Source organism: Notechis scutatus, chromosome 1 (genome assembly GCF_049901735.1).
Source record: "Notechis scutatus isolate UNSWTSFEM ecotype Mainland chromosome 1, rNotScu1.2, whole genome shotgun sequence".
Lineage (NCBI taxonomy): Eukaryota > Metazoa > Chordata > Lepidosauria > Squamata > Elapidae > Notechis > Notechis scutatus.
Genome location: NC_142009.1, coordinates 94,951,235 through 95,095,413, shown reverse-complemented (window position 1 = coordinate 95,095,413; position 144,179 = coordinate 94,951,235). Strand labels below are relative to the sequence as shown.

The 144,179-nt window shown below is 37.8% G+C and overlaps 1 protein-coding gene across 4 annotated transcripts; it reads left to right on the top strand.

The window, feature by feature from the left end:
* Nucleotides 1-34,158: 34,158 nt before the first annotated feature.
* On the top strand, nucleotides 34,159-91,343 carry TMEM200A (transmembrane protein 200A). Of its 4 annotated transcripts, none has more exons than XM_026666097.2 (4): nucleotides 34,159-34,261; nucleotides 37,281-37,378; nucleotides 81,479-81,598; nucleotides 86,435-91,343. In XM_026666097.2, the coding sequence occupies exon 4, from the start codon at nucleotides 86,451-86,453 to the stop codon at nucleotides 87,924-87,926; it is 1,476 nt and encodes a 491-aa protein (XP_026521882.2). In that variant the 5' UTR covers nucleotides 34,159-34,261; nucleotides 37,281-37,378; nucleotides 81,479-81,598; nucleotides 86,435-86,450; the 3' UTR covers nucleotides 87,927-91,343. The 4 variants fall into 4 exon arrangements, with proteins under 4 accessions (XP_026521882.2, XP_026521880.2, XP_087828055.1 ...); XM_026666095.2 differs by having other exon boundaries at nucleotides 34,168-34,620; XM_087971929.1 differs by having other exon boundaries at nucleotides 34,168-34,633.
* The last annotated feature ends 52,836 nt before the right edge of the window (nucleotides 91,344-144,179 follow it).

Below are 144,179 nucleotides of genomic sequence, written 5' to 3'. Positions count from 1 at the left end.
CTGCAAAGGCACATAAGATAGTATGGTTATATTAGAAACAGAAATAATTTTAGAAAATATGAAACAATGTATGATTAAAATGTCTGATAAAATAGCTATTGTAATTCAGTGGAATGCTTGTCAATAAATAAATGTAATAAAAGGTATATTTAATGATTTATAAAACATATGTGAAATAAGGGAAAAATTAATTATGGAGATTATATGTGTTTTTAAGGAAGTATGATATTTAATTGAAAAGAAGTGTTAAAGATGTTAAGATTTTAATGATTATTAATGATAGAACTGAACTGGAATGGAATGAGGGTTTATAATTACACATATTTACAATCTTTTTTTTTAAAGAATATAGTGTGGTAAGAATGTACCAAGCAGAATTCGATTGGAAGTTATGTATTATGTATTATATTGAAGGTCATAAACTTAAGGTATATATTGAAGTTTAAATAAGAGTTGAATGGATGTAATTAAATGATATAAAGGTGTCATACTCCAATTAGTTACAGGAGAAAACTTGTTTAATTAGAAAAGATAATATGAAATTGAAACAGAAGAGACAAAAGTATAAATATAATGATTTGAATTGAGATGAGATAATCAAATTAAAATCGGGAAAATCAAAAGAGGGGAAAAACTATATAGAAAATGTAAAATAGTATAAGATATGGAATAGAATACAAAAAGGAGCATATAATTGAGTTTTGTGTCTGTATAAAGAAGTTCAACCCGGGACCATGCTATTTTCAAAAAAGATGTTTTACTTGTATTTTGTATGTGTAAAAAACCCAAATAAAACTTTATTTAAAAAAAAAGATAATCAGAAGAAGAAAAAAGATGTTCGATATTGAATTGGGAGGGAGAGACATTAACAAGTAAAGAAAATAGTAACTTTGACAACTAACTGGATAACTAATAATTGTAAGAAATGTTAACTATTTACCCTTTGTGACATATTGTTTCTTATTCTATTCCCAAAAAACCATACATTCTATTGTAGTTATAATCGACTATAATGCTTTATTTTTGCAGATACTAATAATTTGGGCAAATAATACTAGTTAATTTGAATTTCTAGTTTGTTCTGTTTTTCGGATGTTTCACTCTATTGATTATTGTTTTAATTTAGCAAAAAGTTCTATTAATGATCCCCTTACATGGTTATTGCTTCTCTATATCTTGATTCTGCCTAGTTAAGTGTCAGTACCCACTAATTTTGACTCTTCCTTAATAGTAATAATAATGACAAGCTCTGGTTAGCAGTTAGATGGGAGTCCCAAAAATGCTTTTTCAAGAGCAACTGGACTTTCTTGTTTTTCTTTGAAGATGTTTCACTTCAAGCAGCTTCTTCAGTTCGAACTGGATGGTGGGGAATGGAAGGATTTATATTCCTTGCAGATATCCGGTCATCTGCATTCTTTTAGAGAGTAGTTGAGGCCATCTGGAGGTATATCTGAGACATCAGGGTCACCTGAGTAATGTAAATGAGTGTGGAATTCAGCAGTTCTTGGAACTGTTGAAAGGACTACGTTGTAGATCCTTCCATTTCCCACCATCCATCAGAGCTGAAGAAACTTCTTGGATGGGAAAGGCCACTAAGAAATTACAGGGATTTAGGTGGACAGGATAGTTGGAAAGTAAATCACAGAAAGTATTTGCAATCAACCTTCTTCATTTAACCAAGAATACAACGTGGTAATCAAAAGTCAAACTGAATTGAGAGGCCTGTTCCTTTTTTATTGAGATAATAAGGAAGCATAAATTGCACAGATAACTGCTTTCATGTTATGCTGGTGGCTAGCTTCCCTTCTCTCCCTTCTTCCCAAACTTTCAACATTCCTTGGCATGAAGCCTAATATGCACAGCTGGGAGGAAAGATAAGAAGCAGGATGGAATTCTACTGCCTGCCATCATTGACACAAATGCAGTCTCAATTTCCTTACTCAAGAATTATATCTGGTCAAAATAGAGCAATCTGTAAATGGGGCAAAATACGTTTTACATTGAGTCCTACACTCCCCTACACTGATCTGAAGGCTTTTATTTCATAAGCCTCAGATCTAATCATTGGTATGGGTTTGATCATCAATGCACTATTTAAGAAGTTCAAGAAAGTATTTTGACTAATCAGTCCTAACCTAGTACTCCAAATTTTCTCTTCCTTTTTTTTTTTTTACTTCTCCCTATGATGTCTGCTCCATATATAATTTTACAGCCTTATGCCTGCTTGATGCAACTGCCACACAAGTAAGAGCATTTAATAGCAGCCCCCATTGACCTTTTCCATTCCAGGAAGGTTGTGAAATAACTGAAGTTGGTGGGACCTCTGAATAGCTATGCTTTTAGGTTTTTTTATTCTGTTTATGGAATTGGCCAGTAGTTCCTGCAGTTCTAAAATAAAGACATCTCAAGTTGAATTTAACTGTTGGTGATTGCATCCATGTAATATTCTTCAGAAGAGCACATAGAGGTGATTTGTCACTGCCTTCATCTCAGGAGTTTTAATTTTCCTGGTTATGCCAACAGCCCTGAAATTTCTAAATCAACCACACCCAGTTTGGGGCAGTGGGTTAGATGCTGGCTTAGAAACTAGTCATGCCTTCTAGTCATGTCTTTGGCATGAAAATTGTCTGGGAGACTTTGGGCCTGTCACCCTCTCTTAGCCCAATCCACCTCACAAGGTTTTTGTTATGAGGAAAATAGGAGGAGGAAAGACTATTGGGTATGTTTGGCACCTTCACTTATTTACAAAAATAATAAAGGTGGAATAAAAATACAAAAATAAATCCAGATACTGGTGTATGCCTGCTTCACTTCTGAGATGAGACACAGTCACTAAGTCAGAGGTGTCAAAATGGCAGCCTGTAGGCCAGATGCGTCACACACAGGCCACATCCACCCCAGCTCTGCGAAGAGAAAAAAAACATACGTCATGTGACAGCAACATGATGCAGCAAGTTTGTCACCCGTGTACTAGGTGATGTACCTGTTAAGATATTGTACTTAGAACTGCATTGCTTGTTGTCAAAATGCCTCATTGGGAATGAAATTAAAGCAACTTCTTGTGTATTATTTTATCTGCAGGAAAAGTGCTTCTGATTTAGTGGAACTCATGACTCTTTTTAAGAGAATGTTTTTCAATCTATTCAGAAAATGGTGGTAAGAGTAAGCAGTTAGCATTTCTGTAAATCACTTTTCAAAAAGAACTGTAGGTGCAGGAGAATTGGGTGTTCTGGTCCGAATTTAACCCCCTCCCTCCCAAAAAATTACTCATTTAATAATTTCAGCTCAAACATTTTCATAAAGATCCAAAGGGAATTCAAAAGATATTAAAACATATTCTATGCATTACTACAAACATAATACTGAAACGGAATCTCAAACTTGGTTGTGATTTACATATTCCTAGCTATAAATCTACTTTATAAAGACACAGTTCAGCCAAGAATATTTATATCCATATGATTTTGATGCTTCTGCAATTTGTCTCCCAAATAAATTGAAGTTTAAATGGTGTTCATTTTTTACTGAATTGTGGTCTATCTGTTCAAAATATTCTTGTATGGAAGGAGAATAATTACAAGTGGCTGTCAAACTGTTTATTTTGAAAAGAAGCGTTACAAATATTTATGCTAACATATCCTTGGAATATTATCAGCCTCCATCATCAATAGATTTGCCTCAATTGATTATGCACTAAAGCAATTTGCAGTACATTTTGTAGATATATTAGAACTAATGAAGATAAATGTCATGATTGCATCATTTTTTACTTAATTTCTTTTCTCAACATATCCTTGCTGAACCATGAAAAAAAATGCATGCCACAAGTACTTAGTGTCAAGTGTATAAATAAACATAATGGAGGCATTATTTCCTAAAGCACTGAAAAGAGGGAAATGTTTATACAATTTCAGATAAAACTTTATGGGTATATATTTTTATAATATCTTCTGATTGCAAAAGGAACTGCAGTATTTATTGCTAGACATTTAGGAAGGCAGGCAGGCAAGCAGGTAGGCAGACAGGCAGACAGATCCATCATATTAATCCTGTTCAGGATAAACAATATTATGCAAAATGAGAAATTGTGTAATAATTATCCATAAGAAGTCCTGTGGAGCCTTCAAACACCCTGCTGGAAGACCAGAGAGCATCCAAGAAAATGAGCTTACAGGTTGATAAAGTATTTTGTTGCCCATGGCAGCTATTTCATGAATGGTTGTCTTTATGAGAGAGACTTTTCAACATCAACATTTTGATTGTGGCATGGAAACTCCCTCTCTCTTTCCCATCTTGAAGAAAATTAAATCAGCCACTGATATTTGTTTTTAAGGCAAACTAAAAATGCAAAAATAAATGCAATCTAAAATAGATATATGTCTATAAAATACAATATATATAAAATGAATATAAAATTATATAGTGATGTATTTTTTGTCATTCTTCCTGAAAAATGTCAGAACAACATCCAATTTCTAATCATTGAGAAGCAACTACAGTTCTTGCCTTACATTTATTTACAGATGCTATGTGACAGGAAGCTCTTTTTGTATGTATAAAATCAAAAGGAGAACGTATCATTACAAAAACAGAAGCCATTCTGCTCCCAAATACCTTAAATGCTGATTTAATTTTCTCTGAAAGCTTTTCAGATAATGCAATGTCCCATATTCAATTCATCTATTATGATTAGAGAGACTGGAAGCCTTGTTGACTGCAATTTCTGTAGAAATAGCCATGTACAAAACACAAAATCCATCTTACAAGCCTCGTATTTAAAAATATATATTATCTTTTCCAATGGATAGCAAAACCAAAGTTCCACACACATTATATGTTGGGCTTAGAACTTAGTTCTGAGAATTGATCCAGATTGCTACATAGACCTATTTCTGGGGACATGGCTTAGCCCAGTTTTTGTTTGTTAATGGTACACTGGTTCAATCCAAATAAACAGGCATTAATTCATTATTGGCTATCAACAGGAGCACTGACATTTTTTTTCTAAGCTAAGAGTCCCTTGGCTTTTCAATTGAGTTACTGGAGGCTACACTCCAAAAGAGTATAGGTCAGAATCTAAAAGGGAAAAAAAAGTTAATATTATTAACTAATAACAGATTTTTCAGTTACTCATACATTTATAACTTTCCTCATTGAACATTTGGGGACAATGTTTGGAGAGACTCTGGAATTTGCCACATGGGCATTTAGAGTTCCCATTGATCCTGGATCTGCACCTGGGCTTCCTCTGGCTTAATAATTGAAACACCGCTGAGAGTGTCTCTTAAGGTGGGACTAGAAAATTCTTCCAGTCAGTGGTGGGATTCAAAATTTTTTACTACTGGTTCTGTGAACATGGCTTGGTGGGTGTGGTAGGGGAAGTTTACTGCAAAATCCCCATTCTCTCCCCACTCCTGGGGGAAGGCTACTGTAAAATCCCATTCCCTCCCCATCCCACTAACCTGCTTTCCAGCTCCGTTCTCCTGTGCAGGGCAACAAAAGAAGACCCAGTCAATCAGCTGGGACTCGGGAGGCAGAGAATAGATGCGGGCAGGGCCAGTCAGAGGTGGCATTTACCGGTTCTCCAAAGTACTCAAAATTTCCACTACCGGTTCTCCAGAACTGGTCAGAACCTGCTGAATACCACTCTTGCTTCCAGTGCATTAAGACAGAGCTTTCCAAACTTGGCAACTTTTAAGATTTGTGGATTTCAAGTCCCAGAATTCATGCTGGCTGGGGAATTCTGGGAGTTGAAGTCCATAAGTCTTAAAGATGCCAAGTTTGGAAGCCTCTGTATTAAGAAACTTTTTGCAAAATATTGATAGTTAGCACAAGGTAGGATATTAAGTGCATCTAAAAATTAAGCTGTTCCTGCTCCTGGTTAAAGAAAAGAATGAAAGATCAGCCACATAGAATGCTCAGTCTTTCAGGTGCAAAAGTTCCACTAGATGGCAATCTAATTAGACTTTTGTTGTCTTGTCAGCAAAAGTAAAGAAATTAAAACAAAATTAAGGAAAAGACCCTGTCTTTTAAAAAGATTCCCCCCCCCCATTTTTAAAGCTTATATTTACACTATTACTATCTATGTCAGAAGTGAAATTCTTGAATTTTACTCATGAAACCAAAGCTTGGAGCTGAATAAGACTAAGCAGATGTAACTGATAATTCTATTGTTATATTACTGGTGGTGTCATATAACATATGTAGCTGTATATGGCATCATGTAACATATGTAGCTATATTCTGGGTATAAATATCAATTATTGTGAAATGATTTCCACACAGACCATCCTTCACATGTCTCTTTAATTCTGTACTATCTTTTATGTCGTAAGAATCATATATTTATCAGGAACCTAAGTAACTAGGTCAGTGGTTCTCAAAGGGGATAATTTGGGCACATCCTGGTGATAATAAAGCAATTGTAATTGTTTGTTTGAGATCTAGTTTAGGACTGCCATGCCAAGAAAACAACAGAGACTTTTTTTTCTTTTGGTGGGATAATGACCTTATTCAAAACTGGGGAAAGGGCCAAGCAGTTTAAGAACCACTGAAGTAGGTGCTACACAATTAATATGGAATGTTAAAGCCATAGGGGTAATTTAAAGCAAAATCTTCAGAATCTTGATTTCTGGTGATTTACAACCTCTGGGCTGCCATCTAGTTATCCTGCAGATTGTTTTCCCCATGCAACTTAACACACACAGGATGCACCAACTCAAGCACATACACATGATGCACCAACATATTGACACTAAACTTGCAACCACAAATGTATTTATTTGATTTATTTGATTTGTCAATCGCTTACAAGATAATAGGTATAAGTATAAACATAGTTATGAATACATGAAATGGATACATATAAGAAAATAAAAAGAAACAATAGGACAGGGATGGTAGGCACGTTGGTGCGCGTATGCACGCCCCCTACAGACCTCTTAGGAAAGGGGTGAGGTCAATAGTAGACAGTCTAAGGTTAAAGTTTTGGGGTTTGGGGAAGAAACCACAGAGTCAGGTAGAGTATTCCAGACATTGACCACTCTGTTGCTAAAGTCGTATTTCCTGCAATCAAGTTTGGTGCAGTTTACCTTGAGTTTGTATCTATTGTGTGCTCTTGTATTGTTATGGTTGAAGCTGAAGTATTCATTGACTGGTAGGACATTGCAATGTATGGTTTTATATACTATGCTTAGATTGGACCGAAGGCGGCGTAGTTCTTAATTGCTTGTTCCCATACTATTTGTCATGGCACTTTGGTATATTTAGGCATCATCAACAGATAAACAAATGATAAAACAATTGTTTTACAAATGCTTTAAAATGACAATTGTTTTATCATTTGTTATTTGTTCAATTGTTGCTGAATGGCATGGTGGCCCAGTGGTGAAGATGCTTACCTCCCACTAGAAAGGTTGAGAATTTAATTCTAGGTACTGGCAGATGTTTTTCTCCCAGGACACAAAGAAAAAATATCTGCTGTGAACTCCATGTGGTGTCAGAAAGGTCATCCAGCTGGTAAATGCTCAGCTCCATCCAGTTGCTCCAACTCTACTCTGTATTAAGGGATTACAGAGTCATAAAAAGGGAAAGTTTTATTTGCTCAATTGTTGCTAGCCATCCAGAGTTACTCCATACTTATCTTATCTTATATATTATCTTATCTTATAAATACAAAAATAAAATCTGATTTTGCCAGAGCTCAAATATAGCTATGTAAAATAAATATCCACCAAGACAACTTTTATATCAAAATCTGGCCTGTGAATAACCTGGATATCAACACTGATCAAAGTTTGATCTTATCACTTGAGAAAGGGTCCTCTCGACACACATTTAGTGTCAAATTTTCCTGTAGATTTGGGGTGAGGAGGAGAATCTGATCGTCTGGTTTAGAAGCCTCCCCACACCCTCTCTTAACAATTGAGTTTCCTTAACAGTTGAGGGTATTTTGAAAGCTTCATTGGCGACAATGGAAGATTCTTAAGAAACCAGATGGTTATGTGGTATGCATATATAGTTCTGGGGAATAGAAGTCATCTGATGAGTTAGTTCACCCTTCCTTTTCAGTGCCCCAGAATTATCTGAAGCAATCTCTCCAGTATAGCATGTAGGTAAGGTAGGACAGAAGTAAATGGAAGAGGAAATATTCAGGGAAATGGCGGGAGCTGGAAATAGAAAGAGTCCTCCTCTGTGCTCTGTGGAAAGAGTGTGAGTTGGTCCTTCCCACTTGAACCCTCCCACATTAAGTTTGACTCCATCAGCAGTTGGTATTCCCCATTTCAGGTTATCCCCGAAAGAATGCAATCTTCAGGCTCAAAAAAGGGTTTCTACCTCTCTCAGAAGCTCATTTTGTCCCTACTTACATTAAACATAATTCTAATACAATAACAACAAAACACTCTAAAGCAGTTTGGCCTCACAAAGGGAGCCTTAGAAGAACTAAATGCAGCGCTATCATGTTTGCCATGTAATTTTTCTGAATCCTAAAATATTAATAATAGTCTTTAAGAACCATCTTGTCCGCATTAATATTCCCTCTTGTTACTCAGCAGTGTAATTATCTGATTTAATAGCCAGCCTGTAAACCCAGGTTGCTCTTGCTGCCTATTCTGCCAGGCCTGCAATCAGCTAACAGCTATGTTTCTTATTAGTTAGCCCTTTGATTTGATAAGAAGTCCTTTAGGCATGGAACAGAACCATCTTCTTTTCCCACAAACACCAAATGTGCTTCTTGACCTTTTTTTAATAAAAACCCCCCACAATGTTGTATGGGTTTTAAATATTTTGTTTGCATTTATTGTCTCTCTTGTACCACCTTTTCATTATTAAAGAAACATTTGGGGGTTAAATTCTTTTCCCACATGATGTCTGGTCCTGATATTTAATCATAGGGATTTGCTGCTGGTCACACATTACTTGAACTCTCCTCTCACTGTATATCATTTCAGCCAGATCTCCTGATTAAATTATGGTACTGCTCATTTGGGGATGATATGTTCCTTCATCCTGCTAGGAAGCAAAATTGGATAACAAAAGGTCTGCAACAGTGCCTTGTAAATAGCTCTGTTCATAATCGCAAGGGATACAGGCTCTCTATTTGTTTATATAACTTCTTAATTCTATTTTATGTCTAGGAAGGCAAGCTGTGTGTCATGTTTTGAGGATTCCGGTATTGATTTAACATGTTTTTAAAATGTTGCCACTTTCAGAACATTTTAGAAGACATACACAGTTAAAATGGGGGAGGGGGAAGAGTACAGATGGTATTCTACTTACAACAGTTCATTCAGTGGTCATTTGAAGTTACAATGGCACTGAAAATAGTGATTTATGACTGTTTTTCACATGACCATTGCAGCATCCCCATGGTCATGTGATCAAAATTCAGACTCTTGGCAACTGGTTCATTACGGTTGCATTGTCCCAGGGTCATTGACCCTGGATTGCGAACTTCTGACCAGCAAAGTCAATGGGGAAGACAGATTCACTTTGAACCCTGTCACTAATTCAGTGACTGCGATGATTTCAGTGGTGGTATGCTATCGGTTCAGACTGGTTCAGCCGAACTGGTAGTAAAAAAAAAAGCCTCCAATCAGCTGAGAGGAGGGAAAAAAGCCTAAAGAAGAGAAAAGCACATGGGTGGGTGGGAAGGTCGCTCCTACCTTTTCATTTCTTCAACCTCTCAGCTGATTGGTGCATTAGGGGTGTGGGTGTGGGCGCACGATCGATTGCCCACCGAACCAGTAGTGGCACAGGTAGGATTCCACTACTGAGTGATTCCTTCACAACTGTAGCAAGAAAGGTCATAAAATAGGGCAAAATTCATTTAACATCTGTCTCACTTAGCAACAGAAATTTTGGATTTGATTGTGGTCATATGTTGAGGACTGCCTGTATTAAAATTATCACAATGCCTGGTTAAAGCTACTTTAACAGAAGCTTGCTGAAAGTCTGAAAGTACAAATCTCCTGCCATCTCCTTTAGCCTGAGAAGTGAGGGAGGATCTCTTTTAAGCCTCTGTTCTCCACCCATTATGAAGCTAGAGGCGATATCCTCTGTTACCTGATTGTTCCCTAGGCCAGTGATCCCCAACCTTTTTTACACCGCGGCCCAGTATCCTCAACCTTTTTTATGGCGTGGCCCGGTACCGGCATTAGCTGGGCGCCGCCATCTTTTTTTGATGAAAAAGTGCTTCCGGTGACCTCACTGGAAGCACTTTTTCATCAAAAAGATGGCGGCGCAGAGCTTCGGTGAGCTTTTCCGGTAGAAATGGCTTTCTACCGGAAAAGCTCACGAGCGTAGCGCCGCCATCTTTTTGATGAAAACGTGCTTCCGGTGAGCTTTCTACCGGAAAAGTTCACCGGAAGCACTTTTTCATCAAAAAAGATGGGCGCCCAGCAAGCCAGTGGCCCGGTAGGACATGTTCCACGGACCGGTACCGGTCTGCGGACCAGTGGTTGGGGACCCCTGCCCTAGGCAGCATTTCTTCCTTCTGTCTCCCAAGATGTTTCTAACATACCACTGAGCAGTGGTGGTGCAGTGGTTAGAATGCTGTACTGCAGGCTACTTCTGATGATCACTGGCTGCCAGCAGTTTGACAGTTCAGGTCTCACTGGCTCAAGGTTGACTCAACCTTCCATCCTTCCGAGGTCGGTAACATGAGGACTCAGATTGTTGGGGGAAACATGCTGACTCTGTAAATCACTTAGAGAGGGCTGTAAACAGGAGTGGGATTATACCAGTTTGCACCTATTCGCTAGAACCGGTTGTTAACACTCTAAGCAGTTTGGAGAACCAGTTGTTAGAAGAAATTACTGGCCTAATCCTGTAAGGAAGGCAGGAAGGAAACATTCTGGAGTTCCTTACAGAAACTGCTTCTGTGTTAACCCTTATTATGTTCTTGGCAGGACTAGACTTCCTGTCTCAGGAACTTCTCTGGAGTTTTTTTCTCCTCCTGTGCTGGTACTTTGCTTGTGTGGAGTGACAATTCAAAGTTACAATGGCACTGAAAAAAAGTGATTTATGACCATTTTTCACACTTACGACTTTTGCAACATCCTCACATTCATGAGAGGCCAGGTGAGGAGATGCGTGCCTCGATGTGAGTGATATTGAGTTGGCCACACCCGGCCAATAACATGACCACCAAGCCACGCCCACCAACTTAGCCATGCCCACAGAACTGGTTGTTAAAAAATTTGAATCCCATCTTTGGCTGTAAAGCACTGTGAAGTGGTATATAAGTCTAAGTGCTATTGGTATTGCTAATGCTAGAAGATTTTAGATGTTATATGCCTGTCTCCAAGTTACTATGAAGCAGGCCAATAGGCCTCAATGACAACAAACCATTCCTGTATAGAGTGCCAGTTGTAACACAATAAAAGAATAACTTATACAATCTATCAAATGAAACAAGCTATGTACTGTACTAGAAAAATGTTTTTTTTCTTCCAATAATGTAAGATGCTGAACTGAACTGTTAGCACCAGCAAATTAAAATCGCTGATGAAACCTTGCTGAGTGACACATAATTACCCAAAGAGCGTAAGCAGCAATCCAATGTCAGTACACCAGTATTTGTCCAGGTGAGATGCAAAAGATTAGAAGAATGTCAGAGGTCACTAATCCATCAATTTGCAGGGGGAATTTTCCTCTGACAGTTAAAATAAGTGCTTTTTGGAGCTGACACTCCACTACCCACTTCTTGGGGAAAAAATAATGAGTGGTAAATTGTCACAAATGTCAGCTAGAATTGCAGTTCTGGCTATTAGAGTAAATGAGAGACTACTTAAGAAAGTTTCAGGGAGCCAAAAATAAAGTCTGCCCTTCCACAACATATGGTCTCAGTAAAAACTTTGTAACTTTCCCCTATGAGGGTTGGATCACTTTTGAAAGGATCATAAATATGAGGAATAGAATAGAATAGAATAGAATAGAATAGAATAGAATAGAATAGAATAGAATAGAATAGAATTCTTTATTGGCCAAGTGTGATTGGACACACAAGGAATTTGTCTTGGTGCAAAGATCTCAACCTTCTAAACTTCCATACGTTGACAGGTGAATGTAACTGTGAGAATTGTGGCTGGAATTATAATATTTGCTTTCTGGGAAAAACAAGAGTGAGAACCTAATTGTGGGTAAAAAAAGTAAGACTACTCTCATTCCACTTTAAAACCTTAAAAGTGTCTTGAAAATTGCAATTTTTAAGTTGACTTTTGGATATTTTCCAAGGTGTTTGGGGGCTTAAGAATGGGAGTACTTTACCTCTCAGTTTTATTTTTTAATCCTTAAACTCCCCAAAAGACCCCCACAAAAAAATAATAAAAAATAATAACAAATGAAATCTTGGGCTGTGTTTTCTTTTTGCTTAAGGATGGGAAAGAAAATGAAACATGAAGAGTGATAAAATTCCCTGTTTCAATTTCAATTCCCTGTTTCCTAAGAGGCCTGTAGGGGGCGTGCATAAGCGCGCCAACGTGCCGACCGTCCCTGTCCTATTGTTTCTTTTATTTTTCTTATATGTACCCATTTCATGTATTCATAACTATGTATATACTTATACCTATTATCTTGGTAAGCGATTGACAAATCTAAATAAATAAATAAATAAATAAATAAATAAATAGCATCATGTATGGCCTTCCTGGACCTTGATGCTCTTCTTACAAGAGTTCTCAATGCCCCCATTGTTTCATGCTTGGTTACTGTCATGGAGCTGCCTTTGAAGGCTACTCAGAAGCTGCCCTTAGTACAAAATAAATAACAGCTGCCAATGTCATATAACACTGATCATCAATAGACTTTCAATACAATGTGAAGTCTTAGTTCATTCTATAAAGCCCTTTCATAGCTGGGAACCTCAGAATTTGAAAAACACCTCCTCCAGGGACATGCCCCCCACCCGTCCAAACACTCAGAGAAAGGAAGTCATTGTTTCTCATGCTTTATTTCCGTTACGAAACACTTTCCCTTTAAAATTTAAATGGCATATTTCCTTACTATTTTTCATAAGACTGTCGAGACAGAATTTTTCTGGAGTGCTTTTGATGGCTCAGGTTAATGATAGCTGTACAATGTCAGAGTATAAGTCATGTTATTTTGCTATTTTTATTCTTGTTTACTTGATTTTATTCTGGTATCTAGTGTCTAAACATAATAAATGAAATAGTGTCTAAATATAATAAATGAAAATATCCATCCATTTTGCCACTGAATATTGTTGTGTGATTTCAGGATGCTGGGATACAATAAATAAGAATTCTGGCCTATGTTACATGAACTATGGCTCACCTACACCTATCCTATTGCAAAAAAATATTTGTCGGGCAAAGTAATTTCCTATTTTTGGGGCAAAGTAATTTCCTTTATATAAACTATGCCCCAATATTCATTTCAGGTTAGCTACTTCATCCAAAATTCAAGAGATTTCCAAATGACAAATAGCAAAAAACAATGAAAACAACTAAATCTTCAGAAATGCCAATTTCTTCCATTCATTTCTTTGACTAGTCTCCCTTATTTTATTTGCTAATGTTCTTTTATATATTTAAAAAGCTTGCATTTTTACATCAAATAATTGATAGATGCTTCAGTGTGTTCCTTTACACAAGGTTTTGCTGATTTTAGTAAAAGTTACTAGTTTAAATTTCAGAAGACTAAAGGGTTAAAAAACGATTTCAGAAAGATACCCTGTCAGCACATGAGTAACCAGATACTTTTCATTCACAGTTTTTAAAATTGACATACAAGACAGCATAAAACTCTATAGAATGTCATAGCAAAAGTAGAATTTGAATCTTGAATCTGCCATATTTATTATTAAATTTATACAGCTCCTGTCTCACTGACTGATATTACAAATCTCGCTTTCTATATAAAAATGGATATAGAACTCCAATGGCAGCATTGTCCTAACAGCCTAAAATGAATTCAATAAATACTATAGGAACTTTTCCAATCTTAGGAGCTAAAGAAAATCTAGTCTTATCCAATAACCCAATTTATTTTAGTCCTGCTAGCCTGGACTGTGCAGGGAATGGCAGTTTTACCTGAAAATGTTTGAAAGCCTTCATAAACTAGTGTTAAACTAGATATTACTTAATATCCATGGCTTTTAACCAAAGTTTTGGCTGGTAAGTTCTGATCAATATTTGATCTGTAACCATTTGTGTCTTAGTAGCCTTTCTAAGTCAAAGTCACTAAAGTATAGGTTTCTTTCTCCACTTTCCTTAAGTCATGGAATCTGATATCACAAACATCTTCCTATTTTTAGGTGGCATAGAGTTATCTTGCTCCTGAATTCCTGTTCTGAAAAGAGGCGATGGAGGATTCTTATTTTTAATTAATTTAAAGTTGAATAAAGAGAAGGGGTTATCCTTGGGAATAGTCAAACAAACTCACTTACATGGGTTCTTTTTCTGAGATCGCACGCCAAGGCATATTTAGAACTTATCCTTCATTTGTCTTGTAGAGAAGGACACCAACTTGGAAAGATGGAAGATAACTAAATAGCAGCCTATAAATTCTAGTGTGATCCAAAGACAAATAAATGAGGAGAGGTAAATCTGTATGTACAAACACACCTTTTACTTGGTTTCATAAACATTTTATTTTTATATGATGCTGCTGTCAGTGAATGGTTAGAAGCAATGGCTGATTTGCCTATGTTATTTACTGCTACGGATAATATGTACTATATTAATATATTGACCTCCTAAGCCTCAGAATTCTCATCAAAACAAACGATAACTTTGGGTTCAGCAATAGTCATAACACCACATTTGAGGATATGAATCAAATGACTTAATTTAATACTTCTTGTACCGAATACCAACCACCGGTACCAGCAACCACACTTGGATGGCTCTCTATGCATTCGCTTTAATGACCATTTCTGACAGGAAGACAAAGAGCATTAATATAACTCTAAAAATGGTTGACTTTTCAAAAAGTTTGTTAACAGGAGTTCAACATTTCCAGTTTGGTTCAGTTAATTATGCAAATCCCTATGCACAGTGATATTTGCTTGAGACCTATAGAGAGACCTTGCAACAAAGAACTTAAAATCATTCCACACAAGTAGACATTTGTGATGCATCACCTCCCACATCACTACTGTGTGGTGTCACTGAAGACCATCCTGGCAGGGTTTCAGTATTTTCTTTGGCACTGCAAGGAAGAAAATTGCTGTGACTTCTTATATTTAGGGCTGTCAACAAATCAACACTATTAAAAATCTCATGAAGCACTATAATTCCAGTCTGGGGAAGGAAGGCCGAGGAGAGTGAGTAGCAGATGGAATTAGATGCACAGCCCATGTTCTAGTGTTTTGGTTTTAAATACTCAGCAGCAAGTTATCTGACATTTCCTGAGTTTCTGATTCTCTTAAGGTAGTTCAAAAACAATAAATGAATTATACTTTTATCTAATATATAAAATTTGTTATAATTGTTATTAATTTTTTTGAAGTTATCTCATTTATTTGTCCCAGTTCAACACATAAAGCTCTTCTCAGCCAACCACCATTGTATATGCTTTCTCCCATATGATCCTGTCTATATTCTAAGACAGTATTTCTTAAACATTTTCCCTCAGGCCCTCTCCCCAGTTATAAAAATTATGGAGGATCCCAAAGAGCTTTTGGTTGTTTGGCTTATATTTATTAATATTTACCATATTAAAAATTAAAAATGACATGTCTTCTGCTGCTACCCCTTATCACAGTTGTTTGAAGGGATATTATTAATATTTTATTATTTTTTGATTTTGTGGGTCCTTGAGAGGGACTTGGCAAAGTCCAGAGGGCTTTGAACCACACTTGCAAAACTCTACCCTAAAATGCTGTTTTCTGTCACTCCCAGACTGAGTATGGTGAACAGCTGGTGCTTCAGTTTTTGAATGCTTTTTCCTAGCCTGACACCAACTGGTTATCTTCTATCTACTCTCTGAAGCATTTCGATATATTAATATTGTATGTTTGGATGCTGGAGCAAAGCTTTTTAACAATATAATAGAGAATCAGAAGAAGGAAAGCTGGCTATGCTTCTTCTGATTCTCTCTTATATTGTTAATCATTGTCAGTTTTTTAAAAAAATAAAATCAGGTTATGATTTTAGACTCTTTACTAGGGACAATACATTTAAAATAGTTTTGCTGTTACTATAGCAATTGATTTTAGAAGTAGATTTTAGAAGTATATAATCTATCTCTGCTGATTTTATACATTTTTGCTCTATTAAACGTATGGCAAATAGCATATACAGTATCTATACCTGCCTGCCCTAAATGTATTTGGATTTCCAATCCTAAAATGTTTAGCCAGCAGCAAACACATATACCCAATTGGTATGTCTATATGCACAGATGAAGTAACCAAAAGTATTTTCAAAATTGTGCTAGCAGGAGGTTGGCCAATAAAACAGCACCACAGACTTTTAGTCTGTTCATGTAAAAATTAACAGAACAGTGGGATGATTGTGATCACAACATGCTAGTTCCCCCTTGATTAATCTCTATAATGAGCCAGGAGGCCTGAAAATGTTGTGTCTTGTCTACCGATCAAACAAAAGACACTATAATTTGGAGGAGCTTTTTTTGTTGTTGTTTTACTGAAACTGCTAAAATTAACTCCCTGGTGGCTATAAAAACTACAAAATATACAGACCAGCCAAGATAATCAAGCAACAAACAGAGCCAGTTTGGTCCATTGGTTAAGGCATCAGGCTAGAAAGTGAGAGGCTGTGAATTCAAGTCCTGCCTTAGCCAATCCACAAAAGCCAGCTGGGTGACTTTGAGCCAGTCACTTTCTCGATCCAACTCATTTCACAAGGTTGTTGTCGTTGTAGGGGCAATAGGAGGAGGAAGATGTGCCTTGGATTGTTTGTAAAAATAATAAAGGCAGGGTACAAACAAACAAACTGTAATATCAGACATGCTTAATCGATTAACAATTATCCATTACTTTATATAAGTTCTTTACTTGGGTTACACTTATTTTTGAAAACAATTATGTCATCATCATCATCATCATCATCATCATCATCATCATGATCATAGCCATTGTCTATCCACTGCAGGATGAAGGCCTCTTCCACATGTTTCCAACCAATACGTCCGGAACTTTCTTTTGCCAATTGGGCCCACAATACTTGCTAATGTTGTCGATCCATCTTGTTTTAGGTTTATTTTGTGGACACTTTTTATCAAGTGGGATCCATTCTATGTTTCAAAGGCCAATAAAGGGTAAATCTATTGGTTGTTATTTATTCTGTTGACAAGATATCTGGGTGATTCATAAGAAGCAACAAGGAATTTGTTTATAAGTGAGTATAGTAGCAACAAATGATGTTATTGGTCTATTGAAATAAAGAAAGTGTTATGCCCCTGTTAGAATCTGATTCGAGGGAGAGACAGAACAGCTGACAGGGAGTGGGAGTGTGGATCAGTGGCTTTGGAGGAAACCGGGGAAGAGAACAGTCCGGCTGGGCATTCAGAGGAAGACCCAGGCTCACCCTTTTTATCTTGTTTTCCCAGCTGCAGCTAATGAAGGGAATCAGGGCCTTTTTCTCCCCCATAACCGATGTTGCTCCCTTATCCGTTCCTCCCTGCATGCCCTAGGATAAAAAGGGGGTGAGCCTGGGTCTTCCTCTAAATGCTCAGATGGACTGTGCCTTTCCCCAGTTTCCTCCACAGCCACTGGATCCACACACCCACTCCCTGTCAGCTATTCCACCTCTCACTCGGAATCAGATTCCAACAGGGGCATGACAGAAAGCTTGCATTAATCAGAAATGGATTTTGTGTAAAGGGATTGTGAGCTGTGTTTGGTTCTTTTATTCCAAACGGATGTCTAATTCAAAATGTTTTCCTAATTTTGGCACCTCACTCTAATTTGTAGCTCTCAATGTACATTTTGTAAGGCTCAAATCAGTTGGTCTCCACTTTTTCAGAAGAACTTGTTTCTTGGTGGGATCTAGAATCAATCTGAGACTTCTTAGTGATGGTCAGATGATACCTCCAAGTGGAATGAATTGGGTAGAATGAGCTGCATTCACAGTCATTCTCAAAGATGTTTGCATTGAGAGCTTCCTCATATGGCAATAGTATCTTGTCCTTATAAAACAACAAGCCGTAGTGTTTTATTTCAAGAGGAGTATTTAGCTGTGGAAATAATATTCATGACAGCAACAACAACATAATCTTTTCCTGTCACAGTGCAGTTCTAAATCAGTGCCTGAAGTCAGCATTTCTCACTTTTTTGAAACTAACAATATGAATTATTTCAAGTTATGCAAATTTTGTAGTTAATTTGCTGCACTGCACTTGGAAAGAGTTAATAGGAACTATTACCACAAGATGACATGATTTAGGTATAAAGAACCAAGAGAAGAATAATTTCCATGCTTCTCAAATTCATGAAGAAATACCTATTCCCAGAGAGAAAATATTTCACTTCTTTCTTGATTCATCAGTCCAACTGGAAGCTCCTGATAGATTTTCTTTTCTTCTCAGAGACCAACTTTGTACTGCTTATGACATTTCAATGTGTGTGCATTCTGTTGTTATGATAGTTATAAAAAAAACAGACAATGCATTTTCTACCTTTCTAGAAAAGCAAGATAAATCTTTATTTCTTTCTTTGACAGTGTTCAGTATGTCAAAATGGATGTCACATACCTGCTCCAGATGCTTGCTGACATTTTCCATGCAAACACAAAGCATATGTTGAAAGTACAAACACACTTTATCCTTCAGAGACTTGGACATTTATGCTGCTTCTGATTTGGTGAAGACAAGAACAAAAATGTTGGTTCTGTCTTAACCTTTGGAGATTTTCATTCTTCTCTAATCTTTCCCTGGCTTCTCTCACCTTTTGAAATCATTCACAAGATGGTTTCAAATGAGAATTCTTCTGTAAGTTTTGAACTTCTTGATATTCTAATGTCACTTGAGCTCCGGAAGTCTACAGATAAAGGTTCCTTCAAGCTAGGTAAGACCAAGAAACAGGAACAGCAAGGATTTCAGATGGGCTTTTAATTATTGAGGGTATAATAATAGAACCTTGAAAGTTTAGCAGTTTCTTTGTTCCACAACTTATATCAAACCAAACAAGGCCTGGTTATTTTGAATTTCTAGAACTGAGTAATCTTTTCAGAATTTCTTCCCCTAATAATTTGTTCCCCATTCTGAGGACCAAGTCTATATTCCCTCAGAGTATTCAAAGAAATCTTAAGAATTGAAGTATGGCATCATTGGGAGTGAAAATTAAAGTATCCTAAATAATTTGGGTTGTTACGTTTTATTAGCAGGTTCTGTAGCAGAGGTTCCAGTTGAAGTCCCATTTCTCTTTCTCGGAATAGATCCCTGGATTGGTGACTAAGTTCTTGGAACTTTGCATTATGAGTACAGGAAAAACTCCCTTAATTTCCTGCTAAATTTTGAAGATTGTTGTTCTAGGTTTTTTTTGAAAACAGAGTGAACACCATAGCTGAAACTTGAATTCCTGTCAGGGGCAGGAAATAGGGAGTTTTGGTTTACCTTGGAGAATGTATTTTTAGCTTGATTCCCCTTATCTTAATGACTCTACTTAAGTATTTCTGTGGTCAGCTTTCCTAATTTTTGTAATAGCCATTAACAGGCTGCTCTGAGTTTTCCTTTCAGCTGATGCTTCTTAATTTTCTTAAAGTGGTGGGGGGGGAGCGGGGCTGGCTTGAGTCTTTTATATTTGATGGCTTTATCAAAGAGAAGTTGGTAATAACTTGTGAGGCCCTCCATGCTGACTAGTGGTGTGTCTTTTAAGACTTAGAGTCCTATTTCATATACAGGTAGTCTTTGACTAACAACCATAATTGGGACCAGAATTCCCTTTATTAAGCAAGGTGGTTGTTAAGTAAATCACATCTGATTTTGCAACTTTTTTTTGCCATGGTTGTTAAAGGAATCATGAGATTGCTAAGCAAATCCAGCTTCCCCCATTGACTTTGCTTGTTGGAAGTTGCCTGGGAAAGTCTCAAATGGCGATCACATGACTCCAAGGCACTGCAACCATCAAAAATACATGCTAGTTGCCAACTGCCTGAATTTTGATCATGTGACCATGGAAATGCTGTGATGGTTTTAAGTGCCAGTCACTTTTTCCAGTGCCATCATAACTTCAGTCACTATATAAATGGCTATAGGTTGAGGACTACCTGAAAAGGGCTTTCTACCCTGTTGCAATCTATTAAAACTTCTGTTACATGGAAGTAACCAACATGTAACCAACATAAAATATGGCTTCAAAGCCTTCATTACTTCACTGATTTACTGAAAGGAGACAATGAGGTACTATCACCAGAAGCAAAACAATCACACAACAGCAGTTGAAAGAATAATTCTTTAATCTTTGCCTGTTATTTTCCATGCATAATTTCCCTTTCAGGTGTTTTCCTGAGAATGGAAAAACAACAAGGGAATATGATTCAGAATAAATTGTTAGTAAATCTCCATTATCTCGTTTATTTTGCTTTCTCATTTTGTCTTATTCATTCTGTTTTCTTTTCAGTTTTTGCTTCATCTTTCTTTCCAAATGTCCAATTTAGCCTGTTCAGCTTTTATTTCCTTCATAACTGCAGTCTGCTTTCTAAATTCCCTGGTCTCCATTTGCATCATTTTGCCCATCAAGTATTCTTCTTTAAAATGTTGCTGACGTTGTTGAAGCTTTCTCTGCATAATTTTTAAAAAATTGAATGGTTAAAATAGAACAATTACATTTGCCATTGTTGAAAGCAATTCCATTTGTTTCAAGATATTGTGACCCTATCCTACATAAGTATAATAAATCAGTTGCAGTGCTATAATTACACTTTTACTTTAAAAAAATGCAAACAACAAAATCATTCAAAATGCAATATGCAACCAATAGCTATTTCAGCTCTTTATTATTATAATATGGGGTGAGAGGTGGGCTTTTATTCCTTATTTCCTCCCAACTTAAGAGGAGCCAAACAAAAATTTTCATAGACAGCCGGACAATGGGGATTGGCACAGTGGGAAAAAAATAAAAAATGAACACAATACTAAGATTGTTTTAATGGGATCGTTTACTTCCAATGAAATTGGAAGTAAATTAATTAGTAAATGATTGTTGAAATATTAACCGAACAACCAGCTTAAAAATTAATAGATGAAAATAGCTAAGTAACTATGCATCTGGGACATCAATCCTCCCTAGATAACGACTGCCCCTGGAAGCATTCATTTTCTGCATCAGCATAAAATAATTTTGTTGTTGAGGGTGTCTCTAAAGTTGTCAGTTACTGTAATGAAACAAGAACTATATATTGTACTGAACAATACCTAGGAGATTTAGTAATAATAGTTAAAGATAAAGGTAAAGGTCCCCCTGCACATGTGTGCTAGTTGTTTCTGGCTCTAGGGGGCGGTGCTCATCTCCATTTCTAAGCTGAAGAGCCAACAGTGTCGGAAGACATCTCCGTGGTCGTGTAGCCAGCATGACTAAATTCCAAAGGCGCAGGGAGTGCTGTTACCTTCTCACCAAAGTGGTCCTGCATTGTTATGTGCTTTTGAACTGCTAGGTTGGCAGAAGCTGGGACAATAACGGGAGCTCACTCCGTTATGCGGCGCTAGAAATGTGAACCATTGAACTGCCAACCTTCTGATCGACAAGCTTAGTGTCTTAGCCGCTGAGCCACCGTGTCCCTACACTTAATGTATTATTAATGTAATGTTTCATGTAATAATTGTGCAAGAAAGGGAAATGAAGGCAGACTTTTATCACCTTTGTCTGTTTGGCAATTTTGAATACAGTTAGTCCTCAATAATGGTAATTGGGTCCAGGAACTCCACTGCTAAGTAATGTAGTTCTAAAGCCCAAAGTCATGTGATTGCACTGACTAACAACGGCAATAGTGGCAGGTCCAGTGGCCATGGTTAGGTGAATTCCATGCAGTTGCAATGTCCCAAGCTCATATGATCACTATTTGCAACATTTGCCCCATTGACTTTGAAGGGAGAAGTTGAGAAACCGTTAACCTGCCTGTGTTTATCTGCTATTAATATATTTACTATATTGATTCTGCTGGATTTTACATTGGCCATAGAGCCTCCAATCTTCTATCTCTAACCATGGAAGGCTGCAGTAGGAACTTGATATGTGATTAGAATATGTGATTAGAATCATTAAATGCATGTGAATAAAAAAAAATGTTCCAGTAGGCATTTACACATTTAAAAATGCATGAAAGGGGCAATTATTTGTTTCTACATTAAGCAAGGCTATGGGTTTGGGGCCAAGATTTTCATAAGCAATATGATCATTGCAATATTTTCATAAGCAATATGGTCACTATAATAGTTCTTATGAGAGTGCTGTCACATATTGCACAAAGCCAAAATTCTTTGACCATGACTTGTGAAATAGGTCACAATTGCTTGGCATCACACATTGCATTAAGACATAAATAGTGGTTTGCAAGCTATAATGTTTGTGTTCTTATATCCCACAAAGTCACAGAGAAGAAAGCCACATTGTGGATGAACATGTACTGTATGAACTAATATGGTTTATTAAATAAGCCATGGTAAAGGGAATCACAGCTAAGCATTGGGTATGCCTTGATAACCTAGATGCAAAAGGGAAGAACTTTATCAGACCATTAGCTGCTTTTCTCACCACAGAGGGAATTAATTGATATAAGGTTTTGCTTTTCAGAATGTCCAGAATAAATGTCCAGAGTAAGGTGCAAATTAAACACAGATTTTGAATCAGACTAGCCTCAAAGGACAACCTTTATGAAATGGAATGAGCCCTTGGGCCATCATCTGCTGATACTTTTTGAAACTTCATTCATATTAGGTTATTTTCTTGTAAATTATTTATCAGTGGCTGCTGACAAACTTCATATCAACAAAAGGCAATAAATCTCAAGTCTGTAGACATTTAATCCCATATTGAAGGACTTGCTTACAAAGAAGCCTACAAAGGTGATAAAACCGTGCACAACTGCTTTCTTGGATGTGAGATAGAAATTATGTGCACAAAGATCAGTCTCCTGCAGACTCACATAAATCCAACCCTGTTTCTGTATCTGCTCCAGAGTTTAAATCACAGGTTTTTTTTTAGATCATTCCCTTCCTAGCTTCTTAGGGACCTTCTGTTCATGTTTACAGAACAATTCTGCCTAGTCTGAGTACTGTACTGGTTTTCTCTTTGCTAGCCTCAGTCTTAGGCCTGGGGTTTAATTTAGTTAACTTTAATTACATAAAATGTGAAATGACTCCACCACTTAAACTATTCTATTAGATTTTACTACACATAAAGGAAATAGTACCATATGTACTATATATGATGTACTATATATGTATATATGATGAAATATCAAATATGATAATTGCATCAAAAACTGTTCTAGGTAGGTACTATAATATAGCTCAACTCTTCATATTGCCATCTTTAAACCTCTATGTGTGTTTTTTAAAATATTTATTTGGTATACCTTCATGTCTGATCTAATAAAGGTACAATTTATTCTTCTGAACAGAATCAATATGTTAGCCAGACCTTATGAAAAGCAATCAGAAGTTGCATTATTAACTGACAGAGGTTCTGCAAGGTGATGGGAAAATGTTTTCCTATCACTGATCATGTTTAACTGGAGCTTTCAGAAACTGAATATAGTTTCGGAACCTTCTATTTGCAAGATAGATGCTTTACTATTGTATTATAATGTCATTAGTACATCAGTCTTAAGAATTCCACAAGAAAATGTCAGGAAACATTTTTTTACACAGTGACTTTTCCAAAAAATATGCATATATAATGTTTTTCTCTAAGTTTGCCTCATGGAGCAACACAATCAATCATTTTTTAAATTTCAAACCAGTATCTAGGCTCTCTGAATACATTATAGGTAATAATCACAATAGCCTTTGATTTATTCAATGGAAAACTCTTTTATCGTTCTTAAGAAAATGGAGCAACTTGCCTGTGGATATTGTCGACTTGATGTCATAAGTTTCATTCATAAAAAGAATAATTGCTTGAACAATTAAATTAAGATTTGTTATCTGTTAACCAAGTCCTGAAACAAATAGTAACTCTTAAATTATTAAAACCCTCTCCCAATTGTATTTGATGGCATACTGTCATGTTGACTTGCAATAAACATTCACCAAGGCCTTTCTGTCCTTAATAGGCTTGTGAAAACCCTGCAGCAAACTACAGCCTTTGGCTGTCAGGAGTAGAGATTAATAGATGAGAGAAATGTGGGATGCAATATTGTTTTATCTTCAGCATTTAATTAGACATCTGCTTGTTTTACATCCGCTTGTTTTACACAAAGCTTCTTTTTTTATTTACAAAATGCTTGAAAGTATCATAAATGGAGGTTTTCTATGTAGCCTGGGTTCACATTCCCTCCCCCACCCCTTTCTGTCTTCTCTCTAGTTTTCCTTTTATTTTTTAAAAGATTGAAAAGCATTTTTTATATTTATTGTTCTCTTTACCATTATTATTAATTACAGTATATTAACATTAATCATTCTTTAGGTCAGTTTCTCCAATGACACAGGATTTAATTCTTTTAAAAGTGCAAATGAGTACTTAAGGTTTTTTTATTTAAAGGGAACTGATACTTAAAACTGAGTTTGATACACCTAAGAGAAATATTGGGAATTTATTCAATTTCAACATTTAAAATGCTTCAGTTGAAACATTTGCTTCAAAACCCTAATTATTGAAGGGACTTCCTATCTTAAATCGTTTCTGCATCTAATAAAATCAGGCAGAATGAAGAAATGTCAAGGACCTACAGTTAAACAATGTCAACCATCAGGACCTTAAAAATGTACCTTGTCTATCACAGCACCTGTTCTCTGGAATAATGTCCAGACAGAAACCTCATGTTTCAATTTTTTTAAAAAACTTGCTTTTGTTCCCAAATTTGTTGGGCCTGTTGGTTTTTCTCTGGAGTGTTATGTTTATATCTTCCATTTAAATTGACCAAGTTTTTGGATTTGGGCAGCCTCTAAGACAGGGCTATCAAACTCGCGAACTGCAGGCCAGATGCGTCATGCACTGGCCATGGCCGCACCTGGTTTAGCTAAGAGGAAAAAAGTCACTATACATCACGTGATGCTGTAAGTTTGACACCCCTGCTCTAAGGTGATTAAAAGAAATAAATATTTGGACTTTTTTTTTTTTTTTAATCCTGATGCTGTTTCTGCCATAGAAATCCTGAAATTTTTAACAGTCTGGGAAGAGTGAGCTGTGAGTCCCATACAATAGTACAATCTTTAAAAATAGAAAGACATAATTAAGTGTCCAATTTTGTACATTGTTTGGAAGGCTGCTTTAAAAGTTAATACTGTTTGATCGTTTTAATATTTGAATTTTGTGTGTGTACATGTGTGTTTGTCCAATGAACAAGAAAGAAGAGTTTAAAGCAATTGGAGTGATTTTTTCCCCTGATCTGATATACAAACTTTTTTACATTTTGTTGTTAATGTCATTGACCAAAATTATTAAATTATAGAAAAAGGTATAGACAGAAAACTCTGTTCAATAAAGTATTTGTTTAATGTTATATTTATTCCATAGGGATATTGTTGACAGTAGGAAAGTTCAAATCAAAGGTTTTTTTGATATTGTACTCAACCTTCTGTTAGTTTCTAATTCTGCCCTTAGACAGTGGATTCTCTGTTTTTATGCATATTCTTCTTTATGGAGCAAACTGGAGGCACAAAGGGACAAAAGTCTCAGTAAGATTAAAATATCCTGTCAACTTCTTCCCCAAACCCCAAAAACTTTAATCTTAGACTGTCTACTATTGACCTCACCCCTTTCTTAAGAGGTCTGTAGGGGGCGTGCATAAGCGCACCAATGTGCCTACCGTCCCTGTCTTTTATTTTTCTTATATGTACCCATTTCATGTATTCATAACTATGTATATACTTATACCTATTATCTTGTAAGCGATTGACAAATCAAAATAAAAAAATAAAATAAATAAAAATAAAACTTTCCAATGTACTAGAATAATGTTGCATATATCTGGTAGCTCCTAATATAGCATTCTTCTGTCCAATCTCTTTGACAGATAAAGTAGAAATTCACATTTGTAAAAAAAAAAAAAAAAAGAGTACAGCAATCATAGCTAACCAAGTAGTGCTGTATTCACCTGAAAGTGTGGGAGTTATGTTAGGAGTTAGCATTTGGGACAGAAATGTCAGCTGCCTAGATCTAAGGTTTGAAAATGCAGGGCTAAATATCAAACTTTGTGAAAAGCAGGGGCGGAAAAGCCATAATTAACCACTGGAGCTATAAGAAGTCTCTTCATTGTATGTTGACAAAGGGTAATCAACTGTGGAAAGTAGTTTTCTTATCTAGCAAGATTACTTTGAGTGCCCTGACAATTCCACCAAGTTCAAGGCAAGGAGCCTGACAGAAAGGAAGATGACTTTGAATTTAAGATGACCCACTAAAAAGGAATGGAACTAAATTATCAACAGAGTAAAAATATCCTGTGCCCTGGCTGCTGTGGCCACCTTCAGCTGAAATTAATTACGTGAAAATGTGACATATATGTAAATAAAATACATGTATTTGTGTGACTGGATATCTCTATACACATGTAGCTTCTGATAAACATATATGTCTCTCAGAAACTACATTTCAAAAAAGAACAGGTTCATGATAGTACAGTATTGTAATTGGATTACTAGGCATTGATTAAGCAGTCTATTTTTAACTTAATTCACCCCTTATCTGCATATACCAATCATTGTCTCACACATTAACCACTGTCACACAATGAAACACAACTACTAACAAATACCTACAAAGCTTCCAGCAGAAGAAATAAATGGAGGAAAGACAGAGTCAGGGGAAGATCTACAGTAGATAATAGAGCTGCATTAAAAACAACAACACCTAGCCTCAGGGAAGGAAATGAGAAAGGAAGAGGAAATTCAACAGGGGGAGAAAAAAGAAGAGACCTGTTGAGGTGTTACTAAAAGGTTTAAATTCAACTGACAAGCAGCTCATCATAAGCAATGAAGATAGCTTAGTCTTTAGCTTAATCTTCCGAGTTAGTCTATAGCAGGGATGTCAAATTCGATTTCATTGAGGGCCGTATTAGGGTTGTATTTGACCTCTGGGGGCCATGGGGAGTGGCTGTGGGGCATGGCCGTGGAAAATGGCCACTTCGATGTCACTCGTTGAGGCTCCGTTTTTGGTCCTGCTGGCCTTCTGCAGCTCTCTGCCAGCGAAAACAGAACCCAGTCAGGCTGGACATGGCCACCCTGAGCTGCATTTCCACTGGCCCTCTGGCTTCAGGAGGCCATTGTGGCCGAAAATAGAGCCTGGGAGGGCTGCACGTGGCCCTCCCAACCTCCGTTTTTGCTGGCAGAGGCACTGCCGGTCCTTCACTGTTTTTAGGGCAGGCCCGCAGGCCAGATCTAAGCATGGACCTGGCCTGCAGGCTTTGAGTTTGACACCCCTGGTCTATAGCTGTTTGAACATTTTCCCATTTGCTTGTTTTCAAATGAGTAGAAGCAAATGCTAAATAACTCATATAATTTATCAGCAATTCTTTCAGAGGAAAATGTCCATCTTTATGTTGATTAAATGGAAGGAATCTTAAAATGGAATGAGATATCATATGGTGTAGGCCAGGTAACACTCCTTTATTGTGGATGGTGGATCTTTAAAAAGGCAGGAACTATCCACCACTTTAATTAATCCTCACTGTCCTAAAGTTGGTTGCTGTACAATGCCTGTTGTCATTAGTTTGGGCTTCTTTAGCTTTAGCTTAGTGCCATATTTTCATTATGCCCTCGACTTTAATTACTAGAATTGCAAATGAGTTTTATTTGTAGCTACCAGAATAGTGTTATCAGAGTGATGCAGGTTTCCTCCTGCAATTTCATCTTCAGTGGTTTCCCCATAACATTCTAGCCTATAAAAACCAGTTTGTCTTTCAGGAAGAGTAGAAATTGTATCTGAATTTTCATATTGCAGAAGACATGTGACAAAATCATAGATAACCAAAAAGCAACCAATGAGCCCATGAGAAATCGTTACCAGTTTTCCCACCCCAAACTAAAAATTGTAAGATTCTAATCTTTTCTCACAGTGCTTTTTTCCTATGTGTTTATTGCAACCTCTGGCCAGGATTGTTCATTATTATTAAAGTTTAAGAAATTACTATTTGTTGAAGGACTGAATTAAGATGAGTTCCCCATCCTGGGGAAGAGACTGACCTGTATTGCCGTGTCATCCATAGAGGAAAATTTTAAAAATTAGAATTCTACCTCAATGTCTACTAAATGGATGGTGATCGCTATAAATATTTCTCCCACTAATAGACGTAACTGAAAAGAAAGAAGTGCATAACATCTCCTATTATAGAAGCCCACATGTGCTCTTGATATTTGAACATGATCATTTGCTTCCTGTTATTTGAACAAGTTATTTGCTTCCTGAGTCAACAAAGATATGTGTTAGGCTTTTATTACCACAGCAGGGAAGGATTATGTACCCAGAGCAGCTGTTAAGTAGCAATAAGATCACTATGAATGGTTTATAATACGCCCTGTGTGCTGCGCAGTGACACAAAGATGCAGTTGCTGTCACAGATTGGTTTTCTGCACACACACACACACACACACTCATTAACCCTTACAATAGTTTATATACAGAATAAAGGATTGAGATATACTGGTAGTCCTTGATTTATGACTGGTGGCTTAATGAGCGTTCAGTTATGATGGACCAAAAAAAAAAAAAAAAGTAGCTACAACCCAGATTCAATGGCCAGAGAGCTCCACACACACCCAACAGTCACATGACCACATTTGGAATGTTTGTAAACCAGCCCGCATTTATGTCCAATTGCAGTCGTATAACTGTGATATACAAATGTTTTTTTTTGCTGAAAACTTACATTTATTCATATTTCATATTTCTTAAGCATCCATCTCTCACATTTACTTCTGGTTTCCAGTGAAAAAGACCCACTGGAGACAATAGGCTCATTTAATGACCACAGTACTTGCTTAACAGCCACAGATTCATTTAATGACTACATTAGCACGATCATCACAAAAAAACTTGTAAAATTCAGATCGATTATGTGATGACCCACTAAACAACTGGCATAACCGTAATTCCAGGCTCACTTAAAAGGAAAAGTAGAAAGGTTCAATAACAATCACAAGGAGGGATAGCTGGTGAAGATGACTGAACTTGCAGAGATGGTCAGATCAACTTCTTTGCTTAGACGAAAACAATATAGTCCTCAACTTACAACAGTTCATTTTGTGATCATTCAAAGTTACAACAGCACTGAAAATGTTACTTATAGAATTAGAATAGAATTCTTTATTGGCCAAGTATGATTGGACACACAAGGAATTTGTCTTGGTGCAGATGCTCTATAGTGTACATAAAAGAAAAGATACATTCGTCAAGAGTCAAGAATCATAAGATACAACAATGATAGTTATAGGGTACAATAAGCAATCAAATCATACTAGGAAACAGTCAATATAAATCATAAGGATTCAAGCCACAAAGTTACATTCATAGTGCCACAAGTGGGTGGGGATGGGTGATAAGGAGTGATGAGAAGATTAATAGTAGTGCAGACTTTGTAAATAGTTGGACAGTTTTGAGGGAATTATTTGTTTAGTAGAGTGATGGCTTTCAGGAAAAAACTGTCCTTGTGTCTACTTGTTCTGGTGGGCAGTGCTCTATAGTGTTGTTTTAAGTGTAGGAGTTGAAACAGTTTATGTCCTGGATGTGTGGGGTCCGTAAATATTTTCACAGCCCTCTTTTTAACTTGTGCAGTATACAGGTCCTCACTTGAAGGCAGGTTGGTAGTAACTGTTTTTTCTGCAGTCCTAATTACTCTCTGAAGTCTGTGTCTGTCCTGTTGGGTTGCAGAACCAAACCAGACAGTTATACAGGTGCAGATGATAGACTCAATAATTCCTCTGTAGAGCTGTATTAGCAGCTCCTTGGGCAGTTTGAGCTTTCTGAGTTGGCGCAGAAAGAAAATTTTTTGTTGTGCTTTTTTTGATGATGTTTTGATGTTAGGTGTCCATTTTAGGTCGTGATATAATAGAACCTAGAAATTTGAAGGTCTCTACTGATCATTATGACCATTTTTCATAGTTACAACCTTTGCAGTATCTCCATGATCATGTGATCAAAATTCAGGTGCTTGGCAACTGGTTCATATTTATGATCATTGCTGTATCCCAAGGTCATGTGATCACCTTTTCCGCACTTCTGACAAGCAAAGTCAACGGGGAAGACAGATTCACTTAACAACTGTTACTAACTTATCAACTGCAGTGATTCGCTTAACAACTGTGGCAAGAAAAGTCATAAAATGGGGCAAAACTCATTTAACAAATGTCTTAACAACATAAATCGTGGGCTCAATAATGATTGTAAGTTGAGGACTACCTGTATCTATATTTGTGGCTGACTGGAAACCCCTTAGAGAATTTTTGCATAAAATGGAAAGAAATGCACTTATGAATTGCGGTTTTTATTAGAAATACTGGATAATAGAAAATGAACTTTTTGTGTAATCATAGAGTAAGAGATAATTTTGTAATTGTACTTAAATTTGCTGCAAAGGAATGGGAATCTTCTTTCTATTTCTTTGTCTTTATTCTTTCTGTACTTTTGTCTTTTTACTTTCTCTTTTTTGGTACTTTGTCGGGGTGTGTGTGTGTGTAATTTTTATTTATTTATATTTTGCAAAAGAATGTAGTAAGCTCCAGAAATCCATTCACCAATTATCCTTGTCAGTTCTACATTGAGACCTTTCTAAGCTATTCCAAGATGACCCCTGAAGATTCAGATCCAGAAGCCTAAGAAACTCATGAATTAAAATGTACATTCAAAAATCTCCTCCATGATCTGTTTTAAGTGATTAGTTTTATAATTACTGAAAATACTTAACTAGTATTTTATGTATACCTTCAAATTTCTTGAAATGGATCTTCCTGTGGTCTTAAAAAAGTTTTGTTATACAGAAAGAAAAGAAAGATAATACAATAAAAAACGGAAAATATAAAAAAGTAAAAGTACATTTAATGCATAGAGAAAACAGATGGGTTTTTAACTCTGCATTAAACTTTGATCACCCCCGAGGATTATTTGGCCAGTCTTTCTATTATCTACATACCGATCCAGTTGAAAAACAGAGAGCAAATACATAACATCAATCCATGATTTTAACTTGGGAGTAAAGCTGTCTCCTCTCAATCTTTATTGCTATACTTTATGCTTAATAAAGTCAATGTTCTTCATATATTGATAAGTTACCCATTTTTGGTCTATGATCCAACATTACACAGACATCTTGTTATTCTTTCCATATCCCAGATAACACAAACTTCTTTCCCAAATCATAAAGTATTTTTTATGTCAACGTCTATAAAAAGGCATATATTTCTGAAGTAGAATTGTAGATAAATCATATTCCCCACACAGTATTTAGAATAACTCTGCAGTTTTTAAAAACATCAATATCTTCTGTCACTTGCTGGAGATTTGCCTATCTGAAATAAGAATTTTATGACCCTGACATTCCTCATTGTAGGATGCCTCCTTCCTCCAAATTCACTAAATCTTAAAGATTTGGAATAAAGAAGGCAGATTGCGCTCTCTCTCTCTCTCTCTCCCCCTCCCTCCCTCCCCCTCTCTCTCTGTTACCCTTTTGTTTTGTTTTGTTTCATTGGCCAATGTTTCTTCTAGAAGATGTTATGTATATGATTCAAATAATTTGGAAAGATTCCCATTGACATGAAATTGTCCAGACAGTGTTTCTTTCATAACAAGCCTAACTGGGATTGATTCCTTAGTTTTAACAACTCGTTTGATTGGTTATTCTCTTGTAAATGTCTGCTCACATTCCATGAAGACTCTAGACGACGCGGTATTAAAAGTTTTGGGATGAGAGTTGAGCAATGCAGATCTGATTCTTTTGATGCTTTTTTTCCTGACTGATCAAATTCCGATCTTCAACAGACACACACACACTTCTTGGAGAGCAACCAGTAGCAATGACTTTGTGCAAAGATTGCACAGAGCTTTGAAGGAGCATTTTACTTCCATGAAAAAAATATACAGCTAGTCCTCAACTTATGCCCACAATTGAGCCCAAATTTTCTGTTGTTAAGTGAATTTTGCCCCATGTTACGACCTTGCTTGTCTCAGTTGTTAAGTGAATCACTGCAGTTGATAAGTTAGTAACCTGATTGTTAAGTGAATCTGGCTTCCCCATTGACTTTACTTATCAGAAGGTTGCGCAATGTGATCGCATGGCCTTGGGACATAGCAATGGCCATAAATATGAATCAGCTGCCAAGCTTCTGAATTTTGATCACATATGATCATGGGGATGCTGGAAAGGCCGTAAGTATGAAACGTGGTCATAAGTCACTTTTTAAAGGGCCATTGTAACGGCAAATGGTCATTAAGCAAAATGTTGTAGGTCAAGGACTATCTGTACTAGGCTTCCTTTCAAAGCTCCTTCAGAAAATGCTCTCCTTCTGTCTCTTGAGAGTGAAATGGCCATGTTCCTTCATTTGGAGTGTCTCCCAACCATTCCCAAAGCTTGGAGAAATTGTTTCTGTCTGTCCACCCAAGAGCTGACCAATAGAATAACAGAGTTGGAAGGGACCTTGGAGGTCTTCTAGCTCAACCCCTTGCTCAAGCAGGAGACCCCATACCATTCATACAAATGGATGTCCAATCTGTTCTTGAAAAACCCCCAATGATTCCAGATTACCTCTCTCCCTGATCAGCCTCCATCCTTTCCCATCCTGCACTCGGGTATCTCAGGAGATAAGCTGGATCCCCTCTTCTTTGTGGCAGACCCCCAAATATTGGAATACTGTGCTAGAAGACTCTTATGTGTGTGAAAAGCTTGTAAAGAATGGCTGAGCTGAAGTTCTTTGTCATGAAACACTCTGCACACCACCTCTGTGTCATCAAATGCCATGTTGAGGAAACGTGAAGCCACCCTAGCACAGACATACTGTGTTCAGTTGATTAGCCTGTAAGCTATCACTATGTGTTCTAGTTTGAACCCCAAGGTAGGGCAATTGCGCCTACTGTCCCTGTCCTATTGTCCCCATTTATTCGTATCTATTTCCTGTATTCTTACCCATGTTTATACTTATTCTCTTGTAAGCAACTGACAAATCAAATCAAATCAATCAATTAAAAGATCATACTATGAAGCAGAGTATAAAAAACAAGTTTTCAAAATGGAATTTTCTTCCTTCCACATAAGTGTCATTTTGTTCTGGAAGTACCAGCTGCCACCATTGTAAATATACTTTGCCCCCAGGAGGAGGAGCTGACCTGCTTTTTCTCTTCCTACTCCCTCCCCTTGAATTACTAACTACTAGATTCTCCTACTTTGCTGTTCCCTCCCTGGGGCTACCTTAAAGATACAGAGCTTAAGTCTGATTTTGATACATCTCCCATTCGATTAAGGGAGATCAGTGGGAGATGCCAGTCAGTCTCCAGAGTACATTCCTCCCTAACAGATTACTCCTCTCTCTCTCTCTCTCTCTCTCTCCCTCTCCCTCTCCCTCTCTCACACACACAAATGCTAGAAAATAAAAGCGAGGATCGTGTTAAGCATTCGCTATCGACTGTAGGCGTTAGTCCGCAATAATAGCACGACATCAAAGGAAAAGTTCGTGGGTACCAAATCGAAAGTTCTGTGTTGCTGCCAACAACATCACACACACACAGAGAGAGAGAGAGAGAGAGAGTGCACGTAGGTAGCAGCTAAAGTTTGGAGACAAATTCCTTTTTCTGCACCCCAGTTCAGACACCTGCCTAAACGCACAGGTGACAGTGTGGCTCCTTCAGCCAGAGGCGGGGAGGCTCGGTTGTTGCACACCTGGGCTGCTCCCGGCGTCCCCCACCTCACGAGCCGGCTTAGCCTGGGCTGTGGCAAAGGCTTTCCCGCGTTCCGAGGGCGGGAGCGGCACAGGTCAGCCCGCGCTTTCCTTCCCCCAAGCGGAAAGCCCAAAACTTTCGGAACCGTTTCGGTCCCCTGCTCCCTCTCGCCGCTCCTTTGAGTGACGCCTCCCATCGCCCGCCGTCACCGAGGAGGGACCGGCTGGCCCCGCCCCTCGGAAAGAGAGAGACTCCCACCAAGGCCACCTCTGCCTTTCCCACCGAGGAGCAGCCGACCGCCACATCTGGCCGGCTGAGGTGAGAGAGGAGCAAGGGCGGCCGGCGTGGCGGGACTTTCCAAGGAAGTCCGGAAAAAAAACGCTCCGGTTCGTTCGAACCCGACGGGGCCGTTTCGGTCACCTCTCGCGCCACGTGCCCCCCATCCCTTTTTTTTTTTTTTTTGCTTTCTTTCTTTCTTTTCTTCTTCCCCTTCCTTCCCTCCCCGCCTGAGCAATTCCGAGGATGAGGAGGGGGAAGGGAGGAAGCGAGAAAAGCGCTGCGGGTCTGGCTGCTTCCGAGCCGTCGCTTGTTGCGTGAAGCCGAGACAGGCGGAGGAGCCTTCGAAGAGCTACCTCCCCCTTCCCAAAGCGGCAGAAGCAGCGGAGGTCTCCCGCCAGGTAAAAATGCCAGGTGAGACGAGGGAAGGAAGGAGGGAGGGAGAGAGGGAGGGGGAGCGGACGAAGGACGTCCCTCCCTCCGGTCCTCTGTCTTTCTGGTTGCTCCCGTGGCTGAGGAAATGCCTGAGCCTCGGGAGAGAGAGAGAGAGAGAGAGAGAGAGAAGTAGGGCAGGCGCCGCCGCGGCGTCCAAGGGATTCCCGCGGCTTGGAGAAATAAACTCCTTTTGTTCTTCCTGGGATCCGTGTCCGGGGGAGAGCCGGAAGGTTCGCGGAAGAGGGAGGGGCGGGGCAGAGGGATCGAGGGCTGCGTTTCCCCAAAATAAAATAGGGCTCTCCCGCCTTTTCGGGGGAGCCGCTTGGTCTCCTTCGGGTCCGCCCGTCTTCCGCAGCTGCTACACCTTCTTTTGTTTGACTGGCAACGTTCGCGAATTCTTCCCTTCAGGCTCCATTCTTCGCCAAGCCGCTTAAAGGCGTGGAAATGGGAAGAGGCGCTGGGGTGGCTCCTTTGGGTAGTTTCAACGTCTCTCTCTCTCTCTCTCTTTTCTTTCTTTCTCTGGGCGTTTAAAAAGGCTTTTGCTCTTCGCGTTTAGCTTTTACGCTGGGTGATTTGAGCGCATATTGCACACAACCAACAGTTTGTTCGGCTTTTCTTACCAGCCAAAGGCGATCGGAGTAAGAACACTGCTGTACTTTTCTCCCTTAACAGACGTGGTGAGGGGTTTCAGATCGTCCTAAATGGCACTAGGGTTGTGGTGGCCTCAGCGGATTTTTAAACCAGCCCGGTTGCAAAACAGATTGTTCATCCTCAGATGAGAGTTTAAATGGACGGTAAATTTGAACACATTTCTGCCCAGTTGTTCTGTAGGAGTGAAGGTGAGCATAAAACAAGTTTCTTAAGTGTAGTATTTGGGGGAGGTGTATGATTTAACAAGTTATTTTTTCTAAAATATAGTACCTCCTACGTATGTTTATCTAAACTTCTGCCATCCACCAATATAGGTAGTCCTTGACTTATGACCATTCATTTAGCAACCGTTCAGAGTTATGATGGTGCTGACCCAAGTGACTTACACTTACAACCATCTCAGGATCTCTGCAATCACAGGATCCAAATTTGGGTATTTGGCATCCAGTATTTATAATGGTTGCCGTGTTCTCGGGCCCTGTGATTGTCATCCGCAACCTTCCCAGTGAGCTTCAGATAAGGAAAGGCAATGGGAGGAGCTGGATTCATTTAATAACCATGCTATTCACTTAACAACTGTGGCAGAAAGGTCATAAAATAGATCATGGCAGTGTGATGACTCATTTAAAAATTAAATCACTTAGAGAGACAGGAGTTTCATTCCCAATTGTGGTTGTAAGTCAAGGATTACCTCTATTTGGCTAAAGATGATGGAAGTTGTATCCAATGGTTCCAAAGGAGTCGATACTCAGTTGGAGAAGATAACAGATATGTGTCTTTGCAAATTGAAGTCCGTGGAAAACTAAATATCTAATTGGATCAAAATTTTCAGACATATGTAATGGGTATTTGAAAATGGTTTTTTTTTTTCCTGTTAAATCCTATTCAATTCTTTAAGATTGCCTGAACAAGTTCCTGCAGTTTTCTTGGCAAGGTTTTTCAGAAGTGGTTTGCCATTGCTTCCTTGGGGCTATTGAAATCCCAGTTACTACAATTAAGTAATTCATGGCCACAGCCAACGTGTAGGATTCTATTCTGTATAAAACAAAGGAAAAAAACTTCAGGTAGCTTGGAATTTTCTTGAAGCTTCATAAAATTTTATTACTTGATATGTTATTTTGTACGTTGAAACTGGAACATGCTCTCATATTCCAGCTTTGGCAGACAACATGTAAATGTATTGAATAATAGAAGTGTTTCCACTTTGATAATTGAAGAAGCTCTACTTAAAAAGAGAGAAAAGCTACATTGTAATTAAATAGAAGCGTGAATAGTTGAATAATTGAGCAATACTTCTTTATTTTATTCCTAAATAGAAGCACTTTAATGTCTATATTGCCACTCTTTTCTTTTCCAGCAAAATACTTGTAAGAGTATAATTAAGAGGCAATTTGGATAATTTAATGCATAAGTAATAATTGGTTTTTTTGTTCTGAATAAAAAGCAGTGTTCATAAAGAAGAAAATGAAATGTCGATATGCAGTAATTTGGAGAAGAAATACATTTTTGTATCTGACATTGAAATATATATTACTTGTTGCTCATTGTTGGATTATTTGTGCGATCCTGATGGAAAAATATGATATGATTAGTATTACATGTTCAGTTATGGAAAGTGTGGGTCATGTAAACAGTTCATCATTTCCATGAACAGGTTTTTGATTTCTGGAGTGTATCTGAAATAAGAATGCAGTTTTAGATCTTAAAAAGTCAGTTTAAATTACACGGATAAGAACATCCTAGCATATTGCTGATTTACATCAACAGTTCCCCTATGTGAGCCTTTTCTTTGTAAGTGCAGTTCTATTTTTCGCCCTTTATTAGTCTGTTTGTTCTGATGTCCACTAGCTCTACTGGACCATGCAGAAGACAACATTTTATCTATAGATTTTAAAACTGGGATGTCTATATAGTTCTACTCACTGCCTCACTGATGTATTCTATTTTGTCATCTTGTCACTTTTTCTCTTTGTAGGAACTAAGATGAGAGAGCTGACATTAAGAATCGGATACTTCATGAGTTACTCTTTCTGATGTGGATATGAATTTCTTGTTGGAAAAACGTTGGACTCTGTAAGTATGAATAGTGCCATGCATTGATATGCATACTAATCTATGGTTCTTGTTGTGTGTGCATTGAAAGAGGGAAAAAAAGGATATTCTTATGAAAGAACTTTTTTCCATTATAGGTATTGATTGACACATAGAAGAATAAAAGATCAGTTAGTATTATATATGTATTGCATGTTTCGGATAGGGTTTTTTCTAGTTCAATGTGGAACCATCAGGAATTAAAATAAGACTGTTCACGCAACATAAAAGCCAGTGAATTAATACTATTTTTTTCTGCACATGGCTGAGTGCCATGTCAACTTTGGCAAAAGTGATTCATCCTCCTTTCTTATCTTAAATTCTTGATAGAAGTAAATACATATCCAAGAACATAATTCAGTGTGAAGAGTTTTATGAAGGCAACCTTAAAAATTGGTAACCAGGATTGTTAAGCCAATGATGGTTATGATGACAATAATACATGCTTATTATCATCAGCATTTCAATAATAATAATTTATTAAATTTATGATGCCGACTCCCAGCATCTCCATCTGAATTTGGTTTAGCATGTCACCTTGACTTTTGATGATGCTATAATTTTGTATCCTGAAATGTGGAAGCATAGCACTGTTTTAGACTATGTCACCTTGCAATGTTATGTTATAGCCTTTAATCTGGATAATATTGCAGGATTCAATCTGAGTTAGTCACTGGGACCAGAGGTGTAATCTTCTGAGTTATTGGACTTGTACTGGAGCCCATCCTCAGGAAACTTCTCTCTCTCTCTCTCTCCCCCTCTCTCTCCCTCTCCCTCTCCCCCTCCCTCCCTCCCTCTGTCTCTCTCTCCCCCTCTCCCCCCCCCCTCTAGAATGTCAGCCTGGAAAGAGAGAAGTTGCCTGAGAATTTTTCATCAGGAAATGCTCTAATACATAGAATTATAAGTAGCAGTTTTAAGTATATTATAAAATTGCTGGTTTTAATTTAAAATACTTTTAAATGACACACTAAAGGAAATAAAACCAGATCGAAGATTTTTCTGAAGCAAAATGCATTTAATAAACAGTATGGTAGACTTGTACAGTTTCCACAGTATTAGTGTGGAAAACTAGGTTCTTGTCAACCTTAAAAATATGGAAATTTACTGGATGATTCTGGACCAATCACTCTGTCTTGGCCCAGTGTAACTCATGGTGCTCTTATCTCATGAATACATTTATAAAACTGATTTCTTAAATATAAATAATGGGCACTCTTATGATCGGGATGCACTAAGTTGTGGTGTAGTAAGGGCACAGAACAGAAGGATGTTTTATTGTATTAACCAGTACATTTTGGAAATGTGGTTTCTTTTTCAAAGTGTTGTAGTTAAAAGATACAAAAAGAAACTTGAAATATATACTTATGAAGACAAAATGTTCAACTTCTATTAATTCAAAACTATCTCTTATGGAATAAAAATGAGTCATGCTATTTACAGAACAGCTTTTGTATTTCTTTTTGTATTATTTAACTGTAGGGTCTTTAAAAAGGACCCACTAGTCCAAATAAGTTATATAATACAATGTAGCTTTGTCAGGTAATTGTTTTTGTATGTGATTCTAATTCATCACTCTTTTAATATTGCCATGATATGTAGCAAGCATAGTAATTAAGGTTTATATTATTTCTTGGGTAAAAGATGTACTTCAGCATTTACATAAAAAGTGAATCATATAATTGTGATGGAAAGGCGCCTTAATTGTAGAACCATTCTCAAGTACCTCTTCACAATCAATGTCAGAAGTCTTTTTTCTCCATAAAAAACTGGAAATAATTGGCAAAACTACATCATTCTAATTTCCTGAAAAATGGTCAGAAAAATGTCATAAGGAATTGCAAATCATATGTTGCATTATTCAAAAGATAGCTGAGTATTCTGTTAATACTCAAAAGTTTTGAAAGGCCACATTAAATGAATGCTTTTATTTCATAGTTAAAAATGTATGCAGAAGAGATGGGAACTTGAGCACATTTCTTTAACAATGTTCTGTTTTGTACCACAATTAACTTTAACAAGTTAATATCATATGATGAGAAGTATGATAATTTTTCAATATGTTTCCTACAATCAAAACTTTTTAATTAAACTTGTGGCAACTTTGAAGAATTAATTAAGAAATTATCTGAGTAGGGAAATAACAACTGACAGATAAATTAATCTTTGCATTAGTTAATCAATTCCTAAGGAGGAGGGTGGCTCAACCATACTTGGTGAATAAATCCATGTTAAATAATATAACTCCCCTTGAATCACATTACTAATTATATGGTTGGGTTGCTGCATAAGAGGTGCAATCTTTACACGAGTGCAATTCATGAGAGTAACTCCCACAATAATCAGTGGAATAGTTGGAGACAAGTATAATATTAATAGAGAACTCTATCATAATCAACAGCCATGTTCTAATATCATTAGAATAACAATAATATTGCAATGTGAGCATCATATACAGTAGCCAGGTGTTTTCAATGACTTCTGCTCCTTAACCTTTGTCAACATCTTGTCTAAGTGAAGTGTTATGGGCAACTTTATCTTTTCACTGTGTGAAATCACGGATAAGCCAAGGATATAAGATTCTAATATAAACTGCCAAAAATGGGTTTAGCTTATCTGCAGATGGGCTGAATCATGAATAAATCTGTTATACGTTTCTAAAGAATATGCTTGCCAGTAAGCCAACCCTCATATTTTTAACCAAACTACCATTAAAATGTGCCTCCTATAGATAAATCAATTGTGCAAATTTAAATCGGAATCTGTTCTGGAAAACAACATGTATTGATGCAAAATAGGAAAACAGTCCTTCAGAATATATTGAAGAAACATAAGAAAATTTTGAAGGTCTGGCTTATTAGGTGGTATATTTTTCATGGTGTGTTGGTTTAAAATGTGAGGGTTAGCTTATGGATGAGCTTATCCAGTATACAGTAGTTTTTGATGTCATATGGCTGTAAAGACTCAGAATAGGATTAATTGATTAATTATGTACCATCAAGTTGATGTTGGCTCTTCAAGACAAATAGAAGGATCTTCACCAGGATGATCTAGCACTGATCTAGCCCTTCAAGACTTCAAGGTGTTGCATACACCACTGCTGTAATTAAGTCTATCCACCTTGCATTACCAGCTAGTCTTTGATTTATGACTACAATTGGACCAGAATCTCAGTCATTGAGTAAAGCTTTAGTTAAGTGAGAAATCATGTGACCGCTTTGCTCAATGTCCACAATCCTAGCACTCCCAGTTATGGTCATTAAACGGACAGCCCCAGGTAAGGAGCATGGGGTGCATTTGGAGAGATGAGGGAAACCCTAGATCACACACAAGTGTCTCTTAACTCACTGATATCTCAAGAAAGACATTCAGCTCTCCTTTGCATCCTTTTTGGACCCAATATCTCTGCCAAACATTTCCGAGACATGTGGGTAAAGAAGCTGCTTTAGACACATGTAAATTCACCACAGAAATTGTGTCCCAAACAGAAGTGGCAAAGGGAGTGCAAAGGCAGCAAAAAGGAGGCAGATCTGGGACAATTCGGTATGGCCAACTCACTATGGCCAACTTGCTGTGGACAACTTAACTACAGGATAAGAGTTATATTAATATCAAAGAAATGATGGAATAGAATCATTAAAGAAAACACTCAAAAGGAGGGCCATAATGAAATGTGAATGACAACAAAATTAATTTTTTAAAAATTATTTTAAATACTTAAATTGAATTGTTGAATTATTCCATGGTGAAAAGGTCATGGCGAGTTGGCCGCTGAGAGGTGGCTGCACCAAGTTGTCCCATTCCAGTCTGGTGCTGCTCCTACAGCCATTCATCAGACTTCAGATGCATTGCGGATGTGAAAGGGGTATAAGCTAAGTAGGTGCACTTTGTGGGATGGTGAAGAAAGGGAAAGAGGAGAGAAGAAGAAAGAGAGAGAATGCAAAAAAAAAAGAGGGAGATAAGGAGGCAAATCAGTGTGCTGGTGCCTAGGCAAGGATAAAAAGGGGGCGACAGGAAGAGAAGGAGCTAAGGGAAGGTGGCTCAGGCCAGGAGACATGGATGTGAGTGTGTGTGCGTGTGCATGTGGGGTGGGGAGGCAAAAAATGGAGAGGAGAGTGTATATGTTTGTGTGTGAGAGTGTGCATGTAAAACAAAAGTGTGGTGAGTTTGAGAGTAAGAGCAGAAAAAAGCAGGAGAGGGAAGGGGGCCAGCAGAGAGTGAAAAGAAAAAGATGGAAGGGAAAGGAAGGGAGAGGGAGAACACTGCCATCCCTTTTCTCTTGGGCTCCTTGTTGCTTCTCTGGGCCTTTCCTGGAGCCACCATTGCTATCTGAGCTCCATTCCCCACACACAGATCTGGCACCAGAAACCATGTCCCACTGGAGCAGAGCAAAGGCCTGTCTAGGGCAGCATTCTGACTCCCACATCAGATACTCTTGATGTATGGTCCCTGTATTCTTTGCTCATCCCAGGGACATCCCTACTCTTCCTTTATGAAGCACAATAGCAGGACCTGAAGGTGGGCATTGCAGGATAAACAAACAAACACACACACACACACACACCACTATGTGTGTATCTCTCTCTTTATTTATATATCTATGTCTATAATCTATGTCTGTCTGTCTCTGTCTTGTCTATCTGTCTGTCCTATCTATCTATCTATCTATCTATCTATCTATCTATCTATCTATCTATCTATCTATCTATCTATCTATCATCTATCTATCTATCTATCTATCATGTGTCTGTGCAGAAATCTCACAGATATATGGATATCAGTAGGAAAAGAGGTATTTTATTTTCAAATACCCATTACATATGTCTGGGAATTCTGATCCAAATGAGATGGCAGATGCATTTATGGGGTTTTCAGGGCATATATTTGCTATTCATATTTTACACAACGATACTACCAATAAAGAATCTTTGTAGCTCAGGGTTGAAACGGGGGGTCCTTGGTACTTTCTGAGCTTGCTTGTTTTCTTGAAGATGTTTCTTCACCCAAACTAGGTGAACCATCAGTGCTAGTGATGAAATGTCTGCAAGAAAACAAGCAAGCTGAGAAAGGACACGCACTCACAATGGTATTATTTTACTTTACTTGAGGCAAATGTATGCTGCAGCATAAAATATGAAATTACCTTGATGTAAATCCTGTTTCTTGAGTTAAAAGTAACTTGATATGTTTTGTCCAGTCATTACTGTAGATACACAGGTGTTTGAGAACCCTAATATTAAGGCTGTTCATAAATGATTTGGAAGAACTGCTTTGGGCAACATAAGAGCACAGCAGCTCTCTACCATTAAAGCAATTCGTCCTTTTTTCAAGTTTATGAGGAAGCTAGTAAAGAGATGAGTTGCTTTATTGAAATGTCATGCAAAGTCTAAAGTATTTCTTCCTAATCATTTTTAAAATGTGAATCCTATAATCCTATTCAGCATGTATTTAGTGTGTAATCCAATAAGATTTAGTGGCCATATTCAACTGAACATATTTCATCTTATTAAGCTGAGATATTTTATAACCAGTTGTCAAAACATACAGATCAACTTATGACTGCAGTTGGAACTGAATTTTTGGTTATAAATCATTTTGCCATAAGTCGAGGCACCCATTGACCAGACACAATTTTATGTCAATTTTTTGTGGCAATTGTTAATTGAATCACTCTGGTTATTAAGCAAATCTGTGGTCATTAAATGAATGCCACTGTTAAGTATCGATATAAGAATTAGAAATTGGGGCTCCCTAATTACAGAACAAACCAGAGTATTTTAAATCAACTTTGTACTGTTAACTTGTTATGTTGTTTTAAAGCTTGTCTGAACCTTGATTAGTAGAACTATATTACTTCTTACCATATTTTCTGGTTTATTACAGGAAAAGAAACCATGGTTTAAAATAAATTCCAATGAATTGTTTTAGAAGCCAAGTTTGCAGGTTTATTTCAGAAAATACCACTTATTTTAAACAACAGCTCTTGATTCATTTGCAAGCTGGAAATTGAAACTGAATCCTGGTTTATTCCTCCATCTATTTATTTAGGAAAGTGGAATTGAGAGGGGCATAACGAACCGGACTGGCACCGATTCTAAATGTAGTGCTAGGCCATAGTTTAGCATCACATCTGAACATCCTTTATTCATTTGAGACATGATTAAATTACAGGAGAAGACTCTGACCATGTATATCATACTTTAATTACATGAGAGATTCTTAGTTCTCTGAAGACATGAATCCACATTCTGCTTTCCCTTTTGTATGTGAGGAAAAATTAACATACAAAAGTAAAATACAGTGACACATCTTAATTCTATATGAAATTTAATTCAAGTTTATTCAAATTTATTCTTATAACAAAATTCTACTTGCACTAATAATTTCAGTTCTTTTCAGTTTATAAATTTTCTCTTTCTATGAACTAATAATGAGAACTGACATGAGGTATTGTTTAAAAAGAGAAACAAGGTGCTAAGGGTGCTTCTATTTTAAAAATAATCATTGTGTGCCAAATGCTTAGTAATAAGCAGAAGAGAAAGGTAAATATAAAGATTGTATTCCAGTGCCTGGTTCGTATGTTTTCCTCCCCTATCTGCTGCTTTCGGAAAGAGAGTTGTAGTTCAAGTGTCTGTGGAAACAACTTACGCTGTGAGACTACCTGTGTGTCCACCTTGCTAATAACACTGTGCTCTGAGGAAGAAGCTCTCAGAGCGACGTATTTGGATCTGGTGATTATGCTTTAAAGGAGATAAGAAAGTGGGAAGCTCTCCAGAGATGCCAGCTGCTTCCACAATTTTCCAGGATGCCTGCTTGGCTGAGCAATCAACCACCTGCTGCCTCATTTTCCATATGACACTTCAGATTGCACTCTGCAGTAGTCAGGCAAGGAAGGTGCCACTGAGTAGTCTCGAAAGAGCCACTCCATAAAGCAGAAAGTTCATTCTTCCTTTTGGGAGGGATAGTCCCAGATCTAGAATCAGTGTTCACATTGTCATGCTACACTAAGCTGTAGTGTTCATCAACCCCATTTCTCGCTTGTGTGCTGTTTGGACCTGGCTCTTGTAGTCAGTTCCTTGTCATGTTCCCCTACCACACACACCCCACTATTAAATTAGTTTAATTCAGAAAATCATGGGCCAGTTAAATTTAGGTGAAGCTACCAATCAAATTCAGTCCCAGCAGAGCTTGTCTATTTTTCAACAAGATTGCATTACAGTTATGGTTTATTAGATTTTCATTTTCACCTCTATTACATTTTTAGTAACTCAGGGTAGCAAACCTATATAATACTACTTCCTTCTCCTATTTTCCCCACAATAATAACCCTGGGAGGTAAGTTGTGTGTGAGAAAGTGACTGGCCCAAAATCACACAGCTGGCTTTTGTGCCTAAGATGGGACTTGAACTCACAGCTTCCTGGCTTTTAGGCCAGCACCTTAACCACTATACCAAACTGGCTTTTTTCAGACTGGTGGAGGCTGGGACACTTGATGTATGTACCAAGTCACTCCTGCCATTGGACTAAATAGTGTATACTACAGAGTGTAGAACAAACGACAATGCAGTGTATGCACTACATTCCTGAAACTAGTTGGTTGCTGTTGCCACTGGTTTTGATTTAAGATTCTATGAGTTTGAGAAGAGAAGGAGATATACTTTGCAGTTTAATTAGGCAACAAAACATCACAGATGCAGCTGCTGCATAGAATCCATTTTCAGCCTGATCTTAATGTAAGATCTCATGATTTAAGCATCCCGAGCCTGGTAAATTGATGTAAGGCACTCAGTGGTGATGAGACAAACTAGGGTTTGTCTATATATGTTGTGAAAACTCAAGTTATTTTTCTGTTAAAGTAGAACTTTCCTGTTTTGAAAAGAGATTTGCACTTTCCTGTTTATTGGCAGCCTGTCCTTTTATCTTCCAACTCTGCTTTTTAAAGTCTTGTGCTGAAGAAGAATGTCTTTTTCTTGTTTGTCAGTTTATAAAAGCAATTACTTGACTGCTATGCAAGTGCAAAGGAATGTCACTCTAGACAGTTTGACCTCATTGGAAGGAAATGTAGGAAGCACACAGAATTTGTTCAAGATGGAAAGTAGGGAATTTTGCACAGAACTGAGGGAATAAATTATTTTTCTGAAGCTAGGGAACTGCAAATGATTTCTCAAGGATTTCTTTAGAAAAATAAATCTTTTAGAGCAGATGGTATAGCCAGAACAACTTTTACAATAAGCTGAACTGTTGGACAACCACTACACTTAGAGGTAAAAGAAAGACACATCTGGTGAGATAGAAGTTTCCTGAGGATGGACTCCAGCACAAGTCCAAAAGCTTGGAAGACTAAACCTCTGTTTCTGATGACCGTCCCAGATTGGATCCTGCAACATTAACCTGGGGCATGTATATTTGCCTTCATTTGTGAAAGCCACAAAAGAACATTGATACATATTCTCAGACCCGAATATTGATCTTTCATTTTCTCATTTAGGCTTTGATCTTGTAATTAATACTACCATATTTGGGGTGCAAGAATCTAGGCACAAAAAGATACAAGAAAAGTAATTCTTTGCTGCAAGTTACTGTTCAGAATTTTGCTTATACTAGCCCTATAAGTAATAGAAGTGAATTAGCAAGCAGAATTCATCTAAATTTGCCTAGAGCACATGTAACAGTTAGCCTTTAAGAAGTTGTGCACAATGTATAAAAGGGCTTATCTAGTTTATCTTTGGAGCATATAATTTTGGCTGAAGTTTAGTTTAGTTTAGCTTACTTTATTTCATTGCACCTCGTACAACGAAATTAAATACCACCTTCAGTGTATGTTATAACTATGAAAATAAACACAAACACACATCCTTCACATTCTATACATTGAGTTGAAAACCCTTGATATTGCATTAATATTGCACCATATAGTAGAATTCAATAGAGTTACTGCTCTGGGATAGAAGCTGTTTTTCAGCCTATATCTGAAGAATATCTACTTCCAGGACTCCGAATGATTAGAAGCAGAATCTCCATTTTCCAGACTAATTATTTACAATATTGACTCATGCTTCTATTTTTCATCTATTAAATGCATATGATGTTAGCATATTCATTTCAGCACTTTCTGTTACTTTATGTATTATTAATTCTTCACTAGGAACATTGGGAGTTTTCTATACCTGTGCAAAGGCTATTCTGGCAGCTGCTGTAATATGCAGCAATAAGTATTTTACTTCTTTTGGTATTTAATCTTTGATAATTCCTAGGAAAAAAGTTTCTGGTTTGAGCTCAATCTGGTAACCAGTAATCTCTTGTAGCCAATTTTTGATTTGGGTCTAGAACGTCCTGGTCTCGGAGCATAACCACCACATGTGGTAAAATGTACCATCAACTTTTTTACATTTCCAACATTTTGGGCTTGTGTTGGAGTAAATTTTTGCTAATCTCATTGGGGCTAAATACCATCTGTAAAACATTTTGTATATATTTTCTTCATATGCTGAGAATATAGTTGGCTTTTAATTTACGTTCCATATTTTCTCCCATTCCCCTAATTCTATATTATATCCAAAGTTCTGCGTGCATGCAATCATTGTACCTTTCACTGTTTCCTCTTCCATTTTGAACTCTAGTAAATATTTATATATTTTGGTTATAAATTTTTGTTCCAGTCCCATTAAAATTTTATCTAATTGGTTTTGCCCTTTGTCAAAGCCAAAATCTTTCAAATCTTTTTTGTATTTATTTTGGATTTGCAAATATGGCCACCAATCAATTATAATTCCATTTTCCTTTAATTCTTGATTTGATTTTAATTTTCCTTGACTATCTAATAATTCCTCATAGTTTATTATTTTCCTTAAATCTAATCTATTTGGGTGGATCATGTCCTCCATGGTTGACAGCCATCTTGGTATTTCCATATAATGTTTACTTTTGATTTTTTTCTATGTTGTAATCAATGAATCCCTTATTAAATGGTGGTTAAAATAGGTATGTATATTACTTTTGTTTTCCCACAAAAATGCGTGCTAAAATGAATATGCTAATATTGAAACTGAAAGAAAGAGACGACTCTGAATTTTTCTCAATTTGGAATAAATAGTATGAATGGTTAACAAGCAGAACTAAGAAATAAGACAAGAAATCTAACTGTAAGAATCCTTAAGAGAGTAAAATGTAAATTTGTAAATTATACAAGAATATAAGAATAATAATTATAGTTAAAAGTTATTATCCAATATTAGATAAATGGAATATAATGTGTTAAGATATTTAAGATAAGAACCTGTATAGATGTTAAGAATGCTGTTGAAACTGTTTTATGATGTAACAAGGGAAACTCAATAAAAACATACTAAAAAAATTAAATGCATATGATGTTGCTGTTGAAAATTACTAAATGATATATCAATGCATCTGTAGTTTCTAGGCATGTTGAGCAAAATCTTGATTCCACTGAATTACTGAAGCTAAGCAGGTTTTGGCTTTGGTCTATGTCTGAGACTCTGAGAATTCTTTGTGTGCTGAGTCAATTGGGACATGCTACTACATTGCTGAATTCTCTCTGCTGATTAGGTTCTAGGAATGAGCAGAGAAAATGATTATGAGAATTTGTGTCTTTAACTGATGATGTTACTCTTGGCCACAGTAATGTCTTATTAATAGCTGAGAAGAAGACTGAATCTGTTTTAAGTTTATGGTCTTATCATGTGCAATTTCCAACTCTGAGCAAAACAGGAAATTATCAGTAGCCCTTTCAAGGAGAGGCGTGTTTTCTGATGTATAGAGAACAGTGACCTCTAATTTTCTGCCTGACTAGAACTGCAAAAATCTCATCTATCAAGAATCACCCAACTACAATATATGATGAGTAGGGGGTATTTGAGTTGATAAATCACAAATTCTATATGCAGGATGCTATAGAAATTCTATATGCAGGATGCTATAGAGTCAGAAATGGTGTTCGTTCTCAATGCAACCAGAATTTTCAAACCATGGTTTGATGAATAATGTACAATAGTTTAGTTCTTGAATAACTCATATTGTCTTTTTACCAATTGGGATATCATGTCATATTTTGTGGCATAACCAAGGTTGCAATGGGTAGTACTATAAAATGATTGCATTTTTTCCCCATCAGTTTTGAGATTTCGAAGAGGTACGTTTAAATACATGAAACCTACTTCAGGTCTTTGTTACAGTTTGTGTGTTTTGTTATGTCAAAATGGCAACAGTGTTTTATAGAGGACTCCAGACTACTGCAAAAAAGGTGGTGTAGATTGTCAGGTTTCCAAGGCAAACGCCACAGTATTTCATGCTCTGCAAGAACAAAGTTAAAGGCCAGTCTGAGAAAGGATTTCAGATATCTTTCTTCCATAATATAATTTCAGAGTGCTGATATTGGAATGATTTAATTTAGAATGATTTATTAATGGATTTCAGGACAGATTTTAATGTTCTAATTCACATGTCTCTAGAATAAATGTATATTACCATTGGTTGCTATGTTAATTAAAATAGAAGGTGATAACTAGACCATGAATAAAACCAGGAAGCATAATCCAAAGCCTCTAATCATAATTTTATAATAAGTAAAAGTAGGTTAAGGGTTTTATAAAAAATGTATCCATAATTTACGGGTTTCTGGAGTCCTCAGAAGCTTGCATTTCCGGTGTGACTTAAGTGAAGAAAGGCCCATTTACCGTATATACTCGAGTATAAGTCGACCGAATATAAGCGAGGCACCTAATTTTACCACAAAAACTGGGAAAACTTATTGACTCGAGTATAAGCCGAGGGTGGGAAATGCAGCAACTACTGGTAAATTTCAAAAATAAAAATAGATACCAATAAAAACTTTCACTAGGACAGTTGAGAATAAGTTTGATGTTCACAATTTCCTCTTTGAAAGAGACCAGTACATAAGGGAACAAGAAGATGAAGAAAAAGAAGTGACACTGCAGTGAACAAAAATGGCATCATAGGAACAGGCTTATTCTCAGTCCAAAGGTTTTTGTGATTTCTTCCCTGATTTAAGGGAAATTTGGGAAAGCGATATCACTATCATGAAAGGTTTAATTGATTCACTAACCCAAAAGAAGATGATGATGATGGAAGTCAGGAGTCACACTCTCCCTTGCAAGAAAAAAGCAAGAGCCGTTCTTATGATCTCTCTCTCTCTCTCCCCGTAATACAGTCAAGCCCTTTCCAGCACGCGCGATCTGCCGCTGCAGCTTTGTACCTTGCAAATGCAAAATCCGGGGTTTTGCATTTGCAAGGTCTGCTGGCGAGCGAGATCGCGCATGCTGAAGGGCTTGACTGTATTCGAGAGAAGAGATCATAAAATGGCTCTTGCTTTTCGTGCAAGGAAGTGACCCTGCCTCCCACTGTCATCAACTTCTTCTTCTTTGGGTTAGTGAATCAATTAATTTGGAAATGATCTCACTATCATGAAAGTCAGTGTTCTCTGCCCGTGGGGCGGAAGAAAACGCCCGCGGCATATCCACGCGCGTGTAAGGGGAATCAACGCCTAGCACGCAGCTGTAAGCAAATACTGGGAAAACCTGATTGATCAGAAGGAAGGAGGCAAAAGGGGAGGGGTGGTGGTGGACGGAGGTCCCACTGGTATTTGTGAAACACTTGGTCGGCAGCGCTTAAAGTCAATGTCCTGGCTCCCACCCACCCACCCACCCAAAGCCACGAAGTCCCCCAATCGCGCAGCCCAGAATCGCCCTCCCCTCGGGCAGCAACGATGCCCGGTGTTTCCCGAGACAAGAAGTTTCGCCGTGCAATGAAAGCGCCCTGGCTCTAGGCTCAGAAAACAACACGAGCCGAGGTCGCCGGCTCCGCTCAGCTTCGTTCCTCAGCCCCAGCTGCTTTCAGTCCGCTCGGGAGGAGGGGAGGAGGTGGTGGCGGCTGCTCGCGTTGTTTTCTGAGCTCTAGGCTCATAAAACAACGCGAGCCAAACGCTTTCCGGCTCCGTTCAGCTTCATTTCCTCAGCCCCAGCTGCTTTCAGTCCGCTCAGGAGGAGGAGGAAGCGAAGCTGAGCGGAGCCAAGCGACCTCGGCTCGCGTTGTTTTATGAGCCTGGGCTCAGAAACAGCGACAGCCGCCACCACCTCCTCCCTCCTCCCGGCGGACTAACAGCAGCTGGGGCTGAAAACAGCTGGCTGAGCGAGCAGCGACCTCGGCTCGTGTTGTTTTCTGAGCCTAGAGCCAGAAGCGCTCATTGCACGCGGCTCTTGCTCTCGAGACCGAACGTGCTGCCCGAGGCATTCCGCGATTGAGGATTCGTGGCTGGGTGGCAAAGTGGGTGGGTGGGTGGGAGCAGACGGACGAGTCTGTGAAGTGGGGCTTGCCTGCCCTTGCTGGCTGCCTCTGCTTCCTTAGGGCGGGGAAGGGGGCTCATCTGGACCAAGGGTGAGTCTCCCCTCAGTTTCCCCAGAAGGATCTTCCGTTGCTTTTGCCTTCTCCCTACATCTTCCTCTGTTAAAAATCCCCCCACACACACACACACTTATTTTGGGCGGGTAGATTTCGTGTCTGAGCATTCTCACATGGCGGTGGGTCTTTCCCCCTAAAAACAATTAAAAAAAGAAAAAACAATATATCCTCATGCAAGAACTTTTCTGCTTCCGATTACCCCCATGCTTAAAAGTTGCAAAGGAAACACGGAAGCAGGGAAGCGCCTGCCCAGCTCCGGAGCTCCACACCATTTTTTTCAGAGGGAATCTGACTCGAGTATAAGCCGAGGGGTTTTTCAGCACAAAAAATGGGCTGAAAAACTCGGCTTATACTCGAGTATATACGGTAGGTGGAAGCAGCTCCATTTATCTTCTTTTGCCTTGTGGCAACAGATGCATGTAAACCTGCCAAAGAAAGAAAGCCAAGCAGTTGTAGTAAGGATCTCTTAGATCTTTATGGTTCCTCAGGAAACTCAAATGGCTAGTATCTTCAATAGTATCTGCCAGCCATTTGATCAGATGCTCTGCCTTTGCCAGCATGCCCATGATATAACTTGTTGGACAGAGCCAAGGAAGACCTGGTTTCTAGAGGCTTACAGTCAGTCACATGGTGGTAAATGTTCAAGAACCATTTCTGCCAGCTCCATTGTTGGTATTACACTGTGGCCAGTAGCCAGAGAATTAGCTGTTCAGTGCTCTAGATGTCATAGCTCAGTTCTACTCTCAATTGTGTCACACAATTTCCCCAAATGAGAACAGTTCTCACGAGCTGGCTCCAGCACACAATGGTACTTGGTTACAGTCAAGTACTATTAAAAGTACAATTTCTCTACCCAATAATAATAATAATAATACAAAGAATCAGTTACTTGAAAACAAAATATTTTATAATGGAAGTTAAATTTGTTAAAATAATGGGGTTTAAGTAGTGTCTTTTCTACTATCAACAAAACACACTTAGTCAGAAATTGCTTTTGTTTTGCTTTCTTTGAGAAGAACTAATTTCAGTGAGCCCACAACAATTAAAGATTTAAAGGCAGCTTTGATAAATCTGCAGCAAACTGAATCACAGTCATGCTTAATAATAGGAATAATTTAAGAAATTACAGAATTTGTATAAATTTGGCTTATTTTTATATCATTTCTACACATGCACTGACTAGTAATTTTTAATATCCTCACTCTGAGGAGAATCATCTGAAAAGAGTTCTGTTCATGTTTATCTGTACATGAGTAGATCTTTCTCTTTGAGTTCTTGGACCTGGAGAAATCCTTGCACAAGAACCAGGAATTTCCTGAAACTGTGGTAGATAGAGCTCATTAATTTTTCATGCACCAAATATTTGTCCTACTTCATTGGCAGTTCTGCATCACAATTCTGTTGCAAAAAGACTTCCCAATGAATTTGATAGGTTGTACTGAAATATTTGCCTGAATTACAATTATTAATAATTTAGGGAATATTTTGCAGCTTTATATCAGATTGGGGCTATATAGACCAGAGTTCTGTACTTCAAGAAGTAACTTACAAATTATTGAGTATGTAAAAGAAAATTTGATCATTTAAAAGAAAAGCATACTATAAAGTGAATACAGTTGTATTATGGAACGTTTTCATAATTGTAGAGTTGGATCTTGATTATCAAATGCAATAAAAGTGGGATATCATGGGAACAAAATGTTTTTGAGAAAATATGGTGTGTTTAATGAATGGTTTAACATTGTCCAGGAAGTGAGATATAGATGTATGATACCTCACTGATTTTTCAAAATGTATTTACAGAAATTGTGATATTAGAGATATATTGGTTGGGGATCAGAATGTATGAATGATTGTTTGCATATGATGCTCTGTTACCTGAGAATATGAATCAGTTGCAGATGTTATATAAGCAGAATGGTGCCTTGACTATGGATCTGAAGAATAAGTTATCAAAGACCACGTCCATTGTATTTAACATGGAAAATAGAATTGAATTGCAAGTTATATATGTGGGGGGGGGGGAAGCAGGCAAGGAGATCAAGTACTTAAGTATTTTGGTAGAGTATTTATTAAAGATGGAGAAATGGCTGGAGAAATTCCAAGATAAGCAAATGTTAGTAGAAAAGTAATTGGTGGTATGAAGTCTGTTGTAAGCAAACAATACTTGCCTTCTTTTTATATGGAAAAGATAACTTAGCATGTCCAAGGAAATGTAAAAATAAGTTGAATGCACAGTGAATAAGTTACTTAAAATTATGTATACTGTACTAACTAACTTACTTAAAATTATGTATACTGTACTAACTAACTTACTTAAAATTATGTATACTACTACTACTGTACTAACCCACAAAGCAATAACATCAAGCATAATTTGATACTGAGTGAATGTGTATTGAATAACAAGTGAACGATCCAGTTCAAAATATAAAATATATTTATATTTAATAAACAAGTAGACTATTCTATTTTCTTCTTGGATATATTCTAATATCATTTATATTATTTTAAGGCATTTGGTATAACTAAAATATTGAGGGGAAAATATAGAGAATGAAATCATTGGCTGTATTCATGGTTAATCCAGTAGTATTAGGAGTCATGTCTATTATTCATTTGCACTGAAATATTGGTGGCTAGATCTAGTGAAATTCAGTGAGTATAGCTCCAAGTAATTGAGAAACACCAGGTAGAAATGTTATTATTTTTAAAAGTTTCATCATTTAAATTGCCAAGAGCCATGGACTTCTAACCAGAAACTAATGATTTGGAGCCAATTTGAATAATGCAAGGAAAAGAAAGTTTGTCAATGAGCCAGAATATTCTGCAAGAATATTTCATAGTGTGTGACAGAAAATTTTTTGAGTTAATATTGAGTTAGCTAAAAAAAAAAAAGAGATTATCATAATTTAGTGATTCCTAGAGAAATCACATTCCATCCGAAGTTGGTTAAGATTACCAGAAGAATGAAATCTTTAATTTTTTTCCTTTCAGACTTTCCACTATTCCTGGCCTTGACAGATATATATTTGCTTTCAAATTGAACCATTTCCCTTCAAACTGTAAAGTGTTGCAGTTTTACCAGTTCCTCGACAACTCTGATGAGGTTTAGATTAATTAAAGAACCAATTTTCCTTGCTTGTTTTATATCATAGGTCTTTAAACGTTTCAATATAAGCAAATGTAATGTAAGTTTTATATTCATGTGTGTCAACTCAAATGAATTAGAGAAAGTGATGAGTTCTCTTATCATGTCAAACCACACTATAAGTAATTGCGAGAGTTGATCCATTATTCAAAGAAGGAAATTCATTAGTTATTCATATTGTAGAATCCAAATTTTAACTTCCATTTAATCATAGCTATTATTCTCATGGAAAGGTATTTTTTCTATTAATAATTGTATTATTTGACTTTTATTTCAGGCAGCAATGTAATCAGTTCAGTGTAATATACAGAAGCATTTGTAGTAATAAGGTTGCTTTTGTCCCAGAAACATAGTTTGTTAATTGTTATAAGTGCTTGAGCCTCCTTTATATGACACTTTTTTGTAGTGGTAACTTGAACAACTTGTTTAAAAGTAGAGAAGACTGACCTTAAAGTAAAAATAGTCAGCATGATGGCATACAAGCAATAGCACTTAGACTTATATACCGCTTTGTAGTGCTTTACAGCCCTCTCTAAGAGATTTACAGAGTCAGCATATTGTCCCCAAGAATCTGGGTTCTAATTTTACCGCCTTTAGAATGATGGACGGCTGAGTCAACCTTGAGCAGCTCAGCGTTGAACTCCTGGAGTAAGCAGTGAGTTAGCCCTGCAGTACTATGTTTTAACCATTGTGCCACCATGGCTCTGAGCTTTTAAAACAGAAATAGTTCACATAATCTTGACTTTATATGAGAACCAAATGGTTTTATTTCTTTGCTGCACCTTTCGTATATTGCTGTTGGTATATTTTACAAGCGTATGAGCTTCATTGTGGTCTCATTTACAGAATATAGAATAACAGAGTTGGAAGGGACCTTGGAGGTCTTCTAGTCCAACTCCCCACTCAAGCAGGAGACCCTATACCATTCCAGACAAATGGCTGTCCAATATCTTCTTAAAAACCTCCAGTGATGGAACATCCACAACTTCTGAAGGCAATCCATTCTCCTCCATGTTGCATCGAGAGCCCAGGATGGGTTGACTCCTTCCTATGACGTCATAGCCGAGTCTGTACTAAGATATAAAAGCCAGCCCCTGGGAGAGACCCCAGCTTTTGACTCAGCTCCTTTCAGTCAGTAGCTGTGTCTCTGAAAGCGTTCTGTTAGACAGCAATCACCAGTGATCTTCAGTACTTTTTTCCTCTCTTCAAGCAACTCCCAGGAAAGCAGGGCTCTCTCTCTCTCTCTCTCTCTCTCTCTCCTGCAACGTTGGGAGCAGCTTTACAGAGCTCTGTGCAGGCAAGCTGGGCAGCGTCTTCAGACCTCCCCCGCGCCTGCAGTTTGGAGCGATCGTAAACACCATCGGCAAACTGATAAGAGCTCTAGCCAGCTGATCGTGTAGCTAGTTGCTGTGTTTTTCCCTTGCTGACTTCGCTCGGGGCTCTGTATAGCCTAAGGAGCGATTCTTCAATCTTGGAGCCTGTTTTCCTGTAGTCAGCAGCTTGGATTCAAGCCTTCCACCATGAGGTGAGTGGCCATTTTGTAAGCCATTTATACCCTAAGGCAGAGGTCCTCAACCACCGGGCCGCGGACCGGGACCGGTCCGTGGAGCACTCTGTACCGGTCCGCAAAGAAAAAAAATGAAAAAAATGGCGGCTTTCTTCGCCTTCGGTGAATGCTGCTGGGATCGGGGATCAAAGACACAAATGAGAGAAGGGGAGGGAGGAAGCAACCAAAGCCTGTCCTGCTCTCTGGCTCAGCGGCTTCGGTTTCCTCCCGCCTCGTTCCTCTCTCAGTCGCTCTCTCACTGCTCCACCAGCCCAGGAAGAAACTGCTTCAAATAAGCCGGGGGGGGTGTGGCTTTTCCTGTCGCCGCAGCGCCTCCGAAGCGCCCGTTTACCCCCACCCCGCCCGCCCGCACGTGGTTCAATCCACAGTGCTCCGTTCTGCCTGCCTGCCTGCCTTCTTCGTTTCTGGTGAGAATAATAACTATTCGCCTCTTTTTATCAGCCAACCTGCTCCGAAACGAAGAAGGCAGGCAGGCAGGCAGAACGGAGACTGTGGATTGAACACGCGGGGCGGCGGGTGGGGGGGGGTAAACGGGCGCTTCGGAGGAGCTGCGGCGACAGGAAAAGCCACCCCCAGGCTTCTTTGAAGCAGTTTCTTCCTGGGCTGGTGGAGCAGCGAGAGAGCGACTGAGAGAGGAACGAGGCAGACACCTGAGGAAGGGAGGGAGACACCTGAGGGATGGGGCTGAGGGAGGCAGGGCCGAGGTGCTCCCTGAACTTGGTGGTTTGCTGGCAGACGTTTTATTACCCAACTAGGTAACAACATCAGATGTTACCTAGTCAGGTAATGAAACGTCTGCAAGCAAACCACCAAACTCGGATTCTTCTCTCCCCCCCCCGGTCCTTGAAAAAGTTTTTGTGCTTGAAACTGGTCCCTGGTACAAAAAAGGTTGGGGACCACTGCCCTAAGGGGCTTAATAGAAAAATTTCTAAATTTCTAAACAGCTTCTTTCCAACACAAGAGCCTTTATTTTACAAATGGAGCAAGATAAGGCTCTGGCAGAGCTTTCCTCCCAAGTGGAACAGTCTCTTAAGCCCAATAGGAGAAAAAGACGTAGGCAACGCACCCAATCAGTCCAGAGGGAGGTGGCTGCAAAAATCAAAGCTAAGGCTCTAGCCCCTAAGAAGGCAACTCAGGCTGAATTGAGGGCAGAGAAGCGCAGACATGCAGCTCTAGAGAGGCAGTTCAACAGAACTATTCAACAGAAGGGAGTGCAACTACAGCATGTTTCAGGTGATACTCGTGGGCCCCAACCAAGCCCTCCCAGGGGAGGAGAAGTTATCTATGAGCCTTTCCATCCTCCATCCTGGTCTCCTGAGGCTCTTGCTGTACAGTCAGATCCTCAGGATTTAAGCAGACCTGGGCCTTATTTCCAACAGGCTTCTGTGCCCTATGCTCCTCCCCCTCCCTCCAGGCCTCAAACCTCTCCTCAATCTAGGCCTGAAGCCACCTTCACTCCCACAGCAGCGGGCCTTCAGCCTTCTGCCTCTACCTTTGAGCATAGACCAAGGGATATCCAAGATGTAGTCTCATCAGCCATTAGGCAGGGATTGGCTGAAGGCTTCAAGCAAATTCTTCAACCTCTGGAAAGGGTTCAGGCCCTTCTCAATCTATAAGTTCCTTGCCTCATCATCCTGATTTACACAGGCCTCAGGACCTCAGGGTCCATTCTTCTCTACCAGAATGGGAGGAGGTTGATGAGGAAGGAAGGCCTTCACCATCTGAACACAGTTATTCAGAGTGTGAAGAGGGTGAGATGTTTGACCAAAATCTTTCAGAGGAAGAGGATTCTCGCCCAGAGCAGACATCCTCTGCATTGGTCTTCAAACCTACTCTGTTCAGACCATTACTCAGCAAGGCCTTGGTCACTGCCAAGCTGTCGCCAGAGGAAGTGGCTCCCGAGCCACAAGGAAATCCCTCTAGCCAAGGGGATTCGCTCTTCTCCAAGCCTGTAGTGCATGCAGAGGTTTTGCCTTCTCCCATTTTGTTCCTGGACATGGTCAAGGAACAGTGCGCTTCTCCTTCGGCAGGTCCTCGCCCATCTTCTCTAGATAAGCGTTTCTACAATGTCAGCGCAGCTCTGGACAATGCCCTGGCAGTGCCTTCTGTTGACATTCCGGTTCTGGCCTCGTTCTCATCTTCTGGCACTCCCATGGAACCAGAAGATATCCTGAAACCAGATGATAAATGTTCCAAACAGACCCTCAAGCGCAATCACCAGGCTGCTGCTTGGCTGTTCGGGCTTCAACAGCAGCATCCTTCTTCACCAGGGCATCCATACGGTGGCTGCGCCAACTCCAGAATAGATTGCCTGCTTCTGACCTTCGGTCTCACCAAGACCTTAATAAGATTATTGCAGCGGCAGAATTCACTGCGGATGCCACTCTCAATTCCGCCAAATTTGAATCCAAGGCCATGGCATCTTCTGTAGCAGCAAGAAGACTTTTATGGCTCCGAAATTGGCAGGTGGAGTCACGCCAAAAATGGAAGCTGGCTTCAGTTCCTTTCGCAGGCGATAAGCTTTTTGGCGATGCTCTGGAACCTTATCTCATCGAAACCAGAGATAAACGTAAAATTCTCTCTTCCTCTGGGAAGAAAGCCAACTATCGCCCTGCTCCTTATCGCCCTCCTGCCTTTCGAGTGGAGACCTCATCTCGCTTCCCCCGCTCTCACAGGCCATACTCCCAACGCCAAGACCAACGGGTGGAAACATCTGGCAGGCAACAACCTTCTGCTGGTAAACGGCCCTTTCGGGGGGGAGGGGGTCATTCCTTCCGTCGCTCTAAGTAATCCCTCGTTCTCCCCACCCATCGGAGGTCGCCTAGCCTTCTTTGCCTCCAAATGGGAGGAGTCAATGACAGACGCCTGGGTGCTCAGCACTATTAGGTCAGGGTTACAATTGGACTTCCTAACCCCACCGCCCAAAAATTTTTTGATCTGTCCTGTGTCTCGGGACATTTCCAGGCAAGCCCTCATGAATCAGGCCATTCAGCACCTTCTTGAAATCAGGGCTATTCAACCTGTTCCCCCATCTCAACGGGGACGTGGGCTTTACTCTCACCTTTTCATCATTCCCAAAGCCTCGGCGGGGGGGTGGCGAGCCATCCTTGATCTAAAATTTCTCAACCAATATGTAAAATACAGGCGATTTAAAATGCAGACTCTGCATTCTATTTTAGAGAGCATTCGGGAGGGCGACCTCCTCTCTTCCATTGATCTCACTGAGGCTTACCTCCACCTCCCAATTTGGCCTCATCATCGCCAGTTTCTCCATTTCTGTTATCAGAATACCCATAACCAGTATCGAGCACTTCCATTTGGCATCTCATCGGCTCCAAGGGTCTTCACAAAGGTTCTGGCAGCATTGGTGGCATCTCTGCATTCTATTCCAGTGAGGATCCAATGCTACTTGGATGACATTTTGATTCTTTCCTCTTCCATCCTTGCGACCCATCAGGATCTGCAAATTACCCTGTCATGTCTCCAGAGCCACGGATTTTCCATCAACACCAAAAAGAGCCAGCTCTCTCCTACAACCAAATTGCAACATTTGGGAGCATCATCGATACCATGTTGTGCCAGGTTTTCCTGTCCCCAGCTCGTGCAAAGAGCCTTGCAGAGATCATCAGCCAGATCCAGCAACATCAAATTGTCCCCCTGTCACTGCTGTCCAAACTTCTGGGGAAGATGGTTTCCTGTATTGGCATCGTCCTGTGGGCTTGGCTCCACTCCCGAGCCCTCCAATGGTTCCTGCTTCCCTACCAACGAGCAGGAACCAGCCACTCATCCATCCAGGTCCCACTCCCGCCACAAATCCGGAGATCTCTCAATTGGTGGCATTCCCCATCTATCTGGAGGGGACTCCTGTTCAGGGACCCAGACAGGCTAGTGATAACCACCGATGCCAGCCTCCTGGGTTGGGGTTCCCATATGCAGGGCCAGATAGCTCAGGGCGTTTGGTCCAGATCGGAACAGACCCTTCCCATAAATTGGCTAGAGCTCAGAGCCATTTTTCTGGCTCTCAAGCATTTCAGGCAATCAGTGACCGGCTCTCATGTTCTAGTCCTTATGGACAACATGTCCTCCATGGCTCATGTCAACCAGCAAGGGGGAACGAGGTCCAAAGCCCTCGTAAGAGAGGCTGTACGGCTGGGGTTATGGGCAGAGAAACACCTGTTATCAATCTTGGTGGACCACATCTCCGGGGTCGACAACTCCCAGACCGACTGGCTCAGCAGGAGCCTAGTTGACCAGGCAGAATGGTCCATTCTTCCATCTCTGCTCAGGGATCTTTCCCTCAGATTCGGAACACCGGAGGTGGATCTTTTCTCCACTCCTCAAAATGCCCAAGTCACCAGATTCTTCACCAGGTTTCCTTGCCAGGGAGCGGAGGGGACCAATGCTCTTCGGTGCAGATAGCCCAAGGGTCTCCTCTATGCCTTTCCCCGCTTCCCATCATTCCGGCAGTAATTCTGAAGATGTTGGAGGAACGTGCGGAGCTTCTCCTCCTGGCACCCTATTGGCCAAGGAGGCCCTGGTTTGCGGACCTGGTCAACCTATCGGTGGCTTCTCCTTGGAGGATCCCTGCCCATCTAATCTCCCTTCACCAGGGGCCCTGCTCCATCCAGAGCCTCAGTGGTTCAAGCTGACCGTGTGGCACTTGAGCGACAGAGGCTAGAGGAGGCTGATCTTCCAGAAAGGGTCATCCTCACTATCCTGGCTTCGCAAACCTTCTACAAGGCGCATCTATGATGCCACCTGGAAGCTTTTTCCCGATGGTGCCTCAGGGAGGGTCTTTCTCCTGCTTCAGCCCAGTTGGCAGAAGTTCTTAGCTTCCTTCAGCATGGGCTGGAGAAAGGTTTGGTCCCCAACACCTTACGCAGGCAGGTTGCGGCCCTCTCCTCAGTCCTTTCATGAGGTTCACTTCCTTTTTATCCCATCACACTTCAGTCAGGAGGTTTTTGAAAGGGGCTTCCAACCTGCACCCTCCGGTGGTTCACAGGTATCCTTCCTGGGACCTTCATTTGGTCCTTAATGCCCTTACAAAGCCCCCTTTGAACCCCTTAGAACAGTGTCTCTCCGTTTCCTGACTCTGAAGGTAGTGTTCCTTGTTGCCATCACTTCTGTCAGGAGGGTTTCCGAGCTTGCTGCTCTTTCCATCAGACAGGACCTTTGTTCCTTTCACGATGATAGGGTTGTTCTTCGTCTGGACCCCTCATTTATTCCGAAGGTTAACACCTGGTTTCACAGGTCCCAGGACATTGTTTTACCTGACTTCTGTCCTCTCCTGCACCATGACTTAGAGTGGCAGTGGCACACACTAGACGTAAGAAGGGCTCTTAGAATATACATTAAGCGCACTTCCTCCTTCAGGAAGTCGGAAGCCATGATTGTTTCCTTTTTCCCTTCTCACTTGGGGCACAAGGCCTCTTCTACTACTATTAGCAGGTGGGTCAGGTCTTGCATTGAGCAGGCCTTGCGGTTCCCGAGGTCTGATGGCGCACTCTACCAGAAGTGCAGCCACTTCTGCTGCTTGGGCGACCCAAGCATCCTTGGAGATTTGTCGTGCGCTGCCACGTGGACGTCCCGTCTCCTTTCATCAGACACTACTGTCTGGATGCTTTTGCCTCGGCGACTGCAGCCTTCAGCAGACGGGTGCTTCAATGAGTGGTTCCACAGTCAGTGTGATGAGCCAGACGAGGACCCGCCCGTGGACATGCAAGCTTTGGTATGTCCCATCCTGGGCTCTCGATGCAGCATGGAGGAGAATGGGCATTGGTGGAAGTTACCGTGAACGCCCTTTCTATCTAAGCTGCGAGAGAGCTCAGCCCCTCCCTTGATTCGTCCGGAGAGGGTAAGACATATATCTGTATTTATTTTGGGCTTTCAGAGACACCTTTCAGTCTGTCAAGTATCTGGATGAGCGTGGATAAAAAAACCTTTAAAAATTATCATAATTCATGAGAGACCATGCTGGATAATACCATATATTTGACTGAATAATGCATTTCTTTATAATTATTTAATTCTTTGAATTCACCACCCAACAAAAGAGATTTGATCTCCCCCCTCCATATTAAATAATGCTGGAGGAAGTACAGAAGTTGAGGAAAAAAGCTAAATCAATTCAAGCTAAGCATATCTTAGAAAGATCATTAATTTTGAACTCAATAAAACAATATAGAAGGTAATTAAAATATTAAATTTATTTTGATTTAATTATTTATTTCTAAGACATCGCATATCTCCTATTTTAGAACAAAACTTTATGATGATACAAATTCAGTTCTCACTAAACATCACTACATTATCTCCCTTTTTGTTGATATGGAAAGATTGTGTAGCATTTATTTTTTTGCTCACCAATTTTCAGATAGCAGTACAATTTTCAACAATTTTCAGGTAGCAGTAGAATAACTATTTGATTGTTTCTTTTGCTGAATAAATGTGATTTTCTTTTCACATTTGAGTTATTGATAATGTGCAGTGATTCATCCCTATATGTGTTTGTATGCTTGTATATGGTGTAGGTAAAACAAATGACTCAATTTCACATTATATTGACAAAGACCTTCAAAACCATTCATGTATTCAGGAAAAAAAATGAAATGTTAAGCAATTGTAACTGAATGGGGGGAAAGTAGCATTATTCCACTTATTGGATACAGGATGTAGCTGTTGAGTCAAATTCTGTAGCCCACTTGATCTTCAAAGAATAGGACAGAACAGGAAAGAATTTTGTTCCCAGTTAAACTAGTGGGAGCATTTGGAATTAACTGCTATACTAATTCTGGGCTGGATTTGTTTGTTTGTTTATCCTGACTTTATTATTATTTATTATTTTTATAAACAACATACTTAATTCTCCTTCTCCTATTTTCCGCATAACAGCAACCATGTGGGCGGATTAGGCACACATACACAACGGGTGGGATTCAATTTTTTTAACAACTGGTTCTGTGGGTGTGGCTTAGTTTGGTGGTCATGTGATTGGCTGGGCGTGGCCAACTCAACATCACTCACATCGAGGCATGAATCTCCTCGCCTGGCCTCTCATGACTGTGGGGATTCTGCAACAGTCATAAGTGTGAAAAATGGTCATGTCACTTTTTTCAGTGCCATTGTAACTTTAAATGGTCACTCCACACAAGCGAAGTACCAGCAAAAGAGGGGAAAAAACTCCAGAGAAGTTCCAGAGACAGGAAGTCTAGTCCTGCCAAGAATGTAACAAGGGTTAATGGAGAGGCAGTTTCTGTAAGCAACACCAGAATGTTTTCTTCCTGCCTTTCTTACAGGATTAGGCCAGTAATTTTTTCTAACAACAGGTTCTCCAAACTGCTTAGAATGTTAACAACCGGTTCTAGTGAATAGGTGCGAACCTGTAGAATGCCACTCCTGATACACAATCATGAGAAAACATAGTAGGAAATATTCACGCTTTCATAAGAGTTTCAGGTAGAAAAGATCAATAAAACAAAATTTTGATTCCTATTCCATTCCATAATGTTGCCTGGTACTATGGTGGGACAAATAACTGCCTATGGAAGGAAGGAAAGAAATAACTTGTGCTAGGCTTCACAGTATCAGCCCATTTCTCAGTAAGTCTGTATATTTATTTTATTATTTTATTTGATTTGTCAATTGCTTACAAGATAATAGGTATAAGTAAAAACATAGTTATGAATACATGGATACATATAAGAAAAATAAAAGAAACAATGGGACAGGGATGGTAGGCATGTTGGTGCACTTATGCACGCCCCCTACAGACCTCTTAGGAAAGGGGTGAGGTCAATAGTAGACAGTCTACGGTTAAAGTTTTTGTAGTTTGGGAAGAAACCACAGAGTCAGAGTATTCCAGACATTGACCACTCTGTTGCTGAAGTCGTATTTCCTGCAATCAAGTTTGGTGCAATTAACCTTGAGTTTGTATCTATTGTTTGCTTTTGTATTGTTATGGTTGAAGCTTAAGTATACATATGCAGATGCAAACTGCTGGTAAAACTGGAGGAGAAAAAAATGACAATTCATTATATGAGGAAAAAGAACAATTCAAAAGCATATTACATTTTTCCCCTGTGTAGAATTTTAAGGCATTATCTCATTGAAATAAAAGAAAAGAAAAAAAAATAGGACACTTCAATAAACTGTGTTTCCCCCTTGTCCTTCATTTAAGCGATGTTCATCAAGCAAAAGTTTTAATTTACTCTTTCCATGCTGGCTTTGGAACTTAAACTGCTATGATTCCTGCATAGGTTTTTAATCATTTTGACTGGGAATTATTGGAGCCGATGTTCAACACATCTGGAGGTAACATGCTTGAGAATGCCTTCATGCAACCCATCTGGCCTTACCATGCAGAAACTTGGCAAAAGAAAAATAAATGGAAAAAAATGAGGGTAAGGCGATGAATTAAAATGGAAGTGATCTCAGCAAAAAAAATAATTAAAAAAAAATCTCAGCAGGAAGTATTTAAAGATGGGAAGAAAGTGATACATTACAGTATTGTGATGATAACCGTTGGCTTCATTATTCCAGGGTATGAAAGCGTGAGGTGCCTACATCCAGACTTACTTCAGGGAAATAATTGGAGTCTCATCTCTTTTCACTCTGTCTTGTTCAAATTGTGCAGATTTCTAAATGGAGCACATCTCTCTTTCCTGGCAGAGTGTTCATAATGGTTATATGATCTTAAAATGCTTAAGGAAGAATTGGTGCAGTTTTTGTGAAGCAGTGTTTTTTTTTGAAAATTTTAACATATTCCAGAAGCATTTAGAACATGGTTTTCAAGTTGTGCTCTCACAATGTTATTTGGTTTCGTTTGGTATGTATATAAATGTGTATTGTTCATAAATACATACAAATAGGGCCCAAGAATATCTGGGGAATACAGAGATAATCAAACAGGCATTTATAGCTGGAATTAAAAACTGCCATTTTCCCAGAGTGCTATCCTAGTCATAACGCTTAAAATTTATTTCTTCAAGCACAGAAAGGGGATCATATACTTCTTGCTTGCAAGAGGGGAATACGGGACCAAAGTGCATATATATCTATATATGGTTCCAACAGAAGAGACAATTGAGCTCAGGGTTGAACTGTGAAGTTCTTGCCGCTCTCTGAGGTTGGATGTTTGTTTCCAGACATTTCATTACTCAACTAGGCAACATCATCAGTGTGAATGAGGATGTATTGTAGTCTTTTTGTTTCCTTCCTGGGTTTTTATTGTCTCTTTTGAATGGTGTCCAATTATGCTTTATCTCATTCCCTCCAGCAGCCCACATACAAATTAACAGGGACAAACACCAGACAAACCATCAGGCAGAAGGCATTATTAAAGGAACCACCAAGGAGCAAATCACACCCCCTCAAAACTGGCAGGGCATGCTGCTGCATAGACACAGGGAGCAAACCCCATGCTCACACTGATGGTTTCTGTATATAGAAATAATTTATATTCAGTATCAAATATCAGCATACCGTTACAATCTTGAAACTGTCTTATGAAGTCCAGGGCTCAAGAATCCAATGAAAGATTAAAGAAGACAAGGGTCATCCTTGTCACAGTACAGCTTGATGAATTGACAAGCAAATGCATTTGTAAAGATTGTAGCCACAGGGTGAAGATAACATATAGGTAGTCCTCAATTTATGACCATTCAGCAACTTTTGAAATTACAAAAATGCTGAACTTTCCCAAAGTTATCATCCCTGCAGTAATGTGAACAAAATCTGAGCCTTTGGCGATCCACCTGTATTTATGATCACTCCCAGGGATGCTACAGTGCCTCTCCATCTATCTATACTCCAATCCTTCCCCACTGTGTCCCCACAGACCTTGAGTTTGCTTCCCACATCACTGGTCCCACACTATCCTCCCCACATCCCATCACAGATCGGTCACTTACCTTTCTGGTAGATCTATAAGGCCTAATCATTGGTCTTACATTGCTTTTGGAGATACAGAAGAATTAGCAATACAGTTATCATTTAGTGACCACAATTGGGACCAGCAATTTAGTCATTTAGTGAAGTGGTTGCTAAGTGAAACTGAGATTGTGCTTATGATCTTACTTCAGCTTTCCTTTGCTTTATAGACCTGGGAGGGTTATAAATGGAAGGATTGATTGTAAAGTTTCTTTTTCATCACCATCATAACTGCACTGGTTACAAAATGAGACAGCTGCTAAGCAAGGGCAATCTGTAATACGTTTGTTTGTGTAAATGACCCCTATACCATTCTTGTCATGTAGAATATTCAGGAAGAAAAAGCATGGAAAAAACAGACATTAAAAAATTGATATATTTGGGACAGGATGAAAATAATTAAATTACAAAGTGCCACAGAAGCATATGGAGTTATAGCAACAGGAAGAATTAAAATGGACATTGGTGGACTTAGTTGAAAAGAGTTGTAGATGAAAAGAAATATGTATAAAGGAACAATTTCTCCAAAAAATGAGGATAATTGAAAGACATAATATAACGTATTTATAAAGAAAAAGACACTTGCGAAGAATGTAGCTGTCAGGCTATTCTTGCCCTCTCATCAAAGACAAGATTCCCACAGTGTTGGGAAGAAGGCAGAGCCTCCTCGCTGACGGACCGTAGATCGCGACTCTCTGTGGCTATGGTCCGTGCTCTTTCGTTGGAGAGCCCTGATCATTACAATTAGGGGCTGAAGCTGCCTTGGAGGGGCGGTGGAGTAAGGGGAAGCCGCAAGCCAGGTTGAAGGGAGCCGCATCTCCCCCCCCCCGGGCTTGGTCTTTTTCCCACCGAAGACGACTGCAGCGGTGGTTTAAAATGGCCACCCCGAAGAGGAGGACTCAGCTGGATTAAGATTTGTGCAGGAGGGAAGAAAGAGGTGGATAACATCTGAACCGGGACAACTGGGCAATACAACTAAACAAAAGTACCCCGGGATAAAGGTAACATGGAATTTTTAAGAAAAGAAAAGTGAGCGGCGAAATTACAAAGGGACAGGGGGGGAAAAAGAAAATATTTTTGACAGCTAAGCGGGGCTTCGAACCGGGAAAGGAAGAAGCTGGAACTAAAGTTTTAATTAAATTGGACTAAAATATTTTGGGAATAACCAGGCATAAAATAAAGCTGGACTTAAGATTGTCAAAAAATAATAAAGTTTACAAATTGGAGACTGGACTGTGCTGGAATATTGAGGTTCGAAAAACCCTAAATAAAAAAAATAGGGGGAAAAGGTGAAGACATAATGGAGAGTGCCACCTTTTGACAAAAACTTGAGCTCAAACAAAAGGGAAAGCATCCTGTTTCTGAATGAACTTGTGTGGATATAATATTAAAGAAATATTGAAACAAAGTAAGAATCTTAGAAAGTGAAAGCAGAACCAGAATAAAGAAAAAAGCAAGGAAAGACTGACTGGGATTGATTGATGTTTTTGGTATAGACCCTCGGCTGGAATAACTGAGAACTTTAGAAAATTGAAAGAAGAAAGAAGGAAAGTAAAAGTGTTGTTTTTTTGTGTGGACTTTAACAATCATAAAATATAAGAGTATGTAATGATGATATCTCTTCGGGAATTAAAAATGGAACTTAAAACTATGAGAGAATTACTACAGGAAAGAGGGAATCACTTTGCTCTGTGTTAGAAAAAATGGAAATGGCGATTGAAGAACAAGAAGAAAGAGCTTCAGAGGAGGAGTCGATTCAAGGAGCAGACATTTTAAATAGACAATTAACACAAAGAACACTACAAAGAAGTGGAGAAAGAAGGAAGGTTAAAAAGTTGAAATTTAAGAAGGCAATCAAAAGTGTGAAGTCAGGAAAGGCAGAAAGACCCAGCAGAAAAGGGGAAATGAAGATATTAAGAAAGAGAGGGATATAAACTGGAATGAGAAAAGATATGGTGAAAAGAGGGGGAGGAAAAGCAGTAAGAAACAGGTGCATGAAATAAAGAAATACGGAAATAGTGAAATGTTGAAAAATTGTTTTTTCAGAGATAATGTTTGATGAATTAAAAAGAGGATTCTGCAGGGTGACAAGGGGTAATAAGAATATTTCTGCAATTAAAAACATTTAGAAAATAGGGTAATATAGATACTGATAACTCTTATTAAAAATCAAGCGGGGAAAATATGCTGCGGAATCCAAATGAAAAGATGTAATGATTATTATTGTAACTTCTTAAAAATAATGGTTTATTGGGAATCAAGATGAGGGAATAAAGGTATATTTTAATCATTGAGGTGTCACACTCAAAACAGTAAAAGGGGGGAAACCTATACTTGTTGTTTTTTTAGTGTTAAAATTTGTATTAACATAGAATTTATAAAAATAATGTGTAATGGAAGGGGAATATGACAGACTAAAGAACCAACTAAATTGATAAGTTAATATAGACTATTAAAAGCAAGGAGAGACATTGGTAATTTTTTTATTATTATCATTATTATTATTAGGCAAACACATATTGTTTATCTTTATTTTTAAAATAAATATTAAAGGATTATATTTGAAATAATTGAAATGAAACAAAAAGATGTTTCGATTGAGATTAATGAAAGAGGCTAGAATTAATGTGTTTGTTTCTCTCACTGAAAATTTGGAATGGAAAAGGTAATAATATAATTAAGTATGCATATACAAACGTATAATTTCTGTCATATTTGTATGTAAAGGTGATGACCCAGAAATATGTTGTCCACTAAAAAGATATTTTTGTTTTTAATGTGAAAAACTGAATAAAATTTGTTTAAAAAAAAAAAAAAGATTCCCACAGTGTTGACTTTTACAAGATTTGTTGAAAGAGATAAACTTACAGACATTTTAGTAATCATATTACTTTTATCCCTACAGTCCAGATTGTTAGATTGAAAACTTTTGAGTCTCTTCATGACTGTATCACCAACAGGAGAACCGCTTCTATTTTTTTAAGTTGTAATTTTTATTAAACTTTTAAACAAGGTAAAAGCTAACATAAATTAATAGACAGTAAGGAAGGAAAAGAAAAAGTACTCAAAAGGAAAAAGTGCATGAAAATGAAAAAAAGATAAAGGAAAATAGAAAAGGAAAATGCAAAGAAGTGGCTTTGGATATTCGTAGCAGTTATAAATACAAATATACAGTATTTTGACATCTCTCTCTAAAGTTACATTATAGTACTCTTCTTTCTATAATCTATTCTGTCTAATCATCAAAACTCTAAATCACAGGTTTCTTTTTTGTTGATGTTGCTTTTATGGAAAAAAGTACATAAGAGTTGGGTATTTTTCCCCCAGATAACTAAAAAATTAGCATCTGGTGATGTTTTCCAAATCATTTCCTTAGGCTTTCAACAGACCAGACAGTGCCCAAGCAGAGCAAGAAATGACTACATTAAAAGGAGAGAAAACATAGAGTGACCTTAAAGACTCTTTAATAAATGAAACAGGAAAATAATCCTTGAGATGAACTATTTACATTTTCAGATAATAGCCATTCACTTCACATTTCTGCCAATGATGGACAAGTGTTGATTGGAGCAGGTGGTTGGGTGCACTGGGGCTGTTTCAAACCTTAGTCTTTTGTAAATCATTCGAGTCCTTCTGGAATTTGGCATTTGAAACCCAACCCCCCCCCAATCGTCATCAGCCAACTGTGCTATATCTTTCATTCCAATTCTGTTCCAGTTATCTTCTCTTTCTTCTTCTGATAATGTAGTTATGGTCTTCTACAATCTTTGGTCTGGAGCAACCTGTTGTAGTAATTTTCAAAAAACATAAGAAAAATGTATCAACAAAAGCATATATTGCATGTTATATTTTATATATTGAGAGGAGGCTTTATTTATTTACTAGCTGCATACCTGTGCTTCGCTGCAAAACTATGTGATCGGGCTTAGTTTTTGTGGAGGAAAATAAGGGGAAAAAATTCTGCCTCTGCCTACCAGAATCCATCGGTATTCATCTGGCTAGCATCCTGTCAGTGTGTGAGCGAGTTGAGGGCTGCTTGAAAACTGAAACAGTAGTTGATGTGTGAGCAGGAAGGAGACAGCAAGGAGCCTGGGCGTGGCTTAGCTCAACTGTTCTGTACTAAAGCTGCTTGGTGCTCTGAAACTGAAACTGAAACTCCTCTACTTGTGTTTTGAATTTGGAGGAGATTTCTTTTTAGGTGGGGAGGGAAGTAGAACTCCTTAGCATCAGAGCGTGTTAATATATGAAATACTAATGCTCTGATGCAGTGGTGGGATTCAAATATTTTTTGGTCTTCTACAATTAGAAGTCTTCTACTCTTAGTGAGCACTTGGAAGCCAAGAGGAACATACATGGCAAATTTCAAGTTTGTAGGCTTACTGTTCTGGAGATTTTATGATGATGCATCTCTCTCTCTCTCTCTCTCTCTCTCTCACACACACACACACACACACACACACACGTTAATTAAATTAAACTACACCACCATCTCACCTGAGTGATGGTGGGGAGTTTATAACAGCAAACACCTTCTTTAGGATAAAGTAGAAGAATCAAGGAGTCCATGTATGGTTTATCTTTTAGTGAGTGGATTTCTTGTAGTAAACCAGGAGTTTTATGTTTCCTTTTAATTTTGTGAAAGAGAAAAATTCTAGGAGCCATTCTTTTTGTGCTCTCTCAAAGCTTTTGCCTGCTTAAATGTGGTCTGGCCATTTGCTTAGATTTGGCAAGGATTCTGGAAAAAATACAAGGACTGTAATTTATTTTTCCAAAATGACTAAAAGTTCCATTTGTGTTTCTGTTTACTGTAGACCAGAATGTGCCACAGGGAGAGTGAGAATTTATTTCAGAAAGAACCTGCAAAACATATAAGCACAGATATCAGTCCTTTAGACTTGCGGTTCTTTGTTTTGTGATTCAGTTAAGGGTGGTGTTGCTTTTCAGCATGTAGTTATGAGATTTCATTTAAATTAGACTTTGACAGATTTCATAATCTGCTCACCAGATGAAAAAACTTATTCTCTGCCCATCAGTTAATTCAACAAAGAACAATATTCAGGCTTCGGTAAACCTAAGAAAACATTACCAAGCTGTTTCCAGGTTATTTTCTCTTAAGACAAGTGCAGCAAAGGGAACAGCTATTAGTGTTCACTCTAATTACTTTCTTTGTGACAGCCTTAGGACAAGGAAAAGGTAACTAGAAGGGTACAATCACTCCTCCCAAAGGGAAAAAAAACTTGCATTCTTTGGTTATTATTGCCTTAATTTATTGATCCGGAAGTGAAAGAAGAGGTATCAGATTAATAGTCAGCAATAATCAGAGAGGGCTGGTACTAGCATCATAGTTCATAGTTGAATAACTGCTGAAAGTCAAACAACACTGTACTGACAATTTTAAAATTATGATATTGTTAATGTGGTTAATGTGATGTTGTTAAAAAGGGTTAACTTTACAGCTGGGCAATTAGCTTTAAATCAGGATACCCTAGGGGCATTTTCTACTCAGCTATGGTAACCAGGCAACCCCTTAATGACAAGCATCCGGCTGGTAGCTTTAGGAATGAAATGATGGTAGTAATGTAAGGATGGGTAGCTGCTATGAATTAGCAACCTTCGAAGCCATGTTAGATTGGTCTGCCTCTATAACATACCTTCTGTACCATCTCTGCTACCACAGCTGCCCAGTTGTTGGTGATTTGTTGAAACCACAGTTCATAAATGCAAGCAGCCAAATGTAAAAGGCTCTACATGCTCAATGTGAAAGGGCAACTGTATTTTGATCTTGTATTTTGAACTGTATTTTGATCTTGTGCACACACTGTTTATTTTATTATTTTAGCTATCCAATAATCTCTGCTTAAGAGCACGTTAAACATAAATGTAAGAAAATCCCGTTTGCTGAAATATAAAGGACCAGAATTACTGCTTCTTTACAGTTTGTTTACTTGGCATTTATTTTTAGGGATTTATTCAGTGCAGAACACAAAGGCCAGTGAAAAGATTAATGATTAGATTTTGTTGCTGTGCATCTTCCTCTGAGCAAAAATTGTCTGCCTATGTCCAGAGCCCTGCCTACAGCAAAGTAGACACTGTCTTGTTTAATGAAAGATTGTGCAAGACTTGACATTCTAGAGAAGCAGAGACAAAAGGCAAAAAATCATGAATATGGAGAAAATGATTCCTCAGGGATCACAATGGAGAGAGCTCAATGGGTGCTAAAAAATAGCAATGCTGCGAGTGTTAAGTAAAAACAATATTATATTTTCGTTAACCGTGTAACACACAGTTTAGAACACTTAACTCCAAGCAGCCAAACCAACTAAACTCTTATGTAGGACTATAAGAACTTCAGAAGTTACCAAACTTGCATAAAAGCCTTGTTTACAGAATAAGGATAACAGAGTGAGAAGGAACCTTGAAAGTTTTGAAGTCTTCTAGTTCAACCCTCCTGCCCAAGCAAGAGATCTTATACCATTCTGCACAAATATTTATCCAATTTCTTTAAAACCTGCAATGATGGAGTTCCCATAATTTCTGGAGTCAAGCCATCCCACTGATTAATTGTTCTTGCTGTCAGGAAATTTCTTCTTAATTCTAGGCCTAGATCTCTCTTTGATGAGTTTCCATTCATTACTTTATAATAATTTACAACAGGTAGATTTCTACTATTTATTTCAGTAGAATTCCATCTATTCTGCAAGAATTTATATGTTCAAAAACTGCTTGGAGCACCATTATTCATGATAGTAAAACCATTCAATTTAATCCATCTTGCTTTATTTTGTCAGTTTTTATCAATTTATTCAGTTTGTTACAAAGTACAATGGACCAATGTTATAAAATGCAAATCATCCAGGGATATTGTTTATTCCATATATGTACCTGGCTGCTTTGATTACATTGAATCATCAAAGCTTTTTAGAGGTGTGTCATCAAGCAATTTAGTTGATTGGTTTTGGTGAATGATGGGTATCATGTATACTTTTGCCTTGTTCTGAATAGCTTTCAAGTGCTACCAGTATTAAAATGTATAATACTAAATAGTATAAATAAGTTATGGTTCTTAAAAATATTTATCTCATTTATCTTTAAGACATTCTTATGTGGTGGTCAGTTGTGAGGAATTAATGTTTGTCCAAAAAAAAATGTCTGTACCTTATTAGATGGAAGTGAGTGGTGGGTATATCAGGAGAAATATACAAGTAAATTGAATGGAGTGAGCAGGGGATACTTAAAGAAGTGTACCAAAGGTGCTTTTTCAAGATGCAGCTGGACTTTCCAATTTTTCTTTGAAGATGCTTCGCTTGTCATCCAAGAAGCTTCTTCAGCTCTGAGCTGAGAAAGTTTCTTGGATTAGAAGCGAAACATCTTCAAAAAAAAGAAAGAAAGAAAGTCCAGTTACCTCTTGGAAAAGCATCTTTGGGACAACCATGACCTGGATGAGTGAGAATCTCCATAGACATTAAAGAAGTGTAAGACAAAAATAAAAGTTTTTTTTAAAAAAAGGCTGTGAAATGCATGTGAATTAAATAGAAAAGTAATAACCAGTGTAAAAGAAGTATGTTCAGCTTGGTCATCTAGAGAGGGAATGAATGAATGAGATCTGAGTTGCAAAACTATGACATCCTCTTCTCATTTAGTAACCAACAGTCCATTCCAAAATGGTTGTTAAATGAAATGATTATTAAGCAAACATGTGAGAGAGACAGACAGACCATGGAGACTGTGGTTGTTGCCATTGTTAAGTGCAGAAATTTGGATGTTAAGTGCTTGTAAATGATTTTTTTTAAATTGCAATTGCCTTTGTGAACAGTTGCTAAACAAGTTAGCTGCTAAATGGAAAGTGGCATTATGTAAAGACAGAATCAATCAGCCAAGAATAAGAAGAGCAAAAAAGGTTGAAGTTCAATGAGTTGATGAGATTTTCAAAAGAGATAAGTGAGAAGTTTAAAAGGACAAATGACAATTTGGGAAGTAGTCTGGATATGGTGGATGCTTTGCAAAGACAAAGAAGTATGGAGAGACATAAATTGTTTTGATGTAAAGCAGATTTCTTTTTTCTTTTTCTTTTCTTATCTCATGTATTAAATTTCCCTGGCCTATTCTCTTTGCTTTGCATATCATTGCTTACTCCAAAAGGGAATAAATATGAGGCGTCCTTGGCACAAACTGGTATTGGCATCTCTGTAAACAAGATGAAAATTGTTATTTGACAACTGTTGCAGAAAAGCAGTGCAGCTGTACATATTAATTTTTTTATCTGTTATTAAAATCTTTATTATGGCAAGTGTTTCATAAGAAAATATTAGGCTCCTTATTTGGTGTGCTATTCTCCCCACCAGAGCAGAAGTTCAGACAGAAGATATGGACCTTAACAAGGCAGTGGATTTCACGCCAAACTATTTGCAGATGTGCTCAATTTAAATTTATCCTTGCATGCTCTTACTTTGATAAAGAGCTGAATAATATTCAGAAGGTTGATTGGGGAACATGCTATGCTGCCATGTTACAGTAGAGTTTCATCGTCCCTCCTGCCCTGCTGACAACTTTTCTTGAAAATGTAGAAACCATCAAAATTAATAACACAAATAGATCAGATTTATACATGGCAAACATTAACCTTTGCCTAGTGGAAAATGCATCAGTCGGCTGACAGTTTTAAAGCATTAGATGTTCCATAATAGTCCAACAAGGGCCTGTGGTTACAAGGCTTATTAAAAGATCTGCCATATTGTTTCAGCTGTTGTTTTTATAAAGGGTGCAGAGTAAAGCTAGGCTCTATCCTGTTTATATAGTTATGGTTACTAATTTTAAGCTCCCAAAATCCAGACAACTACTAGATTGCAGCAAAGGGACAGGAAAAATCTACCTTACTATTACCTTCTGGCCATGCTCTAGGTCCATAATGGCGAACCTATGGCATGTGTGCCACAAGTGGCATGCAGAGCCATTTGTGTTGGCATGTGAGCCGTAGGCAAACTTACCTCACTGTGCATACGTGCGCCTCACAGCTGATTTTTCGGCTGGTTTGAGGCCTTTTTCGGCCTCCCAGAGGCTTGGAAAAAACCTTTGCAAGGCTTTTCAGGTCAAATAGGCCCGTTTCATCACTTCCTGTAATACTGGAAGTGATGAAACGGGCCTATTATTCGGCCTGAAAAGGCTTGTAGAGGCTTTTTCCAAGCCTCTGAGAGTCCGAAAAAGGCCTCAAACCAGCCGAAAAATCAGCTGTGAGGCACAGTGCAGGTAAGGGGGTGGGGTGGGGATTGCGTGTGCATGTGCAGGGGGCGTGGAGAAGACGAACATTGCATTTTGGGTGCTGGCACACGAGTACACACGCAATAATGCGCGTGCAATTTTTGGCACAAGAGCCCAAAAAGGTTAGCCGCCACTGCTCTAGATTCTTTTCATTGAATAGTAAAATAAGGCTTCATTTGACTGACTGACTTATTTATTTATTTATTTATTTGTTTGTTTGTTTGTTTGTTTATTTAACATGCAGCCTTCTTACAGTTTGAGGCAACTCTTCTTTGTACATTAGATATACTTGTTACAGGCAAATAGCTGCCCAGTGATAATCCAACCACGTGTTTCAAGACTTAACAGTGGCATCATGAAAGCAGTTAGTCACAGAGCAAATCTTTTTCAAAATATTTACTTTTCCTCAGGCTATCTTGTCCTTACATAAAATATCATGTTTACATTTTCAGATTGTTTTTACTACAAGCTAAGATAAGACTTCTGAAGCTTGTAATTTCACAATGGGCAACATTTTTAAAGTCTCCCATATTCATGCAGAACCATGCAGTGTATGCAGATGTAGAAATGGTGGGGAAATATATCGGGGGAATGAGTTCCTTATAATGTAATACAGTCGTAGGATTCAAATTTTTTTACTACCGGTTCTGTGGGCGTGGCTTGGTGGGCATGGTGTGGCGTGGTGTGGCTTGGTGGGTGGGGAAAGATACTGTAAAATCTCCATTCACACCCCACTCCAGGCGAAGGATACTGCAAAATCCCATTCCCTCCCCACCACTAACCTGCTTTCCAGCTCTGTTCTCCTGTGCAGGGCAACAAAAGAAGACCCAGTTGATCAGCTGGGACTCGGGAGGCAGAGAATAGATGGGGGCGGGGCCAATCAGAGGTGGTATTTGCTGGTTCTCCGAACTACTCAAAATTTCCGCTACTGGTTCTCCAGAACTGGTCAAAACCTGCTGAATACCACCTCTGATGCAATGGTTTTCAAATCTTAAGAAGTATGGACTTCATTTTCCAGAATTCCACAGTCAGCATTCTCCCAAAATTCTGGGAGTTGAAGTCCACGCATTTTAAAAGTTGCCAAGGTCAAGAAAAACTGTTCTAATGTCTCAATTGTCTTTGATTAAACCAATCCTGCAACTTTAAATTAGTAATACAACAGAAGGTTGCATTCTATCTCTGCACTTCTTGATACAGTTTTCCTCTCTTTTACTTCCAGTATATTGATTCAGTAAAATACTGAATAATACTAAAGTACTGAAGCTACTAGGACAGTAGGTTCTATGAGGATACTTTAAGTAAAAAAGCGGATATAATTTAAAGCATAGATGGGGAGTGCAGGGTTTATGTATAATTCTTTCAATATCCAGTTCAATATGCTTTACTTTGGACCTCTTGATGGAGAAAGAAGGTTTAAGAGCTGAAAGGATCTATTTTTCTGCCTTTTGAGAAAAGTTTCACTTATTTGCAGGGAGGGAAGATTAAAGAAATGTGAAAGTGCATGCCTGCTTCAGTGCTTCTCACATAGAACTCTTCAAGAGCAAAAAGCAGTAGAGGAATGTATTCAAAGCAGCCAGCAGGGAAGCTTTTCTCCTGCCTGGTTACATTTCCAGAAACAGGATTTGCCTATTCAGACAGCACAGGCGATATAGGTTAACATCTATGGTATCAGGAAAAGCATGTCTAATTTGGCCACAGCATTTTTCTTATGAGCACTGCTTGCCCATATCAATTCGCAGCTTTGAAGTCAGTCAAACTCACAACTGTAAACATAACTTATGTTATTGAAAATATCGCCTCAGAAAATTGCTTTGAAAATGAAAAAGAAATAGAACACCATATTGCGCTTTGCAGAAATATGTGTGTGTGTGTGTGTGTGTGTGTGTGTTTGTGTGTGTATGGTATTCAGCTTTGTTCAGGTATTTTCCCACGTCATTGTAGTTGTGCTTTTAAAGTTGTAGCAACGTTTTGGCAGAATGTCATCTGCCATCATCAGGCTTCTGTATTGTGTCCGTCAGAAGCCTGATGATGACAGATGAGATTCTGCCAAAATGTTGCTACAACTTTAAAAGCACAACTACAATGACGTGGGAAAATACCCGAACAAAGCTGAATACCATAAATGTAAGTACCCGCGAAAACTGAAAATGAATCTGTGACCTGATGGTGTGTAGGGTAAGAGACCATTGGTATTTCACAATATTGTTTCAATGTTTCTTCCCTGAACATAAATAAATTTGGCTTGAAGCTTTTCCTAGTGGTTTGTGAAAACCAACGGAAATAAGTGTACAACAGGATTTACTTACAAATAAAATTAGTTGTACAGTTCTGTCCTATGTACGTTTTACTTGAAGAAAATCCAACTCACTTCAACTTGTATGCAGCCTTAATTTTTAACTTTATACTTAGATCCATTTTAAACCATGATTTCAAATCTGCTGATTTATTTCTGGCTTCATGCCTTGAAGCTTGTAGGGGGAAAAAGGGTTGATCCTGTAAGCCTCCTGCCCTTCTGTGAGGGGAAGATTAAGTGGAGAATTTAAAGGATGGATTAGATATATACAACATGAAGTCTCAGGATTTTATAAAATAGTCAAAAAAGTTAGAGTACTCTCCTAGATACCTTGGGGGGGCTGTTGCTTTTTGAATATTAGTTTTTAATTTTTTGTATTTAATAAGAAAGAGGATAAATTGTTTAGTGTGCAGTGATGGCTAACCTTTGTGTTGTCGCGTGCCAAAAGTGAGCACATATGCATGTGACAATGTGTACGCGTGCCTGCACCCATAATGCAATGCATGCGCGACCCCTTCCCGCGCTCCACCTGCGCATGCGCACACATGTCCCCATGCCCCCCCCATGTATGCACGGCAGATACCCGAAAATCACTTGGCTGGCGGGAAGCATGCGCACATGTGCAAAGGAACTGAGCTGGGGCAACAGCTTGCAAGCCTGCAGAGATGGCTCTGCATGCCACTTTTGGCACGCATGCCATAGGTTCACCATCATGGGTCTAGTGGTTAAGACAGGCTAGAAAGTGGGAGGCTGTGAGTTCTGGTCCCACCACGGCCATGAAAACCAGCTGGGTGACCTTGAGTCAGTCAGACTTCTCTCTCAACTCAAGTTACCTCACAAGGTGTTTGTTGTAGGAAAAATAGAAGAAGGAAGGTGTGTTGGATATGTTTGCTGCCTTGAGTTATTTGTAAAACTAGTAAGGCAGGATATAACTAAATAAATTATACATCCTCACGCACACAAACCTGGCTTGAAAGTAATTAGGTTAATTTTATTTTATTTTATGACATTTAATAAGTGAAATTAAATTAATTTTAGTTCATTGTCCAGTCCCCATCATCTACCAAAAGAGGTCCCCAGCGAGACTCAAAATAATTTAGATGAGAAATAGATCATTTGTATCGCAAAAGTCATCTGTTGCTTTTCAAGGGCTTCTACTAGCCTGGGAGTAAGCATTCTGTTCCCTTGTCACATCTGCGCTCTTGATAATCTCCAGATAGTTTATTGTGAGTATGCATTTCCTGATATCTGGTTTGGTAGATTCATTTGCAGCCCTCAAAGTTGAAATAATTTCTGCTTATGGAACAAAGCAGAATCCTTATGGAGGGATTTATTAAAGCAAGAATTTCTCCTGGATTTTCCTTGATGAGGTCATCATTTGAGCCTTTTTGATCTGTTGAAAATAAAACTGTCAAACTGAAGTTTTCAAACTCAAGAGTAAAACCTTTCAATGGGCTACATGTAATACATCTGGGAGGATTTAAGGGCCACATGAGTAGCGGGGGCAGGGAGCAGGACTGCTGTTTTTTTTTCTCCTTAGCCTTTTCTGGAGATGTTTTTTAAACCTTAATCCTATCATCAAAGCTTTACACTACAAGTTTTGCATGCTTCACATCTCAGATTCCAAAAAATACTTAGAAAAGTATTGCAAGAGTTCATTTAGTGACCGTTGAAAGTTACAACGGCACTGAAAAAAAGTGACTTATCACCATTTTTCACACTTAACGACCCTTGCAGTATCCATATGGTCACGTGATCAGAATTGGGTTGCTTGGCAACTGGCATGTATTTATTACAGTTACGTTGTCCCGGGGTCATGTGATCCCCTTTTGCAACCTTCCAACAAGCAAAGTCACCGCAGAAGCCAGATTCACTTAAAAACCGTGTTACTAATTTAAGAATTGCAGTGATTCTGTGTCATGAAAAGTCATAAAATGGGGCAAAATTCACTTAACAACTGTCTCGCTTAGTGACATAATTTTTAGTCTCAATTGTGTTTGTAAAGTTGAAGACTACCTGTGATTCGGGAATCACAATGGAGGCCCTGATTCTCATAGCCATCTTCTAATTAAGTTGATTGGAAAAAAGAGACCAAAGAATCATATCAGCATATCTATCATTCAGAGTGTAGATTTTGCTGTAATAAACTTAACACCGAGGAAAAAACTACCAGTTAGTAGTCTTGATGCCAATAGATTATGTCTTTTAGCAGTGCTTGCTTAGAAATACTAGTACAGTAGAAGTGTGTATTTCTAGTCACCTATATGGAAACAGAATACTGGATTAAATAAACTTGATTTCATGACAGATAATGAACAATCCAATGTAATAATGCACAATTTGACTAATATATTTTTACTGTTTAAATTCATGGATTATTTAATTTATTCATAAAGGAAAAATACTGGTATATTTGCAGTCTTGAGTGTTCACTCGTATCTCAATTTACCCATATTCTGTAACCTTAAAAAACCATCAACTTTCAACATAAGCCACCTGGTAAAATTAAACTGAGAATAATAAAAACCAGAATAAGAATATGTCTGACATGTTCAATCTTTAGAAAAAAGAATATAAATATGTAATTTTTATGTAATTATGGCCCTCTTATAGGTTTCAGTTTATATTTCTACATTTTTCCATTCTACCCTTTTGCTTCCCTGAACATCTGTATTTCTTAGTTGGAACCATACACGTTTTCTTCCTCAACTTACAAGTGTGTCATATTATAAATCCATAATTTGGCAGTCCTCAGATTCAGAATGAAAGTAGCTATTGTCCAAAACAGCTGGAAGATATTACATTGGGAAGGCTGATATCTCTGTCTCTATCTAGTATACAGGATTCATGCATAAGGTATTAACATTAGATATGTCTCCTCCATTCAAATGTTGAGCTGGTGATGACAAGTTTATTATACAGAAGATGATATGTGTATGGGATTAACAATTGAGGTTGAAGGAAGATACTAAGAGAGGTAAAGCACTAAACAGTGAAAATGATGAGTTTTAATTATGCAGACTAATCATTCAATGGGATTTAGTGAATAATAGTAGAATTAGAAGAGAAATAGTTATGCTGAGCATCATTTGATTTTGATAACCATGCATAACACATAATTTCCTTGAGCTAGATCTGACTTTAACCTACCACCTAAAAGTATTTTTATTGCTCTACAGGTATGCCTATCTATCAAAGGTAAAGAATTTATTTGCCTTTGCAAATGTGTTATTTATTTTTATAAATTTTATTAAAAGTTTTTAAAAGAAGATTAAAAAATAACCAAAACGAATGCAAGGTAAATAAATAAAAGGGAAAGGGAGAAAAAGTGCAAAAAAGACAAGAAAAAAGAAATAGAAAAGGTTTCTTATTTCCTCTGTAGCAAATGTACTATAAGTATGATTACCAAATTATTTCTTACTCTGTGGTTACAAAAAAGCTCTCCTTTTTCCTATTATTCATGTCTTCTAATCATCAACACACACACCAAAAGCTCATTTTTTTCCTTTTCATGCAAAAGTCCTTAAGGCGTTTTCAGTCATCAACAAATGAAGAAGTTGTCTTTTCTTTAATCAAAGAAGTCAGTTTAGCCGTCTTTGCAAGTCCCATCATCTTCATCATCCATTCCTCCATTTTGGGCAGTACTGGACCTTTCCGCTTTTGAGAATTTAATAATATCACTGCAGTTATCCTATATATAAAACAAAGTTCCATGACTTTTTTTCCCAGCTGTTTATTCATCCGTCCCAAAAGAAAAGCCTCTGGTTTCAATTATACATCAGTCTTAGAAAATATGTTGTGCAGAACAAAAAAGAAAAGGGAAAAAATCTTGAGATGGGAAGGGTTAAAGAGCAGCATTTAATTAACATTTAATTTCATTTACATTGCTGTAATAGTATTCACATCCATATTCCTAAAAAGCTTGGTATTATACACCGTGCATATCTTTTGGCACTGGCATTCCTGCTTGGGAAGAGAGCAATTATAATTGCCTTTAAGCTACTGTATTGTGTTATTCTCTTTGCTTCTCCTCAGCTGATTTGATTGTGAATGCTGTACCTCTTGAAACTTGAAATGCTTTTTAGAACAAGAAAAAAGTAATTATGCTCTAAGCAAATTAAAAGGCAGGTGGGTCTTAAGGAATATTCTTCTGCTAATCTTATCTAAGGAAAATAAATGTGGTGTTCTGATTAACTAGTTTATAAAGTCATGATGGATGAAAAAGTATTCTCAGCCTTTGTGTACTGATCCCAACCCCCACTTCCCTTTTTATTTTATTGTGATTTGTATTGCTGGTAAAAGCATACTAGATTGGGATGTGGAAATCAGGATTGAGGGGGAAAGATTTATCTCAAAATAGAAGTGTCATGATTCAAGGAGCTTAGGGCAATCCACAGGAGAGCTTTTGCTTCATACAAATGGTTGTCCTTTTGTTTTTTATTTGTGTTTCACTTACAGATAACTGCTGGACGGTGATGAGTGAGTGTCTACAGGCAACAAGATGCGATTGCCATCACAGATGGTTCTGAAGAGAAATGATGTTTGAAAGGACGGTCTTTTAATAGTTCCTGTGTGGGGGGTAAGTACATCAAAAATGAGGGTGGCAGGAGTTAGGAAAAAGAAAAAGAACAGTGGCTTGTATGATTTATATTGTACATGCCTCAGTTGAAAAAGAGAAGGTGTCATGGGTCAAGCTTATAGTTTGGTCTCCTTGAATATATTTTCTATTAGCCCTAGTAATATGGTGTCACTAGCAGCAGCCAAGGAAGGGCTTCTTAGCAGAATGTTCAGCTCAAATTTGCTCATCTGATGTATCTATCATCTGTCAGCCACTTACAGGTGCCCAAGCCTTTTAGTTATCCAGTACTTTAGCTAGCAAGGAAGGGTTATCCTTTCAGGGCAGGCATTCTTCCTTATTATGACAATATTTATACAGAGCATACACATAGTCACACACATTTCTTGCTTTCCTAACCTCCTCTTAAAGTATTTTTGATGGAATATTATAGTTTATTTGCAGTTTGTGCTCTTTGTGAGTACCTTCAAGTCAGTGTTGACTCTAGGCCATCTGGATTAGTCTCTTCAATTTCCTTGTCAAGGTGTTCAAAAGTGGTTTGGCACTATTTTCTTCCTAGGACTGAAAGAGTGGTATTTTCCCACACACACACACACACACACACACACACACACACACACTACACAGTTTTCAATGCAAATGTGTTTCCCCAGAGAAAATAGTTATCCTGAGATTTGTTTATCCCGAGATTTATCTTTTTCAGTTGGATGCAGGAAAGAGGGAGGAGGAAGAGAAAGTTGTTTCTTTTCAGGAACATCTTTCTGCTAATGAATTTTGGCAACCAAGCAATCACTTCCTTTTCATCTTATTCAGCTACAGAAATAAGAAATTCTATACTGGGCATAGATAAATTGGAGTTGAAATAATGTGATCTCACTGGACTCCATCTCTTTCCTTTCTTCCTTCTTTCCTTCTTTGGTATCACTATGTAATACAAAGAAGGGTAGGTCATGGCATTCTTTCTTCTTTTTCCTGTTTATTTCATTGACTACATTGACCAATGCAGGATCCTCATACCATCCTAGACAAATGGTTATCCAGTCTTTCCTTGAAAACATTAACTGATTGAGCATATATGACTTTAGGAGGCAAATTGTTCCATTGCTTATCAGCTTTCATACACAGGAAATTCCTTCTTATTTCAAGCTTGAATCTCTCACGGTAGAGCTTCCATCGATCGGTTGCTTTGTAAAACAAATCTATACTATTTCCTCTGTGACATCTCGTCATGTATTAAAAAACTAATATTACATCTCCCTTTAGCCTTGTCTTCTTTAGACTAAACATACCTATAGGATTTAGCCTCTATATCCCTTGCAGCCCTTGGTCTGGATACATTGGGATCAAGGCTTACTTATACCTTGCATTTGCAGAATTATAGTCTCAGTCTTTAGATTTTCCCTGTATTGTAATCACTGAATTGATACCATACAAATTTAGCCTGTGTCAAGGCTTCCTGTGTTTTGGTATATACACGTGGTCTTATTCCTTGCGGACTGGTTGAAGACAGAGCAAATTCAGAATCTACTTTGAATGACTCAATTAGATGTCTTTCCTCCAATAATTCAATACTGGATTAGCATGAGATTTTGTCATAGGAGAATTCAGTCAGAGGTGTACATTAATGTTTTTGGGGTCTATGTTTTGGCATGATAGGACCATATCTTGGATGAAGTAATCCAGATGACCATGAAATGGCAGCAAATTCATATAGAAAATTCTTAACTCTTTGCTCCCGTCTATTGGCCATCAAGGGTTCTGAAGATTAGATGTAGGAATGACTTGTCCAAAGAAAGGATACAGCAAGAAGGATGGACTTATCAAAATCACATGTCTTCAGATTAGGAAAAGTGCTTCAGATCTATCTAACCCAGTGCTGTACACACTAGCTGGTGGCCTGTCAGGAAAGTCTTTGCCTTTTCAAAGGTGCATGATCATTTATCACCATCCTTGCTCATCTCTTTCTTTCTTTCTTTCTTTCTTTCTTTCTTTCTTTCTTTCTTTCTTTCTTTCTTTCTTTCTTTCTTTCTTTCTTTCTTTCTTTCTTTCTTTCTTTCTTTCTTTCTCTCTCTCTCTCTCTCTCTATCTATCTATCTCTCTATCTATCTATCTATCTATCTCTATCTCTATCTCTATCTCTATCTTCTATCTCTATCTATCTCTATCTCTATCTCTATCTCTATCTGTGTGTCTGTATTGTAATCAGTCCTGACATATAGTGGCACACCTAAAGTGTGAATTAGCCTGAGTCCATGCAGTGCTAGGATTATTTGTGTCACCCTTAGCTCTGTTTTTAGTCTCAATAAATCTGAGGCAGATATGCCAAGTTCTGATTCTGTGCCCCTGCTGTGAGGCAGGCCAACAGTAGTGTATTACCTCTTCTTCTTGTGCTACTGCGGTCATGGCAACCTGCTGTACCACCAGGCCTACCAAGAGCCCTGTAGGCTCCGTGTTAGTGTTCTCTTGTTGCTAAGCATCTGCAGTGTTTGCTCCAGACAGCATTAGCTTTTTCTTAAAAGTCCTTTGAGTTATTCACTTCATAGAATCCAACCCATCTTATTAATTCTCAGGTCTGCTGCTTTTTGTACTTCATATAATAAATGTCTGTGCAAAGAGATAAGAGTTTCAAGTTTTGAAAAGTTGTTTCAGCATAGAAATCCTTTCCCAAACATGCCAATTGCTCACTGTCTTTTTCTATTTCTCACATTCCCTTGCAAATTGGGTTGTTCTTGTTTTCATTTTTCACTCTCTTTGGTATAAATCAATGAAGCATGCTTTCATTTCACTAAATCTTCTTTGCTTTTTAAAACAAAAAAGTTTGGGCTTGGACTGCTGTGTAATTTAAAATGGTAGTTTCTCACTACTCATTTCATCACAGTGAACATTTTTTTTTTTACAAAGAACCCAGATAACTTCATATTCTGGAGTGTTGCTTTTTGCTTCCTTCAGGCTTGATTTGTGCCAGTATTGCTCTTAAATGTCATGCAATGTCAAGTCTTCCAACATGAATTTCCGCAATGCTATTATGCTTTTTCTTCCAAGTAGCCCTTTTAATTAGAGATATCTTGTTGCTTTTTTTAAAAAAGCAGCTTCTGGTTCTTAATTAGATTAATTAGCTAATGTTTACTGGAATTGCTTGGCAGTCCTAAGTCAAGTTTCTGTTCCTTGCTGGGTGAGAAGGATTGGCTTTAATTACTTGTGCAAATAATCCCTGAAGAGAAAAGAACATCCACTGATTTTGTACCACTATTATACCTATGCAGTCTCATCTCATATGAAATAGAGATTCCCTAGTGGTTTTCCAATGCTCATAAAAACTTATTTCCTAATTTTAAATAGCACAATGCCTAGATTCATGGAATCCACCATTCAAATGCTATTGTAAAATACAAATTGAAAGGTAAAATAAAATAAAATAAATTTATTCTGATGCCTCAAAGGCAATCTTGTATCTAGATGTCATTTTTTCCATCTCAGGCGTTGGTGAAGTCACAGTTTCAACCATCTTCAGGGGTCTTCAAACTTGACAGCTTTGAGACTTGTGGACTTCAACTCCCAGAATTCCACATCCAGTCATGTTAGCTCAGGAATTCTGGGAGTTGAAGTCCACAAATCTTAAACTTGCCAAGTTTGAAGACCCTTGTGTTAGGTAAATCAGGAACTTATATGAAGCAATGCCTGCACTATATGATTCTGCAAATAAGGATCAGTATTTTAATGACTTGAGTCTTATGAAATAACCAAGTAGTATTACAACTCTTTTCACAACCGGTATCTAAAAACCATATTCTTCTTTGTTACTGATTTTGCTAGATAAGCTATTTTACTATTGACCTGACATTTCATTTATTATGGACGTTCTAGTTGCTTCTTTGCTCTGCTGGAAGTCCATGTACGGGCAATCCTTGACTTACAACAATTTGTTTAGCGACCATTCAAAGTTACAATGAGTCTGAAAAAAGTGACCTATGACTATTTTTCAGTTATGCCCAGCGTAGCATCCCCATGGTTACATGGTTTACATTCGGGTGCTTGACAACTGACTCGCATTTATGACGGTTGCCGTGTCCCAGAGTCACGTGATCCCCTTTTGTGACCTTCTGACCTGCAAAGTCAATGGGGAAGCCAGATTCACTTAACAATCGTGTTACTAATTCAACAATTGCAGTGAGTCACTTAACAAATATGGGAAGAAAAGCCATAAAATGGGGCAAAACTCACTTAACAACATACATTTTGGACTCAGTTGTGGTGGTATGCTGAGGATTATCTGTATTGATTTACAGCTAAAATCAGAGGTGGTATTCAGCAGGTTCTGACCAATTCTGGAGAGCCAGTAGCGGAAATTTTGAGTAGTTCGGAGAACCAGCAAATACCACCTCTGACTGGCCCCACTCCCCATCTATTCTCTGCCTCCCGAGTCCCAACTGATCGACTGAGTCTTCTTTTGTTGCCCTGCACAGGATAACGGAGCTGGAAAGCAGGTTAGTTGGGTGGGGAGGGAATGGGATTTTGCAGTAACCTTCCCCTGCCACACCCACCAAGCCACGCCCACCAAGCCATGCCATGCCCACCAAGCCACACCCACAGAACCGGTAGTAAAAAAAAATGAATCTCACCACTGGCTAAAATATTTTTTTTATAATTACATAAGGCAGTTTTGTAATATATTTGGCATATATTATGTGAAACACTCAGTCTTTGTATTATGAAGAGTTCTGAGTGTACTAAATTACGGGTTAGAGTTACACAGTTTTGAAGGGTTGGAAGTACAATGTTTCATATTTAGTGCCTGTTGTAACTTTTTTGAAGTCTTTTGTTTTTGCTTTCAATTTCAGATCAAAATAGAAAATTATGATAGCTACCGGGGGAGTCATAACAGGACTGGCTGCCTTAAAAAGGCAAGATTCTGCCAGGTCCCAACACCATCTGAATCGCACAACATCACCAGCTCCTGAGCAACAGAAGCCAGCCAAGCGTCGGCCAAGGACAGATGTGGTTGTAGTCCGAGGCAAAATCCGGCTATATTCCCCATCCGGATTCTTCCTTGTCTTGGGAGTGCTGATTTCTTTCCTGGGAATTGCTATGGCTATTCTTGGTTACTGGCCCCCAAAAGACTCATTCCTAGAGCCCGAAGACAGCTTGTCACTAAACGAGACTCAGTTAATGGGAAAAGGAGACAGATTCATTATGCGCTTCCTTGAGCAGCATTTACATTCCGATAAAATGAAAATGCTGGGGCCTTTCACTATGGGAATTGGAATATTTATTTTTATTTGTGCAAATGCCATGCTCCATGAAAACCGGGACAAGGAGACAAAAATCATACACATGAGGGACATCTATTCCACTGTAATTGACATCCATGCTCTGAGAATCACTGAGCAAAGGCAGCTGCATGGAGCCTACACCGGCTTAGCAGGAGAGAATGAAGTCAAGCATGGTGGAAGCTCTTGTGCATCACGGCTGGCTGCAAATACAATTGCTCCTTTCTCGGGCTTTGCAAGCAATTTCCACATGGTTAGCAATGATGAAGAGGATGAATTTGCTGGAAATGAGACCAAGAAATCAATCCCAAATCTTATGTCACCTTTGCTGATGGAACACACTGCTTCAGTCTTTGGCCTTTACCCTCACTCTGGGAAAGGCAGGGATGAAAGAAGCAGCGGCTCTCTGAAGTGCGAAACGAAATCAATTGTGTCATCCTCCATTAATGCTTTCACATTACCTGTAATCAAACTGAATAACTGTGTGATTGATGAGCCAAGTATTGACAACATCACTGAGGATTCATCAAGGAGTAGAGACAGACCTAAAAATTTGTCCATGGATTCTTTAGCTCTCCCATTAATGAATACCAGCGATAGCTACAGATCTGCCAATGCTTTGTTACCACGCAACAATTTATTTGGAGACTCTTCCTTCAGTCAGTTCAAATCTTCAATGACTCTCGGAGCCAGCACCGGACAGCTCTTATCACCTGGTGCAGCCAGAAAACAGTTTGGGTCCAACACCTCTTTGCATTTCTTGTCTGCACATTCAAAGTCCCTAGACTTGGATAGGGGTCCTTCTACTCTCACTGTCCAAGTGGAACAAAGAAAACATCCAAGTTGGCCACGACTGGACCGGAGTAACAGCAAAGGTTATATGAAACTAGAAAACAAGGAAGACCCTATGGACAGACTTCTCGTACCACCAACTACAGCGAAGGACTTCAGTAATAAAGAAAAACTCTTGATGATTTCCAGATCTCACAATAATTTGAGTTTTGAGCATGATGAATTTTTGAGTAACAATTTAAAGCGTGGAACTTCAGAAACAAGATTTTGATGGTCAGATGATGACGGTTAATATATTTGACAGTATTTATTTTATAAAATAAACATTTTAAACCTTCCCTTTCATTCCTTTTCAGTGCAACCTTGTTTTTATTGAATATTTCTTTCCGATTAAAATTGACTTGTGTTTGCAAATACCTATGTTTCTCAGAAAATAAGACCAAGTCTTATTTTTTTCAGACTTGAAAATAAGCACTTGGGCTTATTTTCGAGGTGGTCTTACTTTTTTTGAGGTGCAGCAGGCCATACTCAGTGAGCTGGATGCACTGTGAATGCACTGTCGCCTCAATTCCAAACCTTTTTGGAGGCTTTTTGGCGAATGGAAGAGGGGAATTTTGCTACCTGTCATTCTTCCCTCAGTCTGTGCTGAGCTTGAGGAATGGATGACAGTCAGCACAATCTGCCTCCCCATTTTCCTCCCATTCACCAAAAAGCCTCCTGCGAGCCTCCCCAAAAGAGGGAAAAAGCAAAGCAGCTGGCTGCGGATCTGCCAGCTTCGGGGAAGTGGCTCAACAAGAAGCGCTGCACCCAGAAAGTGAAGGGCAAAAGCTATATTTGTGCTGCCCCAAGGGGCCAGCAGGCTGCAGCTGCAGCCAGACAGTTGCCCCCCTGCACCCATGCCACCACTCCTGCTGGCCACGCCCATCCCCCCCCCCGGCTTTTTTTTTGGGGGGGGGTGAAATATTAGGCCCACTCCCTGAAAATTAGGGTTGGGCTTATTATTGGGGTGGGTCATGTTTTCGGAGAAACACGGTACTACTTTTTTTCATCACTGCAATGCCAAACCTTTAATGTTAAGTCGCTTCATGAAAACATGGCCCTGACATAATATTATTTGGTTAGTGATTGCATTAGGTGGTAATTGTGTGGTAGATTAAGAAATGATAATGTCTTAATTTACAGCTACTGTGCCACTTATCATTGTTCAGCATACCTGAGTGATCGAAATCTAGATTGCTTTTTAGTCATTTCTTTGTTCCTACATAAGGATGTTTCGTTTTGCTTTGTTTTTCATAATTAAAGGTACAGTTGTAGCTGAATAAATACGTTTCAGTGTTCAGAACCATCAGCGACTGCAAGTTTAAGAATGATGTTTTTGGCTCATGATGAAAATGGATATAAAGTCTGTAGTACCAAGGTCATATTTGGTATCATTTATAGAATCAACAAAGGTACTTAAGGTGAAGTCAGAACAAATTTCTGGATGTTTTTTGTTTTGCCCCCTCTTCTATATATAAAAGCTTTCATCTGCTACCAGAGAGAATTGTGATTTGCCTCAGTTGCTGCTATTCAAAAAACAAAAGTATACATCTAGTCTGAGCATGGAGAATTGCATAGCAGATTGGATTTAAGCCAAATAGGTTACAAGCAAAGGACCCAAAATTATTGTCCTGCGAAACTCACTTGAAATAATAGCATTTCTCAATTAGATACATTGGAATGTGAAACCAACATTGAAAGTAGCTGTTCTAACACATCTGGAAGGCATATGAGTGGAGAATGTTAAAATATCACCTACTCAGTTACTTTCCATTTATTTTGGTAGGTTGCACCCATTTTTCTTTTATATATATAGGAAAAATGTTGATACGAATGAAATAACATTAGATATTTGTGATTTTCTGGAAAATATGAGGGGAAATATGAAAATTAAAATAATAGTATGTACATTTTCTGAAAATACCGTATTCTTATTTTGTGAATGAAGAAGATCCATTATTCTGGATCTATTATATCGAATGACATAAAACTAGAACTTCTGTTATTCATCACCCAGGGTTGGATGGAAGGAGATTGGAACAATTTTATTCCCAAAATTATTTCTGATGCAGTTTAACACAAAGGTATTCTTTATTTGGCAGTTTATCAAGAAGCATTATCTGTTCTGGTAAAAATAACCAAAAGTGAGGTGTTTATTACTTCCTGCTTTATCACTACTTCTTGCTGCTTCCTCTCTTTCCATCCCATCCCACCTATCCACCATATTAGTCTGTTTACTGAAGACATGGAGCTCTAACTCAGATCAGCAAGTTGGTTGGATATTATAGGAGTTTATTATCATGAGGGCCATATATTGCTTAAACTCCAGAGAAGGGAATTTTACATTTTAAAAGTGTTTACATAGCTTCTCCTTTTGGAATACAGAAACAATGTTTAAAGTAATATAGGACTCACTCATACCCACATATATATCTTTACACTTATTTTGTGCTCTCTGAGTTTGGTTGCACTGATGATGTTACCTAATTTGGCTAATGAAACGTCTGCAAGAAATCAACCAAGCTCAAGAGCCCTCATTTCAACCCTGAGCTACAGATATTCTCCTTTATTGTTACAATTTTTGTAGGCTTCATGTGTTGAGAATTGTATACTCTGACTTTTCATGATTTCCAATGGAAAACTATGGATGTCATTGCCGTTCAGATTTTTTTAAAAAAATGCTTTCAATTTTTCCAAGTTGAATACAGTTGCCTCACTCCAAAATTAATTTATTGTTATTGTAATTTCAAAATAGCTAAATAAGAACCTCAACTGATTTGTGTGACTGGTTCTACCTACGTATTATTTCTATAATGCAGACACCCTACACAAGTGTTCCTAGAAACAACATAAAGACAGTCAATCCAGATGAAATTTTTAAATAACAGAATTGGTGTCCTGCTGCCCAGTGTAATTTTTCTGAATATGAAAAATAAACCCATCATGCCTACCTACCACCATTCATTATGAAGCTCCTGTAAACCATGTTTCTTTCCTGTAACACAACTAATTGCAGTGATAAATCAGATTGTGAAATGCCAGAAAGAGCAATACTGAGTGACACTGAAAATTATTGTTAAATTAGTAAGGTGAATGTTCATTAGAAATAAATGTATATGCCTCTCTGAGAAGCCTTTCACAATTTGGTGTTCTGCTTTTTTTTTTTTTCCAGCCAGCCAATTAAAGTGCGTGCTGTCTGAGATTAGAAACCCAAGATTATATAGCATCAAGTTAAGGCTACCCTGAAGTCTATTCTTGCTTAATAGGCAGTAGTCCATCCTTGTTTGTGATTTTGCCTACAAGATCACAGTATTAATTGGTTAAACGATGTCGGACGTAATATAAATAACTCAGGAACTGATTTACTAGCTTCTCCCAAAATACTTATAATGTCAAAATGTTGTACTTTAATTGACTATGAAAGATATTTTTTCTATGATTGTCCAGCTCTGTATTCTAATAATAAACTCTTTTTGTGACTAAAGCATTATTTGCTTTTGAATTGAGGCATAGTGTTAACTTATTAGAATTTCAAGCCTAAATATTGTAACAGAATTGACTCCATATTTTGCTATGAAGCTTTTAATAACTTTCTGGTCAGTGTTCTTATTACATTTACTATTTTTTTAAATAAAAGCAAAACATATAACACTGCATGAATGATAAATGTGTGTTTCCTTAGTATTCAGTAGTTCTACTGTTATATTAATAGAGGGAAAAGACTGACACATTTTTCCCTCTTAGATATATGCTGCTGTTGCTTATTCTTTCCCTATGTAGTTTGTAGTAATAATGCAAAATTTATTCCTAAAAATAATTCTATCAAGGCAGGGTATCCTGTTTCCTTATAGCATATTCTTCAGCTTGACCCATTCTTTTGATGTGCTCATTTCTAATTCAAGGAACTAGACGTTCTTTTCCAGTCTGATACTCTTTGACTATGTTGGATTATATCTCTGAGAATTCCCAAGAAGAAAAACATGTGGATCAGAAGGAGATGCTCTTTATAATGTATATTTCAATCCTTTATTTTAGTACTCTTGTAATCCCTTTTTTATTGGGGTGGAGTCAGGGCGACTGAATGGAGCAGTTTATCAGCAGGATGCCTTTTGTGACTCCCACATAGAGTTCACGGCAGATATTTTCTCTTTGTGCCCTGATAGAGAAACATCTGTTACTGCCCAGGATTGAACTCTCAACCTTCTGAGTAGGAGGTGAGCATCTTCACCTCTAGGTCACCATACAACTCAGATGCATATTTCTATCCTAAGGTACCTTAAAAGGTAGGAACAGTTAAAACTGGTTTGAATGGAATTGAATTTGAATGGAAAACCAAAGCCAGGACTATAGGCTAGTCTCAGAAGTTGATAAATCTGCTGAAAGTATATTCCAAGTGTAAAATTATACATCCAACAAAGTAAAGCCCAATAAGTAGTTCATAAAAAGTTCAGAGAAGAGCAACTAAGATGATCAAAGGCCTGGAAACTAAAACATGAAGAACGGCTGCAGGATTTGGCTAGTCTTAAAGAAAAAAAGAGAATTAGGGGTGACATGATAGCAGTATTCCAGTATTTGATGGGCTGCCATGAAGAAGACGGGGGTCAAGTTATTCTACAATGCACCAGTGGGCAGGACAAGGAACAATGGTTGGAAACTAATCAAGAGAGAAGCAACCTGGAACTGAGAAACTTCCTAACAATGAGGACAATTAACCAGTGGAACGACTTGACTCCAGAAATTGTGGCTGTGCCATCACTGGAGATTTTAAAGAAGAAACTACACAGCTACTTATCTGAAATAGTATAGGTTCTCCTGCTTGACCAAGGGGCTGGAGTAGAAGACCTCCAAGGTCCCTTCCAGTTCTGTTCTGTTCTATTCCCATTCCATTCCAAGTATATTGTATTTTTATTGAATTGTCCTGGCACCAGTTTTTATTTTTGAATAGAATAGAATAGAAAATAGAATAGAATAGAATAGAATAGAATAGAATAGAATAGTATAGAATAGAATAGAATAGAATAGAATAGAATAGAATAGAATAGAATAGAATAGAACAGAACAGAACAGAACAGAATAGAATTCTTTATTGGCCAAGTGTGATTGAACACACAAGGAATTTGTCTTGGTGTAAATACTCTCAGTATACATAAAGAAAAGATACATTATGCAGTATACAGGTCCTCAGTGGAAGGCAGGTGGGTAGTAACTGCTTTTTCTGCAGTCCTAATTACACTCTGAAGTCTATGTCTGTCCTGTTGGGTTGAAGAACCCAACTAGACAGTTATAGAGGTGCAGATGATAGACTCAATAATTCCTCTGTGGAACTGTATCAGCAGCTCCTTGGGCAGTTTGAGCTTTCTGAGTTGGCGCAGCTTCTGTTTTTGGTTGTGTAAAGAATCATCAATATTTATCCATTTATCCATTATAATGATCCATAGTATCATTATAATAATGATACATAGCAGATACTAATGATACTATGATTGAGAGTCCTTTTAATTTTTAAAGACATACTTCTATCCCACCTTACTTCAAATAGTTCAAGATGGCACACTACTTACCTTGGGAAAAATCTGAGTCTAGACAGTGATTTATCATACAGTGAGCCACACAGTTCAATAACAGCAGGAAACTAAATCGCAGTACAACAACTTGATTATGATACCACAGAATAATAGTTCACAGGCAATAGAATAGAACCATAGCCTGCTACTGAAATAACTACTAATTAAGATTTTGCTCAATCTTGATATGTGACAAGTCACTATATTATGAATACTATATCATATATAGTATGTACCTACCTTATTTTTTTCAACAAAAATCATTTAAATTCATTTTAAAAGTGCAATTGAGTTGTTTTCCTGCTGCTTTGAAGAGGGGAAAAAAATCTAACACGAAGTTTAACAGTTTTCACTGTTTCTTTCAAATACCTGTGCTTGAAGATTAGGACTGGGCAAACAATCTTTGGAATTTAGCATGTTTCTGGTAATTACCACTACAATTCCTTTAATTCATAGCCAATGTATTGGACGTGGCTTACAGGGGTTGTAGTCCAGCACTTATACAGGACACAAAGTTGCTGAAGTTACCAAAAAGCTTGAAAATATGTACTAGTATTATTCAGCCTTGTTGGTTTCAGGTGTGCAATTCAGTTTTTCTTGTCCTCTATAAAGTCAATACATCTGCAAAGACAGCTTTTAGGGGAGTATACCAGAGTTGGTATTCAGCAGGTTCTGATCAGTTCTGGAGAACCAGTAACGGAAATTTTGAGTAGTTCAGAGAACCGGCAAATACTGCCAGTGACTGGAGATTTTACAGTATCCTCCTGCCACGCCCACCAAGCGGTAGTAAAAAAATTTGAATCCCACCACTGGAGTACAAGAATTTAAGTGAAAACATGTATACTATTCAAAGTTGCCTATGATTTCATCTTGAGTTCTTTCTATAAATGGAAAGGCTTTTAGTCAAGCAAGAACTCCCACTGGCAGATATTTTAAAAAGGAAGATTTTTGCTGATTCCCTCCATAACACTTTGTGTTCTGTTCTGAAAAGATCCTCCCAATCTTTCAGACCTAATTTTTTGGTAAATTAGAAGGAAATTGCCTAAAATTGCCTCTCTGCCCTTCTGCCAGTGGCACCCTGTTGTGAACCAAGATTTATTCTTAGAGCCTCTAGATTCAAGCCATTTTGATTCAAGTGATTTTGAAAACATTATTACATTCAGATAGTGTGATGTTCTGCAAACCTACTTACAGTAATATTTCACATATGGACTTTCTACTCTTGATGTTCAATTTCAAACAATTTAAGATCAGAATTCTGGCATGGCCAACAATATTTTTACAATTACCATTGGACTTTAATTGTGTTTTGTTAGTAGTATGAAAGCATGAAAAGCTTTGAGCAAAGTACTAACTGAAGCTAGCTTGCAAAGCACTCTCCTCTTTTCATTGCAAAAAGAACAAACAAAATTGCATTATTTTACACCACTCCAGTTACTTCCTGGAGCACTCCGTTAGTCGTTTTTACTGGGCACACTAGTAGAAGCCTCAAAAATGACATGAAACGCCTCATGGGGTGAATACTGTGTTCTGTACTACTTAGTGAGCTAAGCCAGATTGCTCCTGTTGTAGTACTTATCTTATATGGGACAAAGGGCCACCACCTAGGGGTATCTGTGTAATCAAAGGGGTGGGAATTTTGATCACATAGGCATAGCTGCCATCTTGATTTTTGGTTCCCTTCCTGGGGAGGCCAGTGCTTAATGATTTCCCTTTCAATAGCTTACCTGTTAAATGTGCACTTGTTAATCAATTGTAAGTGGTCTGCCTTTGAATTTCCTTGTACTCCTATTAATTCTTCTAACAAAAGAACCGGTGATAAAAGAAACTGCTTTGCATAACTTTCATTACAGTGTTTATTAATGGCTTTGCCAAAAATTAGAATGTTTCAATAGCAATAGATGCTTTTTATTTCTTTCCTTTTTTCATGTTTAGAACTTTGCTGAGATCTTTCAGAGGGAAGCGGGTAGAAAAAAGAATGAGCAAGGAAAGATATCAGCCCATGAATTGCAAGAATGAAATCACTGTTTCAAAATAACATCCAGTTATCTTGACTGTCTTACGCGTGTGACCAGGCTTTCCATCTCTGTTCTGACCGCAGTATGAAGCATCTGTCTCAAGCAGAGATAGCAATGATAAGAAAATATTGAAACATGAGTCACAACACAAAAAATGGACAATTCATAGTTGCCCACCAGGGTCATAGTAAAGTACATAAATTGTGTGGTTTTTGTTGGGATAGAATGGAATGGAATGGAACAGAACAGAACAGAACAGAACAGAACAGAACAGAATAGAATAGAATTTTTTTTTGGCCAAGTGTCATTGGACACACAAGGAATTTGTCTTGGTGCAAATGCTTTCAATGTACATAAAAGAAAAGATACATTCGTCAAGAGTCAAGAATCATAAGGTACAACACTTCATAATAGTCATAGGGTACAATAAGCAATCAAATCATACTAGGAATCAGTCAAAAGAAATCATTAGGATACAAGCGACAAAGTTACAGTCATACAGTCACAAGTGGGAGAGGATGGGTGATAAGGAGTGATGAGGACATTAACAGTAATAGTAGTGCAGACTTTGTAATAGCTGGACAGTGTTGAGGGAATTATTTGTTTAGCAGGGTGATGGCTTTTGGGGAAAAACCTGTCCTTGTGTCTAATTGTTTTGGTGTGCAGTGCTCTATAGCAGGGGTCCCCAACCACGAGTCCCTGGACCGGTACCGGTCCGTGGATCATTTTTTACCGGGCTGCAAAGCTTGGGCGCCGCCATCTTGTTTCAACGGCGCTTCCGGGTTTTCTGTTTCTTCCGGGTTTTCGGTTGGAAAGTGCTTCTGGGTTTTCAGTTAGAAAGCGGCATTTGGGTGCTCGCGCCTTAGTTTCGTCGAAGGGGGGGCCGGCTTCAAACGAAGAGCTGTCCCGATGGCAGTGGAGTCTCGTGTTACTCAGGTACCGGTCCATGGAAGAATAAATAATTGTGAAACCGGTCCCTGGCTCAAAAAAGGTTGGGGGCCATTGCTCTATAGCTTTGTTTTGAGGACAGGAGTTGAAACAGTTTATGTCTGGGATGTGAGGGGTCTGTTAAATATTTTCATAGCCCTCTTTTTGACTCGTGCAGTATACAGGTCCTCGATTGAAGGCAGGTTGGTAGTAATTGTTTTTTCTGCAACACACACACACACACATATATGCATGCATACATACACACACATACATACATACACATATATACATACATATACACACACATACATACATACACACACACATGCACACACACACACACACACATATACATACATACACACACATACACACACACACACACACACATACATACATACAATTGTGGATCTATTCTACATTGTCCCTTCCTTGCAACAGTTTCCACTGAAAGTGAAGAAGTGGGAAGAAATGACGATTACAGGCAGTCTCGACATATAACAGCTGACTTAATGACCGTTCAAAGTTATAATGGCACTGAAAAAAATGACTTATGATTTTTTTCACACGACCATTGCAGCATCTGAATGGTCACATGATCAAAGTTCGGATGCTTGGCAACCGGCATCTATTTATGAGGGTGGCAGTGTCCCAAGATCACGTGATCATCGTTTGTGACCTTCTGACAAGCAAAATCAATGGAGAAGCCAGGTTCACTTAACAGCCATGTTATTAACTTAACAACTATGGTGATTCATTAAACAACAGTGGCAAGAAAGGTTGTAAAATGGGGCAAAAATTTACTTAACCGTTGTCTTGCTTAGCAACAGAAATTTTGGGCTCAATTGTGGCCAAATTGTGGTTGTAAGTCGAGGACTACCTGTAAGCAGAACAGTGGGATGATTGTGATTTTGTTTTTACCCTTATCCTTGACTTGCCCATTTGAGAGGGAGAGCCACTGCCTTAAAAAGGAATCTCCCCACTCTCAAAACACAAACCCCAGGAACACATGACTGTTTGCTCGCTTGAAACTCATCATGCACCAAGAACAGACATCTGTGCCACTTCAGCTAGGTATTTGCTTTTACCTTTTCATCCATTGCATCTCTGAAGAGCTATCACTAGGTTGACAGGGGCATTTCTTGTGCATTTGATCTGATTTTGTTATTAGTTTAGAGTGCTCCCTGCTGCATCTTTTTCAAGGGCTTCGGTCACTGAGTCAACACACATCGGAAAAGAATGTTGACTGCCTTTTAAGTACAGGCTGACCTTGAGAGCTAGGTTGGAATGACACTGTCCCTGTTCCTGCTGATATTTTATTATCATTTCAATTTTTAAAAAATCATTCTGATATACTGCACTAAGTTACACTTTTGCTAGTCACGCAGCCTCTTGAGTCCCAAGCAGTCTGTGAGAAGGAACACTGGTGATAAATGTGTAGAAAGAGCTATAAACCAAGAAGGATTACAGAATGACATTGCTCCAAGGGTGACTTGTAAGAATTCAAGGGTACAAATGGAAATGATCCCATGTGGCCTCTATTTAAAGGAAAAACTCTTACCTGGAGCAAAAAATACTGATCATAAAGTATTCATTCCTTTCAATAAGAAGCTGAGTGCATATTTGAAAGAATCTCCAATCACACAAGTCTACATTATTTGGTAAAAGTCTGGGTTATGAATGTGAAACACTAACATTTAATATTATTAAGGAACATGTACATTTAAATGACAAGGATCATAAATCCAGGTCAGAAAGTTCAGCAAAGCCCTAAAGTTATGCACTACATATCATTAAGTCAAAGAAAGATACAACTGGAAGCAGTGGTGGTATTCAGCCAGTTCGCACCGGATTGGGTGAACCGGTAGCAAGAATTTGGCGTGGGTCGCCAAACCGGTAGTAAGTTCTGGCTGGCCACGCCCCCCCACCCGGTCACCCTCCTGCCCAATGCTCGCTTCACCCCGCCCACCTGCCTGACATTCGCCTAAGGTATTTCTTTTTTTTTTTCCCCTCCCAATAATCAGCTGTAGATAAGATCAGCTGTGCTGGAATTCCCCTTGCTGAGGCCCAGGAAGGCAAAAAATGGAGGGAGGAGCTCAGCCCCCCCCATTTTTGCCTTCCAGAGGAGCCTTTTCTGAGGCTGGAAGCTCCCAAAACGGAGCTTGGAGGGGTGCTGTGTGACCCTCCCATGCTCTGTTCCTTTTCTTCCAGAACCCCAGAGGAGCCTTAGGGGAGCAAAACCGCCCTCCCCAGAGGCTCCTCTGTGACTAAGAAGCTCCCTAAAATGGGTGGGGGCTGCAAAAAAGCCACACCCACCCAGTCACATGGCCACGCCCACCAAGCCACGCTCACAGAACCGGTAGTAAAAGTTTCTGAATCCCACCACTGATTGGAAGGTATCTTAAAGGTCAATCTATTCCAACATCCTGGATCTGCATAATTCAGATACAAAATTCAAAGCATTCCAAACTAAAGAGAATATCTGGAAAAAGGTACTGTTTCATTTTTGTTGCTGTTGTTCAATAGTCAAAAAACCCTACATTATACAACAGACAGTGTTTATTTAATATTTCATTTACAAAGTTTGATAAAACAAATATGGATCTAGTGGTAACTGTCAACATTGTTTTACAGGAAAAAAAACCAACCTCATAAAATATTATTGTTTTGATTTATACATATGGATATATTCAAATTACATATGTTTTTCTGGTACTATCACAGCCTATCCTGTCATTTATTTTGTGATTAAAATACATTGCAAATTTGTGTTTGTTTGATTTGCACATTTATTTTGGGTGGCTCTTTAAAAGTGAGTTTTCCCCCCAAACTATTCAGATACTGTAAACATAGAGAAATAAAGGCATTTAGGTTAAGTGTGTAGTTGTTGGGGGGGGGATAACGTACAGTACAATAATCTAGTTTCTCTTTTCCCATATTATTTAAAATAATTTATATCATGCCCTGACATCAAATGTTTTGCATCATTTCTTAACTTCAGCAGCCAAGTAAGCAAATGCAGACAATTATTCTCTTAGAGAAATGTTTCTCAACCTTGGCAAATTTGGGATATGTGCACTTCAACTCCCAGAATTCTCCAGCTAGCATGTATTCTTTCTGAGATGCCCTTGTATTTAATACAGCATATATATTTAGGTTCCTCAATAAAAAAAAAAAATCTTAATAAGTTGTCAGTGGATTCTACTTGATATAATACAATATTTTATATTTGGAAGAGATTGTCTCAATTTAGCTAGAAGAATGGGTCATTTTCAACTACTTCATATTATGAGTTATTTGGGTAAAATTAAGATGGTTTGGGTGTTTGCTATTTTCCATTAATTAATCCTTTTTTTAAAAAAAAATTCCTGCAGTATTGATTTTTTTTCAAAGTTATTCCACACATTGTTTGTGAAATCTTTTGCACTTTTCCATTTTATTTCGTCATCACTGCAAGGCCTCAAACAACCAGAGTTGGATGTGTAAAATCTCAGGTCATGTGACTTAAAGGAAAATATATGGCTTTTCTTTATCATCTTCACATGTGAAACTTTTTATTCTTCAGCTGTTATTTTGCCATGTTATGGCCAGAAGCAAATAAAAAACACATTTTTGTGTAACATTAGAGATTATTACCCTGGAAGAGCTAAGCACAGTGTCTTGCCTGATGAATGCAGAAAACTACCACACAGGGCTATGAAAATATTAAGGGACCTATTTAACTTGCAATTGGAATTGATTGTATTTTCCAGCAGAACTTTGCTACCCAGAGGAATTTCTTTGCTCACAACATGCTGTGTTCTCAAATAGACACCCAGAATACACCAGGCATCCTCCCACTTTGCACATGGGGGATGTATAGGCAAATAAAGGTTATCAATCATTGCAAAGAGTCCTTGTATTGGGAACATCGTATTTTCCTTTACTAAATATTCAATGGGATTCGCTTGTCCTTGTCTTATATATGATGGATGGAAAGAGACTTTCCAATTCTTCCATCCAAGATTTTTGCTTCCTGGGTCTGGATTACAGAGAGGAGTACTCAGAAAGAGATAAACCTGGCATACTAACAATTAACCTGGTAGGGATTCAGTTTCATTCACTGGAATAGTTTTATTGTTTTTAACCACATGGCTCAGGGTTCAAAGGTAGGAGGGGTCAGGAAAGAACTCTGTGGGTGATCAATGTTAAATGACTTTTTTTTTTGTCTCAAGGAGTGGCTTATGTCAGTGCCCTGACTGTTACCTAATATTACTAAGCCTGCCTCTCTGTTGTGGTTAGCTGGCAGCAGGTGCGGACGGTTGAGGAGAGCGAGGACTCAAATGAGGAGCCAGGACCATTAGGGAGAGGACTGCTGCCTTCAGAGATTGTGGGGGCTGGCAGCAGCGATAAGGAGGTTCCCGAGGAGCCTGTGCCAAGTGTGCGTGCGTGCAGGATTGCTCGCAGGAAAGAGCAGCTGCAACAGCACAGGCGACTCAGGAGTAAGGCTGCAAGGTAATGGCCCCTCCTTCAAGAAGGTAAAAGCCAGCTGTGAAGCGAACGTTCTTTGCAGGAAGTAAAGACGTTTTGAAACTCGGCCTCGTGGACATTACAGTATCTTAATTTGGTATTTGAAGACTCTTGTGTTATGAAATATTTCTTATCTGTGATTCTTGGCAGTCTCGTACAGTTTTGGCAAGGTTTGTGCTTATCAAAGTTAATTAGTTTGCAGCAGCCTTTTAACCAGGAATTTATAAGACTCATTAAAAGGTTTCTGTTCCCTTTGGTTATTGTTTGCCTTCTTGGAAAAGGGTTTGGGTCAGAACACTCTCCCAGTTTTAATACTTGCTGTGGTGTTTTTTTTGCCACAAGTTGGATTGCAACTGCAAGATTATGGGAACAGATGTTTCATACCTCTGGGAGTGATTAGGTTGGGGAAGACTGAGTTATGCTTCCTCCACCATGCAGTATATGCAATCAGGAAGGATTTCAGCTATTCAGAGCAGAGCCTCTTTCTAAGAATACATGATAGAAAACACGCATGGTTGCAATTCTTAAAGTACTTCTACCAGCCTGACACAAAGCTGAAGAGAATTAACAGTTCCATAGATAGCAGAATCTGATGTCATGATTACCGTTTTCATCCAGTAATCATTCACAATACTAGTAAAAAGAACCAAATGTTATAGTTTTTTAAAAAAATAATAATGATATTATATTGGCATAGTACAGATTTTAAGAGCATGCATCAGTTGGGGAAAGTGGATAATGAATGCCCCCATCCCGATTTTTACATAATACGAAAATAAGGCCATCCAATCAAATATTATGTTAGGATTCAAGACACACAAAAGAAGCTGTAAAAAAATAATTAAATGTATATCCCACCCATATCATCTTATCGCAGGGGTGTCAAACTTGATTTCATTGAGGGTCACACCATTTGACCTGGGGGGACGGATGGGCGTGACTATGGTGGGTGTAGCCAGGGTGGGCATGGTCGACTAGACATCACTCATGTCAGGGGGCACCTGTGGGTGGGACTGGGGGAATCCTCCTGCACACAGCCCTCCCAAGCTCTGTTTGCACTGGCAGAGGCACCACAGGCCAGTCCTTCGCTATTTCCAAGGCAACCCCACAGGCCAGATCTAAGTGGGCCTTGAGTTTGACACCCCTGTCTTATAGCAGTTGCTTTTTTTCTGGATCTTCATCATTCACATAGGCACCAAAACAGAATTATATCTATTTGTCTTGGGAGAGATCTGAGAATAGGGATTAGTTTAAAATTACATAGGACATAATTATCATAGGAATCAAAGGAGAGTAAATCAGTTGGTAGCAGTATCAGATGTTATACTAGCATTAAGGATGAAGCTTTAAACATCTTCTGAGATGAAAAATGGGAAATGTAGACAATGACTGGCAGCTGCAATGAGTTAAAATAGATTTAGACAGTTGTCTGTGATGGTTTAAAGATAATTTATTTTTATTTTATTTATTTATTTATTTTGATTTGTCAATCACTTACAAGATAATAGGTATAAGTATATACATAGTTGTGAATACATGAAATGGGTACATATAAGAACAATAAAAGAAACAATAGGACAGGGACGGTAGGCACGTTGGTGCGTTTATGCACGCCCTCTACAGACCTCTTAGGAAAGGGGTGAGGTCAATAGTAGACAGTCTAAGGTTAAAGTTTTTGGGGTTTGGGGAAGAAACCACAGAGTCAGGTAGAGTATTCCAGACATTGACCACTTTGTTGCTGAAGTCGTATTTCCTGCAATCAAATTTGGTGCGGTTAACCTTGAGTTTGCATCTATTGTGTGCTCTTGTGTTGTTATGGTTGAAGCTGAAGTATTCATTGACAGGTAAGTCATTGCAATGTATGATTTTATATACCATACTCAGATCAGACCGAAGACGGCATAATTCAAGGTTTTCTAGGTCTAGAATTTCAAGTCTGGTGACATAAGGTATTCTACAATGAGTAGAGGAGTGGAGAACTCTTCTTGTGAAATATTTCTGGGCTTTCTCAACTGTGTTAATATCAGATACGTAATGTGGGTTCCAGACTGATGAGCTGTATTCGAGTATTGGTCTAGCAAATGTTTTGTATGCTCTAGTTAGTAGTGTGATATTACCAGAGAAAAAGCTACATAGGATTAGGTTAACAACTCTTAATGCCTTTTTGACTATGGAGTTACAGTGGGCTCTAGCACTTAGATCATTAGAGATGAGTACTCCAAGGTCCTTGACAGAGTTTGGATCATCAACAAGGTCTTGACTATTCAGCTTGTATTTTATTTTCTGATTTATTTTTTTTGCCAATATGTAAGACAGAGCGTTTGTTTGTTGAGATTTGAAGTTGCCATTTGTTTGACCATTCTGATACATAGTCAAGATCTTTTTGAAGGGTAGCAGTATTGTCTCTGGTATTGAACAGCTTTACATCATCAGCGAAGAGAACGCAGTTGCTCTTAATTTGATCACAGAGGTCACTTATGTAGAGTATGAAGAGAGTTGGTCCTAGAACACTGCCTTGGGGGACATAACTATTGACAGGTACAGAATTTGATAGGACACTCCCAATTTTGACCATTTGTTGTCTATTTGACAGGAATGCTATCCAGTTATGCAGTTGTCCAGAGATACCATAAGATTTTAGTTTTAGGAGTAGTTTGTCGTGTACCACTGAATCAAAGGCTTTACAGAAGTCTATGTAGATTGCGTCTATTGTTTTGCCCTGATCGAGTTGTGTAGTCCATATGTTCTTGCAGTGTAAGAGTTGCAGGTTACAGGATAGTTGTTTTTTTCTGAAACCAAATTGTTTATTAGAGAGTAGGTTGTTTGTCTCTAAGTGGAGGATAATGGATTGGTAAATAATTGATTCCATGACTTTACAGATGGCGCAGCATAAGGAGACTGGTCCGTAATTTTTAACTAGGCTGGGCTCTCCCTTTTTGAAGATGGGGATGACCGTGGCTTGTGACCATAGGTTAGGCAAGGAGCTGGTCCTGAAAGATTTTTCAAAGATTATGCTTAGAGGTTCTGCTATGGCAGTGGATAGCTTTTTAAAGAAGTAGGCACATATTCCGTCCAGTCCAATAGATAGAGATGGTTTTAGATTGCGTTGTGCTTTTTCAACATTGTTTTCTGTAAAATCAATATGTATTAGATCATTGTAGTTGTCTGTGTTTCGACTAGGAAATACTGGGCATGATCCATTGCTGTTTACAAATACTGAGCCAAAGAATGTGTTAAAGATGTTGGCTTTAATGGTGCCGTCGTTTGCAGTCTTTAGCATTAGGTCCTATCAGGGGTGGGATGGACTTTGAGTCTTTTAGTTTGTTGTTTACAAAATTGTAAAAAGTGTGGGTGGAATTGATGCGTAGAAGGTTTTCCTCTTGTTTAATGTGATAATTGGTGCATTCAGTCTTTATCTGGTGGCATAAATTTTTGTATCAGCTTTTGAAGTTGGCAACGTGACCAATTGTTGAACAAGTTGGATTAGGCAGTGTTTACACTACTGAAGACTTATTGGTACATGAGAGGGCCAAAGTTCATAAAACATTCAAAAGCACAAGGTAGAAGAACAATGCTGAAGAGAAGATGAAGGCTTAAACTACTAACTGAACCTCCTAATGGTTCAATTAAAAGTTTAGACAAATATGGAAGAAAAAAGATGAAGGTTTTATTTGCCAAAAGATCATTAGCTAGATCAAGACTGTCTGTCCATTTAATCCAGAAAGAGAACAAACAATTCCATGAATGCCTCTGTAAGTTCAACTCAAAGTTGGCGTTCGGAAAGAAAAAATTTTTTTGTACATTTGGAAAAAAAAACTTCTTATCTGAATTTGAGATGCTCACAATGGAATGTCTGGTAAACTATATTTTCACAGCTTCAGGGTGAAGCAAGAAAACTGTTTTGCTGAGCTTTATCAGTGGTTTGAATAAATTGGGGAAAAAATCCTTGGAATGTTTTGCACTATTTCAATCAAATTCTTCACACCTCTATATGCATCTTCTAATTAGAAACCTTAAGGCAGTCCATATGAATATCACCTCTCATTCTCATAATAAGCTGTGCAATAGGTTGGGATACATGAGAGCAATCACTTACAAACAAAGACAGTCCCATTGAACTCCTCTCTCCTAATCACAACCTCACACTGTGGGTCTTCTGTGCAATGTTAAACTATGGAAATTGCTATCTCAAAATATAATGGTCACCAACATCAGTCCATATAGATGTCAATTTTATGGTTAGATATTCTATCAGTGGTTATAATTATTCACTACAATGGTATCTCAGTACTCATCATTAATTGGTTCCAGGAAGTGAGATGAATATCAAAAACAATGATTACCAAACAATTTCCCCCCCATAAGGAAAAATGCATTCGTCATGAGGCAACTGACATGGACAGGTTCTAGCTTGTGCGTTGAGTATCAAACAAATGATGAGTACAGGGACAAAAGTACCAAATTCAATGAGTTTCAAAGCAGTTGAGTACCAAAGTATCACTGTATCTTGTAGAAGCAGTCCTGTCAGTACTGACTGCTGAGGAACACAGCTTATCTATATTGGTGTAATAACCTAAAAACTCCAAAAAGGCAAGAAAGCAAAACATTTTTGTTCTGGTTTAGGCTCCCTTTTTTTCCTGGAATATTTTAACCTCCAAGGACTATAGGAGATTCTATACAATGACATCATTGTGGGGGGAGTTTGTATGTGATATTTTTAAAGAGAAGAAATTGGTCATCTGCTAAAACTTAATAATCGTTTAAATTTAATAAAACTTATTAAATTTTAATTTAGCATCCTATGATAATTCAGAAATGGGTCCTATCACAATTGTAAAACAATTGTTGCCATTTTGGAAAAATCTTGAAACACATTTCACAATTCTTTGTATCATCATCATCGTCGTCATTATTATCAATAATTTTTGTTATTAATTATTGTTAATAATTTTGTGGTGTCAACTAATTTGGCAGTCCCACAGTTTCCTCCATCTTCAAAACTTTTATGAATAAAATATAACTCTTACATCTCTCCACTGTGAAAATGATCAATTTAATTCTGTCCTTTGCTTTTCTTTTTTTTAATCCAGTTGGCAATTCATGTTTCCTACTTAACCGCTTTTGATAAACAATTTTGTCAAAGGTTCACAACGTCCACCAGATCACCCTCAGCCAGTGTTTGAGAGTGGGCTAATATGCTGCTATTAACCTTTACAGAAATGAATGAGTGAATCATCAGACTACTGATTGGAAGTGAGAGCTGCTTCCATTACGCAGCATGGATTGTTTTTTGAAGTTTTAGGCTGAAAAGATTGTATATAATTAGAGCTTTAATTAAACATGTGACAAGTCTAATTATCTGCTCACTTCTTTTGTGGACATTTGAGAAAAAAAATTATTGCTGCATGTATTATTTAATTACAAATGAAGAGCCTCACATGGGAATATTGATTTAGATCTTTTTTTAGCAAACAGAAAGCAGATTTTAAGACAATAACAGTTTACATAGAAAGGTGGGTTTTTTTTCCAGTACAGGTAGCAACCAGTTCATTCAGCAATCTTTCACACTTACAGTGGTGGTGAAAAAATAACTTTACAATCCATCCTTGCATTACAATCCTCTCAAGTCTGTAAAGCAAAAGAAAACTACAGTAACATCATAAGTACTGTCACAGTGTCACATAGCAACAACTACACCCACTGAGTTGTGGGTCTCAATTGTGGTCAATAAATGAGGACTAACTATATTTTGTGAGATATTTCGGTTGTGGAGGTGAGGGTATCGTTAACGAGCATCAAATTTCTAGCACTGTTTTGAGAGCACTGTTAATCTGCATTGTACCAATAACTCTGTATAATAGAAATACAAGTACCATTACATTCAGGGAAAAGACTGGTGATGAATGAACATGTTTCAATTGGCCCTTTACTTTTAAATAAACTAGACACACTGGACTCTGCTGAAAGTTCCGTTTCTGATCTTCATTTGTTTACAGTATCTTTCCCCTGACTCTGGCGCTTCCCTGAAACCATGTATTTAGGGGAGGTGAAAGCCCAGGAGCCAAGATTGTAGCTGCAGGTTAACACAAAAGTTTTGCCTTCCAAATTGCCTGCATGTCACAAAAGTGTAAATAATATCATGTGCCCTTTGGTTTAAGACAAAAATACATGATTTTTTTTTTATCAGGCAAACAGGGCTAGGATAGAGAAATGTGGGCTTACATTTCCTCGTTTCCCTTTTCTATCACCTTACAAAGGACCTTGGATGGCAACTTTTGGAGTAGCCTTTGTGATTCTGTTTCCAAGCCTTGGGAGAATCTGGATGCATTTGTACCCTTCTCCCAAACTAGACTGCCCCTGAAGGAACTTCAACCCTGCCAGTCAGCGTCAGACCAAATCATCAAATGGCAAGCCTTTTTGGAAAAGTAGTGACAGCTTATTTGGAGTGATTTTCTCTAACAGCATTTCTATTCGCATTGAACAAAGATAAGCAAATGCAGGTGTCTGGTTTAAATGAGAATTCCCTGCCTTTATCTACTAGAAACACCCAGAATGATAGGTCATTACATGGCTAGGAAGCACCCATCCTGGGAAAGCCAAGATGACCTAAGGGTCAGGTTTGGGCCAGCTTAATTGCAGCATGAAATGAATGTAGGGCTCAAAGATCCTATTGATATACATATCATTTCTTACCTTCAATTCCTTTCCTTTCTCCTGTATTTTGGGTCACTGGTTCTAAACCTTCAGCACGGCAGGCCACCGTTCATCTGCAAGCCACAAACTTACCTAAAGTGCACTTAGGTGACCTAAGGTTTCTTCAGAGGCTTTCTCTTTCTTCAACTCCTCAGATGAGGTAAGCTGCAACGTGCTTCCCTGTCAGCCAGTCTGATGAAAAACAGGCATCTCGAGATGATTTAATTCACTAATAGAAGCTTCAGTCAAATTCGTTTATTTTGTATCTTGCAACAGAGAGAAGAAAGCAACAACAAAAAAACGAGTTACTGACAATAAAAAGTAGTTTAATTCATAAATTAAAACACATTTTAGGCATAGACTTTTCTGTATGAAGCAGCTTTAAAAGAATCGGTCCAATTTTTTCCAAAATTAGAGTGCCAAATTCCTGAAACTTTCGTATATTAAAAACATATCTGTGTATTTATGTGTGTATGCATACTGAAAGTTCAATTTGACTTTTTAAAATTTTATTTTTGAAAGGTAAAAATGCCATGTAGTCAGCATATTACACACACACACACACACTTATATATAAACACTGCTTAAATTTTAATATTAATCTAAGCCAGAATATTTGCTTTTTTGTTTTAAAGGTGCATCAAAATGTTTGTAAAATAATCTGTGTAGTTGTGACAATAAACATATTGCAGGATCCAATCAAAACCAGCATAAGTTTTGTAGCCCATCTCTTTCATAGATATGGGTTCTGAATTCTTGATGAAGTAGAATTGCCTCTTTACCTGTATATAAACTCCTTGGGGAAAAATAATAGCTCCGTATTGGTGTGATTATGCAGTCTGAAGGATATCCAAAACATTTTAAGAGATAGCAATTACAATTGACAATTTCACCTTGTGTGCTAGTGCATATGCATATCTGCTTACTTATGGATAAATTCAATATGGAGACTTTTTGTCCCATCTACTTACTTAATTTTCCTTATGTTTTAGTCATTATTCTAATAAATGACTGACTCAGTTTTACAGATGCGTTGAAAAATTCGTGATGGGGATTTAACATTTTTAATCAGTTGGCTTACTTCCTGAAAGATTCCAAACTTTGAACACCAGCCAACATACAGAATACAAACATCACAGTTTCCACGGAAATACAGATCACCTTGGAGATGATTAGTACTATGATGAGTCTACCGTTTGCATGATGTTAAAAGTTGAATCATGCTTCAATACCTTATAACTTAATAGCTTGGTGGAAGGATTACTACAGGAGACACCATAGAAACAAAACAAACCTACGTTTCCTAATTTTTATTTTATTTTTACTTTTAGAGAAAGTATCCTGGCTGGGATGTACAATCTTTACTGGAGAAGAGGTGTTGATGAAGCTTGTTGGCCAGGAGGTGCATCTATCATACTTAGCCATTTGGCTAACAGCAGCATCCACTATGGAGTAAAGTGTGACAAATAACAACAAGTATTTTATAAGGTCATTGCACAAATGCCATGAATTACATACTTGTGTCAGACATCATGATACAAACATGTAACTGTTGCATTGTCATCATGTCATCATATGCAGGTCATTTTCATGTCACTGCAGTGTTTTTACAGACAATTCAGAATAACAGAGTTTGAAGGGTCTTTGGAGATCTAGTCAAGCCCCCTGCCCAAACAGGAGGCCCTATACCATTCCAGATACATGGCTCTCCAGTCTCTTCTTAAAAACCTCCAGAAATGGGGCACCCACAACTTCTGAAGGCAAGCCATCCCATTGATTAATTGTTCTCACTATCAGGACATTTCTCCTTAGTTCTAGCCTGGTTCTTTCTTTTTTAAATTCTCTTTACTAAATTTAAGTTTATTAATTTCACTAAATTTACCATTCCTAAATTCTATTTAGCAACACACTGGTACAAAGTAGGCAGATTCAATTAAGGTTTTTTAAAAAATTGTTTTATTAGAGTTAGATGGCACCCAACTCCAGAGTGTCTCCGGGTGGCTTGGTTTGTATGTTCTTTCTATTCCAGAAAGAATATTCTGACCATTTTCTTTCTTGTGCCTTTTTAGAAATCAGAATAGCAAACGAGACTCCTTCTAGAAAAACACATTCTGTGATTCCTAACAGTTTTGTTAAGAGGTTTTGTTTGCCACTTACAGATACTTTCCCTTGGAATCTAGTGTTTTTGTACATGTTTTTGAATGGAATAAAAAAAGTGGCCGCCTAGAGGTCATCCAGATATTTGTAGTCCAGCTGTAAACTTAATCCTAAACCAGTAGCCCTAATATTGCAGAGCCACAGAACGAATGAATTTCAAACATCATTATTTCTAAATTTATCCTACTTGTCCTAGTTTGCTCCTATTACCCTAATGAACTAAACATTTGTAAAGGGATTTTTCAAAGAAAACACCACTGAGAGAAAAAACTTTGCTCTGAAGCTAAATCGAGTCCCTTGGAAGAATTTCAGTTTTAGCAGTTGCAACAACTATTGGTATATAAGGCTCACGGGAATTTAAAGTATTTCCTGAGCTCTTAGGATGGCACATACCAGTAAGATCACAACTCTCTTTTCCTTGAATCAAATTCTCTTTAATACGTAACCTGTGGATATTGGTTTAATGAAGACTATATAACCTGCGACAACTTCCTATTGAACAATCTTTAGAAGTTTCTAGACAACCTGTGACCCACTAGCTCATTGTTTCAGAGATATTTTCTTCAAAGCTTTCAACAATAGCAGAGCTTCTAATATATTGCCTTCACTAGATAACTTCTTAAAAATTCAGCTTATTCAGAGACATGTCTGCTTTGAAAATAGCCCACACTGAACTGTAAGGCATAGTCAAATGTTAGGTGTTGATTACAGAGAAAGTTCTATGACATTTGGTATTATGTCATGAAATATTTTATCCTAAATTTTATGTCATTTAATGTTTTATCCTCCATTTTATGTCATTAAAATGTTTTGTAAAATTTATCAAATTTTAATGTCATGGGAGTCCTGGGTTCCAGATTTTGGGTACAACTCTGTAAGCTAGCCAATTTAAGGTATCTCAGTTCAAAAATCTTATTGCCATTCAATACACTGTTTTGCCCAATTAAAGTTTACACAAATAAATAATAAAAAGAATAGAATTTTAGAAGTATATCTAAATTAATTATATAAATAATTAACTGATTGCATGAATCAAAGCAGTTCTCTTTCATCAATTATTGTAGGAGAGTTACTGTAGTCTACAGAAGCAAAAAAAAAAGAGCCTGATAGATACTTTTCTAATTAATTAAATTCTATTAAAAGGCATAAGGTTTCTTGATTTGTGACAGACTTCATCAGATGCTATTTTTGTTGGTCTGAAAAGGGGATACCAGATTCCCCCTGATCTAAGGATCTAAGGAGCCTAAAACTAAGATGACCAGAATTGGATTGCAAAATCCAGATGGCCATTGGATGGCAGCAACAAGCACACATGAACTCTAGCTCTTTGCTGCTATCTAGTGGTCTTCTGGATTTGTACAACCCAAATGCACTAGCTCTACAAAAAAATTCAGAAACAAATGTCTGGCAGAGAATTATTCCTTACAGTCCCTGAAATGCCTGAGTTGAACCACTATAAGATCTGCAGACAAATTGCTTTCATTGGAACACATTAGTGGGAAATAAGTTTATAAAACCAGCACTTGGATTAATATATCCACATGAATTAACCTGGAAAATAAATTGGATGACAGATGCATACACAAAACTGCCTTGTCTAAGAATGCACTGCTCTGCCAACAATATTTAATCACCAAAAGCAATTGGAATAGCATTTTATTTACCAATCAATACTACTAAATAATAGTTATGTGTACTGGAAAATATGTGCTGGCTCCCCTTGACTGGGTTTTCCACAGCTCATACTTCCATCCTTAGTGCTTTTCCCCACTATCTCTAAGTATGTTTCCACTGAAAATTCTATTTCAGGTTGCCTAATACAAGCCCAATTCTTTCAAGACAACTCCTGCTGTTCTTTTAATCTTCTTAAATCCCAGCAAACCTAATTTATAAGTATGAAATCCTACAGACATCCTGCTTATTAATATTAAGAGGTGCTACTTGCCTTTGATGTTCTAAGAAATAAAATATACAAGAAAGCAATGACAGGGAGAGCCTGCAAGTGACATCTGAAATGTAATGTGGTGTACAACAAACAACCCATTTACAAAAGCAGAGACTTTGCTTCACAATTCAAGGATGTTATTCCTGATAGGTGTAGCTAGCTTTCTTTTCCTGGATAAAATAGCAGCAAAGCATCCCCATGCTGAGCGTCTTCTGCACTCTTTTCCAGCAAAGTACCCTTCAGCTCTTTTCTAGCAGTTCTTCCATAATCAGGTAACTTTCACTTTTCCAGCCAAAAGGAGACAACAATGGTTCTCAGATATTTTCAGCCATCAAATTGAAGCCAGCTCTTTCAATCAATCAATAATACTCCGAGAATTATAAAACTTGCATTGGTCATAATGACTTATTTAGGCTATTACCATCTGACTTCTGTACTACTGGTGTATAACTGGTGGGACATTTATTATACATGCTGTTTAAAAGCTAATATCATTATCATGTTAACATCCAGCTTGAGAATCCAAATCCAAGATCATTTCATTTCAGAATATCTTACTGTTCAGGTTCTGAAACACCAGTTCATAGAATTAAACAACAATTTTCCCAGCCAACCCTCCTGCCCAGGCTCTCACATAGTCCATGTGTCATATCCTTGGTAGAGTCAGACTCTGAGGGAGAGGAGAAACAGCTGACAGGGAGTGGAGGTGTGGCTCCAGGTTGTGGAGGAGGCTGGGGAAGGGCAGAGGATGGCTGAGCAGTCAGAGGAAGAACCAGGCCCAGCCCCTCTGCATCCTCGGACACGCAGGGAGAAATGGAGAAGACAACAATTTGGCTTACGAGAGAGGAAGTGGCCATGATCCTCCTTGGTTGCAGCTGGGGAGACTAGTATATAAGAGAGACGGTTAAAACACAAGTAACCAGAAGCAAAGTGTGTTTTATTTTGGTCTGAAGTTATCTTGGTTGTCGTCCTTCCAGCAGACTGTGCCTTGTTATCTCCTTGAATTTAGCAAATACTTCTCCTGTTCCACTGTGGAAATTTCATCATTGTAGTTTGTTTGGTTTTTTATTTCATCTCTATCTGCTCATTAAATTCGGACTGTATTGCTTTCTTTTGAAGACTATTTTTGAGTACGTTTTATCTTCAACTGAGTATTATTAAACAGTGGGGCCAAGTTGGAGGCATTAAAGGACATTTATTTACGTTTTGGATTTTGTTATGTTTGTGTTACACTCTGGGTCATCACACCATGTAGATAAGTTCTCTCTATATTATTGGAACCATGTGCTTCAAACTCCACACCTTTTAGGATGTCCTTAAAAAGTTTCTAGGCTCTCACAGTTGAGGTGGTATTCAGCAGGTTCTGACCAGTTCTGGAGAACCGGAAGCGGAAATTTTGAGTAGTTCAGAGAACCAGCAAATACCACCTCTGACTGGAGATTTTGCAGTATCCTTCCCCTGCCACACCCACCAAGCCACGCCCGAACACCGGTAGTAAAAACATTTGAATCCCACCACTGTCTCACAATCTTCAGTGGAATCATAGAAGTTTCATTTCTCCATCTAACCCATTCAGAAAGCAACACCTCTCCCTCTTTATTCTAATGGAAAGTTGAAATGCAGAGGCAAGTAGCTGCCAAAGTTTCATCCTTGATATCTAGCCATTATCTATCCACTGCAGGATGAAGGCATCTTCCACATGTTTCCAACCAATATGGTTCAACCCAGTGGTGGGATTCAATATTTTTTTACTACTGGTTCTGTTGGCGTGCTTTGGTGGTCATGGCAGGGAAAGGATACTGTAAAATCTCGTCAGAGGTGGTATTTGCTGGTTCTCCAAACTACTCAAAATTTCTGCTACGGGTTTTCCAGAACTGGTCAGAACCCGCTGAATACCACCTCTGGTCCAACCCAATTGGCAAAAGAAACCTCAGGACCGTATTGGTTTGAAAAGCTAATATGAGAAAGGTAAAATATCAGAGTTTGGAAATATTTTCTGATCTTGGGCATCTATTCCACAAGAGTCTCCTGAGACTTTAATATTTTCACACAGATCACAGCATTCTCATTTTTTTAAAAAAAAAATATTTTATTTTAAATCAATACTGCAGCTCTAGCTGCCAGGCATGGGAAGAAAAAAGTCTCCACTGCATAGTCAAAAGAGAACATATTAGCTGTGCTAACAAGTAAACACTAGATCTGGGCACAGAAATGTTACATGATTTTACAATAAAATGTAGGATTGCTATGATAAGTAAAATAAATGAGAGTAGTTTGTTCAACTGACCATGATTGAAATTAGGTTTCCAGATTTTGGAGGTAAGTCAGCTAGCATTTCTGAGTCACCTTCAAGAGCATAAAGTTTACTTTAAATAATTTAAATTAGAAGAACAGAGTGTACAAATGCAGTCAAATCTGTTCTGGATTTTTTAACCAATTGATATTTTAGCATTCCAGCAGATTAATTATTTGTGTCCTATATTCTGTTGCTTATCTTTTGCTCATAATATATTGTACCAAATAATATTTTAACACTCTCTGAAGATCTCTGCAAAGCTGATTTAGTTATGAAAAGTGAAACCAATTGTAAATAGGAAGAATAAAACATATCCTTCACAATATTTCTGACTATAACTATAATTACTTCTGTGGGTGATCATGGAATACGATTTAAGTAAGATCTCAATAGGTTTGGCTAGTGCATGATTCAATTCTAACACAATGATAATTCAGACTACATTTAAGTATAAATTTGTACTTAAGCTCAGAATGGATCCTGAGTGAAAACATTCAACATAACTCCAAAAGAAACCGGTGGGTGAAATATACAACATACAACAAAACCAGACTGGGTGGAATGCTTTGGCTCAGGAATCTCATCACAATTTTTTGAAGTCTACTCAAGAGCAGAGACCAATTTTGAAATGAATTAGTTGCTTTGTGCAATTTCACAGCTCCTAAGTGGCAGAGATGCTACATACATTTCTTTTTTATAATCAATATTCCTGTTTCTTTTTTTAAAAAAAATGACATTTATTTGACGCCACCTGAAGATAGAAAAGAAGAGAGAAATCCATTGACATGGAACCATTCATTTTCAATAGGAACATTTTTAATTCTGAATACTATTGGCTCTTAGGGTGCAAATGCACTTCAAGTGCCATTTAAAAAGAGAACCACACACAGAGAACAGCCTCAATGCACAGAAAAGGTTGGCTGTGCTGCATGCAGATTAGGAACAACAGTTTAGGGTAATTTTCCACAAAGTACCTGCCATTTTTCCAGTGACAGGATGATGATGTTTCATTTTCTCTGTCCTACAGGATGCAACCCCATACGTCTGGGTTTATTCCGATTCACTTAATGAGAGAATTTCAATTTCTCAGGGAAAGAGGATGGCTGCTTTAGTGGACAGTGAGGGCAAGTCAAGAGAAACCTTATCACCCGCTGAACTAATTTGCAATCCAGCTAGTAACTGCAGTGAAAATCCAAGAATTAAATTGACAATCAAAACTCCTGCTTCTCCCTTAAGGAGAGGGACAGGACTGAGACAATTTGATAGAGCTACTGGGGAGATTTACAAAGGAGCATGGTGGCTAATTAGAAATTGGCAGTCTGTAGTATGATTGTTCAGGGAATTTTATAGAATTTGTTATCACTACTTTTTTAAAGTGCAAGGCAATGGTTTTGAAATTTGACATCCTAAGTGTTTTAGTTTAGTAAGATTGCAAGAGTTTATAGCAACTATTTCCAATCACGTGAGACATAACTTTTCTCCTGACTATTTTAGTTATTTATACATGCAAATATAGTGATATATAATGATAGTAGTAGTAGTAAGCATGAAAATTTGCTGTTAATTTTTAATTTTTTCAATGCAACAGACCATTAGAAAGAAATTATAAGGGACTCATGCCTGTTGGCATAGCTGTCCCTCAGTAGGGTAATGCTCCTGAAGCAAGAAAAGAAATCTTGAGTCAAAAAGTAGATCTAAATATGCAAAGTAGCTACAGAGAAAAGCATTCCAGAAAAAGATCCTCATTGCTCCTCATTCTGAGAGACTCAGAATGTTGCTGATTGCTCCATTCCATCCCCCTTCTTCTTCCGGGTCATGTCACCAGAACATCTCTATTGTTATATTTAAATCTTGACTACCCTACAAATCTCAAAGCGAAGTGCATACATTTGATTTCTCATCCCATTTTTACCCAGATGAAGGTGAGGAAGGTTGGGTTGGGAGAGTGGTCCAAAGTTAGCCAGTGAATTTTCCGGAAGGGAGTAGATCTGAACTTGGATCTCCTTCTTTCTAGTCCTGAACCTTAACCATTAGAACAGTGGCTTTCTATTAAAGGGAGTGGAAAGAATTCCAAAAGCCACATTGGATCAGATTGGGGCTGTGGACAATCCTCAAATGGTCACATGATTCAGAAAGCAACATATACAGCCTGCCTTGTGTTTCTCAGTACACTTATATGCACATACAAATACGTATGAAATAAAGGGGAAAAACAGAAATTCCACATTTACAAAGCACAACATGCCTCTTAATTACACCTAAGAAAATACAGAATCCTCTTATGGCTACTATATTATGGGGTTGGAAATAATTCCAGAAGCTGTGCTTTGCATGCTTTCCCAACCTTGTTTATAACAATTTTGATTTATCTTTTAACAATAACAAAAAAGCAATTGCACCAGTTAACAAAAAATAACCTTAGCCAAGAACATTCCTCTTTCATGGTCTAAGAAATTCCACACAATACATTACTATGTGGTCTTGGAAACCCTTATATTCAAAACTTTGCTATATATTGTGATTTTTCACTGGAAGCATTCATAATAGTTAAAAAAAATAGACAAGTAGTACAAAGGCAAGAATCACTGGAGAAATTCTGATGCCTGGAAAATATCAAAGTCAAGTCAAAATAGAGACTTATAGAAGAGAAAGTAGATACAGTAGATACTATCACCTAACTGTATGCTTACAAGAACTCAAAGCAGCCATCACAACTGTCCAATGAAATTATGGTGATTGGGTCATGACGACGTTTGAATAGCAGCATAATCAGATTGCTTTACCTACCTTGATAGGTCTTAGTTGTGTTGAAAATGCAGCTTTTAGAATTCTTAGTCAGAGTGGCCATTGAATCCCTCAACTGATTTGTACTGGGAAGGCAAAACCATTCCTTTCCTGACTTTCTGAATAAATACCACTCCTGGTCTTCCTTCCTTAGGTATCCGAATATCTGTCTATCCCTATTATCTGTGTGGCTAGCTATTTTTTGCTTCTCCATCTACTCTCCTGTCCCTATTTCCTATTTGTCCTATGGGTAGATACAGTAGTGGGATTGAAATAATTTAACAACTGGTTCATTCAGGGTCAGGTTGGCTGTCATGGGAGGTGTGGCCCAACCTGAACCTGGGCAAACTGGTTGTTAAATTACCCACCCCTGCTATCGAAGTGGATCCTACACGCTGTGCTGAATGGAGAAACAGGAAATGGAGTGACCGGCACAAGGGAAGGAGGAGGAGGAGGGAGAAGAAAGAGGGAAAATGGGCTTCTCCTTTCCTCATGGCGGTTGCTCCATTGCCCGTTTCTCCATTGCAGTGCAATGCAGTACCCAGGATCCACTTTGATAGCGGGGGTGGGTAATTTAGCAACCAGTTTGCCTGAACCCATGCAAACCGGCTGAATCCCACCACTGGGTAGATATTGCACCCCTTTCTCTTTTCTGCCAGTCCACCTCTGTCTCTATATCTCCATGCCTGTTGTGTCTAACCCATTCTCTCTTCTTTCCCTTGCTATCATTTTTTTTTTATCCCTTGTGTGTTTACAAATCTCTTGCCCTTTTTCTCTCTAGGCATCTAAAAAGTGAATGAGAGAGATAAACAAGGTTCTCCCAATGTTTTGATGTAAGGCGCATCTCCTACTTACAACACTCAGTTTTTAATTAGCTCCATCCCCACTCTTGCAAACTGCATACATAATTCATTTAAAAATACCAAATGTCCCTGAATCAGAACCTCAAGACAATAGCAGGAAGAATTCAAAGGCCAAAATGTGATGCAAGAATCAGCTTGAAATCAATCAATGTCTTGCCCAACCTTTCAACATCACCAGAAGCCAATAATATGCACTATGAGATGAAGTCCAGCATGACCTATGCCAACAGATCTTGCAATAGGCCCAAACTATATTATTATTACCAACACCCAAAAGCATTGATACACCTTCAAAAACAGATGCTAACTTTCCTTCTGATTTTTACAGAATATTCCCAATAAAACCACAGGTTTGCCCTAATAAGCCTAAAACAATGGACATTATCTAATTAGGAATTAAAAGCCTCAATGGCGCAGTGGTTAGAGTGCAGTACTGCAGGCTACTTCTGCTGACCATTGGTTGCCTGCAATTTGGCAGTTCAAATCTCACCAGGCTCAAGGTTGACACAGCCTTCCATCCTTCCGAGGTCGGTAAGATGAGGACCTAGAATGTTGGGGGCAAACTGCTTAGAGAGGGCTGTAAAGCACTATAAAGCAGTATATAAGTCTAAGTGCTATTGGTATTGCTATTGCTAATGTTATATGTGAGGCAAATACTATTCATGCCATTGGCTTCGTGAGCTCAGTTGTTTACATGTGAACTACTGTATTTACACTCTGTTGATGTTGAGATTTAGGATGCCTTTAAAAATAAAGTAGTCAAATCTGCACAACCAACACAGTAGAAGAGTACATGCAGAATTGACTGATTGGGTGTCGGCTCTTCTGGAGCATGAATACATTTTTAAAAAGCTAAGATAAAATGCCCTATATTGTGCTGATTGACTTGCTAAGCTTTCATTGTTTACTGCATTTTGAATTATCTTGTGACATGCTCTTTGTAGAGATTTTGGAGTGCATTTAAAAATGAAGCCTCTTTCATCCACTGTTCATGCTCTTGTGCACTACTGATGTGGTCCATAATGAAAGTTGTTGCAAAGACATGTTTGAATGTGTTGGTTTAGCTTGCAGAATTCTTCTAACACCAGGGAACTTCAAGTATAACAGTTTTGGGGAAGTGGGTGTTGCCGAGCAATGAAGAGTACATAATTCATTATTGTTGTTTTGTTCTTAACTATAAATGTAGGATGTCAGGGCACGTAGTCAGACATGGAGGCTTTTTGGTTTTTCAGCTAGATCTCCAGTATAGGGAACTAACACTTGCTGTTAGTTACTTCTTTAGCTAATGTTCTTATTCCAGCAAAAAAAATGTTGAGAAAGTGGTCAGGCTGCACATTCATGGGCCTCTGAAAGAACCCCTTAGATCTTTTATAGTTAGGTTTTAGGCCTGAGGACAATCCTGAGACAGCAGTGATCATGCTTATTGATAAGCTAAAGCAGGCTCAGGATAAGAGTTGTGCATCCATTCTAATCTTCTATGATCTTTTGGGGATTGTTGATATCATCAGCCACAATATCCTTCTAGATTGGTTAGTGGGATTTGGAACTTGAATTTGATCTGATGGGGCTCAAGGTTGACTCAGCCTTTTGAGAGTGATAAAATGTGGACCCAGATTGTTGGCGGGGGGGCAATATGCTGACATTGTAAACTACCCAGAGAGTGCTGTAAAACATTATGGGGCAGTATATAATTCTAAGTGCTATTGCTATTACTTTCTCAGCGAGCTTGTGGGTGCAATTCAAACTGCTGATTGTCCCCTGCATAGCCTTTCACAGGCCTGGCTATTTGCAAAACCACCTGTCTCTGACTTCCTCTGCCCATTTAATAACGTATAGGGTTGAAATGTCTAAGGTCCAATTATTCAAGCAGTGTCAACTATTGGGACTGGAAATGTGCTTGTCTATCACCTCACCAAACAACAGCATTCGTCCTAAGGTCCAATGTTGCCTGCCATTGAAAAAGCTTTTAAGACTGGTTATTTTTCTGGAGACATCTGTTTTGTTTGAATGTATGCACTATCCTCGACACGATCTGTTTTAATATTTTGGTTTAATAAGTGTTGTTTGTTTCCTTCTTAGCTATCCTGAGTTGTATGGCAAGCAAGTATAGACTAAAATTATTATCATAATTTGATATACTATTATATTTTTATTATCATTTATTTACTTTTTTTATGTTCCCACATAACTCTGGACCGTCTAGAGCAATTCCAACCAAACTTAGTATGCAGATAACTTATCCTCTGGAAACAAATACTGTGAGGGTAAGACACTCCTAACATCCTGTGGGGGTGTGTGTGCCTTAAAATGGCTTTTGCCATGGTAACAGCTTCATAGGGCTCCCTCTTGTGGAGGAATAGAAGAATGGTGATGCTGTGCGACAGACAGTACAACAGTGTGAGTCCCGACTACAGGATTTTCCTGTCTAATACAGGATTGGGATAAATAAATACCTGGGCAATACCGGGTTATCGGCTAGTAGCAAATAAAATAAACACATTGATGGCAGATGATGGTCAACCTGCCCTGAAACACTTAAACTGCTGGCTGAAAGTGCAAGAGAGTCACAGATTAAAGTGGTGTTTTAAAAGAACATTTTAAAAAGAAACCTGATTTAAGTGCTTTGGCTGGGACTAAATTTAGGTGATGTACTCTCTGGGTTCTTGAAAGAAATGCAGAAATTAATATGTTCTTTAAAAATAACAGCATCAAAGCCAGTCCACATTCTTTTTAGTTACTATCCTCCCAATGGAAAAAAAATATCTGGGTGCTGAAGCTGCTATAGGAAACAATGCATTGCTTCCATATTTTTATAGGATATTTTAATGGATTCAAAAATGTTTTTAGCAATAGCAATAGCACTTAAACTTATATACTGCTTCACAGTGCTTTACAGCCCTCTCTAAGTGATTTATAAGGTCAGCATATTGCCACCCAATAATCTGGGTCCTCATTTTACCACCCCAGAAGGATGGAAGGCTGAGTCAACCTCGAGCCGGTGAGAATTGACCTGTCAAAATGCAGGCAGCCAGCTGTCAACAGAAGTAGTCAGCAGTACTGCATTCTAACCACTGCGCCACCATGATTTATTCCAAAATAATCTGTTACATTAATTTTTCCGATGTTTGTTAGCTGGTGGCAGTCAGCATGGGCTATAATTTGTCACCCTGAAGGCAATGGGGTAAAAGCAAGGCATCCAGTTGACTTATTCTCAGTTTCTGTAGTTTCGTAAACCAGATCCCTTAACAGAACAGATTAACAGAGTTGGAATAGACCTTATAGGTCATCTAGTCCAATCCCACACCCAAGCAGGAGACCCTATATCATTTCTGACAGATGACAGTCTAGTCTCTTGAAAGCTTCCAGAACTTCTGGACGCAAGCTGTTCCATTGATTGATTGTTCTCACTGTCAGAAAATTTCTCCTTATTTCCAGGTTAAATCTCTCCTTGATCAGTTTCCATCCATTATTCCTTGTCTGGCCTTCAGGTCCTTTGGAAAATAGGTTGATCCCCTCCTCTTGAGTTTTGCTCTGTCAGAACATGGAACAATGAATCTGAGTTTTATTCTGTTGAAATATAAATAACTCAGACTATTCCAATGGAATTTCCAAATAGAGCTACTGTATTTTATTCCACATCTGAAACAAAACACATTTTCTTTTTATTGCATAAACCTATTTAGGCCAATATTTATTAATCTCATTTTTAATATCATAAAGGTACTAAGTGCTAATGTAGCATATTTGGTAATTATAATGTACAACATGTGTCTGTAGTCATGACCATCTCCAGCCAATAAAATCATTCTTAAAGCAAAACTGCAGCCATAATTTTAAAACAAATCACTAATAACCTGATTTGTTTACTTCCAACTTCATAGCAACACTGAAATAATGCATAGTTTTATTTATTTTTCCAGTATCTAATGATTACAGTCTTTCCTTTTGCCTTTAATGATTCTACAGGGTCTCTTATATGTTGCTTCATGAACAGTTTCCCAGTTTCATTTTCTAGCAGTAAATTAAAATAAAGTTTCCCATCTGCCCCAATGGACTAGATACATAATCAGTTCTCACCAAACATTTTGAAAATATTATTTAAAATTTTAAACTGAATAAACAGTGGGTGCTTTCAAGGTGAGAAAGGCAAAATCATTTTATAGAATAAATCATTAGGAAAGAAATTAAAGAATATTATATCCAAGTGAATTTCGGTAAGAGAAATGAAAAAGAGTATTGCATTCCTAAACATCAATTAAGTACTAATATGCAACAATTACAATTAATTGACTTTTAATTTTTGTTCTAGAAAATTATGACAAGTTGTATTAACAGCAATTTGATTTTTTATAATTGAGTCCAATTTGATAAATTTAAATCTTTCTAAATATGGTTTAAAAAGTAAAGAGGGAGGGAATCTAATTCATTGCAAAGATTTGAGGAACAGATTCCTTTAGCTTTGGATGAAATTTAGAAAGACACAAATCAATTTAGGAATACCCAGACTGGAAAACTAATTCAAAGACAAAAAGAACCAACACATAAAATACAATATGACACTTATAAAAATTAATCTTAGAAAACTGGAAGTTTTTAGTTTTTCTGAGCTACACAGGGCCAAATAACCATCCCTGAAAGATTAACTGGTCTAAAAGGTCTGCAAAAAAAATCATATTTAAAATAGCAAAAATTGAAGGGGAAAATGAAATCTAGAATCCTAACAAATCCCATAATCAAAATCTACTAGTAAAAATATTAAATAAATATAAAAATCACACCTGAAAAAAGAAAGAAGGAGAGGAAAGGATCTCAACCCTTGGGTACAATTGCCCCCAATGGAATGGGACAACTCATCGTGGCCAACTTGGCATGCCACTGCAGCCGACTTGCAGGACAACTCACAAGTCACCACGGGACAACTCGACATGGGACAATTCCATGTGGGATAATTCAACATGATAAATATTATCTGCAACTGTTTCTTTGACACTGTTTTTTTCCACTGACAAAAATGGAAATAATGTTAAAGAAACAGTGGCATATAACACTGATTGTGTTGAGTTATTCTGCATGGAGTTGTGTTATTCTGTGTGGTGAGTTGGTTGTGGTGAGATGGCCGTGGTGAGTTGGCCACAGTGAGTTGTCCTAGACTTGCCCCCAAAGGGGGTCTTGACTATCCGTAGGCCCTGGCTTAAAGAAATAGGGGCTGAGTCTCAACCTGAATAGGAAACTATTCAGTTTCAGAGACACAAACCTATTCAGAGCAGTTTCTATCCCTCCCTACAAATACATAAATACACATTTCAGCTCCTTAGCCTCTTTCACTTGCCTTGTATTGCAGGCTGGTTGTGGTCCATTTCTCATGCAGCCTGTTGGTTTGACTAGATTTAGGTTTATAGTCTTTTCTAAACCCAGACTCATTTCCCATCTCCCTAGCTTCAACATCTGCACATATTATCAATAGCTTTTGAACTAGAGACTCCCTTTGGTTCCATGTTGCTTAAAAAAAAAGAGTGTCAAAAACATGTCAAAATATGTGGGACAATTCTATTTTGTAATGAAGCATTTATTTTTTTCCTCTTAAAGTCATTTTCAAATTACACACAGTTTAGCCTGCAGGTTGCCTGTCATGGCTCAAAATTTGAGATACCATATATCTAACAAAAGCCACATTTGTTTGTGAAATTGTTTGCCCTGAAACTCTGTTCCAGAAAGCTTTTGCTACAAGGAAACTATTCTTTTAATTCCAACTTGCTGTTTTGAGTCAGGTACTCCAATCACACAATTATGTACTTAATGGAATATGAAGGTTTTCATTAGTGTTAGATTTTAAAAGTCTCTTTCAGCATGTTGCTTCAATTCCATTAATTGTATTTCCATGTAAACGTTTTCTCCAGGGACTTACTAGAGCATATTTGCTTTACAAATAATGGAGTTCAATTCTCTGGGATTTATTCATAGATTTTACAAAGATCTCACTTACTTTGCTCTGAATCTGAATGATTTCCTGAAATCCACATATCTGGTCTCACTTTGAATTGCTGTTTTGGTGAAATCCTCAACTAGTTATTAATTATTTTTTAATGAAAGAAAATGTTTGTGGGCTCTGTATACTTTTTACAGCCCCCCCCCGCCGATTGGCAAGGAAATTAACTGTAATGTCAATAAGATTATAACTATGTTAGAATTAATCAAAGGAAGTAGTTTGAGATGAGCTAATAACCAGCATCAAAAGTTATGCCAAAACCTGTGGGTCGAATCCAAAAGTCAAATAAAGGAATAACCAGGAAATGGAATTGATCAGACAACTGGGGGCCAAAATATAGTGGAACACAGAATAGCTTAAGATGACACGGTCAACTAGAACAGGAAATCCTCTTTTGTTCATCTCCACACCACCACCATCACCAAAAAAAACCCAAGATATGATTCTGCGCAGTTCAGAGAACCAGCAAATCATGCCCCTGGCAAATCATGCCCTTCTCCACCCACCCAGTCAGTTCTTATCACGCATGCATGACTGCATTCTTCCCGCCCAGTTTCTCCTTAAGGTATTTCTTTTTTTCCCTCCCGACGATCAGCTGTTTTACTGTTTTGCCCAGGAGGCTTCCCTGAGGCCCAGGAGGCCCAAAAACGGAGCCTGGGGGATGCTGCAGCAACAGAAGAAGAAGAAGAAGAAGAAGAAGAAGAAGAAGAAGAAGAAGAAGAAGAAGAAGAAGAAGAAGAAGAAGAAGAAGAAGAAGAAGAAGAAGAAGAAGAAGAAGAAGAAGGGAAGAGGAAGAGGAAGAGGAGGAGGAGGAGGAGGAGGAGGAGGAGGAGGAGGAGGAGGAGGAGGAGGAGGAGGAGGAGGAGGAGGAGGAGGAGGAGGAGGAGGAGAAGAGAAGAAGAAGAAGAAGAAGAAGAAGAAGAAGAAGAAGAAGAAGAAGAAGAAGAAGAAGAAAGAAGAAGAAGAAGAAGAAGAAGAAGAAGAAGAAGAAGAAGAAGAAGAAGAAGAAGAAGAAGAAGAAGAAGAAGAAGAAGAAGAAGAAGAAGAAGAAGAAGAAGAAGAAGAAGAAAGAAGAAGAAGAAGAAGAAGAAGAAGAAACAGCAGCCACATGGCCATGCCCACCTAACCACTCCCACCTAGCCATGCCCACAGAACAGGTAGTAAAAATATTTGCATCCCACCCCTGCTTAAAATTACCAAGTTTGGAAACCTCTGACTTAAATGAAATTTTGCATACATATTATGGAAAGATCCTCTCCTTTCTGTTGCTCTAAATGGAAAGGAAGCCTGGCTAAACAGATAAATGTAAAGTCTGGACCTATCACCAAAAGAAAACCTTGAACAAGAGTGACAGTGATGAAGCTGATCAATTTGACATTGGAAAAACTCAAAAGCCTTTTCTTGCTGAAAGGCTTCAACCGCATAAAAGCCCAGTTGAAGAATTTACATCTGAAAGGGAAAGCAGCCACGTGTGACACACATTTCTGTGGCTTCTGACTGTGTGGGTGCACAATGGCCAATTTAAGGGCACCACCATTTAACTTGTTCTTTGCACAATGAACTTTTAACAGGATCAGAATAAATGGAGAGGATGGGGGAGGAAGAAAGAGGTAATCAGATGAATCAGACATGCACCAGTAAAAAGAAAGTAGAAGAAAATCCTCCTTTGTGAGATGATTTTTTTTAAAGGGATCTCAAACAATGTCTGTGCCTTTACAGAAGGTGCTTTACCTCTTTGTTTACAAGCAAAGTCAAACATTAGTGAAAGATGGATGCATTTCAGATTGTGTTATTTTGAAAGGGCCATTATTTTATTTTCTATTTCACAGAGTACAAAATAGAACAGAACATTTCTGTGTATATAATCAGGGGAAACAACTTCTTCAAAAAATCACGTGCGGCTGTCCTTTGTTTTCTGCATTAACTGCGAACCCATGAAGTTCAGCTGCATAATTTCAAAAGGAAGCATTGTGCATATAAAATAAATGCTGTCAGATAAATCCACAGTCTTGGAGAAAATGAGAGTGAATTGCCAAAGGAAACATCATTTGACAAGCCACCTTCTTGTTAGCAAGTGTTACAATGAGAGAAATGACTGATCAATTTTACTTTGCTAGGAAATGTAATCTTAGAGCACACATATATAGAGACATGGCAATAAAGATGGTGAATGCATGAAACTTTTCTATTGCATTATGGAAATGTGTGTGCACAAGAGGAGCCCTACCTGTCTTATCACCACATGTCATCCAGAGCTCGATGTTCAAATGTAACAAGTCACGTCATGTCAAGCTTCTGCCTGACAGGCTATACTAGAATCAATTAAACAGTCATGCAGGAATCTGGGAATTTTATTACAGAAAAGCAGAGAAGCCATCACAAAAGACTACTAGCAACTGCTGCATATCAAACGCAAACATCATTTCTAACAATTAATGCTCAAAGCTCTTGTGTTTATTTCTCCTGCCCACTCTGTGTATAATGCTAAAAATAAATCTATTTGGCTAAAGAAAAGTTTATTTTTAACTATCACTACATGAGAACTAATTTTCACCTGTAGAGTCTTACATTAACAGGAGTCAACTGAGTTGGGACTTCTGGTCTGAGCTTCTTCAGTGACAGACCAAAACCTCCTCTCTGCGAGGCTTCGATCTGTGCTCGTCACTGGAGCGCCCCGAGCCGGCTGGTTTCGGGGCTAAGACACCCCATAGAGGTGGTGAAGAGGGGGGAGACTGCCAGCAGGGTTGAGGAGAGCCGCATCTCTCCTCTCCAGCTGGCCATTACTCCCTTTCCTGAAGGCGGTTGCAGCGGTGGTCAGAAATGGCCTCCACAAAGAAGAACTCAACCTGAAAAGAATGTGCAGGAGGAAGATAAGAAGAGAAAGTTTTGGTTGACTGGGTCAAACAACAAAAGCAACAAATAAGGTACCCTGGAATTGAAACTGTTACAAAACAATAACATTGTTCCCTAAGAAGATTTTTAAGCTGAGAAGGAGAGAGAAAAGGGAAAAGATTTGGTTTTCTCCTTTTCCTATACTGATAGCTAAGAGACTTAAGCAAGAAATTGGAAAAAAAATCCACTTTGACATCAATAGACATTTAATGCTGAAAATAAAAAGTCAAAGGGATAATAAAGATTTCTGGATAATTAAAAGCTTTTGAAAACAGGAAAGGAGAGAAAAAGAATAAAAGGGTAGGATCTGGAAGGGAGGAGACTGCCTGGAATTAAAAAAGAACTTACAGCAAAATCTCAACAAGACTTCCAAAAGATACACTCTAACTGAAATATTGCAACAAAAACTCCAGGAAGAGAAAGTCGAAAAAGAAATAAGAAGATATAACTCGGGACTATCTGGATTACTTGATGATTTCTGGATTTTTGGTTATTGTTTTGAATGACTAAAATCAATCGGGTGGTTGTTTAAAACTGTTTAAAATGGCTCCACTTTTAGAAGAACTGAAAATGGGACTTAAAAAGTACAAAGAAGATGCACAAGAAGGGAGAGGTTCTTTTGGCTTCGTATTTCAGTTTTTAGAAATGGAGATTTGGATTTATGAGAAACAACAAGAAATGCCTGCAGAACAAGAAGATTGTGACAAAGAAGAAGCCATCTTTAATGAACAAGTAATCTTAGATGGGGGAAAAAAAGGAAAGGGGGGAAAGAGAATGGAAAGTTTAAGATTGGGGAAAACAACTCCCCCCCCCAAAATAGAGTGAAAAATAAGTATAAAATCAGAAAGCAACAGAAGAGGGAAATGCAGAAGAGAGAATTAGAACTAGAGAGACAAGGGGGTAAAAAGGGGAGGGAGAAGATGAGAGGGAAGAAAGAAAAGAAAATAAGTTATAAAGGACAGAAGCAAAATATAGAGAAACGGGGTCTATTTAGAGATAATGGGTGAAAATTTAATGGAAAAAGGGATTCTGCAAAGGTACATAAGATAGTATGGTTATATTAGAAGCAGAAATAATTTTAGAAAATATGAAACAATGTATGATTAAAATGTCTGATAAAATAGCTATTGTAATTCAGTGGAATGCTTGTCAATAAATAAATGTAACAAAAGGTATATTTAATGTTTTATAAAACATATGTGAAGAGAAATAAGGGAAAAAATAATTATGGAGATTATATGTGTTTTTAAGGAAGTATGATATTTAATTGAAAAGAAGTGTTAAAGATGTTAAGATTTTAATGATTATTAATGATAGAACTGAACTGGAATGGAATGAGGGTTTATAATTACATATATTTACAATCTTTCTTTTAAAAAAAAAGAATATAGTGTGTATTATAAGAATGTACCAAGCAGAATTTGATTGGAAGTTATGTATTATGTATTATATTGAAGGTCATAACCTTAAGGTATATATTGAAGTTTAAATAAGAGTTGAATTGATGTAATTAAAAGATATAAAGGTGTCATACTCCAATTAGTAACTACAGGAGAAAATTTGTTTAATGAGAAAAGATAATATGAAATTGAAACAGAAAAGACAAAAGTATAAATATAATGATTTGAATTGAGATGAGATAATCAAAATAAAATTGAGAAAATTAAAAGAGGGGAAAAACTATATAGAAAATGTAAAATAGTATAAGATATGGAATAGAATACAAAAAGGAGCATGAAATTGAGTTTTGTGTCTGTATAAAGAATTCAACCCGGGACCATGCTATTTTCAAAAAAGATGTTTTACTTGTATTTTGTGTGTGAAAACCCAAATAAAACTTTATTTAAGAAAAAAACAGGAGTCAACTGAGTTAAATCTGTACACAATCTAATACTTCCTTTCCCAATCGTGAAAGAAAGAAAAAATTGAACTATTCCCTATTATTCTAAACTAAAATCTGAGCCCTAATGGATAAGAAGGAAAGGCAAATAGGAAACTGAGAGACAATTCTGGCTGGGAATTATGAAGATGGTACTCTAATCCACATGATGGGAAAGTATACATCCCATTAATGTAGGACTCTATAGGTGAAAATTAGTTCTCATATAGTGATGGTTAAAAATAAATAAATTTAGCCATTGTCAAAACAATCAGCAGATATTAATTTGCTTTCTTTACCCGAAGAGATTTATTTTTAGCATTTTACACAGAGTGGGCAGGAGAAATAAACACAAGAGCTTTGAGCATTAATTGCTAGAAATGATGTTTGTGTTTGATATACAACAGTTGCTAATATTCTTTTGTGACGGCTTCTCTGCTTTACTGTATCATATGAGTGGAAGGCTGATTCTTGGCTTTAATCCATTCAGTATAATAAACTAAACTTCCTAGCAGAGACAATGAAACGAGAGCTATCCACCAGTTATGTTGATGGGTTACTCTTGAAGACAACTTGAAGTTTCAGCTTATGTTGAATGTTGTTGCTTTGGTCATAATTGGGACCATCATTTTATTCCAAAATTAAAAGACTTCTGCTGGTTGCCTATATCCTCACAGGCCAAATTGGTGCTTCTTATGAAAGACATAACTATCTCCAGAACCAGCTCTCTTTATGCTGGCAAGCCTCAGAGGAGGCTGTTTTTCAAGTATTCCTATTATATAACGTGTCAACAGAAAAGAAAGAACCACCTCTGTAGCAGTACTTTTGCTATAGAAGAGGTTCTCTGTAGATGTTCAAGTGGTAAAATGTGTATGGCAACAGTTTCAAACTTACTTGTTCAACTCAAGCATTTTAAATTGGTTCAGTAACCAGCTGACCTCCCCATCTCCTTTTCCATTTTTTTCTCCCATGTAATTGATGCTCTAGTTTTGCTTTATAAATGGGATTTTTAAGTGTGTGTGTGTGCGTGTGTGTGTGTGTAGTATTTTGGTATTATAGCAGGAAAGGAGTTATTTAAATATGTTTGCTATTTAGCAAGCTTAAAAGTAGTTCAACAGATTTTTTTTGCCTGTATGTAATTCTAAAACAGAATACTGAGAATTTTGCAGGAAAAAAAGGTGAAATGATGTGGAGGAATCCACTTAGAAATGTGAGACTCTGTGTATGTGTATGCCCTTTGTGACTTTTGTTATAACTCTTGCTTCCATTTGAATTATCACAGATCTCCCAAGTGTGATAATAGATAAAATAATTTAGTGGCTTTGTGGTACACCATTAGCCTGCGCAAGAACTTCTTAAACTTTCATTAACAGTAATGATGGGTCACATCTGACTTGATTTGGTTTCATATATATGGAATAATAATTGTATCCTAAAGCAGGAAGCAGCTCTGAATTTTAAAGGTTATGTTTAACAGTGTACAATCTATTTTAATAAGGGCCGAATCTGTGTCTTGCAAGTCGCAAACAAGTTGTGCTGTTTCCATAGAAACAGAAGGTGGTACTATTAAAAGAGAATACACCATTCAGTATTGCTTCTCTTTAGGGGATCCTCATTTGCAGCCAGCTTCAAACAAATGGTACACAAGGATTATACCACCCAGTGTTAAAAATAATGCAATATGCCTGTTTAAGACTTTTTAAACTGACAATCATAAGGAAACACTGAGAGATTAGTAGGAGAGAGTAGGAGAATAAACATATATTTTTGCACTACATCTAAGTAGCTGTGTAAAACGATTTTTTTAAAGCTATTTCCAATTCATTTGTTTCCTAGAGCAACAGCCTGCTCAATTCTTTCCCATTATATGTTTGAGCAAGCTTTTTCTTTCATTCCCTTTGATATCAAGTCAATTGACATACACCTATAGATCCAAACCGATATATCTGACAAGATATAGAGATAATATGACAATTTCTTTTTGAGTATGTTGTCTATATTCCTACTGTCAAGATCCACTAGCATATGGAGAATGATGTAATTGAAACAAATTTTGCTATCTACAATATTATCTCTTCACTGAGTCCTCTCATCTCCAACATATAACCAGTTCCCTCTTTAAAAACTCAGCAGTCAAATTCATTTCTCCATCAAATGACTTTTCAGATTCTTAGATAGATGTGAGTTTATTCTGACAGCCATGCTATATTGCATGCATATGTCTGAGTTTTCTGATCTGTTCATCTGAATTCATGGTTCTAAGCAAAGGCAATACATTTCTGAACTCAACCCTATTTCTATTTGATTATTATTAAATTTTTGATTTTATGATCAGCATTTTTAAACAAAATCAGTGGGAGCATATTTCAGAGTTTCTGGACGAAAGCAACTTGGTAGGAGCCAATGTGCAGTGGCAAACTATCAGTTTGACTGTAGAAAGTCGTCATGCAACATCTTCAGGTAAGTGAAGATTTGCTGGCTGGAGAATTCTGGGGGTTGAAGTCTTCAACTTGCCAAGGTTGGGAAACACCGGCTATTCTGTTCGTTGAAAAATCATCATGGATATATTTTATATTTGAAATGTATGGCAATTCTCATACAAATATGAAAATGCCTCCTAGCAAAAATAGAAATTAGAATAATTAGGTCATATATCTCTGAATTTTTGATGAGATAGTGTTGAGCTGCACATATTCCCTCCTGTTATTTTTATATTTGTATGAAACCATATGGCAAACCCACTTTTATTTCTATTTCAGTAACTCTGGGGACTCATATTGCTGGCAGAAACTCCATTACACAGCCACTATTAATAACAGTTAACATCTTTAAATATGCACAAATCTAATTACTGAGTGAACTATAATGTTCCTGCCAACACTCACTCTCTTAAACACACACACATAAAAACACACACAGAGAGAGAGAGAGAGGGTGAAAGACAGACGCAGAGAGAAATTCCTTCTGTTCTTTCAGCAAAGGAGCAACTTCTCCTTTCTTCCTCTTTGTCAAGCCAAATTTTGTTTGTACTATTTTTTAAAGAAAACTTTCAGCTTTATAAATTTCCATTGAAGGGGAAATCCAGATCGTTCAATATTTAAACAATGTTTCCAGCAGAAAGCCCATGTTTGGTAGCTCCTCTTACTCAATTCTACAGGGAAATCATGACTTCTGAATCGTCTAGTCCAGGGCTGTCAAACTCACGTCGTCACGGCACCGCCATGTGGCATATCGGGACTTTTTCCCCATTTGCTAAACTGTGTGGGGGTGTGGCCAGCGTGTGACGCATCTGGCCCATGGACCAGGAGTTTGATAGCCCCACTCTAATCAATGTAAGGAAGGGTTACTGAGAAACAACAGTAGAAATGTATTCACAGGAAATATAAAGATGGTAGCTCTAGAACAGTATTTCTCAACTTTGGTAATTAAAGATGTGTGGCCTTCAATTCCTATATACTGGTTAGGAAGGCCACATGTTGCCAAGTTTGAGAAACACTGCTCTATATTTCTTAGTCAGGACTAAGCCAAATAAAAGATAATTATACCATTTTTCATAACTTGATAATATAGACAAAGAAGTACTTCCTTGAAAGAAAGGAACAAGAAAAACATAGTGAAAACTAAACTGAGAAGATTGTCAAACACACAAAATATGGCCTAAATGTTTGAACTAGCTTACAAGGTTCTAATTTTAAAGCCTAACAATAGAAATGCTGAAAAGAGAGAATGTATCCCATGGATTTTAAGAAATCTGCTTCATTATAATTCAGCGCTCTTTCCGAACAATTGGATTTAACTGAGACACTGAGCCAAATGCACTGCCAGACATTCTTTAAAAAAAAAAAGGAAAAAAAGAAGAACATGTTTCCGTGTTATATTCATTCTTCCATCCTGTGTCTGGTCAACTGGGGTTATAAGACAATTTTCTTGGAGAAAGTTAGGCTGCTGTACTTACTCGTGAAAAAAGAAAGTTTCAAAATGAACTTGGTTTAAAGAATCTGATTTTTGCTATTTTAGAAAATGTGGATAAGATAATCAGAGTTCCTGTGAAGTATGACTTGAAGATGGCTCATATTGGCAAGCTGACTTTGTTGGACAGCTTTCTTATTTTCATGGAGCTTCAGAAACATTCGCTGGGTGTGATGAAATATTTTGAGTACACACCATCTGCTGCCCATGGAATTTTCCTTTTTATATTTAAATCATTTTAAACTACAAGTTGTTTAGTTGCATCACATGCTACTGTGATTTTAATAATTTCCTACTAGCCTTAGGGAAAATAGAAACAGCCTGTCAATAGCTTTTTTATGTAATAGAGATTTTCCTAGCAGATTTATTAATATTGTAACAGCTTTGTGACCAGATTAGAAATAGGGATAATCTGATATAAGTCACAGATCTAAATAACACAGGGTGATTTCATTTAGGGGAGTAATAAAAGTTTTTATTCTTTTTTTTTAAAGCCTTTTTGACAATTTCTGTAACAGTAGATAAAATGTTCCTCAAAAAAACCAAACCCCAAACCTTCAATTCTTTCAGCTTGCCAGAAAAGATGGATTTTCTGTATAAATAGCAGATTGCAGCATGTTCTACTATATGTCATATTTTCCCACTAAATAGCAAGTATTAAATTTAAATATGCATTCTTGGATATTATTTACTGTTGTAATATCTTCACAACACTAAGACTGCTATCCTGTTATGAATATTAACTTAAGACCAAATATGATTCAGCTTAATGAGAATTATGTCTGAATAAAGTTTCACTGGTTCATCCAGGACATAACTTTTTCAGAACATTGAGTAGTGTGATGATGATGATGATGATGATGATGATGATGATGATGATAACAGTGATGATGACAGTGACAGTCTGGTCTAGTGATTAGGGCACCAGACTAGAAAGCAGGAGACTGTGAGTTTAAGTTCCCCCTTAAACATGAAAGTCAGCTGTATTACTTTGGGTCAGTCACTCTTTTTCAGCCCAATCCAGCTCAAAGTTGTTGTGGGGAAAATAGGAGCAAGAAGTATTGTGTGTATGTTCTCTACCTTGAATTATTTGTAATAATAATAAAGGTGGGAAAGAGTAAATAAATAAGTATAAAACGATGAGTTGATATTGCATGTGTCTTGTTTCTTCTTTTCATTTTGCAAGCAACTTTATTCAATATGCAGCATGGAAAGAAATTCTTATTAAAGGTGGAATGAACTGTATTAGCCACACAGTCCCCAGGCAGAGATTTTACAAGGTCAACTGTCAGGTTTCCAGGTGATGAAATCCATTTAAAAAGAAAAGTAAAATGTCCATCTTTCAAAAAGATTTCTTTTATTTAGGAAAGCATCAAATTGGCAAAGCCCGTGGTAATTCCAGATCTGACACAACCCAAAATTACCCCACAATATTACAAGTTAGAAACAAACCCCAAAAGCCACATTCTCCAATAGAAGTAATTCAACGTTGCTTGATGTCATAAATCTCCACCTCAAGGGGCCCCAGCAAGGACAGCTCATTTCCCATAGGAAGAAAAATCACCTAGCCAAAACAACTCTCTTTATCTCCACTCCTCCCCACTTAGGAATGTGTCAAGCTCGAAACCCTTCCCTCCATGACTACCACAGAGAAAGTCAGAAAAAGAATATATACTAAGACTAACTAAAATGGCTACACTTATGTCAATTTCGGGCTTGACACAACAGATTTTCTATGCAATGGCAGAACTCAGTCTAAATGCGCTTCGTTTGCCTTCACCAATGTTAGGAAATCACCAAACCTATTAGATGCCCTTTGCTATTATATTCGATCATATTTAATCTATAGCCTTGCCTGGGATCATTTTAGAAGGCGATAAAAATTCCAAAACCAAAACATGACATAAAAACACTTTTAAAAAACTCTTCTGATCTTGCTCCAAGCTTTCAAATGGATCACATTTGCATATTCCACCCCCCAAAAAAAATATTATTTGCTTGACTACCTGAACAGTTATAGCAAAATGAAATATGTGAATCCTAATTGCAGCTCCAATGTTTTAGCAGTAAACTCTTGGTCTTTATACCATTCTTATAGACTATATGATAGTTCAGATAATATCTTATTGGCTTGCTTCACAAATTTATAAATCTGTATTGATTAGGAGACAATCAGAAATATAATAAACACAGTGGTATGTTATGTCTGTAAGAAATTCTGCTTTAATTTTAGTTTAGTACAGCCTGAATCAAATGATTATTTAGGACAGTAACATCATGATTTTCCCCTTCTGTTTCTCTTTCCATTTTGCCTTTAGGTTATATTAACAACCCAGTTTATTAAATAACTTTTGACATGACCTAGGCTCTTCTGCCCTGGCTGGTGTGCATTGCTCAGATTTCTAGTCTAGCATAATATATCAAGAGAGCTAATTCTAAATCCAGAATGGGTATTACAGTAGTGTTTCGTTGGACTTTACGCTGGTTGCAGAATTCTGGGAATTGATCCAGACAATTTAAAACTGTCAAATTAAGAAAGATTGCTCTAGAGAGGGACATTGTGAAGGACACCTCTTGCTCACTATCACCTGCAATGAGACACTCACTCACCCTATCACAAAGAAGTCCATTGAAATTGAAGAAAGCAAAGGATCTATGTTAATTAGTCTGGTTTTTTCCCCCCACACCCCATCCTCAGGGTTCCCTGATGAGCCTCAATCCTTTAAACGATTTCCATGTAAAAATGTACTGCACAGTACAGTCACAAACACAATGATTTTTCAGCTCCTGCAATCAGTGCAATCCAGCACGATTTTACGATGAGCTGTAGCTAAGAGGTCAAATGTCTTTTAGCTTTTAAGAAGATCAAGTTCATCTTTTCTTACTCTCATGCTTGGTTGATGTAAAAGCATTCTGGGCAGCCTTGCCTGGTTTCCTGTCATTCGTAGTTAGGTTAATCTCTTTCAGAAGTCAAGCCAGTGATGGGATTCAAAAACTTTTACCACCGGTTCGGTGGGCGTAGCTTGGTGGGCGTGCTTTGCACAGGGACAGAGGCATTCCAACTCACCTCCTGAAAGCCTGCACTCTCCCGGTTGCCTCAGCTGTTGCCTCAGCAGCTGCCGTGCGGCACTCTTCTTTCATAGGTTAACAGAGTTGGAGGTCATCTAGTCCAACCAGCTGCTCCAGCAGGAGAGTCTATTCCAAATATTAGCCTCTACCTAGGATCGAACTCACAGCCTCCTGATTGTGAGGCAAGAGCTCCACCTCTAGGCCACCGGAGCTTGTGCTTCAAAAGCAGAAGATAGAAGTGAGTATGGGAACCCGGGAGGGTGCGTGGGCCCAACAGCAGAGTGGTGGAGAGAACCAGTTCAGTCTCCGCTGCTCATCGCCGCTACTGGCTTGGCAGAACTGGGCCAAACCGGTAGCATACCACCAGTGGGTCAAGCAATACTAAGAAGGACAAGATAGACAAAAGGAGGATTGTATTGACCTTTTCAAACCTTTAATCAGATCTGTATTGGAATGAAGCATACTGAACAATATTATTTTAGGAATCTGGAAAAGTTTGAAACATAGAAGCAATTACAAGACCATGTGATTTATTCAGTTTTCTTAGAATATTGTTTTTATCTTGAGCTATATCCATTAGAAGCCATCTGGTGTAAAAACAACCTCATGGGACAATCTTGTTGTCACCCATATAAAATAGTATCTTGTATTGCTTTAAGCTTCAGTGAACAGAAAATTGAACATGCTAAAATAATACAGTTTGAAAAATGGTGATGGCTAACCTCTACCTAGTGTCTCACAGCAAAAATAGCATCTAAATGCACCAATGATTTACAAATATGTACAGTATATGATAGTTTGATATTAAGATTATCATTGTATTTTTAATGAAAATTAGAAGAAATTCCAAGTAACTATATTAAACATTTATAAAATTCTAACCTAATGATCTTCTGAAAACTATTGTATATATTCATAAAAGGAAAGAGAATGCCTCTTTACTTATATAATTTTCCTTAGTTAATGAAACAGAGTTATCCTGATCCATACTTAGATGTATGTTTTAAATCCATTTTATTTCAGTCAAATCTAGAAGAGTTAAGTGGAGGAGACTGAAAAGCACTTATCATCAAACATGTTTGTGGGTGCCTCAGTCTACTTTCCAAGTCTCTCCACTCCTTGTCAATGTTTGGATTCATCTTGGTGAAATGTAGCTTTCTTTCCTAAACCAAGGAAGCTTTGCAATAGCTTGACAATATTTCAATATAGTGCCACAAAGAATGTGTGTCAATCTCTGATTTCAGAAATACCTCCAAAAAAAGGCCAAGATTTTGCAGTGCTTTTCTCTGGAATCCAAAGAAAAACATCATGCCATTCTTCCATGTGAAGCTCTCAGGTGCCAATTTTCAGGGAAAAAATGTGCTGGTTTTAACATAATTACTGTAGAACTCCAGACATGTAAATGAGGACACACTTCATATACATATAACTATTTCTTATTTTCTGCCTGAGGTAGAGATTAGGGTTTATCCCGTTTCATACAGGGAAGACATTGTTTTTTCCCTCACAGAAAAATTAATACTGCATAAGCTTTTTATATTGAAAACTGGTCATATTTATAAAAAAAAATGAAATTGGAGAAGGAAAGGTCAGATCTTGCCTCAGGAGTGATAGTAACAGTTTGAAACTTACAGCTGATGTATTTCTGGCTCTTTAGAAAGCTGGTGCCTGATGTGCATGCTACACTCGCATAATTCATCGACTCAGAATCTGAAAATGTTGGCGTTAACAGTTCCATTTTAATGAACCTACTTCTTCATCTATGTCTGGTGAATTCTATCTTCAAATGAATGGAGGGAGGGAGGGAGGGTGAGAGAGACGCACAGCCAATTCAGGATGATATACCAATCAGGTTTTAAGCATCCTGGGGTTCTCTGTATATGGACAACAGTACAGTCCACCAGAAACTAAAGGGGATGTGCATGCATACAACTCGTATACACTACCAGGATAAACCGAAGGCTTCAAGGAAAAATTGTGTTGTCGCCATTAGCATACTTTACCAAATATTTCTTCCCAGTGCTTTGTACAGCCCTATTATTTGCTGTCCTGAAAAAAATAGAGCACACAGTGGCTAGAATCTGCTAAAATGAAAACTCTGCTTATCCTAGAAAATGATGGGTATTTTTTTTTAAAAATGGGAGAAATCTACATCATAACCATCAAAAATTTAGCAGTTAGTGGCAAGAATATTGAATATTTTGAAAGGTAAAAAGAAAGATGTAGGGTCCACATCAAGAAAAAAGATAGGAGCTTTACCAAGGAGGAATAACAGTGCTTAGCATTCTATCAAATCAAAACTAATCTTTGACTGTGAGTAATGAATAATTCCCAAAGGATTTGAATATTTCTCATTGCTTCCTTTCATAACTATTTTGTATTTAAATAGTTGGAGTTAGTTGTCAGAGAAAAGATGCTATATATATTTATTAGTGACTGGAAGCCTCTTATGGACTCTCTGCACAACAATGGGGAAAAAAAGAACTTGTGATTTGCCTACAAGAAAAAAGTGGTGGGATCACAAAATAGAGTAAATAACACAAAATGAATGAGCTAAATGCTCTGGGATTTTAGATTCAAACAGATAAGCACCAGATTTATCAATTGTCAATCAGATAGTGAATTTGACAATACCTGGAGACAGTAGAACAGAAGAAAAAGAACTGCAGGAAATCACAAAATACAAAGACCTGCAAAAAGAAATATGAATGTGGCAAAGAAAGCAAAAACAACAACAATGACAACAACAACAACAACAATAATAATAATCAAGGATAGTACCAATAATAATAAGGGCCTTGGGTATAATATCAAAACAATTGGAGCACCACTTGAACACCATTGGCATTGATAAATTCACTATCAGTCAATTGCAAAAGGGAACAGCTTTCATCCTTCGATTATATCTTTAACACTATCTGTTGTATATAGACATTTGCATACTCGTAATACAACGTTCCGATTGGACAATCACTGCCGCCTAGCGATTGGTGGTTAACAACGAATTATGATTGGCCGCCTAAAAGGCGGGAGGTTTAAAATGATGCCATTGGTTGCGAGCCGCGAGCAGCCGCTATAAAAGAGGCTGCCGTGGCTCGAGTTTAGTTGAAGTTATTGACAGTTAAATAAAGAGCTGAACTCAACTCCGGTCTCGAGTCTACTTTGTTCTGGTGATAGAACACTATCAAATATCCACATCTGCCTATCCCAGGTCTTTGGTAAGGATTCAATGGGTAGACAAAAATGCCAAACCCACTTTGAACATCTGGCTGACTATGCATTGATTAATAATAACAATAAAAACAACAACAATAACAACAACCCTGTATGCAATTTCAAAACATCTGAACACTTGAACACCATCAACATTGACAAAAATCACCCTGTCAATTGCAAAAAGCAGTTTTCTTCACACCAGTTTACATTCTACCACAATACCTTTAACAGTATCAAACCACATTAACAGCCTACCCCAGGTTCTTACAAAGGATTCAATGAGTAAATAAAAATGCTGAATCTAATCTAAATATCTGGCTGACTGTTTGACAAATCATCATAATGATAATGCTTTGGGTGTTTAAAGATGCCATTATTGTTCCCTATACCTGCATCTTTAGCAGAACCTAATGCAAAATTCATCCAGATGTGGTAACAATATCCCCCCTTTATTCCTTTGTGTCAGAGCCAGTTTAAAAAAAGGTGATAACCTTTTGGCCAGAGAGTAGTCTTTAGATTTTGCAATCTTTGCACTTTGTCCTCATCATCTCTAGGGCAAGCTAATGTGACGGTGAAGTAAAAAAAAGGGAAATTTGGATGAAAAAAGAATGAAGAAAGCTGTCTCAAAGACTCACAATCTGTCATACCTACCAATATAGGGTTCCTAAGAAACACAATTGCTCATTGTTGTTCCAATATGCCTTTCAGACACATTCAGAAGACTCATTTCCAGATATGTAAATCAGAGTTCAGATCAATAGCAAAGCAATCTCGAGTGCTTTTTAAAAGGAAGCAATTAATGAGTTGAGGAGGAACAAATATTTCAAGCAGGGCAGAATCGGGTGGAGGCTGGATCTGACCTTCTGAAATATATTTTCAGTATTGCAGGGAAGCAAATTAAATTTCCATTAAGCCCGTGTATATGCAAATAATAATATCCAACAACAAATATCCACTGCCAAGGGACTTTCCAGTTGTAATTGCTTTGTTTGCTAAAACCAGTAGTAGAACTGAAAAGCTGGGATATTGCAATCCAGCCACAATACACGTGGGACTTATTGGTTCTGGCCAGTGGGGGAAAATAATATAGGCGAACACTTGTATAAAAATGTTTTGCATAAAAACATACTTTCCCTAACCAAAACCAGTTATATCAATAAATCTGAAGCACAGATTGGAGTATAGTTTCTTTGGGACCATATTAGATCCACAAAAGCTGTTAGTTTCCTAACATTTAAGAGCAAATGCTTAATTATGTTACATTTATTGGGATTAATAAGAACTGGACCTTTTTCATTTAGAATGTTGTGAAGTTATAATTTTTTATTTTAAAACAAGTTTTATTAATTTTTAAAACACACAAATTATCATTATTCATTACATGTTTAAACCTTTTCCATTGTAAATTTAATGTCAGATAACTTATGATTCTATTTTAAACCATTTCCATATAATATACCAAAACCTCTTATTCAATTTCTCTTTACTTCTCTTTACTCTTATTCAATATCATTATTATTATTTCATCTGTTTCTTTCTGACTTAGTTACCATTATTCTCATTCTATATTTCTACAAGTTTTTACCAATTCTCCCCAAAAAATATATACACACAACACACAAAACATAAAAAAATCTTTTTGAAAGTAACTTGGACCCAGGTGTCTCTCTCTTCATGGACTTCAATTATATTCATGCTCATCTTACATATCATTACTTATTTTATTTACCATTCTAAGCCTTCTATATTAACTTCTCCACATATTTCACACTTCTTAATTCTACCTTAATTAATCATCTTAGTTTGAATCATTATATTTGTATCTTTTGTCCATTTTTATCATCCCTTTGTCTCATTCCTTATGAAAAAAAAAAAAAAATCAGTTTCTCCTGAAATCATTAATCAGAGTATGATGCCTTTCTATCTCCCCCTAAGTTAATCAAATTAATCTTTAAAATAATATCTAATACCCAATCAGATTTTGCTTGGTACATTCTATCTAACTAATACATCCAACACAATTAAGTGCATAATTAGACAATAAATCCAAATATTAAAAAAAAAATACTATAATAAAAATTTTATAATAACATCAATACCATAATTTTATTAAACTCTTTAATTAAAACAATATTCTAAACCTCTCCTATTATTAAGTTTTAAAGCCAATCATTTTTAAACATTTTAACATTTTAATCTCTTATCAACTCTTAAACCATTGCAATACTACCATCTCATCTTATGTACCTTGCAAAATCTTTTTTTTTAAAAAAAAAATTATACTTTATCCATTATCCATAAAAATTCCTTTTTTTCATTTAATTTCAAAACGTTGTAGCTTTTCTCCACCTTTTCCCTTTCTTTCTTCTCCCAACAAACCTTTCTACCCCCTTCTTCTAGCCTCTGCCTTACCGGCTTCCCTTCTCTGTCGATTCCTTTTCCCCTTTGTTTACTATCATCATATTGGTTTTGCACTTTATTTTTCCCTTTCTTAAATGTTTTTTTAGATCTTAAGTCCTTAAGTCCTTTAGTTTTCTTCTTTTCTCTTCTTTTCTTTTCTTTCTCTCTTCCTTCTTTCTGGATCAAATTCTGAGATTCATTAAAGATGGCTCCTTCCTTTCTTTCTTGTTCCTCTGCTGTCTTCATCTGTTGTAATGTTTCTTGATAATTAGTAAGCGCCATTTCTAAGAAAAGGAAAGCTTCTTCCACACCATCTTTACCATTTTTTTTGCTTGTTCATATTCTTTTCTTAGTTCCTCAACAGAAAGAGCCATTATAAATCTTTTCTTTTCTTTTCTCCTTCTTTCTTCTTACAACAACCAGAATATTCAAAAGAAAATAAAAAAGATAAAACAGTCCCAAAGTTATCAATCAGTCCAAACCAAGGCAGAGTTCTCACTTTCTCCTTCTGGGGTAATATCAATCAAAGAGAAAGAAAGTCCAAATCTGTTTAAAGTCTTATTACAATATATTCTAGTCTTCAAATCCTTAAGGCATCTGCTCCAACAAAGTCTTAGCATACAAATATTTTCTTTTTAATCCTCTCTCTTCCCACTCATCGCTTAAAACCAATTTCCACCTAAAAATAGGTTTCTTAATATCCAGTTATTTATTCCGTAGGAAAAGAGGGAAAGCTATCCTTTCAGCACCTTCAAACAGCCGCTTTTTCCTCTTCTGGCAGGTATTATTCAGAAAGTCATACTTTTCAGGAATTTTATTAAATATGTCTTAGAGTCCTAGGAGCCAAGAAAACTTTCTCCTCTCAATCACTTTCTCCACTTCCTCCTGCGCATTCTTACCCGGCTGCCAGCTTCTTTGTGGCGGCCATTACGGTTTCGCCGCTGCACCGTCCTGGGAAAAGGGGGTTCTGCCGGCCAGGAGAGGGGTCTGCAACACCCCCAGTCCCTTCTCCGGATCCCCTACCTTCAGCTGCCCCTGCAGTGGCAGCCTAGCTCCGCACTCCGTGTGGGTCGGAGCCCCAAAACGGCTAGCGCGGCAGGATCGCGCAGCTTCGCATAAATCCCTGCCGCCGCGGCCGACAAACCTGAAGTTCCCGTGAAGTTATAATTCTATGCATGGGTTTCCCTTTCTGAGAATTAAAATTTTGGGTGGTCATTTAAAATATTGCCTCATTTGGACAATGCAGCAACTCATGTAATATTAACCAATATTTCTTGTATATGAAGGCCTTCTTTATGATTGCACAGCATCCTATCCTAGGCCTGGAAAAATATCATGAAAAAACAATTAAGCACTCAACATGTCAGATATCATGAAATGTTAGATAACATGGTGAAATGCACAGATTATGTCTATTAAGGGGCAGGTGGTGTGATGGACTAAAGTGAAGTGTCAATTTCTAGGAAGGAATGATCACATTCCAAAGTGGGGAGTGAGACAAGAAACAATACAGCCCTGAGCTGGATTGGAGACAGAGGAAGAGATTTACCTAGAATCTGTCTGAGTATCTCTGCTAAAGTTAGAGTAGTATAGGTTTAAAAATGCTGAATCTTAATCTAAATATCTGGCTGACTGTTTGACAAATCATCATAATGATAATGCTTTGGGTGTTTAAAGATGCCATTATTGTTCCCTATACCTGCATCTTTAGCAGAACCTAATGCAAAATTCATCCAGATGTGGTAACAATATCCCCTTTATTCCTTTGTGTCAGAGCCAGTTTAAAAAAAGGTGATAACCTTTTGGCCAGAGAGTAGTCTTTAGATTTTGCAATCTTTGCACTTTGTCCTCATCATCTCTAGGGCAAGCTAATGTGACGGTGAAGTAAAAAAAAAGGAAATTTGGATGAAAAAGAATGAAGAAAGCTGTCTCAAAGACTCACAATCTGTCATACCTACCAATATAGGGTTCCTAAGAAACACAATTGCTCATTGTTGTTCCAATATGCCTTTCAGACACATTCAGAAGACTCATTTCCAGATATGTAAATCAGAGTTCAGATCAATAGCAAAGCAATCTCGAGTGCTTTTTAAAAGGAAGCAATTAATGAGTTGAGGAGGAACAAATATTTCAAGCAGGGCAGAATCGGGTGGAGGCTGGATCTGACCTTCTGAAATATATTTTCAGTATTGCAGGGAAGCAAATTAAATTTCCATTAAGCCCGTGTATATGCAAATAATAATATCCAACAACAAATATCCACTGCCAAGGGACTTTCCAGTTGTAATTGCTTTGTTTGCTAAAACCAGTAGTAGAACTGAAAAGCTGGGATATTGCAATCCAGCCACAATACACGTGGGACTTATTGGTTCTGGCCAGTGGGGGGAAAATAATATAGGCGAACACTTGTATAAAAATGTTTTGCATAAAAACATACTTTCCCTAACCAAAACCAGTTATATCAATAAATCTGAAGCACAGATTGGAGTATAGTTTCTTTGGGGCCATATTAGATCCACAAAAGCTGTTAGTTTCCTAACATTTAAGAGCAAATGCTTAATTATGTTACATTTATTGGGATTAATAAGAACTGGACCTTTTTCATTTAGAATGTTGTGAAGTTATAATTCTTTATTTTAAAACAAGTTTTATTAATTTTTAAAACACACAAATTATCATTATTCATTACATGTTTAAACCTTTTTCCATTGTAAATTTAACAAGTCAGATAACTTATGATTCTATTTTAAACCATTTCCATATAATATACCAAAACCTCTTATTCAATTTCTCTTTACTTCTCTTTACTCTTATTCAATATCATTATTATTATTTCATCTGTTTCTTTCTGACTTAGTTACCATTATTCTCATTCTATATTTCTACAAGTTTTTACCAATTCTCCCCCAAAAAGACATATACACACAACACACAAAACATAAAAAAATCTTTTTTGAAAGTAACTTGGACCCAGGTGTCTCTCTCTTCATGGACTTCAATTATATTCATGCTCATCTTACATATCATTACTTATTTTATTTACCATTCTAAGCCTTCTATATTAACTTCTCCACATATTTCACACTTCTTAATTCTACCTTAATTAATCATCTTAGTTTGAATCATTATATTTGTATCTTTTGTCCATTTTTATCATCCCTTTGTCTCATTCCTTATGAAAAAAAAAGAAAATCAGTTTCTCCTGAAATCATTAATCAGAGTATGATGCCTTTCTATCTCCCCCTAAGTTAATCAAATTAATCTTTAAAATAATATCTAATACCCAATCAGATTTTGCTTGGTACATTCTATCTA

Excerpts from the sequence above, each read along its gene's own strand:
- TMEM200A (XM_026666097.2), top strand. The coding sequence starts at position 86,451 with ATGATAGCTACCGGGGGAGTCATAACAGGACTGGCTGCCTTAAAAAGG.